The following is a 120,529-nucleotide window of genomic DNA, read 5'->3' as shown; positions in this document are numbered from 1 at the left end:
TCACAAGAGCCTGAAGGGCGGAGCAGAGGGTTGTTGGTGCAATTGGCAGCACCTGTGTGCAGGGGTACCAGAGAGATTAAGATGGCCTGTCTCCAGTTTGAGGGGGAGCTCTCCCCCCACATTTTGGCTTCCGTTTAGGTGTTGGCTGTGTTTTTGGTTTTACACGCTGCAACATTGCTTCAGCTTTCACACATCCACTCACCTACACTACTGAATGCTGACTTTTGCGCCCCACATTTGTCCTGTTTTTGTGTAATTAGGTTAGTTAGAATAAATGTGAACTTGCTTTTAAATGCGTCAGTGTGCGTCTCCCTTTTTGTCATGGCCCTTCAGCCAGGTCGTGACATCAATCCTGTTTGCAATTCACACATTCTTCCATGACTCAAGATTAGCCTCCTGAAGTGGGTAGAGTGCATTTCTCACTGGCAGACATGCAGCTCTGATCCAAGTGAAAACACACAGGACGTGGCCTTGTGGGGAGATGACACTCAGGACTTCACAAAAGAAATGAAGACTGAAATAACGACACAAGTCAAAAATAATTTGCACATGGATGTGTATTTTAATAAAAATAATTCTGTCAAAATACAACAGAATACAATATTTCTTTACCATATTTCCAGTACATAGTTTTTTTTTTTTTCATAATTATGTTTTTCTTTTTTTATTTTGTTTTAAAGGTTTTCAAAGGTTCATGCTAAGTAGAGAGGGTAACTTATTTCACAAATACTAAAATCAAACTCAAATAAAATTCAAATCATAATAAAATTAATTGTGCACAACTTGTATATATATTTAACGAATCTAATTCAGTTTCCCCTGTTATTTTGGGGTGTATTTGAAGCGCACTCGACTTCAAACAAAACAATAATCTTAAAAGATATTGAAACCTGGACAATTTGGAAGTATGGCTGCTTGGGAAGGGGAGGGGGAGGTTTCCAGGTGTTAGAACCTCATCTGTTTTACAAAACACAAACTCCTCCTCCATGGTTTGGCTCTCATTTATCAGACAGTTATTTATCAGGCAACTATTTCCTTCAAATTCCATCTTTTGAAAATGTCAAATAACATTGTCATGTGGCTTAACTATGCATTGAGTATGCATTAGAACACCCGGCTTGCCAATTGAAATTGATTTTATGAGCAGTCTTAAAAATAAAATCTAAAAAAGGCCCTGTTACACAAGAAACCATGAGGTGTCTTGAAGCAGGAGCTGTTATTTGAGATCTGTCTGAAGACCCAGTAGCAAAGAAGACGACTGTTCCAAGAACGGTAAGAAACTTTTTACTGAAATGCCTGTTTGCATGGTTTTTTAAAAACAACATTATCATAGTCATCATCAAATATACGTCTCTGCTCTCTATACTGCATGATTTAAATTGACAGAAACACAAAAAATAGCAGACAGGCTGGGTATATGGTATTATTACTAATTAATGGCTGGTGTCACATTTACGTATCTGTGCTACAGTGTTAAGAATTATATACTGCAGTAATCCTATGGCATAACAGTAGCCCCATAGGAGATTTTCTACTCAAGTTAAATCACATAATTAGTCATTCAATACCTATTAGAAAGCCAGCTGATTGGTTTCTATACTCTTCCCAGTGGAAAGGAGTTGCTGAGCATTAATCTGCTCAGCAGTTCCATAAAATGAGAAATGAACACCTGGGCCAAGAGGTTGCAGAATACGCTTAGACTACCTCTGGACTTCACTTCCCATCAAGCCCTTCTTCAGAAAAAAAGGTTCTGAGTGACACTCTGCAAACTGAACACCAAACAGGAGGAAGCAGCAGAAAATGTACCCTTTCCCCCTCTACCCTACCGTGGCCTACTGTGTTAGGGGTCAGCAGCAGAAATTAACTGACCTCAACACCTGTGGAGGGGATGGGGGCAAACAATCTCATGAAGGCTGGCAGCATTTCAAATGGGGAAAAAAAAACAACAGAATACTGCTGAACTACATTCAAAACACACTACAGCACCCCCTGCTGGCTGGAGAAAACTAATAATCTGCGACAAAAGACCCACATACTGGAGTAGTTGCAGTAAGCTTGATAGTAGCAGGGAACATGTGTGGGGGGGGGGGGGGGGATGCAAGAAAATCATTAATTTAAGAAAAATGACCAAAACCAATGAAATCCATAGCCACGTATTCTAGCAGTGGCTGGGTCAGAGCTAATGAATTAGCGCAGCTGCTTCCAAGCTTAAGAGAGGCAGGAGCAGTAACAGGGGGGAGTGGCCTAAACCTGGAGGTCCCCCCCCCTTTGCTGCTGGAGTCAAATCAAGGCTGGAAGTGGCCCTGACTCACAGAGCTCAGCCTCACTGAAGTATGGGGCGTAACACGGCTGGTGAAGGAGAGAGGGAGAGATTTTCCATCGCGGATTTGGAACATGGAACTCCGGTCCATTAGGACTGCCCTGCTCACGTACCTTTCCACTGTTGCTTTCAATGGCTACATCAGACCTAGGAATTCTATGACTTAGGATGGAACAGCGCAGCATCCAAAATGCACATTGTCATGGTATTCTCCACTTGGGAAAATAAGATCATCTATTTCAGAGCATTATAAAAAAAAGAATTCTTATTTTATATGACTATTACTGCTTGTCCTCTCTAAGCAGACTCAAGAAGTGTAATTAGAGAAATAAGATGTTAAAAATAGTCATCGTCATCGTCACAGTATGAGTAAGCAGTGATATTTGGCATGTTAATTTTCCTGGTCCTTAACCATTTGGGGGTTATTTCACAACTGAGGAAAAACAAAGAAGAAATTAAAAGCAAGAACTACCGCACGACAGAGCTAGAACCACAACAGGACCACGTGTGATTGACTACGTTTCCCAGCATGCAGTGCAAGCACCCTGTGACCAGAGCCTCCACTCAAACAGTAAATGGAGGACACAACTCAGATACAAAGCCCTTCTTCACAAAGAAAGAGAGCGAGCATGAGGAAGGAGCGGGAGGGTTACTCCTAGGTATTTATATTCCTGTTGTTTGTTACCTAATGAAATGTTAACTTACTCATTGTTAGTAGTTTGTCAATTATAACAGATTCCCAAGCTCTAGATTGCTGGTCTACTAATATATATATATTCATCTCCTAGGCAACAGGCCCATCATTGATATACCCACATATTTAGCTGAATGATGGGAATCATTTTACTGGTTTCTGTGGATGGATATTCCAGTAAGTTCCCACTTGTTAAGCCAAAAGGTTGGGGAAATAGATTTCTATTGTATTTATTTTTCAACATTCATTCATTAAAAAACAATAAGAAAAATCTCTCTATTTGTATTTCTTAGTTAATTTGCTCCCCCACACTGACTGGCACTAAAAGGCCCTTTGATGGGCCTGAAGAGTTATAAAGCTGTAGACGGTGCCAGGGATGAACAGCAAGGTGACAGGAGCCAGGTGCCCGACTGCCAATCATGTCCAAAATGCATTTTTTCGTTGTTTTTCTTTCATTTAAAAAAAAAATGGTATTTTTTACTTTAGGTTTTGAGGTACTCCCCCCTTATCTCAAAAACAGAACGCGCGAAACTGTTCCACGACGGTAGCGGAGCGCTGGCTCTCTCTGACGCTCGCCCCTGCGGAACGCTGGCGACACGTCGAGGCGGCGGTGGCGGCGGCGGGCGAGCTGGCAGCCATGCATATTCACTGAAGCGCTTTTCGGCCTTTTTTGTTTTTTTTAGCCTTTAATCGATAAACATCAGCGGCGAGGACAGCCTGCCTGAAAAAACAACACCACATCTTTTCAGACTCTCTCCAAACAAAAAAAAAAAAAAAAAAAGATTTTAAAGAAAAAGAAAAAAAAAAGAAAAATAAACAGAATTAAAATCATAGGAGCCTGGGCAGACTCCAGAGCCAGAGGACTGCTGGTAGAACTAAATGAATTTCCGGAACATTCCACTCTGAAATGCCATATGCATTGCGTTTACCTGAGATCTGAGTGAGAGAAACCAAAATATCTTGCTTTGTTGCAATGATGTATACACCCTATTAGCTGTAGCTTTAATATGGCATACACACGTTTTAAAATATTATTTGGGGAATTTCATTCCACCCTTAAAAACAAAAGGAACTAGATTTTTTTCCCAAGATGAGCACAAGAAAATAAAAACTAAAAATAAAGACTAAACAGAATAATAATTATCTTTAAATAGTGTCACACAATCTGTATTTGATAATACTAAATTAAAAAAAGAAGCCTTTCTCGTCACGTCCCCGTCCAAATGTTTCCCCCAACTGCAAACGGCACACCAATCAAAACTCATGCGCTCCTCTGACACCATGGCCACAAACTGGAAAGTCCTCTTCTTAGCTGTCCTGTACATTGCCTGCAAGAAATAAGAAAGAATGTTTGGAATCTGCCTGGGAACTCTACCACAGCGCTTTTCTAGTGACATGCCCCTGTATGGACTATAATGGCCCAATAAGCCATAAGTGTTGTGGGGGAGAAAAAGCACACACACACACACACACACACACACACACACACACACACACACACACACACAGACAAGGAATACAGATAAGACTATATCAAATAAGAATGTCTATCAGCAAGTTTCAAGAAAATATTCACAATACTAAGTGAGTACTGACCGACCTCCACTCCGCATGCACACATACAGGCACGCACCAACACACAAACACACGAACACGCACATGCACACATGTAGACAAGTAGGAATACAAATAAGTCTATATCAAATGAGATCAAGAGTTTTTTTTTAATTCTACAAATTTCAAAATTATTAACAATAACAGGTGTTTACTGAGCAACCCGTAAGGCCACCTTTGACTGACAGCAGGACTTGCTTTAAGAACATGCTACGCCCTCTACAACCAGCAGATGGCAGACTGGGACACCCACACCAAGGGGGACTGGTAAAGTATTTGCCTCGAAACCCGGATGGTCAGATCTGCAGACACCTCAAAGACACCTTACCATCTGGAAACAGCGCTTACTGCATCAGCGACAGGCACACCAGGGACCTGCCAGCTGAGAGTCTGATTAAACTCACACAGGGCGGTTTGAGGAAGTGAGACATATCTGGCACACACATTCTCTATCTATGTGACTATCCAGCCACATTGTGTCCCGTTATTTACGTCTGAATCACTTTACACCCATCTTCACAGGGTTAATATAATTGGCTAGAGAATAGTGGGTGTGGCCTGAAAAGGGGGCGGGTTTATCACAGTGAAGCTCAATGCTTTAACCTGGTTTACCGAGGAGCGGTATAAACCAGGCTCTCTGGCCAGGAAAGCGTTAGCGTTAAGGCTCAAGCTAAACGGTGGGTGCTGGAAGGTAAAGGCCGGACCCAGCAGCGTGTCCTGCTGCGAGTGGACACGCGTAACGCGCGCGTGGCGCCGCCCGATTGGCGGGCTCACCTTGGCGGCGGCGGCTAGTGCAAAAAGTTGTCGATTCTGGCGAAGGAGCAGGAGCCGGAGCGCACCCGGGCCATCAGCTGCACGCACTCGGTGGCCTGGCCCAGGGCCAGCATGAGGGGGGGCTGCTTCGGCAGGTTCTGCGACTCTGGGGGGGCGAGGGGGGTGAGGAGGGGGGTGGGGAGGCAGACAGAGAGAGCGATGGACTCAGCAAAAGGAGACTAATGGAGGTGGATTTGATTAAGGTCTTTAAATTCGTGAAAAGGATTAAGAAAGTGAACTACTCTGTCAGCAGGACAAGGAGTCGCAGGTGGAAAATACTTGAAGTCATTCCGGCACTTATGTCGGAAATGATTTTTCTTCTTCTAACAGGGTGCGTGTGTGTGTCTGTGTGAGGCAGAGTGGTTAAGTCTAGGCTTAGACACAGTGCTAGGTGCTCTCTGGCCTGTCAGTATATGATGAGCATAAATGAGCGAAATGTTCTGTTCTCTTCTTTTATTCTTAAGCGCTTATGAAAGGGAAAGCTTGTATTTGTGTATGCTGTACAGATGTGTGTTTGTGTGTGTGTGTGTGTGTGTGTGCGTGTGTGCGTCTTACCCAGTATGGCACTGTTGAGTGCGGAGCAGATGGACTCTCTCTGCATGGGGTCAAGCTGCTGTCCAACTGGGCAGTTCCAGGGGTCTGCATACGCTAAAAGACTGAATGCATCCTGAGAGAGGGAGGGAGGGAGGGAGGGAGAGAGAGGGAGGGAGAGAGAGAGGGAGAGAGAGAGGGGGAGGGAGGTGAGGAAACAGGGAGAGGATGAAGACAGACAGCAAGAGAAAGATGAGGGAGAGAGAAGGAATGAGAACGAGAGGCGGTGGGAGAGTGCGAGTAGAAAAGGGAAGGACAGAGTGAAGTAGAACAAGGAGAGGAGGAGAGAGCAGACAGAAGGGGAGAGAAATGGAGAGTGCCATTTTCAAACAGGTGAGGGTTTCCTGGTTACCAGGGGTCAGTCACTGAGGACAGACTGAAAGCATCCCAGGCGGAGGGCAGCCCAGTGGAGAGGCTCTGGGATTGGGCCTGCTCTCCCAGCAGCCGGAGGGCACGCCCCCCTCTCTCTGAGCTCCGCCCCCCACCCTGCCCTGGCCCCACCCCCGTACCTGCAGCATCTTCTTGTGAGTGGCGTTCTTGCCGTACTCCCGGCACAGCTGCTCGTTGAGCGCCTGGAGTTCCCGGCCGAACTGTATCATCCTCTCAGTCGCCGCCTGGTTTCCACCACACAGCTGCCTGGGGGTGCAGCTGTCCTCTGGGGGGGGGGGGGGGGGGGGGGGGGGGGGGTCAGGGTTCATAAGGGTACAGAAATGAGGTTAATGTTCAAGCCACTGTGACTCACTCTAACCAACATAATGGCCAGACTGATTAGGTCATGTGACCCAGAACTCTCCTTTATGTTTGAAATGAACAGGGAAATGGGAGAAAGGAAGCGAGTGTGTGTGTGGGGGGAGAGAGAGAAAGGGAGCGAGTGTGTGTGGGGGGAGAGAGAGGAATGGAGCGAGTGTGTGTGTGTGGGGGGAGAGAGAGAAATGGAGAAAGGGAGCGAGTGTGTGTGTGGGGAGAGAGAGAGAAAGGGAGCGAGTGTGTGTGTGGGGAGAGAGAGAGAAATGGAGAAAGGGAGCGAGTGTGCATGTGCAAGGCTGTACCTGCCACCCCATTTCCCAGGCTGTTATCGTCTGTCTGCAGGATCTCCTCGTGCTTGTACGTGCCGTTCATGATCCTGGCGGGAGAGCTCTCTGCCACTCCGTTAGTGTAATGCTCGCCCTCGATCTCCATCTCACTGTCACTGCAGAGTGGACACAAGCACAAACGCACAGGTGCACGCACACACACACACACACACAGGTGCGCGCGCACACACACATGCAGGCAGAGAGACACACAAACATGCATGTACACACACAGGCTGGAAATGTTAAACACGGACAAATATTTCTAAAAAGGAAAAATGTACATAGTTTGGGACCTTTACTAAGAATTTTCTGCAATGCAATTTGACTGCTAGCAGTGAAGAGTTCTGTCAATGGGAATACCCTGTTGCAGCTAGAACAAGCAATGCTGTGGACTAATGGAAAGTGTAAATAACCTTTTCAGAGGCTAACTGTGTCTTTAACATTGATTTTAAGGTCCCTTTATGGTCTGCAAAGCACAGATGAGCTGAGCAGTGACATACATTTGTAATATACTACACAGTTACCCACCACAGCACAGTCTTAGGTCACCCAATTCAGGCCTGCTTAGTGTCCCACATGTCTATTGCAAGACACCTGGGGAAGCAGCTTTTAGATCCATGCCCTTAAACTATGGAACACCCTGCCATTAGATATTAGGGAGGTGCCAACAACAGAATTTCAATAGCAAGCTGAAAACTTACTTTTTGAGGTTGGAATTTGGGTGGTTATATTTTTGAATTTCATTGCTTTGCCATTTAAATTTTTTTTACCATTGTCTTTAATTTTCATGCTCAGCTTATTTTAGCACTAAATTACCTCTTGATTTTGAAAAACCTTGCTTTTAAATCCGTTTTTAATGCTTACTGTGTTTATTATTATTTATATTTTTACTACATATTTTTTATTATTTTGTGATTATTATAATATATTTCTTTTACTTTTCTATGTTTGTGTAAAACAGGCTTTTTGTATAAGGTACTACACAAACAATGACTACTGTTTATTACTATGAAGTGTGAAGACTATAACTGATTAATATGTGGTACATTATCCATATAAGTGTGTGTTATCCAGACATGGAAGGCTTTTATTAAGTAAGCAAGTATGCTTAATATGGTGATTCATTAAAATTAATAAAAAATTTGTATCACAGTTTCATGGTTTGAATAGAGAACAGCTAAATCCCTATTGCACAAGCATGGGCAGACACATAAACAGAAGGTCACAGGTAGACACTTGGAGGAAGACACCCACACCCCTGTTTTTAACTTGAATGGTGATGTAATGTTTATAGTTCTCCCATTGGCCTCGTACATGGCCTTCTCCCAGCCAATCAGCACTCTGGGCTGACTGCAGCGCTCTAAAGGGGATTTACCCGGCTGTAATCAGCCTTCATGAGTGCCTTCAATAAACACATCGCTTCATAAATAGCCAGATACTTCAAGGTACCAGACAGGCCACACGGGGGCACCAGAAACAACAACAACAAAAAGAACCGTTTTCCCTGACGCCTGCACCAGCGACAGCAGCGTTTCGGCATAGGGAGGGAGAAATGTGAGGAAATGGAAGATATTAGAGTCTCAGCTTTTTTCCTCTTTTGTCACTTCCTCTACATTCTTTCAGTGAATCATTCAACACATCACACCCTGCCCCTCCCAACCAGCTCACTCCCTCTCAACTGCATTCCCTCAATCTGACGACCCCCCGAACAGCCGACCCACCCCCAAAAAACCTCCCTCGCCTCCCTGCCAGGCCCACCTGGTTTCCTGGTTACTGGTTCCACTGTGGGGCTGGGACTTGGTGGAGTCGGTGGAGTTGGACTCGGAGTAGTTGACGGAGGAGGGGGAGGAAGAGGAGGAGGAAGAGGTGGAGCTGACGCCGGGGTATTTGTTGTGGCTCTTGCTCTTGCTAGGGGTGACCCCATTACTGCAGGTGGGGCTGTCTGCTCCTGTGGGAGGGGGTAGGGGTGTAATATCAGGGTAGGGTAAGACATCTCTATACCAGTATCACCATATACTGTATGATACAGTCAACTGCTGCTGTGTCCATTGATGCGAGTATTGCCAGGTGTGTGTGTGTGTGTGTTAGTCTCACCTATACCGTGTGTGTTACCTGTGCAATGCAGGTTGGTGTGTGTGTTACCTGTGCTGTACAGGTGGTGTGTGTTACCTGTGAAGAATGGTGTGTGTGTTATACTACATGACCAAAAGTATCAGGACACCGCTTGGTCTGGGGCAGGTTTCTCATGGTTTGGGCTAGGCCCCTTAAATCCAGTGAAGGCAAATCTTAATGTAATGACGTTCTAGAAGATTCTGTGCTTCCAACTTGTGGGAACAATGAGGGCCCTTCCCTGTTTCAGCATGACAGTGCCCCCGGGCACACAGCAAGGTCCACATAGAAATGTTTTTGTCGAGATCAGTGTGGGAGAACTTGACTGGCCTGCACAGAGCCCTGACATCACCCCATCTAACACCTTTGGGATCAACTGGAAAGCCAACTGCGAGCCAGGCCTAATCGCCCAATCGGTGTCCGAACTCACTAATGCTCCGGCTGAATGGAAACAAATCCCTGCAGCAATACTTCAACATCTAGTATAAAGCTTTCCCAGAAGAGTGGAGGTTGTTATAGCAGAAAAGGGTGGACCAACTCCATATTAACCTCCATAATTTTGGATGAGATGTTGGATGGCAGGTGTCCACATAACTTTTGGCCATTTAGTGTATGTGTGCTGTGCAGGTTGGTGTGTGTGTGTGTGTGTGTGTGTGCTACCTGTGCTGTGCAGGTGGGGGTTGGTGGCTCCGTGCCGGGGGCTCAGGCTGGGGGATCCGGGGTAGCTGTCCTGGGACTTGGGTGAACGGTTACTGAAGCAGCGCACCTCGCTGTCTGAACCATTCACCATCTCCACAAACTGCCGACACCTGAGGAGAGCCCGAACAACCATTCACCATCTCCATAACACTAACAACCATCACCGTCTCCATAAGACTAACAACCAATCACCATCTGCATAACACTCAGAACCATTCACCATCTCCACAAACTGCCGACACCTGAGGAGAGCCCGAACAGCCATTCACCATCTCCATAACACTAACAACCATCACCGTCTCCATTACACTCACAACAATTCACCATCTGCATAACACTCAGAACCATTCACCATCTCCACAAACTGCCGACACCTGAGGAGAGCCCGAACAGCCATTCACCATCTCCACAACACTAACAACCATTCACCATCTCCATAACACTAACAACCATTCACCATCTCCACAAACTGCCGACACCTGAGGAGAGCCCGAACAACCATTCACCATCTCCACAAACTGCCGACACCTGAGGAGAGCCCGAACAACCATTCACCATCTCCACAAACTGCCGACACCTGAGGAGAGCCCGAACAACCATTCACCATCTCCACAAACTGCCGACACCTGAGGAGAGCCCAAACAACCATTCACCATCTCCACAACACTAACAACCATTCACCATCTCCATAAGACTAACAACCAATCACCATCTCCATTACACTCACAACAATTCACCATCTCCATTACACTCACAACCATGAACCATCTCCATAACACTAACAACCATTCATCATATCCATAACACGGACATCCATTCACAATCCCCAAAACGCATTCACACACACTCTCTCATAGGCACAGCACATATACAGACACACAGATCCAAACAGGTACACATACACATACAAATACACACAGGTTAAAATGCACTCAGACACACACACGCACACAGAGCACAGCTTTTGCCTTTGCCTTTTGCCTGAAGCTTTATCAGTTTGGAACATCTGCTGCTATCTTGTGCCTAAGAGACCAGAGATACTCCACCCATCCCTGCAGAGCAAGACACCACGGCAACTCCCTACTCAACTACTGCCTCTGGCTATGCACATTCACTGCTCCTCAATATATTAATACTGTCTGCACATTCACTGCTCCTCAATCCATTAATACTGTCTATGCACTCACAGCTCCTCCATACATGAATAATATCTGTACATTCATTGCCCCTCAATCCATTAATACTGTCTATACATTCACAGCTCCTTAATACATGAATAATATCTGTACATTCATTGCTCCTCAATCCATTAATACTGTCTATACATTCACAGCTCCTCCATACATGAATAATACCTGTACATTCATTGCTCCTCAATCCATTAATACAGTCTATACATTCACAGCTCCTCCATACATGAATAATATCTGTACATTCATTGCTCCTCAATCCTTTAATACTGTCTGCACATTCACTGCTCAAGACATTAATACAGGGTGCACATTCACTGCTCCTTAGTCCATTAATATGGTTTGGACATTCACTGCTCCTCAGTCCATTAATACTGCCTGTACATTCACCTATCAGCAATCCATTAACTGTCTGCATTCACTGCTCCTCAATCCATTCATACCAGATGCACATTCACTGCTCCTCAGCCCATTAATGTTGTCTGCAAATTCACTGCTCCTTGACCCATGAACACTGTCAGTGCATCAACTGCTCTTCAGTCCATTAATACTGTCTGCACTCCTTACTACCTGCGTCTGCACATTCAGTACTAACCGTCCCACTGAACAGCTTCACCTGTTCAGTCATCACTCATCAATCAATTATTAAGGACTGCATGTTCACCACTATCAATCTACAAACACTGTCTGATAATCTATCCAACACCTGCTCCTCGTCCTGCAATAGATGTAATAGGTTTGACCACTCAAAAAAGTTTCCGTTACCATAGCAGTTTACCAGTTGGGTCTCCTCACTTAAGCAGCACCCACTGGAGGCTGCAGATCTGCTAGCTTCTTCCCCTCCGTAAACCAAAACGACACCGCCGTCCCCGTGCGTAGGATTGTTTTCCTCATATTGTTCCTCAGATAAATGTCTCGCTGTGAGAATCAGTGTTTATCTGAACACAGCTGAAGGCTGTTGCACACACAAACTGGCAGCCGGGCACCAGTCCAGGAGAATAATGCTCTCTGTTTACGTGCAATTTAACCTGCAGTAACGGTTAGAGTCCTAGGCCGGCACTTGTTTCGAGTGGATTTTCTTTTTACCGTGCGTTGATATTCCGAATTCTGCATCGACTCCGCATTGACCGGATTTTAATGAGGTCATTTATTTTCTTGCAGTGGTCATCCAGGGATTAAACACATTCGACCTCTTCTAGGCTACTTGTTTCACAAGAGAGAGTAAACTGAGTTACTAACCTCTTCAATATGAAGAGTAAATTGGGGTTGTGTCTTCGGTTTCTCACTTCGACATGGAAGTGAAAATTGGGGTCGTGTTTGAGGTTACTCACATAAAATAGAGAAGTAAACTGGGGTTGCGTTTTAGGCTACTAATTTCAGGGTGAGACATTAATTGAGGTGGTGTTATACACTACTCACTTCAACATGAAGAGTAAACTGGGCTTGTGTTTTAAGCTCCTCACTTCAACATGAAGAGTCAACTGGACTAGTGTTTTAGGCTACTCACTTCAACATGAAGCGTAAACTGGGCTTGTGTTTTAGGCTACTCACTTCAACACGAAGAGTAAACTGGGCTTGTGGTTTAGGCTACTCACTTCAACATGAAGAGTAAATTGGGGTTGTGCTCTAGCAGTCCGGGGTAGAGCTGTTGTGTGGCGTCAATAGCTTCTCCAACCCGACCTGCTAACACCAGCTTCTGTATTCCTGCACAAAGGAGGAGAGGATCGGAGATTGTACAGCTTTTCACAACAAGTGTGTGTGTGTGTGTGTGTATGTGTAACAGGGAAAAAAGAAAGAAAGCATGCATCTGTATATATGCGTGTGCATGTGACAGAGGGAGAGATAGCATGCACCTGTAAGTATGTGTGTGTGTCAGTGTTTCATGTGTCAGTAAGAGAAAGACAGCGTACTTGAGAGTGTTTGTATGGGAGAGAGAATGCCTGTGAAAAAGCGAGACAGCGTTGGAAGAGAGTCTCACTCTGTCTGTTCTTTATTGATGTCTGCTCCTCCTGGATCATGGTCTCCGTGGCTCTCGCAAAGGCCGTCGCCGTGGCACAGTACCCATGATGCACCAGGTAACTGGACACCATGCTGCAGTGGTCAGGGGGTGAGAAACAAGGTGACATCATCAGCGGCGGAGGTGGCTGATCGCCGTCAAACGCCCTTGCCAGGGTCAAACTCTACAGGCAGGAAGTCAGTCAGAGTTCAGCTGCGCCGCATGCCTTCCCCGGATTAAAAGATACTGGGGGCTAATCGCACTCACACGACAAAACCGGCCCTGTGGTGCAGAGAGCACAAACACACACAGACAATGTCCCTGTTTAACCACCACCGTCCATAAAACACAGGCACACACACACACACACAGACAATGTCCCCGTTTAACCACCACCGTCCATACAACACAAGTACACACACACACACACACACACACACACACACACACACACAATGTCCCCATTTAACCACCACCGTCCATAAAACACAGGTACACAAATACACACACACACACACACACAGACAATGACCCCGTTTAACCACCACCGTCCATAAAACACAGGTACACACACACAAACACACACACAGACAATGTCCCCGTTTAACCACCACCGTCCATACAACACAAGTACACACACACAAACACACACACAGACACACACACACACACACAGACACAAACACACACACACACACACACACACACAGACACAAACACACACACACACACACACAGACAATGTCCCCGTTTAACCACCACGTCCATAAATCACAAATATACAAACACACACAATGTCCCCATTTAACCACCATCGTTCATAAAACACAAGTACACAAACACACACACAGACAATGTCACCATTTAACCCATGTGTGTTTGCGCATGTACGAGTGCGTATGTGTGTTAGCATGTGTGCGTGTATGTTAGTGAGTGTGTACGTGTGTGTGTTAGTGAGTGTGTATGTGTGTGCGTTAGTGCGTATGTGTGTGTGTGTGTGTGTGTGTGTGTGTTAGTGAGTGTGTATGTGTGTGTGTTAGTGAGTTAGTGTGTGTGTATGTGTGTGTGTGTGTGTGTGTGTTAGTGAGTTAGTGTGTGTGTGTGTGTGTGTGTGTGTGTTACTGAGTTAGTGTGTGTGTGTGTTACTGAGTTAGTGTGTGTGTATGTGTGTGTGTGTGTGTGTGTGTGTGTTAGTGAGTTAGTGTGTGTGTGTGTGTGTGTGTGTGTGTGCGTGTGTGCGTGTTTGCGAGCGGGTGCATGTCTGGCTCACTTCTGCAGCACGGCCTGCCACTCTGCCAGCCTCTCTCCGATGGGGAAGCGGGCGATCATGCCGTGGATCTTGGCCCTCCACTCGCTCATGTAGTCCTCGATGTCGAACACGAAGGGCTGCTGGCCGAAGTTAGCATCCACTATCTCCCCCGGGGTCTGCAGCCCCACCGTGGGGTACAGGTTCGGCTGAGGGGAGCGCAAATAGAGGCGGAAAGAGAGGGTGCAGGGAACAAGCACAGAGAGAGAAAGGAAGGAGGAGGAAGGACAGGAGAAAACAAAGATGGGGGCAGAGGGGAAAAAAACAGCATAAGATGAAGGAGAAACCAGAGGGAGGAGAGAGCAGTATAAGACAGAAGAGAGAGACGGGGTGAGATGGACAGAGAAGGTAGGAAGAGGAGAGAACCAATGGTGAGGGAAGGAGACGCAGAAGAGAAAGAGCGGAGGAGGAGAGAATGAGGTGGGGGGTCGGCGCAGATTGCAGTCGCACTTCCACAGTTGTGCTCTCACCCGCTACCCACGATTCACAGGGGTGGCGGCGGCGCGGAGCGGAGCGCGGTGGGAATGAATCACCTCGCCGGTGTGCGACGGGGTCCCAGAGCGTGCGCGCGAGCCGCTAGCGCCCGCGCTCATTATCAGATTAATAAGCTGCTCTGAGCGTCCGCGCGGCGGGGGAATCTAATAACCCTGCGCGGCTAAGACAGGGGACCGGGCCTCCCAGGGCTTCTGAGTGCATCATCACAGGCGAGCGCTGTCCAATCACGTTTCACTGAGAGACAGACACCACTGAGTTTTTTTTTTTTTTAAACAGTCTGTCCTCCTTATGCATTTCTCACTTTGTTTGGACAGGGGAAGGCAGAGAGGGTTACAGAGAGAGGTGGGATCACAGTTTGGACAGTGAGGCCAGAGATATTTAAACCCCCTGCCACAGAGGCGGGGGGGGGGCGGGGGGTGGCGGGGGCAGTATATGGGTCTGCTGACCACCCCACATGAACTCGCCTGCCCCGTGATTTCCTTGGCGGTGTTCAATTTTAAAATACAGAGACGTTGCGTGGGTCAAATGTTTATAACCCCTGCCTTGCAGTACGTAAGCCCTTCACTTATATCGCATAACTCATCCTGTACAACGCATAACTCCACTAATTATGTGACCCCTTGACCTTATATCGCTAAACCTATCCTGTATAAGATTACCCCACTAATTATATAAGCCCTTTTTTTCTACAACAATTACCCCTCCCCTCCCACCCGGAAAAGCAGTGAATAATAACAGTGTTGAGTCGCTTAAGTTACTTACAGGAAGGTCTGTGAACGCTACACCTGTAAAACAAACAAAAAGAAACAGAGAGGTTAGCCTGCGATGGAAATATCCCACGGCCATTTTCAAATACACTGTGACCTTCTCTGGTGTGGTTCATTATTACTGATACTGCTGCTGCCGCTACTGTTACAACTACTGCTGCTGCTACTACTATTTACCCAGATTAGAATGACAAATGTAACAGGCCAGGCTAGGTCTGGTGTACCAATCACCTTTCAAATTTCCGAAAAGATCTGGACTTAAATTAAGAATAGAACAAAGCATGAAATGTATCATGTGATTGCACAGCAGATCCTGCGTTGGGTAGTGCCACAAGGAAGACAAACAAACAACAAACCTGCCTACAAAACAAATCACGCCTCATAAAGGCTTTCGGCCTTCAACTGAGAGAACAGCCTGTCTCTCGAAGAACAGTTTCTTTCAACTACTTCCTTTCTCAGGACTCCTTTCGTACTGACAAACCCCTCCAATCGCTTGACGCCATAAAAAGACTTTTTTTACAATTCCAAGTTAGTTAAACACCCGAGGGACGTTTCAGATGTGGAAGAGACGGAAACAGCCATCGAATGTTAATAACGCCTCGTTTGGAGAGAGAAAGAGAGGAACGCACATCTCTCAGTGATGCGCTGTCAGTCACTAGCTCACGAACTTGTGGAAATGCATCAGTGTATATATGAAAGCAGCAGCAGTGACACTAACAGCATGACAGGTGCATCTGTACTGGGGTTCGTGAAGCCTCACTCTCCCATCGCTAACTATTATAGCGGCCCAGCAAACAAAGACAAGATTCGGGGTTTGGAAAACCCTGCATACATCCAACCCTATTAGGTAATACTAAATGACAGAGGTAGACAGACAGACATAGAGAGAGAGAGAGTTACAGAGACAGTACACTAATATAGTGGTGGTTGTTATTGTTACCACAGATATAGCAACTATTCGGTTTAATTTACATTCATGTTTTCATCCATTTCTATATTTTTGAAAAGCATTCTGAATTAGAATTTTTGAGACAAAGAGAGAGAGATACAGCTGAAGAGAGGGAGAAAGAGACAGACAGGAAGACAGTGAAAAACAGGAAGAAAGAAAGAGTAAGAAAGACCAGACAGAGGCCAACTGACAGACACAGACACTAGCATGAGTAAACTATTAACAGAGCAGACACAAGACAACAAACCAGCTTCACTACAGCAGGGCTAACCAGCTAACAAACAGATGAAAGGAAAACACAGGATAACAGAACCTGACCAATTACAGGAACAGTGATCACAGCCTAGCCACAGAAAAAAGCAAGCGTGTGGTACTGCCGATCTGAACAAAATAAGCAAAAACGTATAAAATGAAATTATTACTGAGAAAAAGAAAAACAGCTATTTTAGCTGCTGAATTGTCACATCTTATGACCGTGAGACATTTTTTGCTCATTTCAGTTATAAATCATATTTCACACACATCTTCGTCTGAGGATCATGTGGTTAAACCTATACAGAGTTCAATAACCATTTTTAAAAAAGCAGCCCTGCTTAGTCGCACCAGTGAACCCCATCTGAATGGAACAGCGCCGACAAACAGACAGCCAAAGAGAAGGTAACAGAAGGACGGCTCCGCACCCAGACTGTGCCCGTTCTTGGTATAGAAACAGGTGTTGTTAATGAGATTCACGCAGCAGCCAATCACGTCTCCTGTCGTGAACGTGGGGCCGTACGGCTGGCCGGTCCCCGAGGAGCAGAAGGAGTGTCCATCGTCGCCATGGTAGCCGTATGAATGTTTGTCCCAACCTGGAGAGAAGCACAGATATACACATTACATATAAATACAGCATATTCTGTACCGTTTCATCACCCCCCCCCCCCCCACCCCAGCCCCACACACGCACGGGTGTGAGGACACGCCAAACACCGAACAACCTGAAAGCTCTGGGGGGGGTGCTGGTCTGTACCTCATCTTTCAGAAAGGGGGAGACAGGGAGAAGGGCAGAGAGAGAAAAAAAGAGAAAAGCATTAGGACTCTCTACAGTACATGGACAGATGGAGGGCACATACTTTTGAAATGTTCAAATACAGCAGCACACCCGTACTAGGGCGTCAATCTAAGAGGTTGTGTGCTTAACCCTTCCCCGACCCAAACCCCTCCCCTCCCCAACCTTCTCCCCATCCCATCTCCCCCAATCAGGGAAAAGCATGATCACAGTGCAGGGTGACTGGGAGGCCAGAGACCAGCTTCATGTCTCCATCTGGAAAGTCTCCAAAGAGAGAGAAGAAAATGAAAAGAGAGGGAAGAAACAGAAGGGAAGGAGGGAGAGGAAGTATGGGGGAAGAAGGAGGAGAGGGGGAGATAGAGGGACCCGGAAGGAGAGGGAGAAAGGAAGCTCTCAGAAAAGGGGAGAGGGAGCAGCAGGGTTGGTTCGGGAGAAGGAGCAGAAGGCTAAGCTACGACACAGCAAAGTGTAGCATTACAGTGGCCCAGTGCACACAGACCAGCTCTAAATATAACCCTGACCAATATAACCTCCTCCCTCCTCACAGGGCACAGTGCACACACACGAGCGTGCATACACACACATGCATGCATAGCACACACACACACACGCAAAGACACACACGCACACAAACACACAAGCTTGCATACACAAACATGCACGCACACACAAACACACACATGCATGCATAGCACAGACACACACACGCAAAGACACACACGCACACAAACACACAAGCTTGCATACACAAACATGCACGCACACACAAACACACAAGCGTGCACTCACACACACATGCAAAGACACCCAAACACACACTCACTCACACACGCACGCATGCACGCAGGCACACACACACACACACACACACACACACACACACACACACATGCATGCACAGCGCACACACACACGCAAAGACACACACACACGCGCACACACACACACAAGCTTGCATACACAAACATGCACGCACACACAAACACACAAGCGTGCATTCACACACACATGCAAAGACACCCACACCCACACACACACTCACTCACGCACGCAGGCACACACACACACACTCACTCACGCACGCAGGCACACACACACACACACACACACACACGCAGGCACACGCACACACACACACACACACGCACGCAGGCACACACACACACACTCACTCACGCACGCAGGCACACACACACACACACACACACACACGCAGGCACACGCACACACACACACACACACGCACACACGCACGCAGGCATGCAGGCATGCAGGCACACACACACACACACGCACGCAGGCATGCAGGCAGGCAGGCAGGCAGGCACACACACACACACACACACACACACACACACACACACGCACGCAGGCACGCAGGCAGGCACGCAGGCACACACACACACACACACACACACACACACGCACGCAGGCACGCAGGCACGCAGGCACACACACACACACACACACACATGCACGCAGGCACGCAGGCACACACACACACGCACACACACACGCACACACACACGCATACACACTCATACACACACACACACGCACGCACACACACGCACACACACACGCATACACACTCATACACACACACACACGCACGCACACACACGCACACACGCACAGAAACCCTGGCGTAAAGGTGAAGCCTTTTTGCCCTGAATTATGCGCGTCTGGGTCTGTGCGATTAAAAACCCGCAGAGAAAGAAAAGCATCCCACAGAAGTAGGTCGTGTTTGAACTCCGAGGTATTAGATTAATCTCAGTGGTGGCACTGTCAGAGAGATCTGTCCTGCAGCTGGGCTCAAACCAGTTTTATCTGCACTTCATGCTAATGAAACGGGCACAGCACAACGGGGGGGGGGGGGGGGGGGGGGGGGATAACAACTACTGTACAGAGGGCGGCCTGGCCATGAGGTCACAGCACCGATACAGCACTCAGCGCGAAACCAAACCATTACGCAAAAACCACACCATTACACTCTGCACAAAACCACACCATTACACTCTGTACAAAACCACACCATTAAACTCTTAAACTCCATTAAACACAATGTAACACACTAGCCCATTACAGCACACTGTAACACACTAGCCCACTACAGCTGGCCAAATGTAGAACACCACCAATGATGAAACCCTGTATCTCACAGTGCCAGTGAGTACACACACACACACACACGGGCACCATATAAAGAGCCCTGTTTGACAGGATTTAAGACTGTGGACACAAGGTTTGGACTCCTGTCAAAGCACTCATCAAAAATAATCTCAACAGGACAGTATGCCTGTTTTTCACTCACACAGTAACTTTAGCCACTTCCTATCTTGAGTTGACTAAAGCCCCAGCCACCTTGAGAATGGAATCACTACAGTATATCTAGAAGGACAAAAATAGATAAATCATGCCAAAAAAAATAAGGGAATGAATGGTGCTGGGCGCACCATGACGACAGCTATGGAAATGACCTTGAAGGACATGTACATCATCACTGAACGATTCTGTACACCGACAAGCTACAGTAACACACACCAGCCAACCAGAGCCCTTCAAAATATGAAGCTACGCTACAGCTGTGGTTAAGACAGAGTACAGGAAGAACTGACTGACAGGAGCTTTGAACAGCAACAACAAAAATGTTTTTTTTCTTCCTGGTGTGACTGTATAAAAGGAACACCTTGATTCTGATTTAAAGTTATTGTTCAGAGTGAAAATTACACTGCCTGTAAAATTGCTCTGAAGGATAATGACATGTATGGCTGGCATCACTTAAAGCATAATTGTTTTATGGGTTATTTTTATTGTTATTAGCAAGGTGTCAATCTATCTGAACTGGCAGCACATCATATTTTTATGAACATGGTTATCATTCATAAATTAGTGAATGTCAGCGACTTCACTGACAGACAGGTAGGTAGGTGACAGCCACACCCACTGGCAGATGAAAGCTCTTTGGAGCTGGTCTGTGTTGGGAGAGAGAATGGATCCATTGAAAAGCGCCATTATTGCCCACAGCAGAAGGAGAATGCTGCCGTGAGCCTGCCCACGCTAGAGAGTTCCTGCCGGACGCTACATAAAGGCCATGTGACCCCAACAGCACCCAAAACCTGCGGGAAACGGAGCGGGGCGTGGCTGGCGTTGCTGTGGCGACGGGTTTTCACCCAGCGACCTTCTGTCTGTAACACGCGCTTCTTCTGCACACATATGCCTGCGCAATTCTGTCCAGACATGCACACAAGCACACACACACAAATAAGCACACACACACACACACAAATCCACAAATGAACACACACATGCACACACGTGCACACACACACGTCTGCACAATTCTGTCCAGACATGCACACAAGCACACATACACAAATAAGCACACACACACACACACACAAATCCACAAATGAACACACACATGCACACACGTGCACACACACACGTCTGCACAATTCTGTCCACACACGCACACACAAAAACATCTACACAAATAAACACAAACAAACACACACACACACATAAACCCCTATGAACACAACCAAACGCAAACACACCCTGTATACAAACCCACACACAGATGCACATCCATCGGTAAAACACTCATGAGGACGAACACATGCCCCCCAAACACACTCTCCAAGTTTCCACTGCGTTCCACCCTTTGTTCATTGTGGCAGGAGTGTGACTCTGATAGTGCATCACATTTATTATACATGCGGAACAGTATGGGAATTGTGTGCGTCAGTCAGCAGGTGTTCAGAGAATTGGCTGGACGGGGTTTAGGAAAGACTCATTCAACAAGAACCCTATAAAGGTGGGTGATGCACTCTCTCTGGGGCAACGCAATTGGTCAGACACGCCAGGGGGGAGGGGGGTCCGATTGGCTGGGATCAGGTCCAGCGGACAGGGGAGAAGCAGCGGCCTGACATGGCTCCAACTGCGCCCCAATCTACCGCACAGCGGGCGCGGCCTCACTCTGACACCGCTGCCAAGGGCCGGCGTACGGGTCACTGACCTTCAGACACGCTGTCCACCTTCAGCACGGCCATCCAAACAAAGCACAGACGAGCACTGTGTGTGTGTGTGTGTGTGTGAGGGTGTGTGTGCGTGTGTGTGTGTGTGTGTGTGAGGGTGTGTGTGTGTGTGTGTGTGTGTGTGAGGGTGTGTGTGTGAGGGTGTGCATTGTTTGTGTGCATTTAAGCAACTTGATTTTCTCTCTGAATGTAAGCACCCACTTTCTTAAATTTGCACTTCTTTTTCAAAGTCATATGACATGATATAGAAATGGCCAATATAACCTTTACCTGACGATTTAAAAAAAAACACACAAAGTTGCGTGTGCCTGTTAAGAAAACATAGCCAGACATATGAATATTCGGGAACGGTCCATTAAATCCCCCCAACACTGAACAAGCCCATATTTAGAGTCCATCAGAAGTGGCTTCGCACGGCTATGGAGTTACATGACTGACTACAAAGCTCAAATGCAAACAGCTTGGCAGCCATGTTGGATTGGATCTAATCATAACCTCCGTGATTAGTCACTGAAATACTACCGCTGTGCTACTTCATCTTCACGTAGCATCAGGTCATGTGTGCTACTCCACTCGGGGGGCATTATAGGATAGGACAGTTTTATGCAAATCTATTTTCTCCTTCAACCCATGAAGTAATTCTATATCTACGTTTAAGTTCCCCTGACGCCTTCTTGTGACAGTGACCAATATTGCACCGGAGTAGATCCAGACACATACAGACATATAAGCTCATTCTCTCTCAAACACACATAGACAGACAAACAAACAGACACACACACACACACACACACACACACAGTCAGAAAGACAGACACACAGATATGGACACACACAGCTAGTATCAAAATGTCACTGAAAAAACAGCGCTCTTGCCTCTCACTCTCCCCGTATTAAACGGCAGCTCATATGGCAGAGGAATGGGGGGGGGGGGGGGGGGGCATGTGCTCCTGCGCCAGGGATGTTCCTGATACAGGGTGCCAAGCGCACGCCACACATGGCCAGTGGCTAATGTTCAATCACTGAAAACAGGCCCCAGAATAAATGACAGCAGTGTACTTCAGTGGGAGTACTCACACCTCACACACACACACACACACACGGTCTCTTATCTGAGTAATCGAAGTGCTTCACACCAATGGAGTGTACGATAATATGTCCCCACAACGCCAAAGACACAGGAGCTCCCATTAAAAGCGACCCCCAGCCCTTTTCACAGCCAAATCTGAGAGAGAGGTTCCGTCTGACCAGAGCCACGCCGCGAAGGCATAGCATCCAGTCCTAAACGACAGCCTCTCTTTCTCCACCCGCGGTGGCCTCCAAAAACAAAGGGAGCTTCCCATGATGCAACACCATCAAGTACAACAGGAGGAATATTCACACGTTCGCAGGAGCCATGAGAATGTTCTGGAATCCCAGAACGGACAAGGTGTTTGGAGACATCCTTGAAAAACATGCACACACACACTTATATAGGGGGGGGGGGGGTTCTACTAGAGGGAAAAAAAACAAAAACAATCAACACCCCTGGCTTTGTGTTCACTAGGGGGGAAACATTTTAAGACATTTGCTTCTGTTTGTGCAGTGTTTCTGGCGACAAATTCCCAGCCTCAGTTTGAGGCGTAAACTAGAAATGGGGACTCGTCTGTCAAATGGCAACACCATTAAGGTTGCTGGCAATTATGTAAATGACAACAATAAAAATGCTACTGCCTTCATCATAATTCTTGTGTTGTTTTTTTGCTTTTCAGTCTCTGTAATCTTACCCAGAGGATACATTAGCTGCCCCTAAATCTGCATTTTCAGACATAATATTAATAAAACAGACACCGGTTCAACAAAGGGTTTCATTAAAAATCTCAATAACCAATACAAATGAATACAAAAATACCTTAACAATTTGCTCAATTTTAAAAAAAGCGATATATCCTCCGGTAATGTTTGTCTTCAAAATCTGAAGCCATGAGACTGCAATCAAATAAACTGCGAGTGACTGATGTGCTCAACATAAACAAAGTCAATGTGGTAAATAAACCACAGTGACACTCCACTGTTTCTTCACACCAGTATGTCTACTGCGGTTGAAGTACTGGAACACAAATGGAAAACGCTGCTGTCAGCTAGCCAGTAATGGACCACTATGCATCCAAAATGTAGAACGCATATTAAGGCTTTGGTTCGCTCACAGAAATACACAAAAGCATTAAACATACAAATTATATGTATAAAGTATAATTTAAACCATTAAATTGTAAAATTTCTTTGCCTTTGCCATAAAAAAAGCTAAGTTCATCTTTTGCTCTTTATTTTAAAGACAGTACCGTTTCAGGCACCGTTTACGCACTGGCACCACTTTAAAAGTTTTAGCGTCAATATCAGCAAAATACTCATCCCTAAGAGGAATATAAACATTGCGTAAATATCGCAAATCATCTACACAATGGCAGAGACACGGAAATTTATATTTGCTATAAGTCTGCTGTACGTTGGTGAGCTTGGCAAGTACTCTTTAATCAGGAAGATAGTAGGATGGGACTGAGTACTCGCTTCAGTAAGTAAGCAGATTCTTAATTGAGTAAAAAAATTTTTTTAATTCAACCAATACACAAAAATGTATAAAAACTGCTAATGTTACATTGTGTGTGTGTGTCTGTGTTCATGTGTGGCACACAGGTTTTCATGTAGGTATATTTGGGCACTCATATGAGATGCATTTAAGCGGGTCTACTGCTGTAGAACAGGTTTTAAGCGCACACACCCCCACCCCCCACCCCCCACCAAAAAAATAATAAAAAATTGTACTCGAGTATTAGCAATGACAAACCAGGTTGATACCGTGTAAAGAAAATCGTAAAAGGACCCCACCCCTAGTAGATGGCCAACTTCCATAGAGGCATTTAATTAGAGCAGTACTCTTGTTTCAGTCGCAACCAAAAAACATGCAAAAAATGCAATTTTTTTTGCATTGTCATGGGTGGGAATCATAAGCGTTTTGTTCTCATGCCAACTTACACGTCACGTCAGGCCACCCATTTCCCAGCTCATGTAGCCTACACTCTGAACATTAGGCCTACAAATCTTTGCAGGCTTTGTGAATCAAAACATACATCTCTCATCTCTAAACTTAACTTGTTAATATGAAATCAGCATTGTAGAACACATTTAATTCTGCATTTTCTTTCCTGCTAGAAAAGGGCATAATCATGCACTAATGCAACCTCTGCTACCTTTGCTATGTGACTGCACCCACACCACACTGACAGACGGACAGCCAGCACAATGACTGCAGCGCAGATCATACAATGGAGCCATTGCTAATCCCTCCGCTATCCCATGAAGCTCTGTGAATGCTTCTCCTCCATTCCTGTTCTGTTCCGAGTGACCTTGCCATGCCCTTCGCCCTTTGACCCCTCCTCACCACGGTGCCACCTTATGACAGTGAACCGGGGGCCTGACCCCAAACAGACCTGTCAGTCAGCAGAGGTTTCAGGGGCCTGCCAGCACACAGACCCCTGACTGTCCCTGGCAACGCGAGCACGCGGCCCGGCAGCTACCAGCGAATTCACCGCGGCCCGAAACGTGCTCCCCTCCGAAAACGCAAGCAGTGTCCACAATGTTCGGCCAACTGCAACCAAATTTCAGAATAAGCCTACAGGCCCCACCCTCCAAAAAAAAATAAACCAAACAAAACCTACTAAACATAACCATTTATGACAGAACCTACGGGGTGAAAGAAACCAATGTAATATGCTAGAACCATGCTAGCGCTCTCTACGTGCAAAAACAATGTGACCTGAATACACTGTGTGTGTGCGTGTGTTATGTATAAAGGGTGCCATGTGGGCGGTTGTGTTTACAGAGGTTTGTTTGTATGAAAAAATCACAGCAAAATGTGAAAAATCTCTCTGTGCATTAATCCTTATGTGTGCAGGAAGGAGAGACAGAGAAAGAGAGATGGGGAAAGAGATGGAGCGAAAGAAAACGTGGAAAGGAGAAAGACAGACAGCGGGAGGAAAAGAATAGCGAAACACCATTCAGTCAATCAAAAAACCACTCCCCTGAAAATCAGCCCAAAAATAGTATGAAACAACATCAAGTCCAAAATAGTGACACCATGGCGATTCCAGACTTACTACCTATATGTCAGCCCTAACAACATTTCTGTTGAAAATCAGGTTCTCAATGGAGCTAATGTATGTGTTCAAGGCTGGCCAATCAAAATCTGTGAGTGTGGCACCCGCTCAATCATTTTGCAGTTGGAATTTGTTATTAAACATGCGACAAACGGTCAATAAGCAAAACTCCTCACCGTGCTGCCTGCAAACTTATCGCTAGCAGGTGTATGCAACATGGGCTAGCTGAGGCAGGCTGGACACTGAGCCGGTCGTCAAAGTTACGACAGCCTTCTCACTGGTCACACCGCACTTGGCCTACACAAGCATGCTCTGAGCCGTTCACACCGAAATGCCACTCACTCTGCCCATATTCATATCCGTCCCGGTGGAAACGGATTTGAAAACCACCAAAAGATCAAAAAACGAAGGAGATTAAATGATCATGCTATTGCTAAACCTCCCTGCCTTTCTTGAACTCACATGAATCCTCAGGAGCGCTTAACTCAAGAGATGAAGGGCCTAATGCTAACACCAAAGCTTGGTGTACTCAAAAGTAAACAAAAGGATGTGTCTGGCGTGCTCTCCTAATCATTGGTTTTCAGGCTAAGCAATTAGCTGGAAAGCCGCTTCAATGCACAGCATTAGACTACCCTGTGTCTTTTTCTCAAGTCCTCCGAATATCTCTTTTTCTCACAATAACGTGATACAAAATATTCCTAATCCATTGCTTGAAGAAAATGGGTGTGAAAAAAAACCAATTCCTCACTCCAGAAAAAAAATATTCAACGAAAATAAATAAAATAATAATTCATGTTCTCGTGAAGAATCCAATGGTGAAGCATCACATCAGAAAACAAATTGGGGGACTGCTGGGTGGCTGATAACGTTAAAGGCACTGTTCTAGAGCACGGATGGGTGTTGAGTCCACAATGTGCCAGTACCGACAGGCCGGCAGCCCCGCAGGGTGCCACACAATCGGCTCCAGCATTGCCCAGGGTTGGGAGAGTCCCAGTCGGGCCAGATGACACTGCCATGCACCACGACCCCTGCTGGTCGGCTGGGTGACTGCAGCTCTGCCCGTTGGGTCGCACAGGAAGGGTCCTCCTCTCACTCATGTCTGTGCGAGCCGTGAATTGTGGTGTGACCGCAAGAAGTGGCAAGTGGCGTCATGCGCTTTGGAGGAGAGCGCATATTCACCTATGCTTTCCCTGAATTGATAGCCATAGTCGTGCCAATGAAGACTGTTATTCAGTTAGGCATTACAAATCCACCGCCCCCCCTCCTTTAGCTTCACCCCTCAACTCACCAGGCAGTCTGTTCATGTTGACCCCCTGGGCAGACAAGCCGATCCCCATGTATCTGTGGACCAGACGGGCAAAGGTTAACGTCATAAGCAGTTCTAATCGTCATACGAAGTTCACAAGGGCGACCAATGAAATACATCCAAACACAGTCACAAATCTCAAGCCCGGGTTTTAGCTACAAGGCCATGCAACACTACCAAAGGACAGCGCCAGGCAGCTATGCACTCACCCGTCCCGCCCCTTGCTGACGATCTTCACTTCAAAGTAGTAGATTCCACAGGCAGCTGGGATTGGGTGTGTGGCCCGCACGGAAGCAGCGTCCTTGTGGTTCTTTCCATGACCTGCAGGGGGCGAGAGGGAGACCAATGTCAATCGTACAGGAAGGGATGTTGACAGAAAACAGTATTTCGCCTACCATCGAACAGGCGGGGTGTGCCCAGCCGGCCAAGAGGAGCTGCCACGCCCCCTGAAATAAATGAATTACTATTGATTTCAATGGAGAGGTTTAGTGCCACATAGTCCAAATGATATTTCAGAGGCCTCACTACCCCAGCAAGACAGGATTTCAGGGAGAAACAATGGAAGATAATTTATTACAGATGGTGGTGGGTGAGGTGAGTTCCCCTTCATCACTGAAAAGCACTTTGAGTGTTCGGAAGTTCGGAAAAGTGCTATATAAATGCAATGAATGAATGAATGAATTAATTAATATACGTACTGCATTTCATTTACAAATAAACCAAATCTGAAATTCCTTGACTTCCCATGACTGGGACTCATGTTCAGATTCCCTGGTATTCCAGATGAAGCCTGTGGAAACCTTGAATCTCTATGTATGCTGCAGAAGCTCAACAGAAAGCTGTAGGTCCACTTTACTAACAAACACATTCGATCACCAGTCAATCAGCCTGATTGCCCATTTAGACTGAAAGGTTTTACTGGCCTCGGTGCCATCAGGTGAGGGGGTTCTGTTGGCTGCAATGCCTCCGGCAGTCCGTCAACGATCGGCAGCTGGCAGTGCACAGAACTCGGGTACTTGTTGAAAAATGAGGGAAGGGAAGGCTAATTCCTAGCAGCCTCCATGACGCGATGCACCATGTGACCCAGCCATGCTGTTTTATAACTGGATGCCTGGCGATCATAACATTGACATCATAATACAAAAAAAAAAAAAATGTCCTTGTGACATCTGTGCAAACACAGCCCGGGCTGGACAAGCAGTGCTCTAAATGTGCTATGAGGCACAAGAGGTCAGCAGGCTCAAACAGAGCCCTATCGATCAAAGTGTTAGCACAGTGCTCCCTGGGCAGGTACAGTACCGTCTGTGTCCTGAACAGCTGAAAGATCTACAGTGCAGCCCGATTCTCCTCCGAGGTATTCTACAGGTCAGAAACGACTACAGTGTGGTGTTCCAGCAAGGTAAAGCACAAGTACCAAATCGCCCTCCCCCTAACACACGCGCACACGCACCTAGCCGCCTTTCGTAGCGCTGCCACGCTGTCAAAGACACGGCATTGGGGGGGTCTCTTTCACCGAGTCTGCAGGAGGGAGGGGTAACTGAACCTAAATAGGTACGAGCAGGCAGGCGAAGTCGCCGGGGCTCCGAGCGGCTCCAATCACGAGTCGTTCACAAGAGGACCGGACGCCTCACAGCGGCAGGCGCTCCTTTGTCACCACAGGAGCTGTCATTATCACCAACCATCACTGTGACTAACACAGACACACGCACACACACACACACACACACACACACACACACACACAATTATTATTAGTAACGCTGTTTACGGCGGTAGTATTGCCACCTCTATTATTAGCGCTGGTGTTTCTATAACTAACCGCCTCCATGCGCGGTCTCCCCCGCGCCCAGACAAACAGCCGCACAGCCGGAGGGTAAATATACCTTCGCTGCGGGCACCGGGCTCGGCGTTAGCGCGGCGCAACGGGACGCTGCGCGAGAGACCCGCTCGCTTCGCCACACACACACACACACGAACACACACACGCACGCGCGCGCGTGCGGTCTGAGGAGACGGGAACAGCCGAAAGCGGCGTATTTTCCACCGCTGTCGCGGGAACAGGCGTCTCGCGTCGCGTCTGAGTAACCGAACAGACGGATCTCGGACCTGTACGCTCTCGCCAGGGTGCCGAAAGACCGCTTTCTTCCCTCCTCTTTTCCTCCTGCAGGCAATCCTTTTTTTGTGTTTGTGGCTAATTAGGGAAATGAACCAGCTTCCCACAGACCTCCACAAGAGCAGTGTCACAGAGCAAGTAGACCCACTAATCCCCACTACTACAGACCCACTAACCCCCACTACTTTAGATCCATTAGGGCTTACTACGACAGAGGCTCAACCCAATGCCCCCCTTCCCCCAACACCTCCACCACAACCATAATCATCCCCTCCTGCACCACATGGACTACAGCCTCCTACACCTCATATTCCATCACATCCACCTCCAGAGCAGCCAATCTATAGCAACTGTGTTACTTGTAAGAAGGACTAGCTTATTGTTTGTTCTCGTGTTTAACTAGGTCCTTGTCTTATTAATTATAATCTATAGCGGTGCGGTTGCTTGTATTTACACTTAAATCCATTCTAAATTTGCTTTGGCAATACTACCGTACTTTTGTCTGGTCATGTCAACACAACACACCTGAATTTGACTTTGGATATAGAGACGGCATCTCCATTCACACGGCAGCAGAGGCGGCTTAAGTACACTGTGGCTTTCTGGGAAATTGACCTGCCTACCTGCTCAGTATGGCCTAGCTGGTGCCTCAGGATTGTGCTACTGTGGCCGAAATGTACAAGGTGGGACATTGTGACATGTCGTACTAACACTGTTGTTTAAAAGTGAACTAAAATGAGAGAACATAAAAGTGAAAATCCCATATGATTTGCATAGACATGTCTGAAAATTTATTAGGGGTTTAGCTCAACAAATTCACTTTTTTCAAGATATGAGAAATAAATTAACCGTGCCGTGTAGGTAATGGAAAGATATTTGGCTTTGACTAGCTTCCTAGCACAGAAGCTTATGAGGTAGCACAGAACTATGGGCAAAAGTAGCCCACACATAGCCTAACTGACAACAAGGTGAAAAACTTCACAGCGCACGTGCAGCTGGAGTAGCTAGGCCATCTTAAGGGAGGAGGGCATTTTGCCAGAACATCAGCATTCCACACGCTGGGGAAAAAACCCCATCTTAAGTGTGACAGAGGAGCACCTGTAAGCTAGCTGGCTTACAGAAACCTTGTGTTATCTCACAGGTGGTTTATGCTAGCCTCAAATCCCTATGCGGGACTGATCAGTATGAACAGAGCTAAGGAGCAAGGAGGAGACTGAAAAATAGACAATGACAGAAGAAGAAAAAGAGGGAGACTGAGAAAGGGAAGGAAGGAAGAGAGAAGATAAAAGCATAGCGTGCACTGCAGTGGAGCCAGATGCTGGACCCTTGACAGGGAGGGGCTGGGGCAACCGACAGACTATCTGGTGATGTCACCCCCTCCGCTGACTGCGTGCCATTGGCTTCTCAGAATTAAAGGCCGGCCCCCCTCCATAAACAAACCAAACATTGAGCCACAAGTCACAGGGAACGATTAAGCAGCCCATGTAACAAGGCAGAGGCGATTCTGACCAAATTATGTACACAATTTGGCACACGGAGTAAGAGGTTCTGCAGTGAATGGTTAACAGGGAGGCTGCAATAATCTATGCCCGATGAACTGATCCATACAGTAGATCAAAGTTCATAGGCCTGTTTAATCAAAAGCTGATTAACTAAACACTGCTAACCCAGTAGGCCACAGGACTGGCAAATACCTTCAAACAGAGGACTCCCTCTGTTTTCAACCCTTTCTTCTTTCCTTACCCAATCAAAACAGGAGGAACCCACCCTCCCCTTTACCCTTCTGTCAATAATCTGGAGAACACCCCCCCCCCCCCCTCCCCAAGTTATGTACAACTAGCAGTACTGAGTCAGATGGCTGAGACACTCAACACTCAAGGGAGGAAAGCAGGGAGAGGGAGAGAGAGAGAGAGAGAGAAGGGAAGAGAGGGAGAGAGGTGGCTGGATTACAAATGAGCCAAAATTAGAAATGCAAATTATGTGCATATATTGTTCATTACCACCGCTATTACATATCATTTTTATATCGTGCTTCGACGGGAACAAATGTTTTCGCAATGGCAATAAAGCAAACCTGATTTGAATTGAAAGTGGGGAGAAGGAGGGGTGGAGAATCCTCTCCCAGAGACCTACGAGATGAAATAATGAGTGTGGTAAATTTCCTTTCCACTGTCTAGCTGGGCTGAAGTCATACGGGCCACATTTCACAGCATGATAATAACAATACCTCGTAAATACTGTCCCTTGGCCTAGTATCTTTCCCAAAAACACACGGGCTGTAGCACTTACTGCTGCCCTCAAACAGGGTTCTACACCAGAGGCTCCTGTTTCACTTGGGGGGGGGGGGGGGGGTTGTGGCTAATAAAGACAAGGCCATCTGTGTGGGGGACATACACTCTTGGAAACACAAACAAGTGCCCCCACTGATTTTGACCAATTAAAAATGAGCATCCCCCCCCCCCCCCAGCATCCAATCATATATTATCACGCCAAATGTTCAATATTTTCTCCAACAAAATCCCAAGAGCAGCATTAAGCTAATCCAGATATACTCAATCATGCTACTGTACTACGAGCGCCACTTGGCCAATAATTGGCCCAACATCTCTGAGTTAGCACGCCTTGACTCTTTATTTTAGTTCTCACCGCCTTGCCTACTGTTGAAAGGCGTCACGTTCTCATCCACAGTAATTAGGCCAACTCCTGAATCCAAAACCCTGCACTGCTAGACCTGCTAGACACGTTAATTATGACATGGGTTAACGAGGAGAACAAGAAGCCAACAATGCCATGGAGAATTTGTGCCGGGAATGTCTGTCTGCACCTGGATCCAGTCTTGGGTACTTGTTTCATTTTATTTAGACTTTAACTGCAGAAAAAACGCATGCTTTTATGTTCCCTGTAACTTCCAATGTTAGGGTCTTGTATTGTATAGTGCTGGTTTACATACAAGCACAGACAAAATTTCAAAGCTTTTTATAGGCTCCTGGCTATAGCCTGGATTTTTGTCATGCCCCGTTTTATACTTCTTTTAACACCTTTGGGAGTCATTTGGTTGCGGTTATTAAAATAACACCGTGGTCCCTCCCTGTATTTCTGGTTCCACATGTGGAGAATATTCAAAGCTCTTTGCAACCCCAGCAGATTAGGTTAAAATGTTCCCTTTGTTTGTTCTTCTTTTTAAGAAATTGAAGAAAACTGCTGGTGTTGACCTTTGAACTTGGGAAGTAGCTCCTCCTCCAAACTGCCAGGGCAGGGAACATTTCAACCAGAGAACTTGGGCAGGGTGCCAAGCAGCACAGGAGCGTGCGCGCATGCACACATCCCCACACACACACACGATCGTACGCACGCACACTCGAGCATGCACACATCCCCACACACACACACAATCGTACGCACGCACACTCGAGCACGCGCACACAGCCGCACATGCGCAAACTCAAAGCGCTCCGTTCTTTCTCTGCCTTCTCAGAACGGCCCTTGTCCCCCCCATTAGTGAGACACCTACTCAACAAAAACATAACTGCCGCCTAGCAACTTTGTTTTGGCCTTGGAATGAGAAACCTGTGTACTGGCTGAACTGACAACAGGCTGGTAAAGGAAAGGACAGCTGGAAGTAATATGAAGCAATGGATAAAGAGAAAACAACCTATCATAAATATATAAATAAAAAAATAAATAAACACCGCCACATCAAATATTTACACTGAAATGTTGACAATCCATTCAGTCTGTACACATGTTCACAGAAGTGCAGGCCTTCTAATATCAATGTTGTTTCTATGTAGCTTATTTCATAAGCTGGGCATGTTTTTTCCCCCCACACATCCTTGCCCTGATTTGCTCAACACAGTTGGAAAAACATACAGTCATCAGGGTGCGCGAACACACACACATACTGTCATCAGGGTGCGCGAACACACACACATACAGTCATCAGGGTGCGCGAACACACACACATACAGTCATCAGGGTGCGCGAACACACACACATACAGTCATCTGGGTGCGCGAACACACACACATACAGTCATCAGGGTGCGCGAACACACACACACACACACACACACACAGCCATCTGGGTGCGCGAACACACACACACACACACACACACACACACACACACACTATAAGCAGCCCCGTGAGGGCCACCTCCTCTGTACTGTCAGTGGTCCTTGAAGAGCCTCGCAGTCATTCAGAGAAGACTTGAATGCACATCTCCCTTGTGTAGCTGCCACCCCGACGCCCTGACTCTCGCCGATCCCATTGACACCATCCGATTCACAAAAAACGCTGCGCTGCACTGAACCGGAAGACCGCAGACGGCAATTTCCAGCCAATCCCCCACATCGCCTTTCTTCCTGAAGGTATGGTGCTGTATCTACAAAAGCAACAGCTGGGCCCCCCAGGGGATTCGAACCCGTAATCCTTGGGGGCAGCTCCCAGTGCTTCACAGCAGGGTGACTTACACAAGCCAAGGATTCAGTTCAGCCAGCGTTGTCATGGCAGGTGAGGCACCCCCGTAGTTCTTTTGATTTCTTTTTGAGACTGAAAAGGACTAAATTTGGAAGGGTGGGGACCAGTGACAACTAAGCACACTAAGCACACTGTAGGCCAAGGAGCCAAACCAGTTGAAGAACCAAGACAGCATAGCCCTGCTCAAACAATCTACTGTGCTGAATGCCACAGGCAGCCTGCCTTCTCTCCACAACAGGCCCCTTTCTTACCGTGCAGGTTCAACTTGATGCGTCTACTCTATATACTGTAATCAGTTCTGTGACCTTTGACCTCTCCTTCCTCCTTGCACAGAGTCTATGACAATCAAGATTTGCTGCAACAACATAAGTATACTGCAACTAAATGCTACATAGAGTAAATTTTCTAGGGGGGGAGGGCTGAGCTAACTGGGTAGAGTACAAATGTAGAAATACAAGTAGATATGTAGCCTATTTCCTGGTCCTTGCCTGGATAGCTTTTCAGAACATTCTGCATACTAGCATGTGGGAAAGCAACAGGCACTACAATTTGTCAGCCATATTTTTAGGGTAAAATAATTATAATGCAAAAAATTACATAAACCAATGGTTCACTCATTGGCTAAATAGCTAAGTACACACAACTCCAGACCTGAGAGTGAAGATAATAGCCATCCCAGTACACACAAAACTAATCTCTCTGAAGTAGGCAGGTCTTAATGGTCAAAATGAAGTGTCCCTCACAACTTGCATTTCAATGCCCCTCTCGAGTAGTGCACAGTTTTATGGGAAAATGTGCTAAAACTAGAAAAGGAGAGGAAAATAAAGAGTTCAGGAGATTGACTCCACGTGCTTTAATTACATCACACCTGCCCAGCTCCTCCTCACGTGCGCCGTTTTGTGGATTATGATATGTGATTGACACATGCCTTGTTAATGTGCTGTGACCTCAGCTTGAAAAAGGGGGCGGCATTTTAGTTTTTTGTCCGGTTTGTCGGCTTCCCACTGGATCTTACAAACATGGTCTTCTCAGCCTGCTGTTGTGGAACGGGGACACAAGCAGCTTTTCTATGCAAGACGGTCAGATCATAAAAAAGAAAGGTGCACTCCTGTCTCTAATTCTTCCACCATCCCTTGCGCTACCTCTCCCTCTCCGACAGGTTGTCTGTGATCTTATGGCTTCCAATATCTCAAGCTGCATATTAATCGCCATATGCCAGATACCACCAATTTGATGGAAGCCTAACAAACACACCTGTCAGCAATACTGTGTGAAGCAGGTTGGTTCGTCGTGATTCAACGCCTCCCTCGACTCAAAAGAATATCGAGCCATTTTGTCTTCGTCAACATAACCGTATGTGCTATGGAATCCGTAATGACCTGGAATGATAATTATGGATTCCCGTCAAGTCCTAGGAACGCGTGTGCTTTAACCGTTTCGCGATGGATATCATTGTGCCAACTGAGCACAATGAAGTATTTTACCTGCAGTAGCCTACTACGTATGCCAACACCTAGTCTGCTGTTTTTAACCTACAGACACACAAAGAGGGGAAAATACTGGTTGAAATGAGTATGACGACACGCAAGCTGTGGTGTTAAATGCACCCCGCTCTGTTTATAGCTATCATCTTTTTTCGCCCATTTTTTTAAACCACCCCCTCCCCAACAACAAAAGAAGATTGGGAAAAGACTGGCGTATAATAACGACTACTTACTACGCTGAAAATAGCAATACATATGAAAATGCACAATACGCGAGGCATTTGGCATCTGTTACGCATGAATAAGGTGCTACACAGTATTTTTTCTTGCTTTCATCATGTAGGTAACTAGCTAGGTACAAAGGGTCTTAATTGTTTATTTGGCAAGTTAAAGCCAAATAATGATTATTACCATTACAAATATGGACCTAACGTATTGTTATTATTATTATTAATGTATACATGTTGCCAGATGGCTAGTTAGCCCTGTCACATTTCTAAAATAATGTGCATCATATTTTTTAATAAACACTGAAACCATACCTAATATGAATAATCAGAAGGCTAGCAGGCTACACAAAAAAGAGGGCAATAGCTAGCAAGCGAATGTTTAGGCGAGCCTGAGGTCTGCTCTGCTATATGCAAACGCTGTCATCGTTAGCTAACGCAACTAGCTAGCTCACTGTCAACCGTTTGGCCATTCCCTGTCCTTTTGTGAGACAAAGCAAAGGGGGACGGAAAAGCAGCTCAAACTAGATCTAGGAGACTGCATATACACAGATAATCGCACACACTCGACACGACGTTAGTAGCCTGGGCAGCCCTGACCGGACCAAAGGCGGCTAGCTCATGGACACACTTCGTCATGTCTATATACCTTTGTAATGCACCCGCAGATTGTTCTGTGAGAGCCCGATGTAGCTGTATTTATCCTTGGGGCTCCAAGATCGGGGTAAGGGGGTCTCTTCCTCATTCACGGCCGGGTAGAGCCGCTTCAAGCGCTCATTTAGCTCTCGCTCCTGGTAATTAAACGCAGGGTCCCCCACTTGTAGGCTCCCCGCTCCAAGCTCCGCCATATTTTTTGGCTTTAAATGTTTTGTTTTGTTTGGCTTTTTTTAACGGTACTGTGTCAATCCGCAGGAAGAGGAGAGAGTGAAATAGGTTGCTGAAGCACAGCAGCAAAGCGATATCCCCGGATAACCAACGCTGCTCAGTCAGACTGTCAACGCCGTGTTTGGGTATTGTAGTTGAAGATGGCGTCTTCTGCAGTGAGTCTCTACGACAATATAGTTTTACTGTCAACTACAGCACCCATAAATAGCTTTGAGGCTGCCCCTGTTTAGGTTCACGAGTGAGGAGGAGGGGAAAATGTAGTTTCACGGTCCACTCACTTTTGCAATCATTTCACGGACCAAACACAAGTGCTTCTCAATTCCTACCAGTCCCGAAGTGCATTTCGTGACCCTAGTCCTTGATAGATATATTGGGAAACGTAGTTTAGTATTGTTGGTATCCATTTCGCTTCAATGTATATGTTTCATACAGAACTACATAGTCCAGAATCACGCACGTCTGGTAGCTTGTGAATTATTTCCCCTCCTCCACTAAAATTGCATTCAAATGTTTTCAATAAAGTTGTAATTTATTTTATTTCTTAAAAATCGGTATATGGCTATTTTATTACGAAATAGTATTTAATATTTAGCTTGTCATATTAAGCGTGGTTAGTACTGCTCGTGGCAATAGCTTGGTTTAGTTAGCGTGCCCAACAATGTGCCGCGATTTGTAGACGCTTGATAAATTATATTTGGGCTAAATACATGAGCGTGACATTAAATAGACACATACTTGCATTATTCTTTCGGATAGCAAATCAGTCAAATATGGAGTTATTTCATATGATACTTCTAAAAATATGTTTACGACAACGCGGAGGACTCAATTTAGGGTCCTCTCTGGGTCCTCAGTCTCCAAGGCAACGATATACACAAACTTGGTAGTGGGTTTTCAGCTGATGGTCTTCAGCTCAGTGGTTTTCAATCACTTTTCAGATTATGAGAAGAGTCTGTCAAACTAGTATTATCTGATGTACAATTTACAACAAAAATAAGATGTCGGTTCAAAGCATCAGACTCCCTCCTTTACCAGTACCGGAAAGGCAAGACTCTTTCTTCTTTCGTATTGTGCAAAGATGGGTAGATGTTGTCCACCTAGTTAGTCTACCAGGATGGATAGGTTTCTTATTAATTGGTAATTAATTCGAATACCGATTATATGCGCACATTAGCGATGTATGATAAAGCTAGCTGTATTTTCTCCAGAAAAAACCTTGCCGGATAACTAACCGCTTTTTAATGGACTTGCTGAAGGTTTAAAATATGAGGTTACCATCGAGGCCATCACGAAGTGAGCATGATTTCTTCACATCAGCCAGATAAGTCTCTCATCTGATAGCTAGTAAGATGAATGAAAATGTTAGCTAGTTTCCTTATTCAGCAATTTTTTTGTTTTGTTTAACCCTTTAAGGTGTAAGATCACAAATATGTGATTTGGACGCTCTTAACTGAACATTCTAATGATGATGTAACAATCACGAAAGCAATGTAGTTTAAGAACACTTGACTTAAAATTCTGAAGAAAAAAAAAAACATTCCAGTCACCGAAGACTGTCCTTGTGGTTGCCAAGCAGCGCGTACAGAAAATGGAAACTTATTTTACACTCTATTGGTGCTGTTACATATAAATCATGGTAATGTTGAACAATAATAATGTGGTACAGTGGGTAAATACTAGTAATCGTTTGAGTGTTGTCATAATGACATCCATGAAAGCATCTTATTCCTGGCATTGTTGATGAGTTTTGACTATTGCTTCAGTGCGTTTTTACTTTTTGTGCATAACGACCAAAACCAACGTTGGGCGATAGCAAAGTTCATGAACGCTCGGCGATATAAGTTGAGAGACACCCCGACGAGGTATAAAAAAATCTTTAAGGAAATCATTTAATCCCATTGTTTTTTGTAGACTCTATCCAGACTGTCCTCCCTGTGACAATGACAAAAGGATGTTGCAGAAAAAGACTAGTCACAAGGGGACCCGAGGATCACGAGTAAGAGAAGCTGAGTTTATTTTCTGAATAGGATTTAGCTACTTAAAGTTAACTACATCGGGTTCCAAAACTCAATTTACACTGGGAATATTTATATGTACACTGACGTCACAGAAGGGTTTTGCTTAGAGCTTTGCGCAAAACCACTGTGTACTTCTATGATGGCACAGTGTGCTGAAATCCAAATAAATCCAAAGTGTAAAGTCTGCAACACTTACTTCACAAGACGATGGTTTTATGCTTTCATAGCATTATTGATCACATTTATAATATTACATACAATTTTTATGTGCACCAGCAGTTTGTTATTCGGAACTGTAAAATGAGAAAACATGTCCCAAAGACCTCCAGGGTAGGACCTGCCTCTGGCTACCTGTCCACATGGCCAGCTCACATGACCTCACGCATCACTGATGAGGCGAGGAGCTGCTTCACCAAGGAAAAGATAAGGATCCATGGGTAGGTCATGCTGATGTTCAATATCACAAAAGCCAGATGGTAGGTAGATTTTAAAATGAAATGCTTTGCAAAAAAATATGTTCTAAAAAAAACAAAACAAAGTAACCCAACTGTTCTGGATTCTCTTGTCCAGCTTATAGAGCAGCTGCAGACAGCTCTAGAACAGCTAAAGAGTATTTTCACAATTTGACAACAAAGTGACTGGCTCTGTCACAGGTATTACAGCAGCTGCCATGTATGAAGTACGTTTTGAGAGTTCCCCAGGATTAGCACCGATGAGTAATCAAATGTTCAGGTAGAATAATGTGGTATTTGCTGCGCGCCACAGGTGCGACGACGGCCTCAGCGGACCTCCGCTGGGGAAGCCTCGGTTTCTCGAGCTCCTGGAGGAGCACCTGCGGCAGGAGCTGCAGGACTGGAACCCGGAGCTACCCAAAGCGCATGAGCGCAAACTGCAGGTACCGCCATCTCTTATTGACTACAGGAACCAGGATTCCTTTCTACTGGAATCGCAGTCACATGTGGTGTGTCTCGGGTATGTCTTTGACCACCCCGACGCTGTGATGCTGCTGCTCCTTCTGAAGCCCTGTCTGCCTTTTTGTTCCGCCTCATGTCGGTTTCTCTTATCCTTCAGGCATATCGAGATGTCTTTGACTACTTCATTGAAGACTTCAGAACTTACAAGCCTCTCCTCACTTCCATCAAAAACGAATATGAATCAGCCCTAGGTATGCAACGCCTCTATGTCAACCTATATCAGCAGGTTCATGCTATATGACGCTATTGGAGTTTTGGGTTGGTGTCACATGACTGTTGATGTCACGTCCGCCAGGGCACCTGCGGGATCAGATCCGGGAGCTGGTGCCCCTGCGGGCACAGCTGGCGATACTGTCGGAGGAAAGCGACCTGCGCATCATGGCTCTGTGCAAGGAGGAGAAGGAAGAGGTGATGAAAATGAAGGAGGAGTGCAGAAACCTGGAGAAAGTGATTGACACCATGAGGGAGGAGCAGAAATGTTTACAGGCGCAGGTATTGCGATAAAAGTTGCACTTCTACCGTTACAGAGAAATACTGACGCGCTCTGATCTCTTTTGCATAGCTGGATGTTTACTGGAGCATTTCAAGTTCTCTTGCTCAAGCATACAACAGTAGCACTACATCTGGGAATCTAATTGCAAGTCTAGTTCCTAACCATTATGCTACGCTGCCGCCCCATTCTTCAACCTTTCTTTCTTCATACCTTTCCCTCCCCCTTTGCTCTCCCTCTTTCTCTCTTCATCTCTTTTGTTTCTCTTTCTCCGTACAGGTGAGTTGTCTGGAGAAGGATCTTCGTGCTCAGTACCTGGCGTACCGTGACGAACGAGACGCCCGAAATCTGCTCATCGACAAAGTTAACTGCTTGGCCAACGAAAAGGAACAGGACCACCACGAGGAGCACGAGGGTAAGGCTGGTGAACCATAACCAGACCAAAGCCAGGCAGCTATATTGGATGAGATCAGTCATTTGTATTGGATGTGGTCATTCATTTTTAAATGTTGTTTCCCCTTTTACTGTCCGATTTGGAATTCCTAATCATACTGCAATGTTCAACGCAATGTCCGGTGTCGATTTGGGCCCGTTGTCTATGCAAGCCAGTTCTCAAGTTGCGCTTGCACTGACATGAGTCGGAGGTAGACATTTCATGTGAATGAAACCCTGGCACTGAGTATCAGTGCCTGCAGGGCCTGACCTTTTGACCACTCTGTCGCCCCCGAATGCAGAGGAGGACCTGTTGAAACTGAAGCTGACGCTGAAGGTGTGCCGGGAGGATATGACCCGGGCCCAGGTGGAGCTCAACCAGCTCCAGGCTGACTATGCGGACGTGGTGCCCCGGCGAGACTGGGACAACCTGGAACGCTCCCACCAGGAGAACCAGGAGCAGGTAAGCCATACACAGGCCTTCAGCTATGCCCTGTCAGGAAGTGAATCTGACTCAGGAGAAGGAGAAAAACCTATGTTGCATAGCCTGCTGTGCTAAATGTTGAAATTATTGCTTGTGCCCAGTAGTTTTGAGATATTGCGCTTTATACTATTTGAATAAGGAATGTTTTGAATTATGTATCTCTCTTTGCGGTTTGAAAATTCTAAAAGAAGTTATTTTGGACATTGGCCTGTTGAAAAGGACATAAGAAAAAGCATTTTTGTTCACTGATTTCTTATTTCTGACAAAGAGCTTTGTCCTTAGCAAAGTGAAAAGGAGGAAAGAGATTGCGGAGCATGGTTGTGGAGCTGGTTTCTGTAGTGTGGAATTTCAATGGCATCTGTCAACTTTTGAGCACAGGTTTTTCATTAAAAGAACTAGACTAATAAGACTTCTGCATTGTCTGTTTGTATCCCACCCCCCACCCTACCCACATACATGCATGCACACGCACTCGTGCACACGCACACACAAACATGCGAACGCGTGTGCATCCGCACACACAACACGCACCAGCTGGAGGTTTTGCAGAAGGACTTCGATAAGCTGCAGGCCCAGCATGACACGCTCGTAGAGGAGCACCAGCAGGCCGTGCAGGAGCGGGACAGCCTCCAGGCCAAGCTGGAGGGCGACCGCGCCTACACCCCTCGGCCCGAATGGGAGAAATGCTCAGGTACGGCGCGGAGAGAGACCTGCTCCAGACTCACTCTGACCCTCCTCCGCACAGTCAGCACTGCCGAGAGAGAGCTTTAACGCTTCGAGAACAGAACGTGCGCAGACAACTGCGGCAAAAGCATCCCGAGCTGAACCCAAACCTCAGATGTGGTTTTATCAGATTTTATTTTAACCTCAGGGCTGTGGACTGAGTCACCTCCATCTGAGCGCCGACAGCAAACAGCTCTGTTTCACAAGCAGCTCATTCCAACATCTCGGCTTCTGCGGTCTGTCCTCCACTAGCCTGACCACTGCTTCGCTGATTATGTCACTGCTTCACTGATTATGTGTCTGGAAGTTTGTGCACGAGAAACTCGTTATTTATTTCACATTATTTCCATGGGTGAAATATATAAGTTGCAGTTTTTGCGCACTTACATTTATACAGATGGCTATTTCGTTTGGGATAAATCACTGCTTTGCTCAGTGTCAACCTGGCAACTAACTCTGAAATGGGTTACAAAGAAAATCCTGCAACACATTTAACCATGCCACATGTTATTCTAGACGAACAAGACATCCCACTACTGTGTTCCTGCTGTCCTACGGGGGGTTCCAGTTAGTCACATCCCTAAATTAATATTTTCATGTCAAAATTGTAATGTTCCACGGTCAACAGAAGGGAGATACAATGTTAAGAACACAGAGCTGGTTAGTGTATAATAATATATAACATATATCTGTAATTCCACTGACACATCTTGCAAGTGCATGCTTGCATACCCTTCAGCTTGTGCGTCCCATTGAAAGGTCTGAATTTGGAAGAACAACGCCTGCTTTCCCTGTGTGTACCGCTTGTATATGTGCGTTTGTGTGTCTGCGCGTGTATCTGTCTGTGTATCGTTCCGTCTGTGCATGCTCACGTGTGCATGTTCATGTACGTATGTCTGCGCGTGTATCTGTCTGTGTATCGTTCTGTCTGTGCATGCTCACGTGTGCATGTTCATGTACGTATGTGTGTGCATGTATCTGTCTGTGTATCGTTCTGTCTGTGCATGCTCACGTGTGCATGTTCATGTACGTATGTATGTGCGTGTATCTGTCTGTGTATCGTTCTGTCTGTGCATGCTCACGTGTGCATGTTCATGTACGTATGTATGTGTGTGTGCCCTCCAGTCCTCCTGGGCGGGAGCGAACGCTGGGAGGAGATCTCGGCTGACCTGAGCAGTCAGCAGCTTCTGGAGCTTGTCCTGACAGAGCTGGGAGTTGCTCCTGATGTGCAGGAAAAGGAGGTACATCACTCCGCCTCCTCCCTCAAAACTTCACTTATAGAGCACAGAGAATATTTTACCGTACGCGGACACAAAACTAACCCAGTAAAGTTAGGCAAAGGAGACCCAGGCATCCTCTTCTCCCGAGAGTGCCTTAAATCCTAAAATTAATATAAATATGCATCATATGTAATGTAGAAATGGATGTTTATTACCAGTCAGATGTGCAAAGGCAAGAGATAAAGTAAAACAGCGGTGTCTACTGACTGGGTAAGGAAAATGCAAGCACTGCTGGGGGAGACCCCCATACCTGAAGGCTCTTGTGATTTTCTGATAGCTCTTCTCTGTGAACGTACTGTATCTGGGAAACCATGATATGCTATTCTTAATTACTGTTCAGTTTTTCACAGTATTTTAATACAGTTTACAAATTCTGAGAAGCATCCAGGCCAGCCCCTTGTTTATGGTCAGTGCTAAAACTGGGCATTGGAACCCAATATCACAACTAATCTGATCCCAGTAATGATACAGTGATAGATTCCATGTTTTCTTCTTGTAGGTTTTTAAATCTGTGGTGTAAGCACCAGCTATTTGTAGTGAGAGTATTAATTTCAACCCATTACAGTGAACTGAGAGCAGTTTCCAGAGAGAGAGGCAAGTGTGCAGAATAGGAGAGAGAGAGAGAGAGGGAGAGAGCGAGGAGAGGAGCAAAGCAGAAGCCAGCTGGTTCCTAAGAATGAGTAATACGCAAACAGAAAAAAACAGAAAGTGGTGTGTGCGTGCTGGATCACCATTCCTTCTGTTTTGCCAATGACCACAACAAATGCATGTCATCGTTTTTGTTAAAAATAAAGCATGTTGTCCAAAATATACAGAATTAGGTCATTGCTCACTGTTTCTTGATGTCAACTCTGCGTGGATTGTACTGTGGGAGAAAGATGCTCAGAAATCGTGAGGAAGAACTAAGAGATATCACCGTGCTGGACAAATAGTGAGATAACAATGGCTAATTAGCACACAGGCTAACTAGCAATCTTTCTGTCAATCAATTTTACCAGCTAGATGGCTAATTAATAATCATCACCCTTTCACAAGCTAATCAGGACTACCTTTGCCCATCATTGTAAAATGACATAAACCTGACCTAACTAATGGTGATGTATTGTATTCATTGTATTCACTGTAGATTTCTTTTTGCACTGACATGCATACCACAGTGAATTGCCACAATTTTGTGTGCTCATCAACAGAAATCTCTCCAAAGTTGGCTCAGAACACATTGTGTTATTTAAATAAGGAACTTCAATCATCACTGTGGTCAGACTAGACTAAGATATTAGAAGCTCCCTCTACAAAGATTTGTTTTGACCCTTATTGTGAACTTTGCCTATACCCCTGAACACAATGATGATGTCTACAGACATGGCGGACTCTGGAACCCTAACTTTGACTAACTATTTTAAGGCAATCATTTTTTAACTTCATGAACAGTTCAGAAATCACTAGAACTCACCAATCTGACTTTGTGGAGAAAAAGTGAACATAAAAGACATGTTGATTGAATACAGGCTTCAGTGTTCTGTTACTTTCGCTGTCTTAGAGAAGCGCTCATGCTCCTCCCTGCAGTTATATTATCCCTATATATACCCTTATGAGTGACATTGTTTTTATAACTCTGAAAGTATTCTACAGTTAGGAGAACAAGTACATATAGATGTACTTTGAGGCCTTGTGATGTTCACAGATGGCTTGTTGTTCTCGCATAACAAACAGAAGACATTGTTCGTCCAGTGTAGCGGTTCCTTTGCTTCATTTTGAATCGGTTCCAGTGGGTTTTGAGTTTTTCGAGTAAATAAATGTCAGAAGTGCACTTTGTGAATATTTTGAGTCATTTGCATAATAGTGGGTGCTAAAATCAGGAATGCCATTTGCAAGCAGCTCTGTGAGAGGGACAAGATGCAGCAAGTAGTGTGGCTCAATAAAATTAAACGTACATATGGGTGTCTTGCAGAAACCTTGCATAGCCCAAACAGGGAATTCTCATAAAACATTTCGTCATGTAGGATTTTGAATCAGCTCTTTTTAGTTGTTGATTTCTGAAACACCGAGAGTACATAGAACTGGGTGAGAACTTCCAATGTGTAATTACAGGAAATAGTGTCTTAATGACACTAAGGATATGATGTTTTATTTATTATCTGGAAATGACTCAATAGGAAGTATGATAAAGTGGCTTGATTGCTTATTGAGTCACGCTCATGTGCTCTTTGTTTTACACACACACAACACACACACACACACACACACGTGTACTTGTACTGTATATCTATATGTATACATAATATATAAATATATTTATTATGTGTATAAAATATATTTAATTCTCTATAATAATATTTTCCTCCTGTGTGAGGGAGCAATGTTACACCAGCCGTGTTCTTAGAAATGCACAGAGATCTGGCTTCCAGTTCACTCTACCCTGCTTTAAAAAACAACACATAAAAAAAACAGCTGCTCTCCTTTGGGGTGATGCCAAGGTAAAGAATTGCACCATGAGTTGGAATTCAGAAACTGCCACCTCATGAGACCCCCAACAACACAGAACACCAACAGATCAATCTGCTACGGAAAGTGACAGGAGTGTGTTCTGTTTGTGCTGTGAGAGTTTTTTTATTTTTTTATTTTTTTGAGGTGGCGCTCCCCCTGGTGGCCACTCAGAGTATTGGCGATGACGTGCCAGAGTGCCTGCACTATGAGGGGGCTTTTAAGAAGATGAGCCTGAAGAAAGCAGATGCAGTGAGAGTCATAAAGGATGTCTGGAAGGAGAAAGTGACCGAGGATGAGCAGGCAATACACATAAACCAAATTCTCTTTCAGCTTTTACTGGACTACAAGTTGAAAAGTTGCAGTTGTCAACTGTCTGCATTTTGGAGGATTGTGTATGCTGGTCTGTACCTTTCCTATTGCTTTAGAATTTCTATTACATAATAGTTTTTCACTCTTTGCTGTTAAAGTCAAAAGCCACTGAAGGAAGAACGTAAGTGCTCATTTTGTGTTAGGAGTATCATTGACATCAGAACATTTTTTTTTTTAGCATGACACCTTGACTTTTGGCCCCTCTACCCACAGAACGAGGAGAGAAACAACCTGGCCGAGTTTCTGCGCAGGCACCTGGACAGACAGCACGGGGAGCGTGCTGGTGACTGGGCCTACAACCTGCTGCAGACCTGCCAGCAGCACCGCGAGGATGACCTCATCGGCCTCTTCTATGACATCCTCACCGGAAAGGTGCTTGAGTGGGAGAACCACGAAAGAACTGCAACGTTGTGGCAGTGATTGTGTTACCTGCAACACACTTAACTTCAACCAATCACAGCATTTTGCTGTTGAGAGTTTAGCTTCAGATTTGTGCGACCGTGGTCTGGTTGTCAGCATATGGTAATTTTGCCTGCTAGTCTGCACAATCCCCACCCATAAGGGCCTTCCCGAAACCTCACTCTCCCCTCTCTGTAATTAACCTCTTGATATGACATAACACAACACCTGTCATAATCAGCCACGGCAGCATATTAAACCTTATGACCAGTGTCAAAACAGTGATGCAATGCATCTGATATTTAGAATGTCCTGTCTACATTAGGACACTGCTATGACATTTGTCATGGCCTGTAATGCATTCTCATGACTGGCTATGCCAGGTGTTATGCTCAGTTTATGACGATAGTATTTAGGCTTTATGGTACTTAATTCAAGTGTTCCCAAAGGCCTCTGAGTGCCAGTGTGTGACGGTAAGGTAGGAGTTTGTAGACAGTGCAGGTGCCTGTATAGGTAGGAGGTGTTTTCGTCATACTTGTTCCTGGTCATGGTTATACACTTTGTTGTACGTCGCTCTGGATAAGAGCGTCTGCCAAATGCCTGTAATGTAATGTAATGTAATGTGTAGCGGAGTGCTCTTGCCTGCGCTCTTGGTGAGGTGCGGCTGTGTGATGTCACAGGTGGACGAAAGCGTGCACCACGGGCAGACACACATGCTGTCTCACCTGTTGAAAGAGCTGATCCAGAGCGATGCCACGGAGAACGGAATGCTGACCAATCAGGAGTTCAGGTGAGAACTCCACTTAGAACGCAAGACTTCACCTGAGAATGGAGATAAAGCACTGAGCACAGGAGGGATATACTGTAAAGGCTAGTTTACACTGTGGTAATGTAAAAACGGAAATTGATCTATGACAATTTGGCCACAAGTAGGCATTAGTCTAATCTGGCTGTCAGCTGGTCAATAGCAACAAGTGCTTAGACTTCTGGGGCTCAGGAAATCATGGATCTGGCAACACATCAAGTGTTGAAAACAGCAATGGCTCACTTAAAATGACCTGCAACTGCCTGTAATTTTGACTGTTTTCTGAATGAATGCTTTTTGGGAGGTACTGACGATAATTATCCTATTATTTTAATAATGTAAATTCTAGGCAGCTAGAATATAATTGCAGTAAAATTAAGCTCCTGAAGCCTGTGATACTGTACCATTTCCGTCCCTATCACATTTTAGTCTTACATTGTTCATGCTCGTTGCTGCTGGTGCTCTTTAGCTATAAAAAACAATGAGTTTCATGGCAGGTTCTCTCCCAGTTGCAACTGCTTTGTTTTCATTCAGTAAACCGTCTTTGAATGAACTGACAAAGATACGGATTACCTAGAGTGGTATTAAAATGAGTTTCAGAACAGGTGAGTATGCCTGGGATCAGGTGAGGGGGACTCAGCATAACTCAGCCCTTCATTCTGTGCTGTTCTGCTCAGAAATGAACAGAAATCTTATCTGTTGAAAACTGACAAATGAACAATAAGTTGAACAATAAGTTTAGACTATTTCTAATATTCATCAAAAGTATTGGTTAGAATTGTTTTCCATAGTTCATAAAGTAAGCACAGAGCACTGTGACATGCTATGCAGTGAGTTTGACTGACGGGGGATTCTACTGCGCAGTGAGTTTGACTGACGGGATTCTACCGCGCAGCGAATTTGACTGACAGGGGATTCTACCGCGCAGCGAGTTTGACTGACAGGGGATTCTACCGCGCAGCGAGTTTGACTGACAGGGGATTCTACCGCGCAGTGAGTTTGACTGACAGGTGTTTGTGTTGCACAGCGAGGCTCTGAAGAGGGCTTTCCCTCTGAAGGAGGAGAGGGATATTGAAGAGCTGGTGACAGCTGCTGAGACTGAGCTGGGCAACAGCGACGGAAGCATCTCCTATCAGGCCCTGTATACAGAGGTACCATACATTTTAGGGATGCTCTGATTAACTGATTTTTAACCCTTCACATTTGTACATTTTTTTGGAATGTTTTTGAAGTGTTCTGGAACTCCATTTGCTTTTAATGACCTGAAGTGATTGTTACATCAGCATTAGAACATCCAGTTAAGATCATTCTAATCACATATTTGCAATCTTACACATTAAAGGGTTAAATCATCCAGATGGTTTTAATTCTATTGTTTCCACTGAGTCGGCCCATCCACAAACCGTTAAAATCATGGAATCTGCATAGCATGATGCCCGATCACAGGGCCACGTACCCCCATGCAGGGCTGTAAACGGAGTGTGCTCCGTGTTTAAGGATTTGAGTAGCTGAGCGCCTGTTGTCTTCTGAGCAGGATTCGGACGGGAAGCACAGGGACTTCCTGAGTCTGGTGAAGCGACAGAGAAGTGAGGAGAGGCGCCAGTACGTCAACCAGCTGAGGGACCAGCTCGGAGAGAAAGAGTGAGGACCACACACACTCTCACACCCAAGCACTGATCTAGGATCAGCTAACCACAAACAAAAGGATGAGGGTAACACTCTTGCACCCGTCTATAAGTGCTGATTCTGGACAAATTATATCAAAGCAAACCGGTTTATATTCTGATCCAGGATCAGCTAACCCAAAGTAAAGGGTCAGCCCAACCCACACACCAGCCTAAGCACAGATCTAGGATCTGCTAATCCAAAGCAAAATACTACACCCAACCATTCTGTCAAAAAAAAAAAAAATCTTGTGCCACATCCCAAGATGGCAGTCAAAGCCTTTATTCCCTGTTTGTCACTCAGTATGGTGGAGCTGGAGGATCTGAAGATGGCCTTCAAGAACATCGACCCAACCTTGGGTCAGGCAACGCTGGAACGTTATCTGGGTCTGGCTTTCCAGGCTCTACCCACCCAGCTGGAGCAGTCCCAAGCCCCCCTGGACACAGAGCTGGCCCTGCAGCGCCTCCTGGTGGCTGATGTGAACAGGGCAGGACCACCACCATCACCATCACCACCACAGGACCCAGAGTAAAATGTACAGGATTTTTTTTTTTTTTTTTTTTGAAAAATCCTTACCTAGAAACAGATGCAACATGTTTTTCTAGCTTGGTAGCAATTTTAAGATTTAAGATTATAGCAGTATTTTTGAAAATGTACTCTGTGCAGTAGAACCTGTGGAAGATACAGTACCATAGGTTTCTTTGAAAGCATTATGCATCTGGGCAATAAAAGTGAACTTCTTCTGTTCATCAATCAACTTAGTCAGTGAATAAATTTTTTGGAAAATAATACAGCAGAATATGCTTCTGAGATACCAAACTGAAATGAAACCAGGGAGAAAAAAAACACAATCTCCATCACTCAGTAGGAGGCTAACATTTCAAATTTGATAAGAAAAACTATGGCAATTATCTCAGCAAGGTATTTTAAATCCTTTAAAGCCTTTGATACTGAGAAACATGTGACTAGAAATGAATGACATTCTTTATTGGCAAAATCTTACATTTATTAATGTTTAAATAAGGGAAGACTTACAAAATTAACAGTAGGCTTCGGTTTACCATTTCGACTTTAACATCATAATAGAATATTGTTCAGCCCAAAAAACAACAACAACAAAATACAAACATAATTTCATAGGCACAGTAAAAGGACACCGATTATGATGGTGGCTTTGGCTCAAAGCTTTGGGCCGGGCGGTGACAGATGGGCTGCCGTTGTTCATCTTTTCTGCTTGGGGATGATCTTGTTTCCACTGGTTGCCACGGGGATCAGCAGTTTCCTGTACTCGTTGGGGAGATACTTCTCGATCAGGACGTTAACCGGCATGCTGTCAGTCACGAAGCCCTGCCTGGGGACAGAACAGAGGGGAGGACCATTAACTCACTGGGAGAGCGGTTAGGGGCTCAGGGACTGACACGCTACTGACACACTACTGACACAGGAGGAGATGGTGAGACCTAGGGAGTTGTGCCACTGGATGTGCCACATAGTGCTAGATAAAGACATTAACACATGAAACACCACCTCCCTCTGTCACACACACATGAACTCTCTCTCCTACACACTCCCACACACACACACACCTTCTCATGAGCAGCACCACGTCCTCCATCTCGATGGTCTTCCTCTTGGCGTGCGTGGCATAGGCCTCCAGGTCATCGGCCAGACGGTCAAAGTACTTGGCCATACTGCAGGAACATCAAGACCTCTATTGAGCATGACATTTCTTTCCTCACCAGAACCTTACAGCAGAACCAATTACACTTCTGCAGTTTACACAGGACAGATAATCCAGACAAAAATGATAACCCAGAAGTACCATGTTTTTGTCTATAGCTAATACTCAGAGGAAGACTTGGTTATTGCCCCCCCAGTTCCATTATACAGGTCAGTGATGGAATGAATGATGGCGGATGAGGGAGGAGTCACTGCCGCCCTTACATGTCCTTGAGTACAGGGTAGGCCTCCGAGGACACGGTGGTCTTGGCGAAGTGTTTGAAGGCAGTCATGACGTAGCTCTTGGGCAGGCCCGGTTCCTTCTGGGAGGGGGCGGCCCGCCCCTTCCTTTGGGGCTTGGGCTTGGCAGCGGGGGCGGCGGCCTGGGTGGGCTTCCTGGAGAAGCGTACACAGTTACATTTTAGTTTTTTAACAGGGATATTGTTCACAAAAAGAGCTGGCCGCGCCACGTCAGGGCTCCATGCTAACACGTTAAAGCCTAGCATGCGTTTTCTTCCGATACACCCTCTGCGAGTGTACTGCCTCTGAGAGATGCTTAGCGTCTGAAAATCGGTATTTACTGATTAGTGGGGAAAATGTACATCCCTGCATGGGATTACTTGGTGGGTAGGGGGCCCTGGGCGAGGTGTGGCAGTTGCGTACCTGGCATCCATCATCTGTTTGAGGAAGTTGGGCGTGGTCGAGGGGCCGGGCGTCAGCACGCGCTTCCTCTCCCGAACGAAAGCGGGCGTCTCCAAGGGCAGCTCTGGAGTCCCGACAGAGAGGGGGAGGGGGGGGGAGAAAACGAGTTTGTAAGCCTGTTTCGAAACCCAACTGTGCTCTTTTGCCACTTTCAGACCGAACTGTCTACGCATGAACGTTCGCATAATGTGTGGCTGCCTGCAACCATTGAACTGCCAAGACAGCATAACCAAATAAAAACTCAGAGGTCAGGTCTACAGAGGTCAATTCATTAAGGAAACTGTAAAATTGTATTTGTATAACAAAAGAGTTCAACTTTATCGCTAAACAGGGAGTACGAGTCTAAAAAGCTGCTGAGTCTGTACAATATTTGCTTTTTGAGTTTGGCTGGTAGAAATGATAATTGAAAAACAAGTTAAATTGACTAGCATTAGGCTACTTTTTGGCCATGAAATTTTTACTTGGCTTACAGCATTCGCGCCGCATAAAATGCTTAGCTTTGTTTGCGCTATAAAATAGCTTAGCGGTCAATGCGGATAAGGCTAATTTCAGCCATTATCAGTCGACACCGATATAGCCTCGATATTGCTGTTCATCCCAATTTTTGAGGTGTGCATGTTGATAAACCTCATTACCATCACTCTGGGAAAGGTCATCCTCATCTTCCTCCCCTTCATCGTCGTCATCATCTTCAGATGGCCCCGGCTCTTCCTCAGGCCTCATCCCAGCACTGGGCTCCACCCTTGTGGAGGCGCGGGGGGTGTGTGGGGTAAGCTGGAGTTCAGGGGACCCCGGCTGTAGCAGAGGGATCGAGCTCTCTTTGTCCTCAGCCTCATCAGCATAGTTGGCTCCACCCATATTTTCCTCCTCCTCCTCCTCCTCTTCTTCTTCCTCCTCCAATAAGCTCCTCCCCCTACTTGAGTGTAGGTGTTCCGGGGATGGAGGAATCTCATTGGGCGATGACGCAGGCGATAGTGCAGAGGGTGAGTGCGGGGGCGAGTCCCCCCCCGTCAGGCTCTCCTGTGGTCCGCTCTGCCACTCACTGGAGGGTCTGCCCTCTGACGATTTGACGGACTGCACCTGTCCATCGCCGCTCTCCAACTCTGTGCAAGGAGCAGCAAATGTAAAAAAAAAGACCCCTTGAGAAGCAACAGCACTCCCTTACAAATACAGAGCCAACACTGCCCGATTTAGAGAGTTACCAGTCTCAACTCAAACGGTGAGAGCCCCAAGAGTAGGTCAGTGATATGGGAGAGTTAAGACTCAATTACGATAGTACAGCAATCTGAATTCTGTCATTGGTGCTGCCATTCTATTATCATGCATTATTGGCGACTGATTTGAACCAATCACACCATTTTACTGACAAGGTCATTCTTCCAACTTTAAATAATGTGGGGACTAACAGCATGTTATGGAAGTCATGAAGTGTGTGTGTAATCATTAGAGATGTGCTCTCTTATAGTGCAGTACTCACCCGTGCCCATCGGCTGTAGGCCACTGGAGAGGCTCTTGTAGCCGCGACCTCCTGCCTCCATTCCAGGGATCTTCATCCCTCCCTCCGAGCGATAGGCTCTCCTCGAGATGTGCTCCGCCTCCCGCACCTGCTCCTGACCTGAGGCCACTTCCTCTTCCTGTGTTTCAGATTCTGTGGCCCCTCCTTCTTCCTGTGTCCAAGTGCTCCCTCGAGCCCCTCCTTCCTCTCTGTCAGATGTGGTGTCTTTTTCTTCCTCCTCGCTTTCAGATCCCACCACCTCATCTTCTTGCACCTCAGACTCAGCGGCTGCCACTTCCTCTTCCTGCGTCTCAGATTCTGTGGCCCCTCCACCTTCCTGTGTCTCAGATTCTGTGGCCCCTCCACCTTCCTGTGTCTCAGATTCTGTGGCTCCACCCATATTTTCCTCATCTTCCTCCTCCAATAAGCTCCTCCCCCTACTGTGGTGTAGGTCTTCTGCGGATGGGGGAATCTCATTGGGTGATGACGCAGGCGACAAGGCGACAGGTGACTGTGGGGGCAAGTCCCCCCCTGCCAGGCTCCCCTCCTGTGGTCCGCTCTGCCACTCACTAGAGGCTCCGCCCTCTGATGACTTGACGGACTGCACCTGTCCATCGCCGCTCTCCAACTCTGTGCAAGGAGCAGCAAATGAAAAAAAAGGCTCCTTGAGAAGCAACAGCACTCCCTTACAAATAGCCTTAAACACTGCCCAATTTAGAGAGCTAAACTCAAAATGAAAATATATACTCAAAAATGTACAAGCGACTGGAAAGAACAGATCAGTGATATGGAAGAGTCATCAATGAATCATGACAGTAAGGTTGAATTCTGTCACTGGTGCTGCCATTCTATATTATTAAGTATATTAGTGACTGATTTCAACCAGTCGTACCATTTTACTGACAAGGGCAGTCTTCCAACTTTAAATAATGTGGGGACTAACAGCATGTTATGGAAGTCATGAAGTGTGTGTGTAATCATTAGAGATGTGCTCTCTTATAGTGCAGTACTCACCCGTGCCCATCGGCTGTAGGCCACTGGAGAGGCTCTTGTAGCCGCGACCTCCTGCCTCCATTCCAGGGATCTTCATCCCTCCCTCCGAGCGATAGGCTCTCCTCGAGATGTGCTCCGCCTCCCGCACCTGCTCCTGACCTGAGGCCACTTCCTCTTCCTGTGTTTCAGATTCTGTGGCCCCTCCTTCTTCCTGTGTCCAAGTGCTCCCTCGAGCCCCTCCTTCCTCTCTGTCAGATGTGGTGTCTTTTTCTTCCTCCTCGCTTTCAGATCCCACCACCTCATCTTCTTGCACCTCAGACTCAGCGGCTGCCTCTTCCTCTGACTCTGCACCCAGCTCCTCTTCCTCCCGCTCAGGTTCTTCCTCTTCCTCAGACTCCACGGTCTCCGCCTCCTCCACTCTCGCCAATTCCTCTTCCGCCTGCAGGTCTTCTGCGTTTTCCATGTTTGCTTCAATATCACCTCTGTCAAAACCCTCCTCTTCCCCTTCTTCTTCCTTCACCTGCTCGTCCGCTCCCTCGCTCCCAGACCCTTCCGGGACCTCCTCCTTAACCTCGTCAAGCAAGGCGCCCGTGTCTTTGTCCTCGTAACTCTTTTCTCCTGCTCTCCCTTCCACACCTCCCGTGTCCCCATAGACATCTCCACCCACCTCCTCCTCCTCCACTTGCATCTCCTCCTCCTTCTCCTTCTCTACTTCGTCTAGGATTCTCTCGCCCACCCCTCCTCCTCCTCCTCCTCCTCCTACTTCTCGGTGGGAGGGAGAATACACAATGGTGTCCCAGTCGTGCATCGCGATGGAGGCCGTGTTGCTAATGACGATGCTGGAGATGTTGGAGGTCGTCACGTTGCTAAGGCCCAGGGTGAACTTCTCCATCCCCGCAGTCTCGCTCAGACTCTGCTCCCTGTCTAATGGGATGGAGAGAGGAAGGGCGAAATGAAAACCCCATGAATAGGTGGTTCTAGAAAGATCCTGAGGTTTCAGCACACGATCTTCATTAGCAAAATTATGTTATGTGCTGCTAGCAGTTTTATACCAAACTGTATATACCACAGTGTGTACAAAAGGGCAGAAGCCAAGTAGAGAGTAACTACCAATCACAGCCTTGAATCTCCAGCAGACTGTTAATGTGGACTTTACTTGTGGCACCTGTACATAAAACACGTAAACGCAGGGGCACTGGGCAGCTGTGAGCACAGGCCCCTAGGCTGTACCTGGGTTTCTCTTCTTGGCCAGGAGATCTTGGACCCCCGCCTCAAAGTCCTCCACACTGATGGCCTTGCGCTTCCCAGCATTCCCAGCATTCCTCCTCAGCACCCGTCTGTCCACGTGCTGATCCACACAGGGCGTCTTGAGGGTCAGGCTCAGGTTGCTGAGAGGACAGCGCGGGTTTGAAATGAACCGAATCATCATTCTCCGTGCAAGTACAGGGCTAGCACTGAGCACCGTTAGGGTTTGCTTGTGTGCCAAACCTGCCGCGACAAGCCTGGTAAAAACCGGTGTAGTTCAGCACCATAAACACACCCGCTTTTTAGGACATAGACATTTTCTAACCAACCGTGTCAAATAAAGGCAGGTCAAGACTGGTCTAAAATGAGGGCAGTATTCCAACCAACTAGAAGACAGGGTGGACGCGCTTGTGTTAAATAGCCCATTCAACTGTTGCCCATTCAACCGTCGCTTCTGGAATATAGTGCATTTGGACACATTCACACGTCACTTCAGTGAACCATATACGGTACCTCGCAGATGTGCCCGACATGCCAGACAGGTTTCCCGTCGTGTCCTGTGCCCCATCCCCAGAGCCATCTGAAAAGCAGTACACAAACGCTCTACTGCAGAGACTGGGGTGTCCATTCTTATCCAAAAGGGGATCGGTGCGGGGGGCAGGTTTTTGTTTTAGCCCAGCGCAAAAACAACTGTTTCTATTTATCAAGGTCAAACCTGCAACCTCAGAGTTTACGAGCTCAGTTCCGTAACCGCCATGCTACACAGCAGCACCCGCCTCCAGCTCCGCCTACCTCCACTCTGGTCGACTATCTTCCTCTCGAACACGGACACGTTCATGTTCTTCTTCGGCCTCTTCCTGCTGATGCCCCTGACGGCCATGGTCAGGTTCACCGTGGGCAGGTCAGGGAGGTCCAGGTTGGACATGTGCGAAACTCCCATGCTAGATTACAGAAAAGAAATCCAGTGGAAATCCAGTTCATACTACACCTGTGATATGAGCCCTCAGACAGAATGGGTACAGACATACAACAGTTCACATCACTGGCTAATATTAGACTCAGAAAACAGTTTAGACCCAAGAGACTGGGTAAAGTGAATTAAGCAAGTAATCAACTGCTGTAATTGGTCAACTGCCCTACAAAAAAGTAAGGTAGGCTAGTGCCCCACCAGGACCAGATTTGGGAATCACTACTTTACTTAACTACTGTAAAAGAAAAAAAAATCCAGGTTCTAAATATAAGCAATGGTGCTTTTGAGTTTTTTGGGTTCGGCATGTCCTACTATGGCTCATTCTGAGCAAGTGCCAATATTTACTTCTGAGTGTAAAGCACCACAGATTTATCATGTTGCTTTGCCTTTCCATTTTTGTTAATTTATTATTTATGGGAGCTTAAGGAAGGCAAGCTTTCTCACTGCAACCCTTGATGCAGAAGGCATTTGCAAGCCAGGATGGTGATGAAGAAAGATGCCAACCAAAGTCATTTTGTCTTCTACAATTCCCAGCTGTTTTACGTGAGGGAAATCGAACCTGGGTCTGCTGCTGCACAGGCTGGACTCTGTTGAACGCAACTCCGGGTCTTCGCTGTTGGGTCGATCAGGAACCAGCAGGGACAGCTCGGGTTCTGCAGAGGCACATGGGGTGGGTTTAGGAGTGACAAACTCTACCACAGCATTCAAAAATGTATGACTGTAGTTTACACCCTTCTGCATGGAGGCTGCTACTCAAACATAATCTTCTTGTGTTTTTTGGGACTGAGTTTTATCCCCATTTTTATTTTTCCTTGATTATGGATGCCCTGTGCAGGCCTGTGCTGTCGCTACACAGACCTCCGTATTGACAAGCACGCGCTAGACGCGTGCGGTCAGCTGCTACTCCTCACTCTGCGATCCGCTAGCCGAGCCGAGCAGCCGCTGCGCAGGACCGTGCTCCATACACGGGCCACCAGACCAGGGTCGTCACCCCCCCCGTGTAAAAGGAGACGCGGTGTACCCTGCAAATAAAAGCCGCCGTCCCGGGGTTCGAATTACAGGGGAGCTCAGCCCCCCTCGAAGGAGACCCCCCCCCCCCCCCCCGAAAGCAATCCATGATCGTTGTCCGCAACCCCCCGGCCACCACATTCGCGGTCAGCAAACACATTCTTAGACCTCGCCTCCAATGCCAGAGAGTAATTCGAACCCCGCGCCTTCCCCAGGCAGCACTGTGGCCAGCTGCACGTCACCCCGCGGGACCCCCTGCCAGTCACTCTGACATCAGCACGATTAATGAGGCTACGGGCCAAGCGCCTCGCCGCTGCGCTGACTAACGGCTGTTTAACTGGACGCAGCACCCGATGCTGCGCCTGTGGGTCTGATTTCATCATGTGACCCACGACGCACCTCGACGGACTTAGCACGCGCAGACGCACCTGTCTGGAGGATTCCCCTGAGCAGATGCCGGGGCGTGACCTCATCTTCGCTCAGGGAATGGGACGCCGCCACCGCAGGCGTTTTCACTTTTCCCATCATGCCCGACATTGACAAAGAGCGCTTCCTCTGCTGAAGGGGAGACCCTGTGAATATGTTCTGAGCGGGGGTGGGGGGGTTAAAATAACAAATAATTAATGCACACTGTTTATTTTTTCTTATAATCTTTCCCACAGGATAATAACAATGGTCTGTCTCAAGTGGTTCTTTTCCAAAGGGTGCAGTTTCTCGCTAACGAGCAGGTAATTCGTAAACAGTGATTTTCATTCCTGGTTCTGGAGGGCCACAGAGTCTGTTAGGTTTTGTTGTTCCTCGACACTTGATCAATTAAAACAGTCAGTTACATAGTTCTCACCTCACCTAGTTTCTTGAGTCTGAATTGGCTCTGATATTAAGGCGAGAAAAAAAAAAACCAGTAGACCCTGCGGCCCGCCAGGACCAGGAAAAGATCACTGTTCTACAAGATGTCATGATCAATCCTCTATGCAAACAAAATGTCAGGGCTTCATTGTTACAATCGCACCAACAGACAACACCAGGGGCTCTGCAGATCAGATGCACCAGTCGTTTCATTACTCATGCTAGAGAGAGTTAAAGAAAACAATTTAATTGAATATGTACGGATGAAAAAAGTTGACTACAGTAGTCTTGTCTTCCCGTTGTGTGGGACAGCACTTAATTCACCCAGTTAATTAAGTTTGACACTTCGGCAAATGCCACTGGAGCCGTAGTTTCTAGTGAACCTGATACTGTTGTCCACAACGACCTAACCTTGGGTTAGACTGGAGATGAGAGCACTCCGGCAGTCCCTTTACTGACCACAGTCACGCAGCCGAGACCTACCCTTACCTTGTGCAAGTTCTGCCTGAGCTTTTGTCGGAGAGCGACCTGAGGAGAGTGGAGACCAGCGTCGCTCTTTCGCAGTCTGCCGCTCCTTCTGGGCCCGGAGGACACACTTGGTTGTTGAGACATACTGTGAGTTCGTAGGATAAAAAATATCAGCTGAGTCTTCAATCTGAGCCGACACGAGTTAAGCGAAGCCGACTTGCACTTTGCCTTGACAACGGGGTTAAGGCAAATTATGAGTGCCACTATTCAAGATGAAATACAGCTCCATGGCTACGCCATCTGACGTTAGTTTAGGCTTACATTTTGAACATAAAAAGCATATAAATCAAGATTTTAGCTTGCAGCAGCTGAGGTCAGCTGCCTTACTTATTAAAAATACAACACCGCAACACTGTAAATTTCAAAGGAGTTGGAAACTGAGGATTGATCTAATCAGTCATCTGCTTTCTAACTTAAATTAGCTAATTTAAGGGAATTGCACTCACCTGCGTGTGACCGGTGAACAGGCTTGCTCTGTGTACAGTACGTTTCTCAGTAGTACCCGAGCAGACACATCCTCAAAAGAATCCATCGTGAAGCAGGCTGTACACAACAACAGGCGATTAGCGAACTTACCTAATTAGAACCAATAATGACGTTGGACAGCTAGTTATCATAGTTCTGTGCCTTTAATTCGCAAGTTATGTCTACTGGGTGGGACTACTGCGCGAGAAAACGAACGAGTTTAGTTTATAAACTGAATTAACAGTTAGTTAGCACACTCGCTCTCAATTTAATCTTGTAGCTGGCTAGACTATACCACCGAATGAATAAACGTTAAGTTAGCTAGCAAATATTACTCTCGACAGCGTTCTGTCGGCTTGATATTATACAAGAGTACTCATGAGAGTTTTCCTACTACTCTAGCTAGCTAGAATATTCCTTACCGTTACGGGACTGTGCCTTTAGCTTCTTATTATAGTAAATAGCCTTGATACACACGACTCCTTGAGTATTCAGTGAACTGTTTTCAAACGTTTTTTTTTTTTTTTTTTTTTTACAAGTTTCTGATGACGTTTAACTCCCGCCTTTGAATTCAAGCAAGTGATCGCGAGAGTTCGTCGCCGGAAAAGAAGGTTGTTTCTTGGCAGAATCGTGGTAGTTGTAGTTGTAATACCCCGCCTTATGGAGGATTGTTGAGTCACACCACTCTGTGCCAGACATGTTTATTGTTTTCCCTTAACGAGGGAAAGCTAATGAGCCTGACATAAGGGAGGGCTTAACAAAACTAAAGTCTAAAGTTATATCTTTCCTAGATCTGGTTTCGGCTATTCTGCATGAAAAACACATCACTGCAAATGATTCCCTTTTTAATTGTAGATGTCACATTAAATTATTTAAACTATGGCATAGATATCTGGTAACGTTAACTGTTCTTATTTCTCAAGAAATACTTAAGATATTAAGATATATCGGCCTTGACGTGTATGTAGGCTATAAATAAGTTGTATATATTTATGTATGTGTGTATTAACCTGCATATTATGTCATGCGCCGGTAACCGATGGGTAATAGCAAAATGAGTGATGACTTCAGGCCATGAGGCCAGAAATTGACGTGAACAAGATTGAAACAGTTTTCTGCCATTACACAACGTCAGCGTCCTATAAACTTCCACAGGTGGCATCTACAATAGAAACGGTTTAGATGCGTCAGACTCTGAATGTGGATACGATTTTTAAGAATGATGTTCGGAAACATAATTTCATAATTTTATTTAATCTGGTTTGTCGTTTATTTTAATTTTACAGTTATTAGTAAAAACAGCATAAAATTCTACATTCAGCACAGTTTCATGGGATTTAAAATCAAGTGCTTTCTAAATAAAAATATGAATAGACTATTTGCATATACACACAATTTGATATGCGAACCTAAATTATGTTTAACCTTTAAAATCAACAACATTTCAGTGTCTGTGCGTGCCAATTCGTCTTTGAAGCAAAACAGGAAGTTGTTAGCATTGTGGGACGTGTAGTTCCGCTCTGGGGCTGCTGGGCTTGATAACAGCGCGCGGAGGAGCGAAACAAAAATAAAATAAAGGAAAACTTTCAAAGGATTACAAATATATCGATCCGATTTCGAAATAAGCATGCCTGGATTCACTTGCTGTGTCCCTGGCTGCTATAACAACTCACATCGGGACAGGGAACTGAGATTTTACACCTTCCCAAAGGACACCGTACAGAGAGAGATTTGGCTGAAGAACATCTCCCGGGCCGGAGTAAGCGGTTGTTTCAGCACCTTCCAACCTACCACGGGCCACCGTGTCTGTAGCATACATTTCCCCGGAGGCAGGAAGACTTACAGTATTCGTGTGCCTACACTCTTTCCGCTGAGGGGTGTGAATGAGAGAAAGAACAGACGCGGTAGAAACAAGAAAGTGTCCGCCGTCCTTCCTATCATCACTAGCGTCGTTTCAGTAGCCGCTAATGCTGATGCTACTCTAAGCGGTACAACCGCGGAGGTAACCAGCAGCAATGATGTTGCAAACACCGGCAAAGTGGGACTAAAAACAGAAGGCGGCAGCGAGACCAAGCCTATTGACCTAACTGTGCAAGGGGACGGTCAGTGCTTGACTGCCGTCATTTCCAGCTCTCAAGCCTTGGCGGGCAGCAGCGACCTCCAGTCGGCTGTAGCCGCCACAACCTCTGCAACACCCCTTCAACAAAGTGTACCATACTCCACGGTCGACCTGTGCGCGCTTGGGTCGCTGGATCACTCCTACTCGCTGACCACTGGGACCACCTCGGCGGAGCTGCTGAAGAAGCTGAATGAACAGCGGGACATCATCGCCTTGATGGAGGTGAAAATGAAGGAGATGAAGTCCACCATCCGACAGCTCAAAGTAACCGAGGCCAAATTAAAGGAAGAAGTGAGAGAGCGGGATCGAATGCTGTCCGCGGCTGTGGTTCGAAAGAAAATTTGATCGGACGGAAACTAGATCAACATCAACATGTCAAAAAAAAAACAAAAAACACTTTTTATAAGGGATCCCAATTGACGAGTGAACCCTTTTGTACAAAGCGAGGAAAAGTGGTTTGTTAGTTGAGAACTTTACAAAAATGTTTTTCTTAATTGAATTTAGCTACTAGCTAATGCCGTTGTTAGCTGACGTATGATACAGTAGCTTACCTTGTCATAGTACTCAGTTTAGTTGACTAATTGTGTGTATGTTTAGCTCCTTAAGATCATCCAATTTATCCTTAAAATAACACAGATTGCTTCGTTCGTTCAAATGAATGGTTTCCCCCCTCTGAGACTGAGAAAGGATTAGGTCATATCTGGAACTAAGCTGTGTTTATAAAATGAACGTGTTAGAGAAAAGATGGGGAAAGGATTGGGAGTTCTTCGAGTTAAAGGGGACGTACTTAAACATTTATGTGTAACAATTTTCATGTTGGCATTATGTGTCGCATCGGTTTGTGCTTTTTTTTACCAGCTAAGAAATCGAAGAGGTAAAGTAAGGCACTGCATCACCATACAGTGTGCATGCAATATGTAATTAAAGAGAATATGAATTTACAAGCAAATCTGACAGCAGCTTGGGTAAGTGCGAATGTGGCCGTTGATGGCACCACAAAGCAGTGGTCTTATTATTATTTTTCATTTTTTGCCTCATTCAAAGCTTTCAGACTGAATAGCAACATGAATGTCATTTCAATCAGATGGTTTTTCTGTCACATGAACAATAAGAAAAATATCCATTTGAAGTTATTAAAGTTCAATTAAAAAAAAAACAGTGCTGTGTTAAGAGTTTTTTGCTAGCCAGTGTTAATAGCATTTTATGTAAACACTCAAATGGTCCATAGAAGCATTTTTAAAATATTTATTTATTTAACTATGTTTTTGCCCCATGCAACAGATGATTTGGGGAGTCTGTTCAGTATTAGCCCACATACGGATTTCTCTCTATTATATATGGATTTCTCTACAATGAAAATGTCAAACAATATTAATTGGGTGGGAGCATTTGGACCTCACAAACAGATTGGATGAGAGAATTTGTTCCTCTCATGTAAGTCGCCCCTTCCCAGTTGTTAGTGTAGATTTGCTAAGCTGCTAAAAAAACATATAGTAGCTCAATAGCAGTTGTCATTAGTCCTAAATATATTGACCCTATCTGCAACAATGTTGGTCCTTGTCCAACAAGTCAACTACATGAGTATCTTCAGGTGCAATATGCTGACATTGCCCATCTTCTTAAATGTATGCAGCAACATACGATTGAGCCCAGGAGCAAAAAAGATCAATTTCTAACTGCGCTGAAACGGGCAATATTAGATTACTTAATATTGTAGCTAAACAATGTTGGTATACTGATTCATATCTTTTGTATGATATAGTAAGTCATAATCTGGCCATCTTACTTCTGTAGTGCCTTATTTTAAATTTGAAGTTTGAGAGGTGTATATTGATCTTTCCTTGATTACCAGTGTATTTAAAAGTATAAAGCTACCACCCTCTATAGAATGTATGTTGTGAAAATTGAACATGCCCTGCAAGTATACTAAATCAGAACTTCAACATAAACCTTTTTGACAGCCAAAATATTATTTATCGACATGGTTAGGCTAATTGAAAATGAATATTATGATTGTTGCCCCTGCTATTATCTTCAATACACTGTTATATTGCAGTCAATTTTATTTAGTAATCAGTCCCCATTATCCAGTGAGGAACTACAATACATACATGCTATTTAGCTGGATATTTTATTGTAATACCTAGGTTAAAGATTCTGTACCACTCCACCAGAGATTAATCCTGTAAGGTTGTGAGTCCACTCCAGCTAGTACTCACTGGCATTACAGGAAAAAAACTTCACTTTCTGTTCTACTTAAGCTGATGAAGGCTGACATATTGTTATGAGATTTGTTTTCTACTCTATATAGATAATGTCCATTATTGGGCAACAATGGAACAAAGGGGGACCAGATTTTCCCACTTTTAACTTCTGATTAAAATACAGGGAGGGTCGAAACAACCTACATCAGACTTAAACAAGTTAGAAATAAAACATTTGAGATTTTTCTCTGCTGGCGTTTTAAAAGTTGTACTTTAGGCAGAATATCTTGAAACTGCTTTTTGAATGGCAAGGCATTTGCAGCATGCTTTGCTTTGACTTCCTCCTTCACAGCATTACAATGGTTATATTCATTATATTCCTCCCTTACAATATATTGGTAATTATATGCAAAAACCAAGTGGTTGTTAATATTACGTATCAATGTTTCTGTGTTGTTTCACAGAAACAAAATCATCACCATTCAAAATAAATGTGGAACATTTGTTAAGTTTCCTATTATTTTTTTATGTCAAAGGAATGATTTTTACTCTCTAAGACTACTTCTTTAAATACAGCTCAAGACAAACCCAGGTTTGTGTAACCCTTTTGTAATTATCATAACCCATTGATATCATTTACACAATTACTTTGTAAGGTAAACCTAAATTGAAATATTCAGATTGTCTTACAAATAAAGGGATATGTAAGGCTTTATTTTTTTAAAGAAAACATATTTTGCATTCTCTTGATTCTTCATTTGAATGTAAAATATCTTCTCCAGAAAATATCCTTCTGATTTTCCTGTCATTTATTTTATATTTGTTTCTTGATGGTCCACTGTCTGCTGCCATTTGTGTCATCGGGCAAATTATAATTGAGGTATATTATGTTAGTTATACATTTTTTGGAGAAATATGTGTGAATACACGTGCTTGTCAAGACTTCTGGGCCTTCCAGGCCTTGAATGTCGAACATAAATAAATAAGCAATAATTCGGGCCTTTATCTGCTAACTGGTAAACGTCAAAAACCACTACTCCCATAATGCAAGAGCGCGGGCTCAGCCTACTGAGCATGCTCTCAGCGGGACAGGCGGATCGACTCAGCCGCGCTCACAGATCGCCATACTGGGAAACAGGGGTAGCTGTTCTGGGCGCTTGGTAAGTTGCCGCCTCTAACGATATCGAGTTCTATTTAAAAAAATACTATTGCTCAGAAATGTAGCTGTCAGCATTCTGACTTTTGGGTGTCACTGTTTCACAGTAAATTGGATAAATTGTTAATTTCTTGACAGGCAGGGCTTTGGCAGAAGTGCTTAGACACGCCTATGTTAGGAGCTAGCTAGCTCGCTAGCTAACCAGCTACATATAAAGAGGGACTTTACTTTGGGCCCCACTGTCTGCAAGGCTTGTAGCTAGTGCTGGCTGTGCACGGTCTGGGAGATCCAACAGAGGGATATTTTTAGTAAGCAACGAAAGCACGTGTTGCTCGTGAGTTTGCAAGTCAATCCCAGCTAGATAAACACCGCTGTCTATCACAAATCTAGTGGTGCTCGCTAACATTACCTGATTCATAAAGTGTTGCCTACTTGCATCGTTTATTTCTGTACGTTAACTAACGGGAGAACGTTAGCGATCAGACTATCTTAATATTAACCAGGGCTACTTGCTTAGGCAGCTAGTCGTTCACAGTAGTATGGGTAGCTAGCTACCCCTGATCGTTATTCTAGTTCATTCTATGTGAGCCAGGGCATAGATCCCATATATTTGCAATCTGCCGCTGACACGTCGATCACACCCAAGTAGTTTTGCTGACAGAAAGGTGCTGATCACTTACTGGCTGGTTAGCCTGTAGCAGCAGCATGTTTACGGTTAGCAACCATCTCATTAACTTCCAAGCTAACGAGCTTCTTAGGTAACTTATTATGTAATTAACTAGTGAATTAACTGTTGAGAGTATGGGTTATGTTAATTCTGGCTAGCTACGGCAGCGAATGTAATTTGCCAGCAAACATGGAAACTTCTCCAGCTCATTTGCTTGCTAACGAGTTAAGATAACTTAGTTCCTAGCCGACTAGCTTAACATTTAGCCATAATCCTACTAATCAGCTACGAAGGTTCAACAGTAAATGATCGATCGGTAGCTATCTTCGTTTTCGCATGTAGATGTGAATGAAGCCAGCTAGCTAGATAATTGCGTCGCTGGTTACATGCGAATTAAGGGGATTGTCTAATGAGTTTCCTTCAGATATTTACACAGAAGAAATTGCATGGCTGTAACATAAATTCGTGACTTTGCCACAACGTTTACTACTTAATATTTGTGACGCCTAGCTAACTAACTTGGCTAACTTAACTACTCCAGATAGTTCAATAGCTAACGTTAGCCCACCCGAAAAACAACGTTCGCCGACAGGAACAAGTGCATCTTCCAGGTAATACTGTATGCGATCTTGACAAGCGCTGTCCGGTCTGGGGTTTGACTCAATTTTATTTGGTTTCACCCTCAGCAAATTCTCCTGCGCCTAGTTCGTTGGTAGTGCAGGTAGGAGGAGTGAAACTTAACTTATGCTTTAGGTCGGAGTCCCTGGGATTTGTATTCACCATTCCCTGAAGTTTCAGTTGCAGTTTCTCCGCCACAGCCGCTATACATATACTGTACCTAGTGGTATTCTGAGGTTCCGGATTGAGGTCCAGCTGGTTACTACAACTAGGTGTTGTTCCTCAGTCTGATAGAATGTTAGCAGGCCGGTTGGGTCAGAATGGAAACGTCAAAGGTTGACAGGTAGCAAATGCGAGAGGTAAATAGATTTTCCTATACATGTTAGATTTTTTTCTAAATTTCAGCAGCCCTCCATTGAACTAATCAGTGGCTCTCACAAGATAATACAAAACAAATCAAAACCTTTCTTTTTTTTTTTAAATAAGCGGGCTGTTCAAATGCACATTAGTTTTTATCACATGGAAGCATCAGTGTAATTGAGCTGTCCTAGTCACATAGTCAGTCACAACAGCAGCTGAGGAGCACATTGCAAACTCTTTATTAAAATATTATTTCTTTGATTTAAAAAAAAAAAAATGGTTAAAACAAATCTGGAAAACCTGCAAAGCAATGGACTCGGTGGGCTGCATTGGGCACCCATCTCTTTTAAATCATTCCACCGAGACCACATAAAGACCAGTGGATCTGCCAAGCACCTGCAAAGACCCGAAGACCTGTGTACAAGTACAATGATCTAGCAGGTATTAGCACAATTGCCAGTAAATCCTTTGTTATTTTGCTAGGTCAAGCCTGCTTGCTGCTTTTGGTTATGTTGTGAAGTTTGTGTGCAGACTTCCCATTGTAAGTGCCTGCAGAGATTCAACATGTTGAATCACCAACACGTTGACTGCCAATGAGTGCGGGGACTTTCCCAAATGTCCCAAGATGTCAGGTGGAAGTTGTGCTCTTTAGAATTAAAATATTGGGGATGTTGACTATTGGCGAAGGGGGGAAAGTGCAGAAAGCGTTTTTTTGGGGGGGAAGGGGGGGAAGTACAGACATGCCATGTAAAAAATGACTGACACTGCAGGTTTCTGTTTTGTACCGAGCCCTCACTCTGTCCCTCTGGTATTCACAGGGATAATTCCCTTCTTTCTGATAGGTATGTGCAGCCAGTCTGTGCAGCCAGTTTCTACCGGCAACCAAACACGCTGCAATCAATGGATGCTGACCAGTCAGACTAACCCATTGGATGCAACCAAACTCACTGATACCAGTGGATGGTGACTTGCCTAACTGTGCTGATATAATCAGGAAAGTATGGGGACATCACAGTTCATGAACCCAGAGATGCAGTCTGCTTTTCATGCACTACTATCATGCTGATGCTTGTAAAAATTTTTTAAAAAAAATCAGTCTGCAAATAGTGTATAAAAATTGCATTTTATATGCAGTAGGTACAGTCCCATAAACAGTAGTCTGTTACCGATGACTCACAGACTATAAAAGTGTAAGCTAGCTGCTTCAGGGCACTTTCCCACCAGATTTGATTGAAATGAAAAAAAAAAAAAAAAGACAAAAAAAGTCTTCTGTTGTCTGAGCTCTATGCAGTATTTCATTTATATTCTTAAACATCAGAGCAGTACCCTTAAGGTCCTTTCCCCGATGGTCACAGGTTCTCTCTTGAACCACAAATGCTTTTAGACGAATTTCAGATTAGACGATTGGTGGAATCACATGGTTGCATTCCTGTCTGGATTGTATAGCATCATTCAGGTTTTTGTCGAATTGGCTGCTCATTTTGCCCCATCAGGTAGGGTTTTGTCTTTGGCGCTTCAGGTTGCGTTTGAGCTGTTCTCAAGGATACAGGGATACTTTAAATGGGGGCATCTGCTGTTCTTTTAACATAAAAATCCAGTACATTTCAAAGATGGCAGTTTGATGAGGGTTACTTTCAGAGTGAGTGCCTCATTGCAAACATACAGCCTGACAGCCTGTTGGAATGAAAAAAAAAGTCAGCATTCATGTGTCTTGCTCCTGATTGGTCTTGTGTACATTCCATCTTCACAAATAGCTAAAATGTATTGCATTATTAAAAAGGACAGCAACAAATGACTCTCCCACCTTGGACTTGCAGGCCTGGTACTCCTTTGCCTGATATGACATTGCGCAAGGTAGATTAGATCATTGCACTTCGTATCACTTTGAGCTGAGTGCTCAAGGATTCTGGGATGTTTTTTATATACGTTTGACAGTGTAAATGAAGCTTTCGGACATGGTGAGAGACTCTGGCTGTCTTCGCAGTGCACTTTTGAAGGGAAGTGCAGGGCTTGAGATGAACAGCCATATGTAGTCAGTGTGCCTTAGGGATACACAAATTTAGAGGCCACTCCAGAGTTTCAGGACAGAGAATCTCCACATTGCTTAGTTTTTACCTTGAATCAGTCGTTTCATGCGATTCCAGATGGAAGCTTGGATGCTAAATTAAAGGGTTGAATGTTAAATGTAGTCCTGGTGTATTCACTGGTAAGCCTGGCTAAATTACCAGCCACCAGCTGCTTTTACCCACGTTTGGTGGTTGGGTGGGCTTTCATTTAGAACTGAGTTGCTCTTTCCCCTTCGCAACCGCACTTCTGCAGTCTCGTCTTTGGGGCGTCCGTATCACCAGTCGCCCTCCTCTTGAGCCGTGTCCGTTCCGTAGCCCTGCGGAAAAAGGAGCGGAGAATCCCCTGCCATCGTCTCGCTCGCGCGCCGCGTTTCCTCCCCGGCGCGTCGACCCGACGCGGAACCCGCCGACGCGTCTCGACCCCTCGCGAAGTCGGCCTCTCCCTCCGGCGCGTCGCGGGAGCGCGGCCAGCGAGCGTGGGAGGAGAGGTGGGCAGCAGGGACGAGCGCCGGCCTCTCCTGCCTCTGCCGGGGGAGACGGTATGAAGAGATGGGGAGGTGGAGAGACGGCTCGCTGAGGGCCGGGTTTATTCTGGCTCTCCCCCTGGGAGAAGAGACCCGGCTGCCTGTTGCCGGTCTCTCGCCTCCTGGAAAGAGCATGCAGAAGGGGAGCGGGCTTGCGCTCAGCAGCGAGTAGGCGGCTCGCTTCCTCCCCGTGTCTTTGTAATGGAGCAGAAAGGCACTTCGTTTCTCTTAAGAAGCCGGCTCTGGGAAATAGACGTGGGGTAAGGAGCGGTTTTTAGGCCACGTATGCTTGTTTATGTTTTGGCTAAGATGTGACAACGCTTCCTGTCATCGCATCTGATGCGCTGACTCACGGTGTGTGTGATTTAGATCAGATCGTACCGGCTCTGTAACAGTTGGAGTCCTGCGAGACCACAGACTGTGCAAGCTGAAGTTCAGACCAGGCCCGAAACCATGTGACTCCACTTAATCATCGGTGTGATTTTACCAGTTAAGCATCCCTCTCCAGCTCTTCATACATGTTGCCGGCTTAGAATGAGGTGGAAAACTGGTGAAATGTACCGTCCGAAAGACCGGAGTTGAACAGGAACCACCGAAGACCTCTCTCATTGATACAGCTTCTCAAACCCATGTCCTGTGGGAGGGAGGGAAAGGAAGGGAGGTTTTGCACTGGAGTACATGCTGCTCCCCAACAGCAGATCCCCCTGGATCTGTTCGCCAGCCGCTAATCCTACCCCAACACCAGGGTTGATACCGATCCAGGATCGGCATCCTTGCGGCTTAATCCTTCCTCGTGAAGGTGGGTGGGGGTTGCTGACTCGCTAGCTGCTGAACACCAGCTGCTGCCGAGGAGCTGTGACCCTTTGTTGGGGACCCTGGTGCCAGGAAGGGGGGTGGTGCAGCCGGGACAAACGGAACCCACCGACACAAATTCTTTTCATCCTCCGCCTCTCGTGCCCCGGCCCCAGCCGCTTTGGCGGAGGAAGTAAACGTGTTTTATGCACAGTCATATTCTGTCCTCTCTCCCAACAGTGGCTGTTGCCGGCTGAATCAGAATGGGTGACCAGCCGATTTGGGAACAGATAGGGTCCAGCTTCGTACAGCATTACTACCAGTTGTTTGACACAGACAGGAGCCAACTCGGAGCAATATATGTAAGTCACAGCATTCAAACCTTTTCCCCCACAGTGTGCATGTCCTAATACTTTTCTCTCTCTCTCTTCCCATCTTTCTTTTTCCTTTTTTCTGCACTTTCCATCCCATTTTTGTGTCTTCATCTTTCACTTTTTGATACAGTTGAAACATTAATATTTTATCTGAGAAATCATGTTGAAATATGTTTCACGATAATCCTGTCAGTCTGTTTTATGACAGTGAAACAGTGCTTGAAAAACAAAGTGCTTTCACAGATAACAGGATAAGGACGAGGACAACATTTTCTTCCCCCAAAGTCAGGGGTGCCCACACTTATTTGGCTTGTGATTTCCCAATGGCCAGCACAGCGTGATCTTCCAACCAGCATTAGCGATATCAATTACTTAGGCCGGACATTACAAGCACGTTACTTTCTAACTAAACTAGCATAGATGACAGTAGAGCATAACTTTTCACTACGTCGTATCTGCACTCAAAAAAATAAATCATTAGACAGTGGTTGCATGCAATATTAAGTCGGCTGTGACAAACTTAAGTTGAGGAGGTCACATATAGGGTACTTAAATGTGTGCAACCACAGTCAATTACACCTAACAACTTAAGTAAATCCAATGATTTTCTTTTTAGTCTACTTAACAATATTGCATGCAACCACTGTCCAAAATCGAGTGGAATTGTACCTGTACGGGCATTCAGGTACAATTCTACGGGAAGAATTCAAATTCTAACTGATGCATTTTTTGAAATGACATGCGATCTTCCATCATGGCCTCTGCGATTGACGTATTGGGCACCCCTGTCCAAACTAGTGGGCAGGGGTTCAGCATGCTGGTGGAGCAGGGAGGCGTGCTGGGGCCAGTATGGTGCATACCGGCTGCCAAGCCTTCCAGGGGCCTCCTCAAAGACTTCTGAGGGCCCTTGATCTGCAGCGGCCCTGTATCCCAGCAACCGTCTGATTTAATGCTGCAGGGGGGAGAGGAACTTTTGAGTTGCTCAAGATGTTCTTATTTCAAAAGATAAAATGTAATCAAGATTGGCTTATTTCTGAATGGCCATTCCCCTAGTTATCATCAAGTGCATTTCTCTGTCAATTTAGTTCATTTTATCTGTTAGCTGTTAGCCATGAGTTTAGGGTCTGAATTGCGCTGTTGGTTCAGATGGTCAAGGATTAAAATTACTGTCCTTGTGTAGCACAGTCCCTGAAACCCACCACAATCCATAATTATGCGGTTCCTGATGTGGGTGCAGAAGGACAGGATAACCCTCGGCCTCCTTGCTCTTCTTTTCCAGATCGATGCGTCATGCCTTACATGGGAGGGACAGCAATTCCAGGGAAAAGCAGCGATTGTCGAGAAGCTCTCTGTAAGTTATGTGGATACCGCCTCACTGTCTCTCAGAATTGAAAGTTTTGCCATCTCTGATCTGTTGTATTTTATAACGCACCCCATATCTCTAGTGTCTTTTTAGACGGTGCTGTCTGGAGATGAAAACAAACTTTTTACTGGTATTACGCATAAGATTTCATTTTCTGAAACTTCTTATTTAAGTATACATAAATCAGATTCATTAAAATGATAAGTAAAAATATTGACTAAGAGGGGCCATGGGACGACAAGTCTCCTGGCTAACAGTGACCTTCAGAGCCCTTGCCTGGGACTGTACTTAATAAATATTTTCATACTTACCTTAAATCCTGGAAATGGAGAAGGATGTGTTCGAAAATGCAGGAACAGTCTTTTACTTGTACTGTTTTCTTTATGGAAATCGAGTCGTTCAGGTCTTATCCGAGCCTCTGACTGACAATCTGACCAGAAGCTCCGTGCACCCTACAGTGACCGGTGTTTACATTAACATTTGATGCACTTCGTATACATCCCAAAATGAACACTACCAACATTTGCATTCAAATCAAAGCACGTAGCAAAGATCCTGATACATTTTACTTTTTACCATTGTTTAAAAGGAGTCTAACAAACTACAGTAGAAGAGACTTGCAAATTTGAAAGGAGAATTTAGTCTGAAATTGGTCTTTATTAATCTTCTTAAAAGATTGAGAATGTATAAGGAATATAGACTGCATGGCTTTAACAGTGAGTCTCTTCCCTGTCAACTCAAAAGACGTTTGACACCCCGTCTGAACTTTGATTGTGTGTGGTAGTTAAAATTAACACGGCACTGTGCGTTGCCTGTAGCTGTTGGCTCCTTTCCAAGGGTGCCAGCGTTCGGAGAGCACGTGCCATTCATTAGGGAAGTGGCCGCTGCGGCATGCTGGGAAAAGGAGGATCGTTTCGCTCGCAGTGTCCAGTAGCCCCGTGAGTTCTGGAAGCAATCCGGGGTCACAGGCGGCGCAGAAAAATCGCTTGATTGTTTCGCCCCACTCCTTTTTTTTTTTTTCTTTTCTTGGCAGAGCCTTCCCTTCTCGAAAATCGCTCACAGCATAACTGCACAGGACCACCAGCCCACTCCCGACAGCTGCATACTAAGTATGGTAGTAGGACAACTAAAAGTAAGTCTTTCTTTCTCTTTCTCCTTCTCCTTCTCCTTCTCTTTCTCCCTCTCTCTCTCTCACTCCCTCCCTCCCTCTCCCCCTCTCCCCCTTCTTTTTTTCTTTCTCCTTCTCTCTGATGAGGCTTTTGATGACCCTGAGTCTTGTCTTTTGGTGAAAAGTCTGGTCTTCTTAAAGCAAATGAGAAGTGGATTTTGAAGGGCAGCAGTTATGGGCCTGGCAGCGTTAGTGAGAGCTGTCTGTCCCATGTAGGCTTTTTGGGTATGTGCAGGCGTCCACACATCTGTCTGGAGTGAAGCTTGGAGCAGAAGATGAAGAGGATTGTTGCATTCTGAATCTGATGATTTGCTAAATTCCGAAAAAATATTTGGAAGGTTTGAGCCACCGAAGAAAAAGAAACTCATGTTTACATTCGTTAATTGTGAAATGTATAGTTTCTCAGAAAACTCTGTTGGGTACGCAAAGCTGTAATATGTGATTGGAATTGGGGTCAGGTAGACATGAACATACAGTGCCTTCGGAAAGTATTCATACCCCTTCACTTTTTCCACATTTTGTTACGTTACAGCCTTAATAGCCCTAAAATTGATTACATTCATTTTTATTCTCATCCATCTACACACAATACCCAATAATGACAAAGCGAAAACTGGTTTTTAGAAATTTTTGTTAATTTATTAAAAATAAATAACTGAAATATCATGTTTACTTAAGTATTCAGACCCTTTGCTATGATACTCAAAATGGAGCTCAGGTCCATCCTGTTTCTATTGATCATACCTGAGATGTTTCTACAACTTGCTTGCAGTTCACCTGTGGTAAATTGATTGGACATGATTTAGAAAGGCACACACCTGTCTATATAAACACAGTTGACAGTGCATGTCAGAGCAAAAACTAAGCCATGAAGTCGAAGAAATCTTCTGTAGACCTCCGAGACAGGATTGTGTCGAGGTGCAGATCTGGGGAAGGGTACAACAAAAATTTCTGCAGCATTGAAGGTCCCGAAGAACACAGTGGCCTCCACCTTTCTTAAATGGAAGAAGTTTGGAACCACCAGGACTCTTCTTAGAGCTGACCGCCCGGCCAAACAGAGCAATCGGGGGAGAAGAGCCTTGGTCAGGGAGGTGACCAAGAACCCGATGGCCTCTCTGACAGGGCTCCAGAGTTCCTCTCTGGAGATGGGAGAACCTTCCTGAAGGACAACCATCTCTGGAGAGACCTGAAAATAACTGCAGCAACGCTCCCCATCCAACCTGACAGCTTGAGAGGATCTGCAGAGAAGAATGGGAGAAATACCCCAATTACAGGTGTGCCAAGCTTGTAGCATCATACCCAAGAAGACTCAAGGCTGTAATCAGTGGCAAAGATGCCTCAACAAAGTACTGAGTAAAGGGTCTGAATACTTATGTAAATGTGATATTTCAGTTTATTATTTTTAATAAATTTGCAAAATTTTCTAAAAACCTGTTTTCGCTTTGTCATTATGGGGTAGTGCGTGTAGATTTATGAGGATAAAAATGAATTTAATCAGGCACTGTGAATTGAATTTACTCAACAAAAAAAATGCCTGAAGAGGAGCAGGGATCAACTTGACGGGGAACCCTGCCTGTCCACTGTCAAGAAAATGAGAGAGGATCAGATCCGCGCCAAGCATTTCCAGCCCGGTTTTTCAGAGTTCTGTCTCTTGCCACACGCTCAGGCAGACGATGACCAGGTCCTGAGTTTCCATCAGACCTTCATGTTGAAAAACTACAGCAATGCGTGGGTGTGCACCAACGAGGTCTTCAGGCTAGCCCTGCACAACCACTGACACAGTCGGCCAGTCAGTAAGGACCCCTCTCTTCGTGGGTAACGACGGTTTGAGCCAGGACCTTAGCTGGGGCTGGGTCGTGTGACTTGGTGGCCTCAAGAGAATGACTGGGTTCCCTTGTGTTCAGTCAGTCCATACGTGTGTTGGTTCTTGTCCCTTTTTCTGTGTGACCGTTAACCTGCCCGTTGTTCCATCCTCTGAATTTCAAGTGCACCATACTCTCCAAAGAAAAGCCCTGCATACATACTTCCGTTCTCTGGGTGGCTGTGAAATTCCTCTTGCAGATCATGAGATGATTCAGCATAAATAGTAGGCACTGCACACTGTGACATTGTCACTGACTGTGATATTATCCGTTTTTTCCTTGGCATGCACCATGGCTGCAGCAATGTTACAGTGTGTTGTGACCTCACAGATTCTTCTTGACGTGCACTATGGGTTTGGCCTAGCCAAAGGCGGGGCGGGGCGGGGCGGGGGGGGGGGGGGGGGCAGCTAACAAGGTTTATGTTGCTTCTAACCCCTTGAGTGTGAACAGGGTGTCATGATTTGTGTCTCGTTTGGTGGCGGGAGAACATGCGCTGCTGTGCAACTGCCTGGCTGAGTGGTCTCTCTTTCTGCTTCTTTGCCTAAGCCATGCAGGAATGTAGAGCCCTTGTGCAGAGAGCTTAATGTGCATCCACACACAAGTCCCGTCTTCCCTCTGCATTCCTGAGGTCCGCGCTGGATCACACGTGGGCCGCCGTACAGGAAATTAGGGTTGAGCCGATATCCGATAATAATTACCATACACCACAGTGTATAAGAGCACCCACAATGTTATTTTCAGTACCAGTATCTGTCTTTAGAGTGTGTGTATTAATGTGGACCTTTAAATTCCGTCTTTCTGTGAAGTACTGCTGCTGGGAAAAATATAGCATTGTGATGCACATAGCACCAGTGATAAGGGATTAAATTACTGGTCATATGTTGCGAGTGATCCTTCTGGCTTGCAGATTAGACGAGGGCAAAGGGACAAGATGGAGGCCAAGGTTTGTCGCCATGAAAGCCACAGTGCCGCTGTGGCAGTATGTTGGTTTTTTACCGGATTATGTAGAGAAACCCAAAGTGAGATGGTGCAATAGATTTAAATGAGGTAATTGGCTGATTTTAGTGACTGCAAAAGAATGCGACACTTCGAAGTATCATGCACAATTAAAGAGCTTATCATCCTGCTAGCTTTAAGAAACGTTTTAACTCTACTGTTATGCTAGCTTGCTTGCTGTGCTAATTTGGCATTAAGTAATTAGTCAGCCTTTTTAACCCACCCAGACCACCTCTTTAAAAAAAATGCTCTGTGCTATAGTGGCTTAACCATTGTGAACCACATATGAACGTTGAACATATTGGGCAGACGAGCAATCATACAAGACTGGAGGATGTTCGAATCTCTTCAAATTCCAGCTGAATGAGGAGTTATGTAGATGATGTGCTCATTCTGGTTGCTTTTCCCTGTTGAGGCTAGTAGGCTACCAAATTGTACTGCTACTTTTATGGAAACCAGTATTTTGTGCTACATTCAGATATGCTTGCATGCTTCTGTGATGTGATATATTAAAATATTGCTTTCTTTACTTTCTTTGCAATTTATGGTTCAATGTTAGGCAGAAAACCCTATAACCAGTTAATTTATCCTGACAGAATGATGGATGCAACAAAATATTTTTATATTTACTCTACGTGCTAAATATAATTGCATGGGAAATTATGTAGGTAGTGATAAATGTCAGGATAATGAATCCATTGCTTTGGACTGCTTACTGATCGACTTGTCTGCTAACAGTTTGGGCATTAAGCCCAATAATTTTTAGTATGACGCTTTTCCTTGCCACTGACCATGCCAAGACTCAAAGTACTTGTATAACACTTCACAAAATGTAATGGTCCTGATGAACCACAAATTGATTCTTTTTTTTTATTATTAAAGTCTGTTTTTCCCCCTATTAAATTCAGTGGAGCCATTGCCCCTTGGTCATTTGTTGCTTCCGTCAGGCTGACTTCTGACATATCAATTTCAGTCATTCTCTTAAGTTGCACTGGCCTGTGGGCACCCCCCTCTTTTTGTGGTGGCTCGGTGGCCATATAAGCAGGAGTGGAACATGCAGCCTGCACCTCGGCAAAGCCTTTCCCAAGCGACGTGCAGAGATGAGCACAATCCTCGGCAGGCAAATGTCTCCCTGGCGATTCCCGCCATAAAACTCAAGCAGAAACCGAGCATAACAATGACCACATTTAGTCTAAATACAAGATTGATCTTTTAACTGCAGCTGATGCAACCAGCATTTCCCACATTGTACAACACGGCCTCTCATACAGGACATCTGACCATAATAGCAAGTCGTTAAATTACAGTTGGCAGCACCATTGCAAGATTATGCCATCTTTTTTTATTTTTACAATGAAATATGGACTATGTAAATGCAGTACATTAGGTATTCAGTAGTACTACAGACATCTTTTGTCAGCATTTTTCAGTTGTAAATATTAAACTGTAGACCTTACACTGGTACTTTTCAATGACAGTGTAAAAATCTGGATACCACCCAACCCTATCGGACCTAAGAGAGATTGGAACGCATCCTTTTCTTGTGTACCGGTTGTGTCTAGTAATGTGGTTGTCCATTTGGGTACCAGAAACCAATCTCTATGCCATGTTAAAAAGCCAAATAAGCCAGATCCAGATAATGCCACACACTGATTAATTCTAAACTTACTCCAGTGTTAAAGCCATGGCTCGCATTGCTTGGTCTTAAATGTTAAGGTGAGCGTCTTGTGTTAATGTCCCTGGTGGAAGGCTAAATGGAGCAATGAAAACTGGCTGGGATGACTTAATGCATTTTGAGCAGGGAATAGACAAGCCCAAGACTAACCTTCTGTCCCTTTGTTTCAGGCTGACGAGGACCCTGTCATGGGATTCCATCAGGTCTTCCTCCTAAAAAACATCAATGACGCCTGGGTGTGTACCAATGACATGTTCCGGCTGGCGCTACACAACTTCGGCTAAAGGCACTAACGGGAGGTGGGATACGGGGAGAAGGAGAAGGTCGCCCAAAGGCCCTTCTCTCACCCCGCCCCCCCGTCCCACCCCCACTCCTCATCATCCCCCTCTTCCTCCATGCATACCTCTATTGAGAATCAACCTGCTCTACACCAGATTCTAAAAACGCCATTCGCCATAACCCAACCAATCAACAGAGAGAACTGACGCGCAGGCACGTGCATCTATTTGCGACTGGAAGTATACGTATGCGCATACGCCCTTTGCTGAACCGCTGCAGCCGCCAGCAGGTCGAAGCCGACCCTGCGCTGTCCTACCCAATGCTGGGGATCCAGAATAGCTGCATTTGAAGACGCCAGGAGGGAAAAAAAACTTACCTTGCGTACCTTTGTGTCATTTTATGTTTTTCTTTGGTCCTGCATTTTTGTTCTCCTATCCTTATGGTTCGGTTTTTTTCTCCTAGTTCAGTGTGTTGGTACCAGCATGCCTTTGAGGATACAGCAGTTTTTTTTCTCCTCTTTCTCAAGTCTGATTTTCAATGTATTGGCAGTTTTCTCTAGCAATCCAAAGAATCAAACATCATCAAACCCCCCAACCCCACAATCCCCTTACCCCTCTCCTCTTTGTCCCAGGATTACTACTAAGCCACGATACACAATAAAATCGACTTTTTCTTAATCGTGGAATCTTACTCTTCCTTCTGTTCTCTGGGTGTTGGTCTCTGACTTCTCTCCTTTCTCTGCTCCCCCCCCTCCTTTTTTTATTCGGTTTTATAGCAAATTTCTATTCCCACTTGGTAGGGGAGAACGCAATAATTTTACTTTTGGTCTGGCTGTGTTGCACCTCTTTTATAAAGCCATAAAGAGAGGTTTGGTAACTGCTGTCCTAGAGCCAAAATGGGTCTCATTTCATGTGTCTCAGCTCAATTAGACTGCGTGATTTGACTCCTTTATCTATATAACCCAAACAAAGACGTTTTCCTGCCAAAAGAGCTTCATAACCTGATCAGTTAGTTTTTTTTTTCATAGTCAAAATGGACTAGAATGTTGAGTTTGGGGGTTGTATATCCAGAGGTCTTAAGATAGCCGTATCTTTTATGATGTCATGAAATACGAATGATAGAGATGTTACAGAGATGGGACCTTTCAGAGACTATGCTCATCTGCCACTGACTGCTGCTTTCAGAACTGATTGGCTTCCCACAAAAACCACCGTTCAATGACAGAAGGTGTACATGAATTACAGATAGAATGGAAGCCCAAAGAAGCTCTGAAGGCAGTTTGTTGTGATTTTATTCATTTTACGGCCCCGCCACCACCCTCAGTTCTATAACACGTTGCCCACTCCAGTAAATCAACCTCTTCATTTTTATGCAGCTTATTTAATTTATTTTAGAGGGCGGCTACTACTGAACCCCCAGCTCACTTCTCTCAACTGACAGAATCCCACTGGTACCAGCCCCGTTTCAGAGTCTGGTATATTTTTAAAGACTTAAGGGGCCTCTGTTTGGCACCACAATCATTATACTGCCAGGGGTTCACCGGTTTCCTCCAAGTTATTGGAGAGAGCTTTCCTCTTTCTTGCTGTATGGTTTTACTTGTGACAAATGGAGACGCACTCGTAATGCACTGTACTGGTTCTCAATGCTGTGTGCGCACTGCAGTTCATGGGGGAGTGGGCATGGAATATCCAACCTTCATTGTATCAAAACCACTCCAGTGGTTTTTGTTACTGCCTCTTTTTTTGTAGTGTTTCTGTTGCTCAGTACGCCATGGAAGGAAATAAAAGTGTTCAAAGAAAAAAAAAGCCTGATTCATGTGTGTCAATAATCACTGTTTGGAGATGCAGGGGGCTAGGAAAAGACAATAGGATCTTTATGAATTGTAGTGCTTTGTAATGGTCCTCTGTATATAATCCACCTGACACACCCAATATCATGCATGTATCAAAGGTACCAGAAGGAACCAGGCCCAATATTTATAAAATTGAAATGCAATGCCTTAAAAAAGTATTAAACCCCCAACCCCCTCTCTGAATTAAGTACACTAAAACGGTTTTCCCCATACACAAAATTAAACGCATGACAAATATCTTTCTCAACTTTTTTCTTTTGTTTTCAAAAATAAAATCCATTTCTCGTTTACAGATGTGTTTAATAGTAGAGGCCCTTGGCAGCAATTACAGCACCAAACCTTCTCAGGGATGTCTATGTGCTGCACACATTCATATTTTGAACAGTGTTCATTTGTTCATGCAAATGTCCTCCAACTCTGCCAACGCAGACAGAGGGCATTGGTGGACAGCAATTTTCAGGTAATTCCACAGATTAAATGAGGTTCAAGTCTCTGCTTTGGTAAGGTCATTTCAGAATACTGATATTCTTGTTTAAACTCTTCCTTTGAAGTTCTTGCAATGTGCTTTGGGCCATTGTCCTGTTAGAATATGACTTCACCATTAAATGCAGATCTCTTGTGACTGTAGTACTTGTCACCACCATGCTTGAAGGTGTGGACAGTGTTACCTAAATAATGGGTTTTTTGGTTTGCACCAAAGAGCTCAAATTTAATCTTGTGAGACCACAAAATCATCTTCCAGTATGTATCGTGGCCTGTTGCATGGATTCTGGCACACTCCAGGTGACAAAAAGTTGGCCTTTTTCTGAAGTAGTGTCCATATAGCCACTAGAGACCAAACTATGTGAAGTGCTGAAAAGATTGTTGATATCTGGATAGTTTCCCCCGAGTTTAGTCATTGGGCTCTGCAACTTGGCCCATGCTGTAGCTGGCCTCTTGGACAACTGCTCTTCTCATCCCTTTGCTTAGTTTGGTAGGACAGTCTGATCTTAGCAGTTTCTGGGTTCCATTTTCTTAACATTTGTTTTTAACGATTTTCTTGCAATGAACATAATAGTGTTTTTAATAAGGTTCAAAGCCTTGCCAATGCTTTTATAATGTTCACTGGGTTTTTTTTACCTCGTAGTTTGCAACCATAACATAATAGAGTTTTTAAATTATGTGCTTTCAACAATGGTCTTATATTTTGAAGTGTGTAGTTTTTTAATAATACTTTATGAATATTTGAAGTTATGACAGTGTAGCGCCTATTTTACAGGGATAGTATTCTTCTAAGGGGATTTTTCCTGGTTAGCTAACAACGCAGTAGTCTAATAAGCTGCAGTCTGATGGTTTCCTAGGAACGGATAGCCTGGTATCAGGTTTCCTCTGAAGGACGGAATGAGTTAATGTGAGCAATGAACGGAAGTGTAGGCAGACGGGCTAATGTTAGGGACGAGCGATTCAAATGTCTTGCAATCGTACTGATTCGTAAAGGAACGGAGTTACACAAATTGTCTCACAGTTTTAATTAGGATGTTTTCTTGACCACCCCAGCGTTACCATTATTTAATCAAGTTAAGTTTGTGACATTTCACTTGTTACAAGACTGGGGAAGTTCTAAAAACAAATTATGAAATGTATGCCTGCTGTTTGCTTGATTGACAGTTGATCAAAACTTTCCCCATCCAAAACTACTCAGTACAGTGCTCTGTCCTATACATAGACTATATAAAAAATAGGTCCTATATGGCTTGGGATGTCAGTTTTAGATCAGGCAAATTAATAATATAAATGAATTTTTCATTCGAATCAATTCAGGAATCGACCAGGAATCAACGCAACAGAGTCTGAATTCGATTCTTTTGGGATCGAATCTCCATTTCTGAAGCACAGACTGTGGTCGGAAGCGAAGTAGTCGGTCTGCTGCTGACAGGAGAGCTTGCAATACGCCACCGATAATTTTGAACAACGCTGAAAAATGTTAAACCCAACACCGACCAGCAAACCTTCGAACCCGGAAAACCCTCGAGTATTCTTTGACGTTGACATTGGCGGAGAAAGAGGTTCGGAAACTCCTTTATATTGGAGCTAGCTAGCTAGCTATCTCGGCAACTTAGAGAGCTGTGTAGCTAGCGATTTGCATGCACGAGCTTTGAAAACACCTGCACATTTTCTCCTTGAAATACTGACAGTGGGCATCGCATGCTAGTAAGCTAGTCGTGTTTAATTGAACCGATAATGTCCTTGAGATTATTTACTGGTATTTTCGTCACAGCTAGTTAGCTAGCCTTCTGACTAGCTGGCTACCGTTATGCGGTTCGTATACCGGTATAAAGCCAGACAACACAGAAGTAGCTAGCTAACGGCGTCTATGCTACAACGTGGTGGACGTGCTGTTCTAGTAATTTATTCGTACACCCAACGGTAAAATCACAAGCTGACTTCTTCATATTATACTAGGGATTGCTGTCACATAATCATGTTATTTAACGATTGACCATGATTGCCATTACATTAGTCATCTAATGCATACTGCAAATAAATTATTGGTTAACTCGCTGGCTTTTTTTTAGCTAACGTTAGCTAGCATTACGGTAAAGAAAAACTCGATCCGTCATTATGAACTAGCATATGGCTACTAATTTACAGTAGCTAACGCTATCACAAGTGATAATTTAAACGGTTATTTAACCAATATGCTCTGTTTCTATTTCAGGTCGTGTAGTGTATAAGGTGGAGCATGTGACCAGTTTGTTGGATTATACCATTCTCCTGCCTCTATGTGCAGTAACCTTGGTTTCATTCATAACACACTGCGTTTCTGTTCTGTCTAGTTGGGCGCATCGTGTTTGAACTCTTCGCAGATGTTGTACCCAAGACCGCAGAAAATTTCAGGGCCTTGTGCACCGGCGAAAAAGGGGAGGGTGCCACAACAGGAAAGCCGCTACACTTCAAAGGATGTCCATTCCACAGGAGTAAGTGGGAGGCAGCACACTGAAACTAACATTCTATTGTACATTTGAGCTTAAATCGGGGAAGCAAACACGTTTCAGTTGTTTTAAAGGGGACATGTCTATTTCTTAGTTATGTTTATATTCTGACTTATTCGAGTATTTCTATTTTATTTTAATACAATCAACTAACCAAGTTTGGTAATTGCATTTTTTTGTTACAGTTATAAAGAAGTTTATGATCCAGGGAGGGGATTTCTCCTGTCAAAATGGCACTGGAGGAGAGAGCATTTATGGGGAGAAGTTTGAAGATGAAAACTTTAACTACAAAGTAAGTTGCTTCCACAAAGAATGAGTAATAATGCACCTTTTTGTTCCAAAGTGCAGAAATCACTCCCATAGGTTGCTTTCTTAATTGGACACTTTGATTATGTCTAGATCAGGTTAAAAAATCCAACAGTTACGCCATGAGAATAATATGGTGTCCTCTTCATATCAGCATGGCTGGATCAGTATGTCTCACAGGTAGAAACTTAGGGTGAATAGAATAGAATCTATTATGCGTGAATTTCTATTTCAGCACGACAAGGAAGGCTTGCTCAGCATGGCCAATGCAGGACCCAACACAAATGGTTCGCAATTTTTCATCACCACCGTCCCCACGGAACACCTGGATGGGAAACATGTAGTCTTTGGCCAGGTGCTGAAAGGCATGGGGGTTGTCAAAATCCTAGAGGCTGCAGAGACAAAGGAGGACACGCCAGTGAAGGTGCCACAGAACATTTTTCTCCACTCTTAATTGAGAATATTTGGCACAGGATACAGTGTATGATGTATGGTGATATTAATACTAACATTTATGGTATTACTACCGCCTGGCTTGTATTTTGTTTTACAATGGTAAAATGTAAGAGGACTGTGAAAACTAAAAAAGGAGCATTTTGTTGACTTTTTGAAAGCTGTGCGTCATTGCTGAATGTGGAGAACACAAGGCTGGGGATGACTGGGGGGTCGCCCCGAATGACGGTTCCGGGGACACTCATCCCGACTTTCCGGAGGATTCCGACGTCAATTTTAAAGATGTAGGTGCTTGTTTTCTTGTAATCATTAGCCTCAGTCCACTTTGGGTTGTGCTCAGCAAATATCGCATCATGTGAGTGAACTTTTTCCTTTCTGTCCAATAGGTTGACAACATTTTATCAGTCGCTGAAGATGTCAAGAATATTGGTAACAACTTCTTCAAATCCCAAAACTGGACAGCGGCTAATAAGAAGTACTCCAAAGCTCTGAGGTGGCGATTGCAATGTTTCCATTTAAGATTTCTTGCATTTATAGTTCACCATCTTGTTTTCTGTAGATGATGACTGAGTTGTACCGCATGTTATTTATAATTCCTTCCTGTATGCTATTCTTCACAAGTTGCGGCTCAGCAATTCCTTTAGATAAGATTATCGGTCACCCAATGTACTGTATTTTCAAGTAAGCCCGATGCACTCGCAAAATTCAAAATGGTTTAACACTGACACTTCCAGTTTTGCATAGGTCTGTTGTCCCTACCTTTTAATCTGTTGCCAGGTTATTGCATGGGCAAAACATAATCCATTCGTTTCTTACTTGTCCTAAAGCCAACAGTCCCAACAGGTGTTGCTGAACCAACCTGTCGATATGTTTAGCTACTTTGTTCAGATGCAAACAGACAGGGGAAAGTCATAGCCTTCACTGCCCCCTACAGTTAGTTGCTAGCTTAGGTGTTCAGTTTTTGTGTTTCAAGTCTGGACTATGCTGGCTGCAGGTACTTGGAAGTTTGCGGGGACGCTCTGGACGACGAGGAAGCACAGAAAAGGCTGGAGCCCACTGCCCTGAGCTGCATTTTGAACATCGCTGCTTGTAAGCTGAAAATGCAGCTCTGGCAAGAAGCCATCGACAGCTGCAACGAGGTAAACTCATCTGTGAAATACTAGAAGACCAAATGTGGCAGATCAGATGGCACACATTTAGAGGGGAGAGGAGGAGAGACCCCCCCCCCCCCCCCCCCCAGTGACCAGTTTAGTTTTAAAGTGCTCCTAATACTGTACTTAGGAGGGGAAACAATATAAAAATTATAATAGCTTGGTGTACACCCTTGGTATTTTTTTTTTTGTGGAATCACTGTAGGTGCTTGTCTTCTACAATTTTATGATGCGCTGAGTGCTCGTTTAACGCTCTGTAATTTTGTCTGTTTCTTTGCTTTGGAAAAGGCGCTTGCATTGAACCCTGCAAACACTAAAACGCTGTACAGACGGGCTCAAGGATGGCAGGGAATGAAGGAGTACAACAGTGCTCTGGTAAAGAAAGCCCTTTGGAATAATAAACTGTTTGCCATTGATTCTCTACACAATCTTTCCCAAGTAACCCGTTTTTCCTTATAATTACAGCTTGACCTTCAAAAAGCTCAACAGATAGCACCCGAGGACAAAGGTAAGAGTTGTAATGTTGACTTTACAATGGTTATGATGCTAGGCTAACTACTATAACATCAGGAGGTTTTTAGGTTGAATCCCAGGTGGGCCAATGCTCTTGTGCCCCTGAGCAAGGAACTAGCAAGGAGTAAATATCCTGTTTCATGTATGTTTAAAAATGCAAGTTGCTTTGGATAAGTGTCTGAGGCAAAATAGAAAAAACACTACATAATTCTTTTATGCTAAAATCGGTAAAAGCGGTTTAAAAAAAAAAAACAATTAAGGTCATGTTGATGGTTCTTACAAAGTACGAATTTGCTAAATTTGTGCTCTGTGGCCCTGATAAAATCCAGCTGTATATGGGCTGCATTTGCATGTTTTCCTTAAGAAAAAAGAAACACGGTCCAGAATAGGTCCTACAGTACATTTTGCCATTGAATGCACTGATACATGGCCTGTCATAATTGCTACTTTGCCTGCTAATATTTCCTTCCACTGCAAATCTTTATTTACAGCAATTGGGAATGAGATGCTGAGAGTCAAACAGAAGGTAAAAGAGGAAAAGGAGAAGGAGAAGAGAGCGTATGCAAAAATGTTTGCTTGAAGGATTCTGCTGCAGATCTCGACGGTGGTCGTTTCGTCTGCAGATGTGTGAATGGTCTATTCATTCAGAAAATCCAGCAGGAAAAGGCCGTCCCATTCATAGGTCAACCATGCTGTAGTTTGACTGCCTAAACATTAATGGTGTACTTTGACTTGATGATCAGCCAAACCAGTAGCACTGTGTTCCGAGTGGGTGTGATAAGATTATTTTTTGCTCTTATTTTACGCAGTATGTTCATGTTTGATATGGGGGCAAAACACACCCCATTTAGATGAATTTTTAAAGAACGCAAACAGCGTGAAAGTGAATTATCTTGAAATCGTCTCACGCATGCATGGTAGAACTAAAGAGAAAAATCTCATTTCAGCATTTCATTTGCTTTTACCTCCCTTTGTAACGGGTTAGAAGTTCATGTACTGTATCAGTTTCTGGTTTGGTTGGTGTTGTAGCCTGCATATGCATTTGTTTTTTTAAGCTTGGAATGGCTGCAAACAAAGTTTGTACACTTGAAATGTCATGTGATTCCCAGGATTTCTCTGACCAAATAAATTGTGAACCCTGGTTTAATGTGTTTTTGTAATCAGTTCCTTTGTAAAATGTTTTTCTTTTCATAGTTTTACTTTTTTTTGTAAACAGATGGCCACTTAATGCAGAATAGAGCCCAACTGGGTAAAAAAACATAAAATAACATTTGTTGATGGTCCAATAATGGTACCTTCACTCTTTAATAAAATAATTAACTAAATTAAATTAATATACAAGATCTCAGATTCACTCTCCATGAATTTACACAAAACGTACATCATTGATGTGCAGTATGGGTGAAACTATGCAAAAGTGGACATATTGACTTGCCAGTTATGGCTTTGTCTTGGCCCAGCCTTGCACACACAAGCAGTCCTTGTACTTACAGTGGATAGTAATGGTGTCGGAAGGGACATTTCATTTCTCACTAAAGCAATATTTTTGCATTCCTGACGAGACCTAAATGCCTTGCGCTTTTATAGAAATGACCACGGCATATGATCAACTGCTAAATCAGCCAAATACTGATTCATTTTTAATGGATCTTGCTAGCCAACAAGCCAGCACCAAACTCACATTCATGTGAAAATGTGAGTTCTGCTCAAGTCTTGCTCTGACAGTATCAGCAGCATAGGCTTCTGCTAATAGGTGATCCCCAAACTAGATATCCAACCTTGCATTTGACTCATGAAGTACAGTGGTGATAAGACAAAAGTTTGAAGTGAAAATGGAGTCAGTTGGGGAACGGATTGCACATGCATTGACGGAACAATCTTCATCTCTTAAGATTGACATGACTGTTCAGGCAGTACACAGTAGCAGAGTGCCTTTAAGGATGAATTGCATATACTGTGCTGTTATGTTCAAAGATTTGTTTTAAACTACTTGTCTGCGTTGTTTTCATTCAACTTAAATGGAAGTAATGAAACTCCCTCTGCCCAGTACTATAAAATAACTTAAGTGGCTAGGCATGTGGTAAGTTACGTTTTCTATAACTGGGTGCATTGCTGTTCTCTGCAAACAAAGCACAAATGTTTATGATTGGCTTAACAGCATGACATGTTCAGCTACACCAATCGGAAGAGTGCAGGTTGTATTTGAATAGAAAATCAGCATTTGCAATTACCTGCCATGTACAACACGTTCACAGTATTCACAGCTTAATGTCGCTTCTTTTTTTTAAAAAAGGGGAAAAAAATCACATGCCACTGTTGGCAGGTTCCCCGCTTCCTTCTGGAACAACCCAGTTTCTCATGTTCTGGCTGAGATCCTTGATATCACGTCTTGCAGTGAACACAGTTCAGTGTGCTCATTTGTAGTGTTGTACCATATCCAGTCTACATAGGAACATACACATACACACCTGCAAAAAATGTGTGCATTAATGGAAAATTAAGTTTTGTATCTTGAAATATAAATACATATTTTTGCAGCCATGTTTGTTGTACAATCTCATCACTACAACATCTATCAAGAATTTGGAAAGGTAGAAGTCATTGTTACATGAATGAGTAGGGAGAAGCCTGCCACTTGAAACTTCAACGCAGGAGATTTTGTTGTGTTTTCAGTACCTGCTGGACAAAAACGCTGTTCTGGTCCGTCGTAAACAGCCAGGTTTCGCACAACGGGAATGTTGTCATCCACGAGTGCGAGGTGTGGAGGCTGGTTGTGCTCATGGCTCGTCCCACTGAGCGCTACAGAGAGGAGATCGAAGCTCAGCTTCCTGTCTGGTTTGGGGTAGTCACTAGGGGTGCACTCCTTTACTGGCTTCAGCTGATTACAGTCTGGACCTTAAATCACGAGGAAACACTGGTCTGAACAAGGCTGGTCTCAATTTGCAGCAAAGATCTCCAAAAGGTAATGTCCATGTAGCTGCTAAATATTTTAACGTGTTCTCTCGAAAAATATGCCACCTTATATTCCATCCAGTAGAGAACTTAACTGCAGTAATAAAAATCTATAAAATCTATAATGTTCTCAAGAAATGATGAGTTCCTTCCCATTTACTTCTCTGACATTTTTGTTTCAGTGTCCCTGGCTCTTTCCCCCTGAAAATCCAGTGAAATATTCCAGTTTATGTCATTCCTCCATAAAGTCCAAAATAATTGTAGAAGGATGGTCAAATGTCCCTACAGTATACAACTCTTTCCAAACCCAGGACTTTTTACAAGTCATCTTCATAGTCACATGGCACATGAATTCCAAACAGAAAAATTATAGTCACTGAAATGAAGGGAAAGTCAATTCAACAAGTGGTCTGGCACTCATCACAGGAATAAAAAGTCTAGTCATGTCACGGATGGGAAAATACAACTGTCAATTTACAAGCGTAATCTTTTACACAATGCATTTATGGGCCCTCTTGTGATGTATACTGCTAAAGCACTTATTGTCTGTGCAGTGGTGTTCACTGTGGACTGGAATAAAACTGAGAGTACCAGGGCAGACTGTAATGGGCAGCTCCACAACAGCAAAGACCAACTGGCTAGAGCGTCATGCAGCTAGGAAGGGTGTCTGGTGACAGGAGCCTCCCATCGTTAACCTGCCAGATCCGCATGCCTTTGCCGGCCGCCCAGGAAGTGCATTCCTCCAAAAGAATGACCACACAGGTCAGCTGCTCGCTGTGGAGTTAGAGTAAGCAGCAGTGGGAAACAAGTTGCTTCAGAGGACGTGTGCTAGCCTGCTCTTCCGAATTGATGGGAGGACAGTGCAGCGTTGAGACAGGCTTAAGACCGTGATTTGGAATTCCAAAATATGACGTGGGTCGTTTCCAAAATTTTTAACCTGTACCTTGTTTGACCCAACCAATTTGCAGCTGTCCTGCTGAAAACCTGCAGAAATTGCTTCCCGGGGTCATTAAAACACAGAAGAGCTGCTAAGCTTTACCGGCCATCTTGGATTGCATGTTTTCATCTGTGATTTTTCCGGAAGATACCCTCTGCAGCGAGCATTCTGCTCTTCATGGCCTTGTGGGTGCCTTCGATGGTGGGCACGTTCAGGAACCAGGGACTGCACCCTATTGGCAGTCCTCCTGGAAATGTGAGGTTTGGCAGGGACTGGGAAAGGAATGATAAAGACAAATGTGGAGAGTCAATCACCAAAACAGAGCTCATGGAGTAAGGACCAATTCTGGCTCTGGGGGAACACATTTAAAAGAGAGGTGGGTCCACCTGGAATCCACCCTCATTCAGAGACCTGGCTCCATCAGAAATGTGGTATTCTCCCTCCAAAGTTGGAGCTACAGAAGGGTGATGTTTCTGCCTTTGGAACTCTCTGAAGGGGCTGAGGTAAGGGTTCTGATAATGCAAAACAACCTGCCAAACATAAAAAGCCAACCATTATGAGCTGCCAGGTTGTTGAGTACACAAAACATGCTGCATTGCACTAAAAAAACTCTGGGCCAATCAAAAGCATACACTGCAAGTGAAATAATGTCCCAAGAAAATGACCTTTCCCTTTAAGCTCCATAGTTCATGGCCGGGGGTTCTCACACTTGGTCCTTTGTTGCAATTTTGGCATGAAGGAAAACCAGCATATATGAAAGCGCCCAGGACTGAGTTTGAGAACACCTGGTTTCTAAGCCTAAAAAAAAGAAAGAAATTTGGCACACTGGAGGGAAATGCAAATCTCAAATTTTTTCCCATACTACAAAGCCTAAGGCCACCAACGGCTCCCCTTCATTCAGATACAAGAAGACGCCTCCATATGTGTTCCTGTCCAGAGGCCAGCAACCGTGTGCTTCACCCTGCCAGGTTTAAATCTTCAAACCCTACATGCCAGCCAGACCCCTCTGTTCCGCTACCTCAGGACGCCTGGCACCTCCCCCTCTTCGCACCTGCGCTTCCCGATCCCAATCACGTCTCCTGTCTGTTCTGGCCCCACGATGGTGGAATGACCTCCCTGTGGAGGTCAGAACAGCTGAGACCCTGACCCACTTCAAGTGACAACTGAAGACTCACAGTGCTTTTGAATAATAAATGTGGCAGGTGAAATTTGTGGGATGTTTTTCACATGTTGATGGGGGTCGGGTAATTGAACAAAACTTCAATCAATGGACCTCAGTCAATGGATTAGTAAACTAGATAGCTAATGAATTTTTTTTTTGTTGTTGCAATCTTCCAGACCTGCTGCTGCCAGACATGGCAGGGGGAGAGGGAGAAGTTGTGGGAGTGGGAGAGGGAGAGAGAGGGGTGGGTGATAGGCAGGGGGAAAGTGAGCAAATTTTAGCATATTTATTCCACAAGCATATAGTATGCATATAATACGACCCATATTATCCTTTGGTTACCAATGTCCTTTTGTAGTCTCCAAATGGCCTTTTGGAGACATGTCATAGCTTAGAAAAAAAGCAATGCAGAATAGCCTACTCATTTTTGGTGGTATTTTCATCAAATTTGAACCAGGATTTGTCCAGCATTGTGGGACGGCTCCATTGTTTCTAAGCCCACCAGGCACAGCCACAAGCATCTGTATCCACTCAAATAAATAAATAAATAAATACTCCTTTAGGTTAGAAGCAAACTTGCACTTCCTTCTTTGTTTCATAAATATTTATAAATAACATTTAATTCGGACTCTTGGAAAACCAGCTCCCAAAGTTTTCCTTTCAGAAGATTTCGGAAGATTACGCCTGTAGTAAAAAGGTTCAAGAATAGTAACCATTTTATTTTGGGTATGTCATTTTCAGGCTTTTGTTAAAAGAGGGGCGCTACAGAAGCGGTTAATCGACCAGTGGGCAAATACTTTGAACATTTTACTTGGCAGTTATATCAATACAACGGTGACAGTCCGTAAAAACTTGATCAACTTCATAAGAGCACTAGCTAGCACGCATATGTGATGTGACGTTCGTGTGTTTAAGACATAGACTGTATAAAAATAAGAGTCGTAGTGACCTGAGAAAGGGGGGAAGGTACAATCAAGGACACCCCGCAAACTGAGTAAGCTCTGTCACATATTTGGAGTCTGCACAAGGTCCGTAACGTTTGCTCGCCAGCGGGAATCTCCGTTCATCATTTGGTCTCTTTTTACAGTTAAGAGACCAAATGGCTAACCTTGCCACTTTACGTCGCCAATCTGTGGTAACGTTACTTTGCCAGCTTGAAAGCAACCATCCTCCGTGATCCAGAATTTTACTTTAAAATACCCAATGCTTCCAAGTTATTTACTTTCCTTGCAGAGAAAACCAGCTGGCTGGAAACATGGTATCTTGAAGCCACTGCCTAGCAGCAGTATACAAGGTGGATTTAGTTTAAGTGCAACAGCTCAAAGTCACTAACTTTGCTTTCCAGCTAACGACCTAGTTTTCACCCAATCCTACTCTCTGGGTGGGTAGCCAACTAGAATAACAACCGACTCGAGATCTACTTAACTGACCATCGTCATTAACCCAGCAATTTTATGAAAAGGCTCAAACTGATCCAAGGTCAGCCTGACAATAAAAGCACCACATTAATTTTTCGTGATTACAGTCTTTAAATAAAAAAGCGCAAATCCGTTGTGTTGGTTGGAGCTGAATTAGCTGCGTAGAATTGATCCCCGTATGTTGACGTTTGTGGGCGGGATGTTACAGAGCGGGATTGCAATAATTTCGCGGGAAATTGAAAAAAAGAAAGTACATTTGAACGGATTTGTTTTTGTTTTTTTGTATTTTGCTTCGGGTAGCTAGATTCTGTTTTGTCGACTCGACAATGTCTGAAGACTCATCCATTGCATCGGGTAGCGCCTTCAATCTGTCAGATCGTGAGATGCTGGAAGAAATTGAAGTGCAGATAGATGACGTGAGTAATTCAGCAATACAGCCTGTACGAGCAGCTGTGGCGATACACACATCTAATTCAGTTCGTGTTAGCTACCAAGCAAATTCATGTGTAAGAGTGTAATCCTTCTAAAATGGTTAGTGCTCTTGTTTAGTTAAGCTTTCGTGCTGGAGCATGCGGTTTGTGTAGCTAGTTTCTAACAATTAAAGTATTGAATATAACGCGCTAACGTTACTGCGCAGGGTAGCCTATAGTCCCTTACATGACGAGTTAAATGCAGTAACTTAAAATAACATTTTTACACATCAATGACTGGTGTAAAGAATCAAATTAAAAACCGCAGAATGAAACATGAAAAGACAAAGAAGTGAAGGGAATGCCGGAAACGGGTGACACAAAGTAGTAAAAGTGGGTGGCTTTTTATACCCCCAGGAAAAACAAGTTTAGCAGGTTTAAGGTGCTAGCCTGAGAATTGCCTGAAAATGTATTTCCCGAATTTACCTTTTTCTTATTCTTAAAAACTCTCTAATTGCCGCGATGATCCATATGACCAGAACATAATTTCTTAACACTACATTTCCTGAATGTACTGTATCCTGATGTAATGCTGTCGTATTTGTGGTTTAATGTTTGTTTCAGGCAAGCATGTCATTGACGCACATGCTTCGTGCGTCGTCGATAATATCCACGCAGGTGAAAGACTTGGCTGCGAAATGTTCTGCTAACGCCCAGTTTCTGAAGGCATGGAGAGACCTGCTGAAGGACGGACATTGTGATGTCACCACGCCATCAGCTGCAGACAACTGATGAAAGTTGAAGGAACCTCCAATCAACCAACTTTGTAAATTTGATGGACTTTGATGGATTAAACCGCTTGTGCCGTGTTTAAAAAAAAACAAAAACAAAAACAAAAAAACTGGTTATTACTGACTTCAAAGGAAGTGTCTTTCCAAAAGTTCAAATTATAAAAAATAAAATAAAAATAAATTGGATCTCAGAGGGTGCTTGAACTTTTACTTAACATGCATTTTCCCGTTGCCTGCTGCCAGTAACCAGAATTAGCAAACATGCTGTATAATTTGCCTAAAAATACTGTGAATTATTAAAAACAGAAATAGATACGAATTTACATATTTTGTCATACGCTTATGCTTTTAGTTAACTGAATTCAATTGTTGAATTCAGTTAACTAAAATGTGGTGATTTGCATGCACTACCATTCCATTTTTTTTAGACAGAGGACTTGGACATGGACTTTTGATACTATGTGAAATGGTTTTATTATTTTTATAAAAGACCAAAATAATTTTACAATTAAGAGCAGAATTACATCACAACATAGTTTAGGAACAGTCTCACCATTCTATAAACAAAATTGTAGAGATTGGCATTGGTGGTAAGGTTGTCAATATCACTGGTTCTCAACCTTGATCCTGGGCCCCTGTGCATGCTGTTTTCGTTCCAACCACAATTGTCTATATTTTCAGTGATTCAAAATATATACGATGGTAACTGATTAATAATATTAAAATAAGTGAAAAAGGATTTTTAAAATTACTGGTCACTTTTATAGTGGTAAATAACTGCAGGTTCAAGAGGATAATCAAATGGGCAATATGTAATTAGAAATTGCAGTCATACTTCATAAAATACAGAAATCAAAAGCAGTGCCTGTAGCATCAGTTGAATTGACTCGTTTTCTTTCTTGTTCTGGAACCAATCATTTTACTGAGTTTCACCTGGCTGTCCTTAACATTTAAAAAAGAAATATGTGACCTATTCACTTTCACCTGACAATGCATAACTTAAAAAAAATAAATATACGACCTGTTCACTTTCACCTGACTGTGCATAACTTTTAACAACAAAATATATGACCTGTTCACAGACAATATCAGACTGATTATGTGAGGCAATTATGTGACCTCAGCACCATCTACTGGTGACATAAGAACTTAAATGAAGTAAAGGACAATAAACTCCAGAAGTACAATATAATACAAGTCAGGGGTTCTCTGTCTTTTGTGATTTCAGAGTGAGATGCAAAACATACTGTCTTTGCTTCTACATGCTTCTTCAGTTGATTTCTGTAAAGCAGGAGTTCTCAACTTTTCTGATGCAGGGACCTAGGCCCAAAGACATCCAGGGGACCACCATCATAAGATAAAAAGGGTCATATTCCTTTTTATTTTTAAAGGGGTTTATATTTACAAATACTTTCCCAAATCTATATATTGTCATTGCATATCACGTCTGGCCAAGGACCCACTACAGTGCCTTGAAGGACTGCTAGCGGTTTGAGGACCCCCTGCTTTAAAAACCCAGGCAGTAAGGGACTAACTATAGAGCAGGTGCTTGTAAAGTATAATTTTATTCATTTGGGACAGAATTTTAAATTGTATTTTAAATTACACAATTTCACATGCCAGAAAAAGGTAAGCATAAATAATAATGAAATCCATACAGTTAGTACAACACTGGAAAGTAGTTACACCAATGCAATCATAACAGGCTTTCAGAGGCTCCACCCTATGTCTTTATAATAGAATTAGCAGCACAAATAATATTACATTTTTTTCATCAAGGCTGCATCCATTCACATTATCATTTCATTGCTCTTACGCTGTTGTTCAGACATAGAATTATTAAAAACATTCATGTTCTAGGACCCTTTCATATACTCAGATTAAATACATATAGTTTTGAGGCAGTTTACAACAGATCAGGTCAGTGCAGTCTAATTTCTGTTGAATTGCGTGAGGCCTCCTCTCCCTACTGAATACTGCAAATGGTGGGGAAAGATGTTTCTTTCCATTGAGAAGTAATTGTGGGCGAGTTACTTTATATTGTCATAACTCATCATAGATTGAACTAGACAACTGAACATTTGACATGGTCGAAACTAACCATTCATGCATATGGTTAATATGTTGAATGGCCAGCCTTGGTGTAAAGGTATTGGTATTTTAAAATAAAATTTGGGTAACCAGAGTTGTAAAAAAGTTGTAAAAAAAAAAAACTTATAGTGAAATCAAAGATGGATTATATAACCTGTGTAATGAGGTGCTATTTGGACACTTGATGTCACTCAACAGGAACCAGTACTCCCACTGCATACACTACACATTATATGGAAATATATACAACATCAGTTGTTCTCTGAGTTTCTGAATAACAGTTAACTCTCATAGTGAGGGCTGTTTGCATTATAGAATTTCAATTCTACTGTATATACATAACAGTTTTTCTACAACATTTCATATTCAAAGTTATTGATGGTGAATAGCATACAACACTGTCAAAACATAAAAATCAATGCGTGTTTAGCTGCCTGCTGTCCAATTTGACTGAAAGTAGATAATCATGGAGAGTCATAACATATGGCTCATAAGGATATTCTTGAGATGAACCAGGTCTTTGACTGATGTGAATCCTTTTGAATGAGCCCACAATATTGGTCCACGTGCTGAAAAAAATCAATGAATACGTGCTGTGTTGCTCCATAGAAAAAGCCCCAGTTTTCAGAAGATGGATAAATTGTCCAATAGATTTTATTCTTCTTCCTTAGCTAGTTTTCTAGATGTTGAATGTTGTTGTTATTCCTCATTCATTTGTACTGCAGTCTGCATTTCTAATACCAACCTGTCAAACTATCATTCCATGTTGCACATATTTCTGAGGCAGACAAGTTAAATGAGACAGGGGCAGCTACCATTCAGGCCCAACCAGCAAAGAATAGCACCCATTCAGAAGAAAGGACCATTGAGGGGAGAGCATCGGGTTGGGTGGTTCTGGGTGGGAAAAGGCCTAGCCAGTCAGACGGGCTCATACTGCACTCCGGCTCTTGGCGGGCAGCAGCTCGCACCGTCCCGAGGACATTTCGGAAGGGTGGGCCAGGTACTCGGGCGAGGACAGCGGCGGGGCGGCGTCCTGGACGGGCCACATCTCCAGCCAGGTGAAGGAGGGCGTGTAGGCGGGATGGGCGCGGGAGAGAGGCCTCCTTTGCCTGTAGTTGATCCACACCTGGAGGAGGGTCTCCTTGAACGGACGCGTCGTGAGCGTGTACAGGATTGGGTTGAGCGCGCTGTTGATTGGAAGGATGAAAATCACCACCCAAGAACTGATTGTGCCTGCGGAACAACAGACGGCCAGATACATTTATGCGACTCTCAGCCCTGTTTGATGTGGTGGATAATGTACAACTGATCGTTCTGGTGTCTCCCAGAAAAATTTTAACTAGAACCGCATTCTCCAATCTCCTTATTTCTTGGCATCATTTAAATATGTAAATATGTAAGTTTTTTTTTTTTTTTGGTTTCAGGTCAACTAGGATGTTGCATTATGTTTAAAATTGGCGTTATAGGTTGGTCTCTTTTATAAGAACCAAGTTGTCAACTGTTTTTCAGTTTGCAGTTCCTCAGTAATCTCCGGATAGAATTTCTATAATCATGGAGTGAGACAGACACTGGCATGCCACAGAGGATGAAACTGAAAACAAACAAATGCCAAATAGACAAAAATAAGGAGACACAATATAATTATATCTTCCATACTCTCATCACCCATTGAAATCTTCACTGTAGACCATGGGCATATGTCACAAACAACATGGTGCTACACTACTTATTTTGGTGGATTGGAATGCAGTAAAAGCTGTTATTCAGCTTTTACAAATACCTTATCTTCATATCCAAATAAATAACCTGTTGTATCTCTGGACAAAATAGAGAAGGTCTTGAATAATGTAACTTTTCAGCCGACTGAAATTATGTACATTCTGTACACAGCATATATTGTACATTCAACAAATGATGGCAACTGAGAAGAAAACCGAAGTGCTTTTTTTTTGTTCAGTTCTATTTTTGAAACATGTGGCTCAGATCATGAAAATGAGATCTATTTATTCCTGGTGATTTGGCAACAAAACTCAAAATGACTCACCTGGAATTTCCACCTGCATCAAAGATAAAATCTTTAGCACAAAAATGGGAATCCAGCAGAGCGAATCTGTGATCACGATGGAGAAGAAACGCTTCGCGATGGTCACCTCCTTTTTGATGTGATTGCTGTACTCTGTCGCTCTTGTGCCTGTCTTCTGGATGTTGTAAAACATGCTTCCGTATGAGAACACTATAATAAGAAAGGCCACCAGATTCAAGCCTGTGGAAGACAATGATAAACACACATGCAGGCGCATATAACTCAAAGGACGCATGAAAGTAAGGTTACAAACTGAAGGCCCAAAAACGACGTGTGAACATATGGTATATTTCAGTGGGCTACAATACTGGCTCACGGTCCCATTTGGGTTCCCTACCCCAGTTCTACACAGCGCACACCCTTATGTATGTACACTAGCACCCTCTGCTGGACAAAAGCTAATGCACCGCTTGAAACCATCAGGAAATTTAGCAACGGCCACAGCACATCAATACCATGGTGTGTGCAGAAAGCATGAACAGTGACAAAATAAGTTTCAAATAATCTGGTAATAATCGAAAATAGTAGTAGACTGACAGTAATAATGATAATGCTAATACTACTCTCACTGATGGTAATAATAATAATAATAATAATAATAATAATTGTAAAATTACTTATTTTTGAATGACCCTGCGATGTGTCACACTCACCCAGGAATATGACAATCGAGTACACCTGCGCCCCCACAGTCTCAGGCTGCTCGGCGTGCAGCGGGAAACACACTCCGTTGGTGCCGTAGAAATTCCGGAAGAAGCCCTTCCCGACGAGCGGGAGGAAGGCGATGACGAAGCCCAGGACCCATATGGACACCAGCACGCTGACCGTGCGGCAGCGGCCCGGCGTGAGGTACTGGAAGGGGTAGACGATGCAGACGTACTTCTCCAGGGTCAGGTAGGTGAGCAGCAGCACGGACACCTCCGTGGACAGCATGGCCAGGGAGCCCACCACCTGGCACTGGACGCTGTCCATCCACGACTGGGCGTGCCGGTTGTACTCGCCTCGGAACTTCAGGTCAAAGGCGCCGATCACAAACAGGTACACGCCCATTAGACCGTCTGCACCTGGGGCGGGGTAGGGGGTGGGGGGGAAGGTGGGGAAATTTGGGTAGGATTCGTAAGAATGTTCATAATACCACGGAGAGGAAAAAGTAAGCTGTTGCATTGTTATAGAATGCCTCCAAAAAATAGCTAAGTCACAATGAACACAGTGGTGGAGGCGTGGATTGCTGTGAAGATGCATAGACTTACAAACCATACCAAAAAGGAAGCAAGCAAGCCATATTACATGTGAAATTCATAGAAATGCATATTTCAAATACATGTGATTTGAGTACCACACTATTAAGAACATAATGATATTTGATAAAGAGAGCAGATCATTCAGCCTATCTAGGTTCACCATTCATCCCAGTTTGGTGTCCTATAAAAACACATGAATATAATCCAGTGGTATTTCTCTTATAGTTTTGAGGTGGCTCTAGGACACATGTACATTTATTTTCAGGGTCTTTAAATTTCTGATAAGCCATGGAACATTTCCCTAACCTAAAAATTATTTCAATTTCATCTTCAAAGTAATCCAATTTCATGGAAATTTGACTGCTGTGGTAGTAAAAATTGCATTTGTTATTGAAATTTAACCGAAATTCATGGTTTTAAAGTTCATTTTTAACTAATAAAATAAATAAAATCATGGAAATTACCTTGAAAAATATGTGGAAACCCTCATAATTATATAAAAATTCACTATATTGTTTAATAATAAAACATAATTGCTGTATATATATACTGCACACATGCATACATACTGATACTACGGTATGAAAATTGAAACATGTCACTTACAACAGAGAGATATGATGCACATGGCGTGCAGCTTGTTTTCAGATCTGATGTAAGATCGCATGCAAATAACGAAGATGTTCCCAAAGCACGTGGTGGCCGAGACTACCCAGACAAAGACCCGGAGTACGATGTTGGCCAGCAGATTCTCAAAGGAGGAGATCCCGTCCGTGTTTGGCTTGCAGCTGCGCACGTGCGGGGCGTAGCCGCAGTACTGGAACTTCTTAAAATATCTTTTAAGAAACCAAAGTGGAGCAAAGAAGAAACCATTAGTTCTTTCACATGTTCCAAGAATTTACTGCATAGCACCGACAGGAAATTACATCATAAATATATTCTATAGCAACAAAATTCACTCTTGGTCTGGATGAGCCACAGGGTGCTGCCAGAATGTGTGAGCAAGGTAGGCATCAACTGCCTTGTGAAACATTACAATTAATAAATTGTGCATGATTGTTAATTATCCTTTATTGTTGCAACAATAAACAATTTTTGTTTTTGGTCATATCAACCAGTAACAAATGAGGAAGTATGTCAAAGCAAAGGCACTGGGTAGGACATCTACTTAAAAGGCATTTCTGTTACTTTCCATGATCCTTTCCCATTACATTTATTTCACTGGTACACGTGCCCAATAGTTTCTGTGCGCTGAAGTCAGCTGACACAGTGGCGGCAGCAGTGGCCCAAGCCTAGCTTGCCCATCCTGACCGCACGCCTCTGCAGTTTAAGTGAGAAAGCACATGCAGTACTCACATGTGTGTTAGGTCCTTCAGAGGTTCAAACATTCGTCTCTGTATGTTGCTAATCTCTATGCCCTCTATGCTTCTAAAAAACAGATAATTTCACAAGCTTTCATTAAAGCCTGAAGTAAAGTGAAGTAAACCTCTATTCACAGGGTTTTAATGCGATCTGTTTAATCAACTATCCAATAAAACTGAATTACCGATCATTTCCTTTTGCGGTATCATACACAGTAAAATGTTCAGTGTTAAAAATCAACTCTTACATTGTACATAAGGTACCTATTGGTACAAAATGTACTCTGTTAAAGTTGAATAAACACTGGACATGTCACTATGTTTCAGTCCTCAGTGTTCAATGTCCCTTTTAGCACCGACAGAGAATCTAATGTGACCGCCATTAGTTTCAATTGACTCGCAATCTGCAGTCAGAAGACATATGCAGCGCAGTGTAATGAGTGATGCTATGTTTGCACACCAAATGCATTTCTGTGTGGACACCAATGCGCTCACGAAATGAGGCACAATTTCTACCCAGTTTTTATCCATACGGCAGACATTTTCGGATGCTGTGGGTCTATTACTAAATCATTTTTGGTTAATGGAAGCTGAGAAGGTTTTTAGGAGAAAGTACCGTGTGCCACAGCACTTAAATGCACTCTCTCAAGAGAGTCCATTTCCCTGGAGAACACTTCACAAAGTGCTATTAGTGGCAGGTTATCTGGACAGAACCAGGGAAACTTCAACCTTGGTGTTTGGTTTGGATCATACTGGCCCTTTGGAAACTTTTAATAGAAGACAAGTGTAAATTTGGTTCTTGTTTTGTGTTTTTTGTTGTTGTTCATCATCTTTATGTCTTTTTGTCTACATGGTTTCTTTGAATACAAGATAAATATGAAAAATATTGAAAAATGTCAGTTCAAAACAATAAATATTTGTAATCTACTGTATGAACAGCTTGTTTCATTTATATTTTCACAGATAGACATGCTTTATGCCACCCATACCTTCATTATAGAGAATTTTAAAAATATAAATCACATCTTCACAAAAAATGAATGAAACGTTCATTGTTAGACATGATCTAGCAGAGGTAAATGGCAACCCATATATATTGTTTACAGTGTTTTGATTTGAGACAAAAGTGATATAAATTGAGTGTTTCTGTATAAATTTTATTTCTGTATTACTTCAAAATCCCAATAATGTCCCAGGTATATTTGACCCAGGCGAAAAGTTTCACAGGTGTTAATAAGTAAACAGAACTCAAGGGTTAATGTCTATATAATCATCTTAGTCTTACAAAAGACACACGTTTGCAAGATTTCTCTATTATAATATATTTAGTTATGGGTTTAGAGAACAGTTTACACTTCAGGATAAAAATCCTCTGACTATATATAGAGATGAATATTGAATTCAACAATGTGTCTTCTCCACAGTGATTGACAGATAAAGAAGCACCTTCTCTGTCAACCAAACAGCAAAAAAAGCTACTTACAATGATTTTAATTTATGCAGGTTATCAAAGTGGTCCATTTGCAATTCAAGAATGGGGTTATAGGAAATATTCCTATGAAGAAAGAGCAGTGTCAGAATTGGTTTTATAAACAGTTTCAAGAAAACCAAAATGTATTCTGCTTCACAAAAAAAAAAAAATAATAAAGTTTTTCATTAATAATATCTACTCACAGTGTGTCTCCATCAAAATGACAGATACGCAGTTCACCCCTTCTGTTACATCTGGTTAAATTCATCTGACTGAATTCTGCTCTGCTGGGCACTATTATTATTTTGTCAGGTTCTATTGGTGTCTGTCAGCTCTTGTGTTTATCGATACCAAAATATTTTAAATTTGCTCCTTTCAGCTTGAAATAGTAATAGTTTCCTATTAAAAATGTCTGAACTTTACAAAACATTGTAGCCTTCCAAAGTTGTGTTGCATGAATTCAAAATCCACCGGGAACAGGAATGCCATGTCATATGCAAATTGGCATAATTACAAATAGTTCCCTCTGTTGTGCTCCCTTTCTCCCCTCAAACTTCCTGTAGTCTATTGTAGTCAGTATGTCAATATGTATAACATAGATATACATTTACATGGTCACATAGGTAAACCAGAATAGTATAAAAATGCAAAAAATAGCAAGCTCTGTGTATGATATACTACAAATGATATATTTTTAGACATATTCTGTGTATACACAACATAACACACTTACAGCTGTAGGAGTTCACCAAGATCAACAAAGAGATTTGGGGGAATTGTTTTGATCTGGTTACTTGACAAATCTCTGTGAAAAAACAGGGAAATAAATACAAGACATTATAAGAGTGTAACCTCAAAAGCATTCTAATAGAATAAAAAACTGTGTTCTGTTACGACTGTCATTAATCAAACAATATTCACAACATTTATCAATGAATACATCTTCTTAAATCAATTTAGTCTATTTTTTAACGCCTTAGTCTATGTGTTTAAACTTGCCACAGACTTAAATAAACTGAAACAATGTTTTTTCCACCTCTACAAAACTGTTAGATGTTTAAATGATAGATGGAGTTGGGAGTAGGTTTCAAACAAACAATTATAGAGGACACATAAACTTTCTGTTCACCAAAATTTTAAATGAGTGTTTCTGGTGCTTTCAGTAATACCTTGCATAGACCTGACAAGTACAATTTGGAAAATTATGGAGAACCTTCTGCAAATGGGTTAAAAAAAACACAACAAAGTTTCCGAGCTGAGTGAGTGAACTTACAGCTCCCCAAGTTTCTGTAGCGGTGAGAAAGCATTTTCATGTAAGCGACTGATTCGGTTTCGCTGTAGAACCCTAATGGGGATGGGAAGCAAAATGAGCAGCAGTTACAGTTATCAGAGCAAAAACGTCTAATCCAGGATATTATTATTCCTTCAAACTGCCTTACTACATAGATGTCGCAACACCATGGTAATGTTCTCATGTTCACAAACCATGTACAAGAACACAGGAACAGTTAAAGGCATTTTTCCCCCTTTCCTATCAAAAAGCCAATATTCATGTGAAGCCTGAGCAGAGCACAGCTGGCCCCCACCATCTTGTTTCTGAGGTAATCAGCCTGACAACATAACAGCTTTTCAGACCATCTCAGTCTTTAAATGCACTAATATGGGCACAGTTCTTATGGAACTGGTCTCTGTGTCCCTTGCTAGCAGAAATTTGACTCGTTGTCTTTTTCCGTCGTGTTTTGTTAATAATGCTAGTTGGAGCTGTTGTTCTGTGGAAGAACTTAAGAGATGCACTGAGAAAAATTCTTTCAGGCAACAACAAGCTTACAGCACTGTCAGCATTTTGCAAGAGGAGAAAGTCACATTCCCAACCGTCTCAATCTGATTGCCTTCCATATCACTGAAAGATCAGGACAGAAGAGAAAGATTATTACTGACAGTCTGTTATCTTGCTCCCAGAAACACAGTCAATGTCTTTTTATCCTGAAAGGTCACATTATTATTATTGAAAACAATTTTTATTGTATATTGTACTATATAGAACAATTCACTCATCAGTTCAGTCTGCATGTGCGTGTCTGTGTATGTGTGTGTGTGTGTGTGTACATGTACGCTGATGTGTGTGTGTGTGTGTGTGTGTATATATGGGTGTGTGTGTGTGACATTGTGAATAGACGGCTGGACTCACAGCCAGTTCAGTTTAGGCATCTCCAGACAGATAGTCTTGTCATGCAGCTGACTGAGAGCATTATTCAGGAGGACCCTAAGCATAAAACAAAGCCAGTTATGTAATTCACTGTGTGTCAAGGGCGTTTTCTTGTTTTCTGTATCTGTAAAAATATTAAAATGTACACTTAAATAAAAGTAATTCTTTCAATTTTTCTCTCAATCTTCAAACAACAGTGAAGAAATATAGCCGTCAATGAAACCAGTTCAACCATAATACAAAAGAGTATAAATGGTAAGGAGTTATACATCTGTAAGCCTGTGGAACAATGTAGAACACGTGAAGGCTGAAACAGAACACTTACAAAAGGACCAGTGAGCGTAACCCAGAGAACGTCAGAGAGGAAATCTGGTTGATTTTGTTATTTTCCAGGATCCTGTGATCAATGAAAAAATGATGAGGGAAATTATTTTAAAAAGGCATTGTATGAATGAACAGAGCAAAGTCATTTTTTTCATACGTATATAACAAACAACAATGTAGTGTTTTAAAGCAGGGCATCATTAATAAACTCACATTAACTGAATCAAACTCAAAGATTCTCTGTTTTAAATAAATATTCTAAAATTACTCTGTCAGAGTTGAAATTTATATAGAGCATGTTGCTATGCACAGGTAATAGTGATTACATCAACAAGGATATTCATTCATAATGGCATTATGGGTAATTTTTAAAACAGAAAGTTGAATACTGAAGGGATAACTTACAACCATTCAAGTTTATAAAGATCTTGAAACACCCCAGGCTTTAAAATGGATATTTTATTGTAGCTCAAATATCTGTAAATAAAACACAACCAACACTGATTTATCAAATACTAAAAACACACAGCTGTTGTCAGGACTTCCACATTCTGAAAATTTGTTCCTCAAAGAATTCTGTTGTTGCTGTAGTGGCCTTCTATGAAAGGCTGACAGTTTAAGCTATTATTTACACAAACAACTATTTATTCAAGAATATAATAATTTATTTAAACAACACAGAACAGCAGACACAATACAAAAACATTGGAATGTACAAATAAACACACAATAAGTCACAGCAAAATAACCAATGCTAAAGAGGCAACATAAAACAATAAAAAATAAGATAAACAAGTGAAACAAAGGACAGCAAAAGACAGAAAATGAATTGAAATGAATTCATTACAGCAATGAGTATACTCATTATCAGACATCTCCTCTGAAAAGTATGGCTCCATGTGAAACTCTTGGACTTTAAGTGGATGGTTGGTCACAAGCATTCAATAACAACATGCAGTACATCAAACTGCAATGCAGGAATCATCCTTTCAGTGTCCAAGTGGACTGCAGCATTATATCATTAAAGAGCTGGCTTAGACTGAGAAGAGAAGCACTTCTATTGGATTGACTCGCAGAAAGTATGCAGCAGCTTTTCCTGACAGAATTTCCCATCATACACTTGCCATGCCATATGCATTGCACCAACATAAAGTGAAATGTATGCTTCTCGCAGGGTTTTGGGAAGAATCTGCAAATTTAATATTTTACAGTCTGCTGACGTGAGGCCAGCCTTCAGACACTGTACTGCCAACCCTGCCGAACTGACAGCAAAATATACCGCACTTTGAAGTGCAATCGGGAAGTTATGGGGAAGAGGCAACCTCTCGCTTTCTGTAACAAGACTTGACAGGCCAAAAGAGCACACGGTACGCTTTTAAATGTATTCATCAATCAGGGTCAAAATATATTTCAGATGAAAGATGCATATGCTTTCAGCATAAACAAGGTCATGCAGTCAGGTCCATAAGTATTTGGAAAGTGACACAATTTACATCATTTTGGCTCTGTACGCCACCACAATGGATTTGAAATGAAATAATCAAGATGTGATTTAAATGTAGACTTTCAGCTTTAATTTAAGGGTTTTGTCAAAAATATTGTATGAACAATGTAGGAATTACAACCATTTTTATACATAGCCGCCCCCCCCATTTTAGGGGCTCAAAAGTACTTGGACAAATTAACATAATCATAAATTAAATTGTCATTTTTAATACTTGGTTGCAAATCCTTTGAAGTCAATGACTGCCTGAAATTGCACCACAGTTGTTTCCCATGGTCTTCCGGGCCTTTTGCTGTTCCTGAGCTCACCAGTACATTCTTTCTTTTTAAGAATGTACCAAATAGTTGATTTGGCCACACCTAATGTTTTTGCTATCTCTCTGATGAGTCTTTTGTTTTTTGTCAGCGTAATAATGGCTTGCTTCACCGACAGTGACAGGTCTTTGGACTTCATATTGAGAGTTAACAGCAACAGATTCCAAATGAAAATGCCACACTTGTAATCAATTCTACAGCTTTTATCTGCTTACTTGTAAATGAAATAATGAGGGAATAACACACACCTGGCCATGGAACAGCCAATTGTCCAATTACCATTGGTCCCTTAAAAAGGGGGGGACCACATATAATAAGTGGTGTAATTCCTACACCGTTCACCCGATTTGGATGTAAATACCTTCAAATTAAAGCTGAAGGTCTGCACTTTGAGTTCATGTTCCTTATTTCATTTCAACTCCAATATGCTGTGGTACACAGCTAAAATAACAATAAATTTGTCAATGTCCAAATATTTATGGACCTGACTGTATATACAGTACTCTGCCAAAGTCTGAGACCACCCTTTCACTGATTTACTTTCCACTGAAAACAGCCATTAAGTGCAAATCGTTTCTTTTTCAGTGTTAAACAATAATGCAGAAAGCATTTTTGTTTTACAGAGAATTACAGAAAATCCTCCACCACTACATATAGTATCACATCTATCAGTATTTTTCCTCTCTTTCTTTTCTGCATCCAATCAACAAACAGGTAACAGTTATGTCCCCCTACAAGAGTTATTTACAAAAGTGTCAATGATGTTATGCTAGAGCCCCTTTGCCTTCAAAAGCGACTCGAACATTCAAGCAGGGTACCCAAACACACCTTAGCTGCCTTGCAGATTTCTTTGTCAAGTGTATGTAAAATGGCTAAAGGAAATTTCTGATGGGATTAGATATAAGATAATTCAACTGCATAAGGAAGGTGAAAATTAAAGTAAAAATAAGTGAAACTTCTTTTAAAGATTATTGCAAGACACAGAGAAAATGGAACTCCTACCAACCATGCAAGAACTGGTAGACCACCAAAAGTTTAGTACTTAAAGATTTTATCTTTGAGAGATCTAAGGAAAAATATATCTCTACGCTACAGATCTAAAGAAATCCACAGGTATTTCTGTCAATCCTTCCACTGTGTGAAGATAACTCAATGTTATGGGTTTGAAAGGATTTGTAGCTATCAAAAAGCCACTACTGAGAATAAAGAGAATAAAACTTGCACTAGTACGCCGAAACTGGACAGCTTAGATGTGGAGTAAGGTTTTATTGACCGTTAAGTCTAAATTTGTGATTTTTCTGAACTATGAGAAGGCAGTATGTATGCCATTGAAGCAATGAAAAACTCTGAGAATCATGCCTGGTGGTAGATCAGTGCAAGTTTGGGGTTGTATAACAACATCTGGAGTTGATGATTTGGTTTTTATTGAAGGTATAATGAATGCTGATACAATACAAAAAAATCTTAGCACATCATGCAAAAGCCTCTGAACAAAGCCTGATTGGGAGCAAATTCATTCTTTGGCAAGATAATGACCCCCAAGCACACTGCTGAGAAAATCAAGCTGCTGGTGTTCTCAGAACAATGGAATGGCCACCCCAGAGTCCAGACCTCAACATCATTGAATGTTTTCAGGATTACTTGGACTGAGAGAAGCAGAGCCACTTCTGAAAGTGATCTTTAACAATCTAAAAATCTGTACAATAAGCATGGAAAAATATCCTTGCAGATTAAAAAAAAAAAAAACTCAAAGCAAGTCTCCCAATGTAATAAAGGCAAAGGATGGACACGCAAAATACTGAAAGATTTGATATTGTACATACACTACATGACCACAAGTAATATGGAATTGGTCCACCCTTTGCGGCTATAACAACCTCCACTCTTCTGGGAAGGCTTTTATTGCTGTGTCGATTGCTGCAGGGATTTGCTCCCATTCAGCCAGAAGAGCATTAGTTGGGTCAGACACTGATTGGACGATTAGGCTTGGCTCACAGTTGGCTTCCCAAATGATCTCAAAGGTGTTGAATGTGGTTGCAGACCAGTCAAGTTCTTCCCCACCATTCTAAAAAAAAAAAGCGAAACCAATTCTGTATGGACCTCATTGTGAGCCTGGGGGCACTGTCATGCTGAAACAGGAAAGGGCCTTCCCCAAACTGTTGGCGAAGCACAAAATTGTCTAGAATGTGATTTTATGCTGTAGCATTAAGATCTGCTTTCACTGAAACTAAGGGGCTTAGCACAAACCATGAAAACAGCCCCAGACCAAAGGGTGTCCACATAATTTTGGTCATATAATGTAGAGGTTTTTATGCGGGTTTGTGTTAAATATGTTTGCTTCAATATTTTCTGACACTGAAAAACGAGTACCTTACACTTCGTGACTGTTTTCACTGGAAACTAAAAAGAAAGGCTGATTTTTGCACAGACCAGTGTGTATATACATACACATGCACACAGATATGTGTGAATGCCTGTTGAGTTATATTAAATATGCTTCTATTTTTTTCTACGTAAAAATATGATCGATATTGGAGGAAAAAAAACATTCTAATCATGAAATATAACACCGAACGAAAGGTCTCAAACATCAGTAATCAACAGTTCTGTGACGGAGCCCGTAGACTATGACTCATCAAAGGCCAAATGGAAATACCTCACGGAAAACAGAAATTCATATTCACGCGACAGCTTCAAGTGCTAGTCCCTGTGTGGATTTCAAATGTCTCAGGGAGAGCATAGGAAATGGATGGAAATCTCAGGTAAGATTATCAGAGAGGATCCAAGGGCTCTCACAAAGCCCTGAGGATTTGGCCTGATCTCAAGCGCTATAACTGACTAGTGGATGATTTCTGGTTATCACATTAATGGTAATACAACGTTCACTCCAGATGATCCTGTAACTTTGAACAAATAGACAAATGGCAGTTGTACTTAATGTTTTAAAAAAAAATTGACAATGGGGAAAAAAAGGAATATAAATTTGTGGGCAAAGCAATTGCGAATGGAAACAAGGGAAGCCCTGTAGAACTCACAGTCTTGTTAAATTATACAGTCCCCTGAATGCATGTGGGTTCACAACTCGAATCCTATTGTGCTGAAGATATCTACAAAAACAAAGTATATTGTGTGAATTGTAGTTTAAAAACAAATACGTTATTGCATGCTTAGCTGTTGTGTCAAAGTTAAGTATCAGGACAAATGACCTTTTTATTGCTTTTATAAAAATGCTGCAGGGTTGTTTCTTGCGGTCGCCTCTAGATGGCACTGTGAGACTCTGCTTAAGCAATTTCCAAGGCTGGAACTAACGCAACAGGGAAAAAATATCCGCACACCAAAATTAGATGCGCCCAAGAATTTACTGAGTTAACAACACAATGTTGAGAATGCCTGATGAGGTCTCTGTGATCGAAACGTTGCCTTGTTATCTCAGTAAATTCATTTCGGTCAGCAGATATTTTTCCCTTTTCGAGTTTACCTTTTTATCCTGCACCTGAACACAGCCTGGGCTGGACACTAATATATCTCCTTTGTAGAACTAATGTAGTACCAGCCAGTACCTCCTGCAGACTGCAAATGCTTCAGTGTCCCTGGCTTCCTCAGAATTATCTGAAGTAGCATTCTCCCTTCCGTCCTTCCGACATCATTGCACTGATCTGATGAGGCTACTGATTGACAAGGAGAGTTTCTACCACATTGTTTCACCTGTCCCTGTTCTCCCTTCTATATGACAGGTGAAGAAAAGATGGAAGGAAGGACACGACTTCAGAGTCTTCAGATGCTGCTCCTTTCTTCAAAACAACCTTTTTCACTCTTTCCCAACCAGGGTAAAGAGGGAAGTGACACTTTAAAAAATAATCTGAAAATTTAAATAATGAAAATTCTGAAAAAAAATTCCCATAACTATTGCAAAACAGTTTCTAAAAAAAAGAGAATGAAATAAAAATAAATAAATAAATAAATTTCAAGATATCCTCCCCTGCTGTGAAATGCAGTCATGAAAGGGGAAAAATTATCTCTGCTGAATTATAGAAGTAGGCAAGGCAAATATTTAAAGCATCCTCATCAGCAGCAGATCATTCATGAATAACGCAACACAAAACTTCCTGTTTGCAGTGAACACATCTTCACGTAGGCAATATGAAGCTTACGGCTGTATTCTGAAAGATTAGGATAAAAAATCTGAAAGAGCTTGAACAAAAGCTTTCATTTTTGTGGATTTAAATAACATAGAGAGTTCTGCAAAACCTTGCATTAATTTGCCATGTCATTGTTTTGAGTCATCTCAGTCTAAGGTAACCTGCATAGAAAGCCTATTATATTATACAGCTGCATAGCCAGTAGTTAAGTATATTGCACAAGGATAACACGCTATGATGCACTGGGTTCAAACCCGTAACCTGGCAACACAATTCACTTTGCTAACCAGCATGCGATACTGCTGGGTCCTCTCCCAAAATGTCAGAACTAATCAAAATTCAAACATAATAAACAACAGGATTAAGAGGGCTTACAGTTTCTGAAGATTCTGGTACTTATAGAATATATCAGCATTGAGTTTCCTCAGCCTGTTTCTTTGCAGAGACCTGGAATGGTGACAAGCGATTAGGTGCAAGAAACAAATCCGAATGCAAATCCCAGTGCCATCATAATGACTCTAGGAGTGCTTTGCAGGAAATTTCAGAGTTACAGTTTATCGTTTTATCTCCAAATTGGTGACTGTTTATTTAATCTGTTATTCAGTTTCGAAAGTCATCCAGCTGAAGTTGTTCAGCTCTCAAGGATGTACACCACATTTGGAAACCTTCCAGACAGTGGCAGCTCATCAACTGGGTTCTTTGTTAAATACAAGTGTATGACACTAAAGGAAAAGAGGCATATAGTTATAGCCTTATTGTCTCTGTTTGAACTGCCCCATTTGATTTGTTAGTGCAGTAGCCTCTGTCCATATGGGAGAGTGCAGACCTGTATAGGATCTGCTTTGAAAACATTCATATAAAGCTGTTGCTTCTCAAGCTTCCACAAAAATAGGGGATATTTAACGTGTAGCTCATGCAGACAGATTGTGGGCGCCCAATTGACCTGGTCTCAGGCGTGCGATGAGGCACAGCCTTCCTGCTGACTGAAATACCTCGCTTCTCAAGTCCAAAACCATGTCAGGTTCTGTTCCACACTGGGGCTGCTGGCCACAATCAGCACTGGACGGTCCGAATTGCCTACCGGCCCATTTCTACAGTAGAACAGTGCCATAACAGGTTTAGCTACTCAACAGCTCAGAAAGATACATACTGGGCCCACAAAAAGTAATACGTTTAAGCCAGGGGTGCTGGGTGGCTCATCCTGTTAAGGCACTGTTCTAGTGCATGGATGAGCACCACAGTCTGGTATCGAATCTGAACCATGCCAGGGTTGACTGTGGCAGGCAGGTCCTCTGGGTGACTAACAACTGGCTCAAGCATTGCAATAGTACGGAGAGTTTCATTAGGCCAGGATTATACAGTCAGATCACGCAATGGTGACACCAACACATTGATTACTTTGTCAGTTTGACACAATTATCATCAAACAGATTTAGAAATGGTTTATTAATCTTAGCAAATATGAAAAATAATGATCTACCCTTTCTTGCAGAAATCAGTATATAGTGTCAGAACAATGCAATGGAAAATGAATTATGTCTACACCATGTTTTATTGCCTAAAGAAATCCTAACCCTTGCACAATGCCATCAGTTCAGACCTTATGCAACAAAGCCAACAGAAACAAAATACACCCCATCATATTTATGGAGAAAATATTGACCTGAATATTTACTTTATATTTCATAAATATATATATATATATATATATATATATATATATATATATATATATATTTCACAAGCATGTATTTAGAAAATGTATTGAAATATCTGAAAGCAATCTGAATGTTTTCTCATATATCGTGAAGCATCGCAGTATCTTAACAATATACTTAATTTCAGTGTGCGTTCAGTATATCCCACTTCTGCAAGAGAAGCCTGACAGAACTGACCTGAAAGACACTGGCTCCTGAGAGAAGATTCTGGAAAGCAGTGTAGCCGGACACCAGGCTCATGATGGTGTACTTTGAGAACCGACGGGTGAGAGATTGCATCTGGGGGTGGCACACCCCTGTACTCACATCATGGTGACGTTCGTGGAAACCGTCGGGACGCTCCGGAGCAGAGCGCCATCGCAGTCCAGCTCCAGGCCCCGGCACAGGCACGAGTCAGGGACGGCCCCCAGCACTGGAGGAGAGGGGTACAGGACAGCACGGGAGGCTTTCTCCGAAAAAAAAAAAACTTACGCGACAGCCTGGATTCAATCTAACCCCACTGAAGTTTTGCTTTTTAAAAACGAAATAAATAAATGATTCATGGCAAGGTTAACTTCTTTTCTGGTACTTAGACTTTCATGAGTAGCAAACAAGGAAATACAGTCTTAAATGTAAAATGCCGTGTGTGATAGAGCTGAACAGTACGTACGCAATTTGACCTTCCTTCTTTGAGGTTTAAGAGTGTGCATATTATGCCTTTAATTACACAGGATGTTGAGTTTAGCAAGCATACACATCAATGAAAAGTGTTGTCTACATAAGGTTACTTGCTTAAATGTTTTACTTAGATATTAGGAGGATTCTGACCCAAGAAACGTGATCGCAAGTATAGACATATTCATGAGCAAAGGCCACTTTATTAATATTTTCCTTTTCAAATATATTAATTTCACAAGTGCTTATCTCTTACACAAAAGATCTTCACTGAATACATTTTTAAATCAATTTGTTCTCAGCGCTTCTGTGATTAGAATAATCTAATAAAAATGATGATGACTAAAACAGTAGATTAGATTTAAGCATCAGACGCCAGTTAATTAAAATGACTTTGGAGTAACACTGAAAGCTTTCTGTCAGATTTTTTATCAGTATGCAGTAACACCTTAAAAGTTTGCATTTGTGCAACTAACTGCATGTCAAGCAGGTTGATAAAAAACAAAAGAAAAAAATAATAATCAAGAGACATCTATTTGTGAAAATAGTATAGATGTAAATAAAAACATTTGGAAACATTTGCAAATGGATATCCTGAGCACACTTTACAAACATACTACACTGGATGATGATTCTCCATTTTTGATGGTGACAGTATTTTTCAATATCCCATGTTACACATAGAATGAGCACAATTAATCTTGATCAAAACAAGAATCCTCTAGAATTCAATTGTCAATGCAATGCCAGTTCTTTGATGAAGAACTCAATATCATTTCTTTCAGAAAAGCACTTGCAAGTCCTCTGGCTAATATATGTTAACAAATAAATGCAATTCAGAGGTACAGGAAATTCAGGCCATACTGTATACCTCTACATTGTTTTTCAAGGAGATTTTACTTCCTTGAAAGGTTCATATCTTTTGTTCCTATAGAATTCCTCCCACTAACCCCCTGTGATTGATTCCTGCACCCACATATTTCTATTTCATTCAAATCTGTTTCTGACATCAATCGAAAGCTAGTTGAAACGGTCTCTTTGAAGACATCTCCCTAAATAGATTGTCAGAATCACAAAGCAGTCCTTCTAACTGTCAGGACAAATTGGCAGCATATCTAACTTTCTCTGTGATAGGATGGGTTTGAATATGCATGTTCCACTGAAGAACATATCGTTTTAAAATTGGCCAAATTCATAGCCTGCCACTGTGATTGGAACTCCACCAGCAAGCAAAGTCCATTAAAGTTCTCGTCTGATAAGCAGAATGAATGTGTTCTGAGGTTTGGCAGTTTCCAGAATTTAAAAATGAAGTTCTATTTGTGAAAGGGAAAATTCTGATAGATGTATGTGGTGTGGGGATGGCTGGTTTAAGGAGCCACACCTGCCCTGGGTCAAGCTAATTAGACTTGGTTAATTAGATAATTGGCCAGGCTAATTGGACCCGGGAACAGGGGTGGCTGCACCTGTGCGTAGTGAGGCAATCGGTGCGCACAGGTTAAATCTGCCATTCCCTCCCACACAAAGGAGAGCCTCTCGGTCATGACAGAGTTAACATCTACTCTTTAGCTGTACCATCTTGCCACCCTCGTAAATAAACGTGGACTGTTTGAACATCGTCTCCCTGTGTCTCTGTGCTGGAGGGCCCCTTGGAAAGCCACTTCGGTGGACTGTGGCAGGCTTGTTTGCCACAATGTTCAAGACGACTGTCCATGACTACCATTTCCCAATCTAGGAGGCAAAGATATTCACAGTGCAAAAACAAACACATTGCCACTGCTGCTGTTACAACATGTGACTAATTAAATAAGGTGAACAAAAGAAGAGCAAAGGCAAAATCAACAGTACCATTTATACCACAACACCAAATAAAATAATCTGCTTTCATCCTGTGCATACTGTGTAACATCGTAGATGATGAAGACAACAGTACACTCTAGCCAATAAATAGAAGTCTTATGAATTTGATTACGTGACTGATGAATTTTATTATGTGATGCGATTATGTGACTGCTTTTGTGTAGATTTATGACAAATATGGCAATAATAATGCTACATATTTTTTACTTGAAGGAAGATCCTTTTGTTTCTGGTATGGTATCTCTAAATCACAGTGCAGATTTACCCCTGAAATGCAAGTAAGATATATTGATAATGAAAGCTATTACAGTATCCTGATAACTACTTAAACATCAATTCAATTAACAATATTCAGTTTGGATACCTAGGAAGGTAGGATCCACTAGATAAGAATTGTTACACATTGTATTTCATATATATGTATGTATGCTAACCATAATCATTACAATTAGTGGCTTGTATATATCACACCTGGAATAAGATTTTAATCACCTGACCAACAGAAAATAGAACTCAGACAAATCTACTCTTATACTCTTAACATCATTTTTCGCCTCATTATTTTTTTTTAGAAATACAAAAGTTAGCATCCCCCAAATTAACTTCTTAATTGTAATCACATTTTTACACAAAATTGTCTCATATTTGTGGCCATGAACTCTACTGTAAAGCCCATTGGCCCATATCAATCTGCTTCACAGTGCTCATTGGAAATGTAATGTACTTGAATTATTTGGACAGGAATGTGATTTACACAAATATTATCAATACTGTGATCAGCTCAGTAGTAATTGCTCAATTGATTTTTATTTTTTCAATCAAGGGTTATGATGAAGAGTGAAGAAATTTAAAAAAAGTGAAACAAGCACCCTAATGAACCCCCCCATCCCATCCTTCAAGGTGGATATCTGAAATGGGTAGTTCAGAAACTAAATATACCTTCCCTGCATTATTTGTGCAATAATAAATCTTGAAATAAAACCTTTCACTTATACGTACATTGTTGAATGCTACAAAAAAAGCTAGCATCATTTATACTTACAGCATTTCTTGGACTTGGTTCCAAAGTCATCATTGAGGATTCCAAAATATTTGTCAAACAGATTAGGCCATCCATTGTTATCTCCTATAAATCATAATAAGATACACTGTAAAGTTTGAGTAATAACATTACTTTCTTTTTGAAAGAAAATGAGCTGAATAACAACCTTGATGCAATTAGCAGTTCTTGTTAAAATGTTACCTTCTTTTTGGAAGAAAATGACAGGTATAGCAATCTTAATGCAATCAGCACCTACAGTATGGCCCTTCGAGGCCAGTAGCACTGCTAGTGTTCATTCCTCCCACCTAATCAGTGACTGATTCATACCCTGTTCAGACCTGGGACAGAAATGGGTGGAATCTCTGTTGGATCAGGGATATGAATCACTCACTTGAGTTGATTTTGTGGTAGAAAAGAAAACCACCATTGCCACTGGCCACCAGTATCAAATTTCAGTATCCAATATTTTCATTTCACAATTAATTAATATCAGGTGAAACTGGTGGCCTACCCCTGAGCCAACAAAATTAGCATACATATCTTTAGCCCAATAGATTAAAATAGAGAATCAAAATGTAGTTTCTGTTGCACATTTTATAAGAAATATCAACATTTTATACAATATATGATTTTTTGCATACTACGGAATCCATTCATACACAACATATATTGCATGAAATATACCTGAGAAAGTATCCATGCACTTGCTTTCAGTATAATCAATAGATACTTTAAAAATAAGTTCCATGTATTTTGGATGACAAAACATGCCATAAACTAAGAAATAAAAGTAATAATGCATATCGAAATGCATAAATTTATTTAGTTATCAATGTATTTTGACATAATTTCAACACTGTATTGCAGAGATGACCAGGAGCAACAACAGAAAATAGAGGTCTTTCCTCTATATCTGGGAATTACCTTCAATTTGTTTGCAATGGCTTGGCACAACACACCACTTTGAAAAGGGATCCCTAATAGCACCTGACTGAATGCAAAGTGCTTTCAATCAGGTGCTAACATGACTAAGTTTCTGTGTCCCATCCATAAATAGCAAGCTTTTAATGACAAACTGCAGGCCCAGGGTCACTGTCACCTGTCCTTTATTAAATGCAATTTATATTTTATTTTTAATCAGTTTTGCCATTGGTTAAAATGACAGTGACATGTAAATTCCTATGGGTTGAACCACTCGTGTGGTCCAGTGTACAATTTAGAAACAAAAGGATAATCCTGAACTGACTTCATTGGTTAGGGTAGCAATATGTTTCATTTTTTTTCGATGGAGGAACAATCTCAGGCTGCCATCTTGTACTGCTACCAATATTTACTTAATGGCTATCATGGCAATTGAATGACTCACAGTTGTCAATTTCAAGAGGATAGCACATTCGGACACTCTAATATGAAGGGACAGCTTTATATTAAAAGATGAGGGCATTTTAAACACTGTAAATCACGGTGTAATATTGTTATAAATGTGTTTCTCATTTTAAATGAGCTGCAATCCAAATAGTTTCATTTGGAAGCTCTGTCTGGTTCTAATCTGTAATTTGCATAAAATGTAAATATGTGTTCTGCAGATGATTAGAGCCAATATTTCATTTAATTCATTCAACTTTTCATATTTTAAACCCTCAAATCCTGTACATCCTCCATTTTAGACAAGGTTGAAACAAAATAATTCAATGCAATAACACCACAAAATGACATAGCAAAATGTGTGTTAAATCAACTCTAACAGTTCATTGAATGCCTTACAGACACATACTCTATTAGTGTTTAAAAAACTCTATCAGAGTTGATTTTACACTGAACATTTTCCTGTGGAGAATTCAGTCACCATCAGAGCAAGGCTGTGATCCAGGTCTAGAGTAGGAATGCTGAAGAGAACAGTTTCAAAAAAAGGCCTTGAATGTACGCTCAAAAGCTGGACAACTTACGTAATATCTTATGTAATATGTAATATATCTTGTGTTATAAATACTGCCATGCTCTGAAATGGATGGATTTTAGGGTCTTCGTTCAGATAATCATCCACAGCCAAACACATAACAACGACAGTACTGGCAAGCACTAGATGCCTTCTTTATTAACTATAGAGTAGCTTGCTTGAGAGGCTATGATGACACATAAAGAATAAGACTAGGAGTACAATTACACTGATCTTATGAATGGAATTTAGGGAGAGAAACTCTATGCCTGCGGAATCAACATAACAGTAAATGTGCACCCTTAATATACTCTGTTCACTTTGGTGCAAAATAAATGTTGTGAAAATTACATTTTTTTCCATTTTTTGGATTAACACAAAGGAGTGCTGCCTTTTTTCACTCAAGCTTTGCTTCAGGGACTATGTAAATTTGAATTTTATTTTCGGGGCTTAGCGCCTTCACAATGTATTCTTCAGGGCTAGCGATTGATATTCGTAAACGTGTACCCACTGCAAACACAAAGACTACAAGACATTTCATACATATGCACATATGCACATACATACTGTATCCGGAGCACCCTATTGGAGACAACCGGGGGAACTCACCGCAGTTTTCTTCATCTGCCTGGTTACCACAGTCATCCTCGCCGTTACAGTGCAGGAGCTGCGGAAGGCATTTGGTCAGGTTTCCACACGGGAAATAGCCAAGTGGACAGTTGGACTTCTTCTCTGGGACACTGAATGAGGTTAAAGTAACTGTAAAACACAAAAGAGGAACAATGTGAAAAGATTTCCATTATGCATGACAGTATCAGCTTTTCACAGATAGGCAGTAAAACTAGATTTAACTGAATGCACAGGGTTAGTTAATGTTGAGAGACTGTAAGAATTTCATTTTAACTCTGGACATTTTGCTAAATTCATATGAAGCCTTAATCTTGCATCTTCTAAAACTAAAAGGAAACCTTATTATGAATCCCAGTGTCCAGTTAATAAAGCAACCAAGGTATTCACACTCTTGAAAATGATGAGCAAATAAGGCTCTATAAAATAAGCGATACAGATGGGTTAAGGAGCTATATTTTATCCTAAAATAGGAAAATTCTATATTTTAATACTGACACAACTGCTCAGCCTCCCTTGGCTTCCTGTCTTACTGTATCTAGGCATATCTTGTATCTTGGTGATACAAAGTCTCCAAACCTACAAACGTCCAGGTTTTTGGAAGGGATTCCAGAAAAAAGCTCAATTGAAGGCAATCAACAAGAACAAGTCTAAAATTTGCTAAACTGTACTGAAACCTTGACTGTAACTGGATGTTACAAACAAGACCAAAATCGAGGTTTTTTTTTTGGCAAAATACACCATCCAACAGCGTGTATTCAACAGAAAAGGGATGTTACTGTTGTTGCAACGGAAGAAGGATGCTAATGTTACAAAGAATGTCTTACCTACAGTGCAATTCAATGGGGGACCACTTCTTTTACAGGATTGTTTTGCATCTACTGGTCCTGAGGTTCTTGATAAGGTCAATGGAATCATAAACTCAAGAAAGTACCATGCCATTGTGGTTCTCTTTTCCAGAAAGCTCAAACCTGGCTGGAAATGGAGCGTTCAGCAGACAATGATCCAAAGCTTGCCTCAAACTAAACTTCACACAAGCTACAAATATACTGCTATCTGCTATACTGGGCTATCTGCCTCCAGACTTAAACACAACCAAAAATGTGTGGTTTGAATTGAACAGGGCAGTCCACAAGCACAGACTGAAAAACCTGAAGGATCTTGTAAAATCTAGTATGGGAAAATGATCCTCAAAATATGTTCATAAAACTCATAAACCACTATGGACAACTAAATAACACTCCTTTCAAAGGATGTACAAAGTACTGACACAGTGGTAAGAATATTTGATCCATTTTTAGAAATCCATATACAATTTGAGAAAAGTGGTATTTGGCTTGATTACACTTAATCACTATTAAAATGGGTTATTCAATCTTTGAGAATATGCAGCTGAGTACTTGTACTATTATTTCATTTAGGCAGCCTTTTTGGGTCATCTTTATCAAAGGTGTGAATACCTTCTGAGGGCACTGCAGATTTTTAATTAAAATAATGATAATAATTTAGTTGAATCTTCATCATAGTGAGTATAATACTAATCAGAACAATTCAAACGCTAATCTATAAGGTCATTTTAATTATGCAATTGCATGATACAGCCTAATTGAACAGTGCACACATTGTAAATATATAAATTATGCAGCAGCAATGGTTCTTAAATCAATAGTAGCGAATGCAATGAATGCACATACAGACACGCGCGCGCGCGCGCACACACACAGTACGTTGCAATATTGCACCATTTGCTTGCTATTAAAACACATCTCCGAGGAAAATGGTAAATGCAATGAATTTGACCTAACATCAGCACGTCATATTTTCATAAGCATTCGTTCATACCCTTAGGAAAACACGAATTTAAGACTTCAGTCAAAGCAATTAACAACACTAACTTGATCAGCTATGTAAATGTGTCTGACTTAATTGCATCAACAGTGCAAAATAACTGTTGAATAAATGAGATATATGCCTAGTTTAATGAATATTAAGCCGGACGCTATGTTGGTGGAGAACATCACGTGCAGATCGATTTCATATTTGTCGAAAACCCGGTCATTGAATTCTGACGGAAATGTACAACTCATGGTGCACTGGAATGCTTCGATACACATTTTCATTAACGTTCCGATAAATTTGACAACTGATATTCAACAAAGAAAAATGTGTTTATCATGATTCAATTAAGCAAATGTAAACATCGCTTTGTCTCAATGTTTTCACACCTGTAGGTAATTGATGTCCTTTTATGCAGCGCAATTTTCCAACACAGCAACAACAACGAATTATGTAGCATATTTTAATTTCGTACTAACAAGGCTCTTCAAGTTCAAGAGTTCTGTCCAGCTGCACAGTTCGTTATTTCTAAATGGACTAAGCAAAGTTTTCTAGTTCTGGTGCTGCTAGCTACCTACCTACCTTCTTTCCCCCCCTGAATGTCTGTTGGCTACTCAGTGGAATACAGTCAATTATCGTTTATAATGAACTTCATTCCACAAGAATATTTGCCATTCTAAAAACATAGGTTCCCACAGTCAATGCAATACAGCATATTTATTGTTAAATATATGCAAATTGAATCATTATAGTTTATTATTCTAGCGCATATCAGATTTGTGTATTTTCCCAGTAAGTGCGACTAAAGTATTTAGGCTGAAGCATGATAATACTGTGACCAATCGATTTGTTCTCATTCTCATATAAGACATTGATTAGGAGCCTTACCTGTCGCTCTGCATAAAACACTGTTGGTGATCAGGAAGCTTACAATTAAAGCTGACATGTTACACTAACACTGTTTGAAATATACCGCGAGTCTGTATACGTTCTCACTTGCAACGACTTCTTGGCGAGTGTATAATCCAGCAGGGGGATCCGGCGCTCATAAGTAGGGAGAGCTCTTGAGTTAGTTGAAGCAAACACGCTGGTGAGGCAAGCAAATAACTGCAACTACAGAATGTGTAAACGACTTGTAACATCGAGTAGCTGTGACTCAAAATTTTCAGTCGTTGGAATGTCGTGTGATTTCATAAATAATGAAAGGTAGGACATGTTAACAGTGAGTTGAGGGAAACGGAGTTGAATTGCCCCATAAAGTAGTCTACTGGACTATGATTTCTTTCAGCATATGTACTGCAAAGGTAATCACTAATTTGAGGGCACTGGTGGGACGATTATTATACACACGTTACAGTGAAAATGGACAACATTCATGATATGTATTTTTGTTTTTGATCATTTATTTTAGCACAAGAGTTGTTGATGTCGAGAAATTGTGGGGTCTGTCAGCTCCACAGTTCACACAGCCTAAACTGGGACTAATAAAACAATTCCAGCCTTACAATGCCAATGTGTCCATGATTACTAGAGACACTGCTGCTGGAGCATCCCAGCTAACCATTTTTGTCCCTCAGAACATTCTGGAAATGTTAGAAAATTGGTTTGTTAAACGTTCCCAGCACATGAATTTGTTCAAATTCCTGGGCGTGCCTCGAAAGTCATCTTTAAGTCACAAGGGACTTTGAATTAGCAGCCTTTCTTATTCGAATTTGAATGGTGGATTCTTCTAGTCCTGGTTAAACACACTGTGTGGGTGTACGTAGTTTTCATCCAGTCACCTGGGGAATATCTGATGTCAACTTTATTCACAAAAGTCAATTTACAGTTGCAAGAAAAGGTTTGCAGACCCTTTGGGATAATTTGAATTTCTGCGGAAATCTATTGAACCTGCTAGTCTCTGTTCATGAGTGCGCTGTAATAAAAACACAAAACAAGAATGGTATTCCTGGGAGGACACCACAAAGAAAACCACTGCTCTTCAAAAAAAAAAAAAAAAATGCTGCATGTCTCAAGTTTGCACCTGGATATTCCACAACACTTGTGAGACAATGTTCATTTGATGGCTGAGACAAAAGTTGAACTTTTTTTTGTAGAAATGCACAATGGCACTATGTTTGGAGGGAAAAGGCACTACTCATCAAAACCAAAACCTTATCCCAACTGTGAAACATGGTGGAGGAAGCATCATGGTTTGGGGCTGTTTTGCTGCCTCAGGACCTGAACAGCTTGCAATCATTGAGGCAATTCAAAATTGTATCAAGAAATTTTACAGGAGAATGTCAGGGTAGCAGTCCCTCACCTGAAGCTTTATAGAAGGTGGGTGATGCCACAAGATAAGGATCCGAAACACATGATTAAATCAATGACTGGATGGTTTAAACAGAAGATAATTCATGTTTTGGAGTGCCCAAGTCAGAGTCCAGACATTCTCAATTGAGATGTTGAGGCATGGCCTGAAGAGGGCTGTTCATGTGAAAAATATCAGTGAACTGAAGCAGTTTTGTAAGGAGGAACAGTCTAAAACCGTTATGCAAGTCTGACCAACACCTATA

The 120,529-nt window shown here is 43.1% G+C and overlaps 7 protein-coding genes, 1 long non-coding RNA gene and 1 pseudogene across 18 annotated transcripts; 5 read left to right on the top strand and 4 right to left on the bottom strand.

Annotated features, from left to right (window-relative positions):
• Positions 1-539: 539 nt before the first annotated feature.
• On the bottom strand, positions 540-36,499 carry ranbp10 (RAN binding protein 10). The gene is made up of 15 exons (XM_035418428.1): positions 36,098-36,499; positions 27,356-27,467; positions 27,129-27,181; positions 17,300-17,467; positions 15,666-15,688; positions 14,373-14,557; positions 13,085-13,197; positions 12,702-12,810; positions 9,878-10,026; positions 8,867-9,056; positions 7,082-7,221; positions 6,542-6,687; positions 5,997-6,108; positions 5,403-5,547; positions 540-4,342 (listed from the first exon to the last, which is right to left on the bottom strand). The coding sequence occupies exons 1-14, from the start codon at positions 36,294-36,296 to the stop codon at positions 5,417-5,419; spliced, it is 1,830 nt and encodes a 609-aa protein (XP_035274319.1). The 5' UTR covers positions 36,297-36,499; the 3' UTR covers positions 540-4,342; positions 5,403-5,416.
• tsnaxip1 (translin-associated factor X interacting protein 1) lies at positions 34,816-49,216 on the top strand. 4 transcript variants are annotated; one of them, XM_035418425.1, is made up of 16 exons: positions 34,816-34,837; positions 38,245-38,329; positions 38,673-38,788; positions 39,117-39,246; positions 39,423-39,516; positions 39,621-39,817; positions 40,095-40,230; positions 40,550-40,710; positions 41,266-41,422; positions 42,580-42,695; positions 45,366-45,521; positions 45,804-45,962; positions 46,670-46,779; positions 47,822-47,945; positions 48,329-48,435; positions 48,763-49,216. In XM_035418425.1, exons 2-16 carry the CDS (start codon positions 38,285-38,287, stop codon positions 48,989-48,991), a joined length of 2,037 nt encoding a protein of 678 aa, XP_035274316.1. In that variant the 5' UTR covers positions 34,816-34,837; positions 38,245-38,284; the 3' UTR covers positions 48,992-49,216. The 4 variants fall into 4 exon arrangements, with proteins under 4 accessions (XP_035274316.1, XP_035274318.1, XP_035274314.1 ...); XM_035418427.1 differs by lacking the exon at positions 34,816-34,837 and adding an exon at positions 36,470-36,488; XM_035418423.1 differs by lacking the exon at positions 34,816-34,837 and adding an exon at positions 37,175-37,378.
• Positions 49,217-49,433: 217 nt separating this feature from the next.
• On the bottom strand, positions 49,434-61,290 carry cenpt (centromere protein T). Of its 4 annotated transcripts, none has more exons than XM_035418420.1 (15): positions 61,101-61,290; positions 58,412-58,508; positions 57,927-58,050; positions 57,020-57,176; positions 56,143-56,236; positions 55,406-55,554; positions 55,127-55,193; positions 54,599-54,756; positions 53,390-54,292; positions 52,358-53,005; positions 51,516-51,983; positions 50,842-50,944; positions 50,404-50,574; positions 50,046-50,150; positions 49,434-49,810 (listed from the first exon to the last, which is right to left on the bottom strand). In XM_035418420.1, the coding sequence occupies exons 2-15, from the start codon at positions 58,495-58,497 to the stop codon at positions 49,681-49,683; spliced, it is 3,363 nt and encodes a 1,120-aa protein (XP_035274311.1). In that variant the 5' UTR covers positions 58,498-58,508; positions 61,101-61,290; the 3' UTR covers positions 49,434-49,680. The 4 variants fall into 4 exon arrangements, with proteins under 4 accessions (XP_035274311.1, XP_035274310.1, XP_035274313.1 ...); XM_035418419.1 differs by lacking the exon at positions 61,101-61,290 and adding an exon at positions 58,853-59,600; XM_035418422.1 differs by lacking the exon at positions 61,101-61,290 and adding an exon at positions 58,853-59,600 and having other exon boundaries at positions 52,358-52,631; positions 53,664-54,292.
• Positions 59,921-61,704, top strand: thap11 (THAP domain containing 11). Its single transcript, XM_035418434.1, has one exon. It carries the CDS (start codon positions 60,058-60,060, stop codon positions 60,892-60,894), a length of 837 nt encoding a protein of 278 aa, XP_035274325.1. The 5' UTR covers positions 59,921-60,057; the 3' UTR covers positions 60,895-61,704.
• A 2,120-nt stretch (positions 61,705-63,824) lies between these two features.
• Positions 63,825-78,349, top strand: nutf2 (nuclear transport factor 2). 5 transcript variants are annotated; one of them, XM_035417537.1, is made up of 7 exons: positions 63,831-63,913; positions 66,397-66,548; positions 69,177-69,298; positions 70,590-70,661; positions 71,492-71,611; positions 71,707-71,805; positions 76,545-78,349. In XM_035417537.1, the coding sequence occupies exons 3-7, from the start codon at positions 69,200-69,202 to the stop codon at positions 76,656-76,658; spliced, it is 504 nt and encodes a 167-aa protein (XP_035273428.1). In that variant the 5' UTR covers positions 63,831-63,913; positions 66,397-66,548; positions 69,177-69,199; the 3' UTR covers positions 76,659-78,349. The 5 variants fall into 5 exon arrangements, with proteins under 5 accessions (XP_035273427.1, XP_035273431.1, XP_035273428.1 ...); XM_035417538.1 differs by lacking the exon at positions 63,831-63,913 and adding an exon at positions 64,053-65,995; XM_035417536.1 differs by lacking the exon at positions 66,397-66,548 and having other exon boundaries at positions 63,825-63,913.
• Positions 78,350-80,334: 1,985 nt separating this feature from the next.
• ppid (peptidylprolyl isomerase D) lies at positions 80,335-85,042 on the top strand. Its single transcript, XM_035417535.1, has 10 exons — positions 80,335-80,550; positions 81,322-81,462; positions 81,663-81,769; positions 82,019-82,207; positions 82,398-82,520; positions 82,623-82,729; positions 83,231-83,375; positions 83,676-83,762; positions 83,853-83,895; positions 84,392-85,042. The coding sequence occupies exons 1-10, from the start codon at positions 80,466-80,468 to the stop codon at positions 84,478-84,480; spliced, it is 1,116 nt and encodes a 371-aa protein (XP_035273426.1). The 5' UTR covers positions 80,335-80,465; the 3' UTR covers positions 84,481-85,042.
• A 1,027-nt stretch (positions 85,043-86,069) lies between these two features.
• Positions 86,070-90,119, bottom strand: LOC118227526 (annotated as a pseudogene).
• A 415-nt stretch (positions 90,120-90,534) lies between these two features.
• Positions 90,535-91,893, top strand: LOC118227048. The gene is made up of 2 exons (XR_004765149.1): positions 90,535-90,785; positions 91,404-91,893. It is a non-coding gene; the product is annotated as an uncharacterized LOC118227048 (long non-coding RNA).
• A 182-nt stretch (positions 91,894-92,075) lies between these two features.
• On the bottom strand, positions 92,076-119,078 carry LOC118227047 (relaxin receptor 1-like). The gene is made up of 17 exons (XM_035417136.1): positions 118,863-119,078; positions 116,121-116,270; positions 113,576-113,659; positions 110,329-110,434; positions 108,680-108,751; positions 102,753-102,824; positions 102,349-102,420; positions 102,006-102,080; positions 101,646-101,717; positions 101,091-101,162; positions 100,551-100,622; positions 99,830-99,901; positions 98,342-98,413; positions 97,592-97,821; positions 96,398-96,808; positions 95,706-95,924; positions 92,076-94,894 (listed from the first exon to the last, which is right to left on the bottom strand). The coding sequence occupies exons 1-17, from the start codon at positions 118,918-118,920 to the stop codon at positions 94,590-94,592; spliced, it is 2,214 nt and encodes a 737-aa protein (XP_035273027.1). The 5' UTR covers positions 118,921-119,078; the 3' UTR covers positions 92,076-94,589.
• Between the last annotated feature and the right edge of the window lie 1,451 nt (positions 119,079-120,529).

The sequence above is a fragment of the Anguilla anguilla genome, chromosome 5 (genome assembly GCF_013347855.1).
Source record: "Anguilla anguilla isolate fAngAng1 chromosome 5, fAngAng1.pri, whole genome shotgun sequence".
Lineage (NCBI taxonomy): Eukaryota > Metazoa > Chordata > Actinopteri > Anguilliformes > Anguillidae > Anguilla > Anguilla anguilla.
Note: the sequence above shows the minus strand (reverse complement) of the source record. Positions and strands in the feature narration are given on the sequence as shown.

Excerpts from the sequence above, each read along its gene's own strand:
- ranbp10 (XM_035418428.1), bottom strand. The coding sequence starts at position 36,296 with ATGGCGGAGCTTGGAGCGGGGAGCCTACAAGTGGGGGACCCTGCGTTT. Across the intron at positions 27,182-27,355 it reads GTCAGCAAGGGGCGGGACGG|ATACATGGGGATCGGCTTGT; the intron begins GTGAGTGCATAG and ends TCTGGTCCACAG. Across the intron at positions 5,548-5,996 it reads ACTCAACAGTGCCATACTGG|AGTCGCAGAACCTGCCGAAG; the intron begins GTAAGACGCACA and ends TCGCCCCCCCAG.
- tsnaxip1 (XM_035418423.1), top strand. The coding sequence starts at position 37,332 with ATGTCGGTTCAAAGCATCAGACTCCCTCCTTTACCAGTACCGGAAAG. Across the intron at positions 37,379-38,244 it reads CCTTTACCAGTACCGGAAAG|ACTCTATCCAGACTGTCCTC; the intron begins GCAAGACTCTTT and ends TGTTTTTTGTAG. Across the intron at positions 39,818-40,094 it reads AGAAATGTTTACAGGCGCAG|GTGAGTTGTCTGGAGAAGGA; the intron begins GTATTGCGATAA and ends TTCTCCGTACAG.
- cenpt (XM_035418420.1), bottom strand. The coding sequence starts at position 58,497 with ATGGATTCTTTTGAGGATGTGTCTGCTCGGGTACTACTGAGAAACGTA. Across the intron at positions 58,051-58,411 it reads TGTTCACCGGTCACACGCAG|TATGTCTCAACAACCAAGTG; the intron begins GTGAGTGCAATT and ends ACGAACTCACAG. Across the intron at positions 49,811-50,045 it reads GTGGTGCTGCTCATGAGAAG|GCAGGGCTTCGTGACTGACA; the intron begins GTGTGTGTGTGT and ends TTCTGTCCCCAG.
- thap11 (XM_035418434.1), top strand. The coding sequence starts at position 60,058 with ATGCCTGGATTCACTTGCTGTGTCCCTGGCTGCTATAACAACTCACAT.
- nutf2 (XM_035417536.1), top strand. The coding sequence starts at position 69,200 with ATGGGTGACCAGCCGATTTGGGAACAGATAGGGTCCAGCTTCGTACAG. Across the intron at positions 69,299-70,589 it reads GCCAACTCGGAGCAATATAT|ATCGATGCGTCATGCCTTAC; the intron begins GTAAGTCACAGC and ends CTTCTTTTCCAG. Across the intron at positions 70,662-71,491 it reads CGATTGTCGAGAAGCTCTCT|CTGTTGGCTCCTTTCCAAGG; the intron begins GTAAGTTATGTG and ends CGTTGCCTGTAG.
- ppid (XM_035417535.1), top strand. The coding sequence starts at position 80,466 with ATGTTAAACCCAACACCGACCAGCAAACCTTCGAACCCGGAAAACCCT. Across the intron at positions 82,730-83,230 it reads AAGTACTCCAAAGCTCTGAG|GTACTTGGAAGTTTGCGGGG; the intron begins GTGGCGATTGCA and ends TGCTGGCTGCAG. Across the intron at positions 83,896-84,391 it reads GATAGCACCCGAGGACAAAG|CAATTGGGAATGAGATGCTG; the intron begins GTAAGAGTTGTA and ends CTTTATTTACAG.
- LOC118227047 (XM_035417136.1), bottom strand. The coding sequence starts at position 118,920 with ATGTCAGCTTTAATTGTAAGCTTCCTGATCACCAACAGTGTTTTATGC. Across the intron at positions 108,752-110,328 it reads TCCACGAACGTCACCATGAT|GTCTCTGCAAAGAAACAGGC; the intron begins GTGAGTACAGGG and ends TCACCATTCCAG. Across the intron at positions 102,421-102,752 it reads CTTTATAAACTTGAATGGTT|GATCCTGGAAAATAACAAAA; the intron begins GTAAGTTATCCC and ends CATTGATCACAG.